Raw genomic sequence first — 144,179 nt, 5'->3', positions numbered from 1 at the left:
TACAACACCAAAAGTGAATCTTAATGTGAGCGCTTTACTTCAGAAGATAATAATGCATCAATGTGTTACCAGCAGGTCTTTGTTCTTAGAGTTCCCGAGATGGTGGTGGGCCGCTCCCAAGATAGTGGCAAGCCTTTTGCTCTCTGACCTAAAGTTCTTGGCCTCACAGATTCCAAGGAATGGAACCTTGGATCATGCAGTGAGTGTAATAGCTCTATTAGAAGCTGTGGGTCATGGAAGAGAACTGTGGAACCCAGCGACTAGTGTTCAGCTCGATTAGGAGGAACTCAGGCACTTAGCCGCACAGGAACAATGGTGAGCCTTTAGCCCGATCGGGAGTGGCAATGGGCACCTCACTGGATCAGAAGCAGAGTGGACACCCTGCTGGATCTGGAGGGTGGAAGTCAGCAGCAGTGTCTGCAATGACAGTGATCAGCAGTGGTGGACGGCGAGCGAAAGCTCAGCTGAAGCCAGAAAAAACATAGACCAGAAGAGTGTGCAGTTGCAAGATTTAATAGAGTGAAAACAGCTCCCATACAACAGGAGGGCACCCGAAGGGGGTTGCCACTGCCGGCTGGAACGCCTGGATTTTTATCCTGATCATTGTCCCTCCCCCTGTGCTCTCAGGTGACAGACGATCGACTATTCTTTACCTCCTGCTTTTAGCCTAATTGGTATTTTAGTGAGCTAAGTTACCAGCCCCGTGTTTAAAGGTGGATGTGGTTACCTTCCCCAGCTAGGCTTAGGAATTCTTAGCCTAGGAAATCCAGCTAGTCCTGTCTCTCAGTACCCCCTCCCAACAGGAAAACCCAGGTGCTGTTGGGGAGGTAGGCCGACCACCGCTGTAACTGCTTCCTGCTGAATTGGGGCATAGTAGTGATCATGCAGTTGAGATTTCTTCAGAAGGGTTGCCTAGGGTTGCCTTTGATATCATCAACATTAGAGCATGGGCTAGCAGGCCAGTCCAGGGGTCCATGGTAGATCTTAGTCATGGACTGTATCTGGAGCTCCATTTGAAGAACCATTTGTAGTTTTACAGCTTCGATTCTAGAAGAGACAAACTTAACGAGGTTAAAGATATAGGGATTGAAATGTATGTCTTGAAGTGCAGGGGGAGGCACATCTAACAGTTAATAGGGTTTTGGGCCAAGGCTTCATGGATCCCAGTGAGGGTGGTATTAAATAGGCTTACCAGGCAAATATGGGTACAGAGGATCTTTGAAGGCAAACAAGAATTGAGGGTCAGGATGTACAGGGATGCAGAAAAAGGCATCCTTAAGGTCCAGGACTGTAAATCACTCTGCTTCCTCTGTTATTTGGGAAAGCAGAGTATAAGGGTTAGGTACAGCTGGGTGTAGAGGGACAACAGCCTCACTGGTAATCCTGAGATCTTATACTAACTAACCTCCACTGTCCGTTGGGTTTCTGTACTCCTAAAACTGGAGTATTGCAGAGGCTATTGCATGGTTTTACTAGGCCTTGTGCTTTTGGGTTCTTAATCTTTTGGAGTCCTTGTTGGGCCTCAGGTCTAAGGGGGTACTGCCTTTGGTAAGGAAAGGAGGTGGAATACTTTAGTTTAACTTGAGCAGGACAGGCATTCTTCGCTCGTCTATATTGTCCTTCTGTTGCCTAGACTTCTTAATTCCTTCCTCAAGTGGGGGACAACAAATGTGTATTCCTTCTCTTATGTTCAGGTGTGTAATGGCCCCTGCTTTTGCTAGGATGTCTCTCCCTAACAAAGGAATGTGGCTTTCAGGCATAAAGGCATGTGAAAAGAGTAAAGTTCCCCAGTCACAACTTAGTGGCTGCGAGAAGTATCTAATGACTGCCTGTCCTAGGACCCCTTGGATAGTGACAGATCTGGAGGACAGTTGTCCAGGACAGGAGAGTAAGACTGAGAAGGCTGCGCCAGTGTCCAGGAGACAGTTAACCTCCTGGCCCTCAATGGTAAAGCATACCCGGGGCTCTGTGAGGGTGATGACATGGGCTGGCGCTTGCCCAAGCACCCTCAGTCCTGCTGCTGGATCATCTGGTTAGTGGCTTCTGACTCAGAGGACCTTCAACCCCTCAGGTAGTGGGCCTTCCAGTGATTCCTTCAACATAAGGGGCATGGACACGGGGATGGCTTATTTCTATTCGGACAATCTTTTTTAAAGTGTCCTTGTAGACTGCACTGGGAGCAAGACCTATTAGGCATTCGATTTGCCCAGCCTTTCCCTTTTCCAGAGCCTCCAAGGTCTGCTTGCCTGAGGGCCATAACTAAAGCGGTGGCCTTTTTTTTTTATCCCGTTTGTCCCATTCTGCTGGCTCCTCCTGATCTCTATTATAAAAAACCGAGGTTGCCAAGTTCAATAGGGTTTCTAAGTTTGCTTCATGCCTAAGGCAAACTTTTGAAGTTTTTTTCTAATGTCTGCAGCTGACTGAGTGATAAACTTATCCTTTAAGATTAGTTGGCCTTCAATAGAGTCAGGTGACAGAGAGGTATGCTTCCTCAATGCCTCCCTTAGTCTCTCCAGAAAGGCAGTAGGATTTTCTTCCTTTCCCTGTGTTATAGTGGACATCACTGAATAATTTATAGGCTTCTTCCTAGTTTTCCTTAGTCCTTCTAGCACGCAAGTTAGCAAATGTCTGCCACACCAATCTCCATGTTCTGATTCTGTGTCCCAGTGAGTGTCTACACTGGGAACTGCCTGCTGGCCTGTGGAGAATTGTTCTCTTTCCTCTGTTGTCATCCTATCATTGACCTGACTGAGATACCAGAGATCCCAAATTCTCGGGCTGCAGTTATGGCGGCACTTATCTCATTTGGGGTTAGTTTCTGATCTAGCAGTAACGTAATAGCTGTCCATGTCAGATCAAAGGATTGTCCTAACCCTTGTAAAACATCAATATAGCCATCAGGGTTACCTGAAAATTTACCTAGGTCTATTTTAATTTGCTTCAAGTCTGAGAGGGAAAAAGCTACATGCACTCTGAGTGGGCCGAATTCCGCAGAATACATCTTAGGGGAGTTTTTGCCTTGGGGGGAACGTTTCCCTTCTGAAAAAAGAATGTAAGGATGCCAGCACCCCTAGTCATTTTCCAATGAGCATTAGTCCTAGAGCGTCCTCTATGGTCCTAATGCTTATTCCTTTCCAGGGTGCGTCACCACCCATGGACCTCTGCTTATCAGATTAGTTACGCTCACTGATATAGCAGTCCTGCACCTGTTTTCCCACCTTTCTTGACCACAAAGAAAGGGGTCCGGGCTGCTGGATTCTAGTGGTCCTTTACCAGCATGCCCAACATTGCCTTTGAGCTCAGGGGTGAGTTCTAGAGCTGGGCTGGGTTCCTGAGTATTTTATAACGACCTAGTTGCCCCATGAAGATGCATTCCCATAAACAACAGTTCTTATGCAAATTCGTTTCAGAGAGAGTGTAGGTAACCTTTTGAGTCAGGATTGAGATAGAGTTTTTTTTTTTTTGAAGATGATAACCGTTTTTTCCAAAGTGAACTTCCTTTATGTCTGTAGACTAGACTGTCTAAGGCCACAAGATTAGAAGTTAGGATAATACAGGTTACACTGTTAACTTTTAGCAAACTTTACTTTTGTTGAAAACCTTGTAAGTTTGGGATTTCAATTGTCCTTTGCTATTAATAAAACCTTGTTTAGTCTAAATTAACTTAGAATTGGTATAGATGGGTTTTTTGATTCTGCAAGTACTTTAAGGCTTGGCTGAGTGCAAACAGCTTGCACGTTTGAACAGACCAATTATTAGGCAGTTTTCCTAACTCTGCTTTGACAAGAGTTACCCTTCAATTACTGAATACCCATTGTGTTTTTTCCCTGAATCACCCAGGAAGAACCATCTATTGTCCTGTCCTGAAGGGAGTTCCTTCTTGGTCTGGTTGGACCTATGTATGCTAATTAAGATTTAAATCCCCTGTTAGGAAATCTGCTGGGTTAAGGGAATTTTCAGTGGTTAATGTTAAATCATATTTTTCTAACAGAATAGCCCTATACTTTAAGTACTTTAAGATTTTTTAGCTAGTAAGCTACCTTTTTGCCTTTTTTTTTTTTTTTTTGACTTAAGATACTTCTGAACTGGTGAGGTGTGCTCACAATGAGGTTTCCTCTAAAAGTTATTTTTCTACTTTCTTCTGCTAGCAAAGCAGTTGCTGCTACAGATTGGATGCGTTTGGGCCATCCACAGGTTACTGGGTTAAGGATTTTTGATAGGAAGGCTATGGGTTGTGAGTAGCCTCAGTGCTTTCAGGCTGTGCCCTTGTTTGCACTAACAAGAAAGTGGTATTGGAGTGTTATAGGGTCACGGAGAAGACCTTCAATTATCAATTATAGGTTTTAAATTTACCTTGGCTTTTAAAGGAACAGGATGCACTTTTTTCTTTACTACTTCTATCTCTCTTTTTCTCTCTCTCTCTCTGTCTCTGCCTTCTGTCTCTCTCTTTCCCCTCTTTTCTCTCTCTTTCTCTCTCTCTCTGCCTTCTCTCCTGGTAGATGGATTTTGGGAACACAGTGGAAAGATGTTCACTTGTTGCCCCCATTTGCCACTCTAGGAATATGCGTGCCTCCCTGGCCAGGCGCAGTGGCTGATGCCTATAATCCCAGCACTTTGGGAGGCCGAGGCGGGTGGATCACAAAATCAGGAGATTGAGATCATCCTGGCTGACACAGTGAAACCCCGTCTCTACTAAAAAAAATACAAAAAAATTAGCTGGATGTGGTGGCAGTTGCCTGTAGTCCCAGCTACTCGGGAGGATGAGGCAGGAGAATGGCGTGAACCCAGGAGGCGGAGCTTGTAGTGAGCCAAGATCACTCCACTGCACTCCAGCCTGGGTGACAGAGCGAGACTCCATCTCAAAAAAAAAAAAAAAAAGAATTAAAAAAAGGAATATGCACCTCCCTTTAATTTACTCAATTTCCTTTCATCCTGTTTATTATGTTGTTGTAGACCCAGTTCCAGTTGTTAAAGTACTGGGTCATCAGTTCTAAGGCCCTGGCCAAAGAGCCAAGGCTTGGAGATTGTATTGCAGTGGGGGTAAGCTGGGTAGAAACTGGGAGAGGAGAGCATCTTACACAATGGGAGAACAATCCACTTAGCCATTTACAAACTTGGGGCCTTGGCAAGGGTGGTGGGAAATGGGTCCCACATAACTGCCCATATCAAGAGCTGTATACCTAAACTGGGAGGGACACTAGGGGCAAGACTCCCTGGGTTCATAGCCTAGGTGCCTAAGGTTGCAGCATAGAGCTTCCTTAGATCCCTTTGGAGATACAACTTGCTCTAATACTTGGGAGAGGAAGTGAAAGTCTGAAGCATTAGTACCTAGGAGGCAGGGATCAGAGGAAGTAGATTCAGAGGTAAGGAGAATTTTGGGGCTACACTTTCAAGAAAGTGGTGGTTGGGACCCAGGAGGTATGAGTCAGAAGGAGAAGTAGGGGCACACACATGGACGACTGTGGAGTAGAGACTTCTGGCTGCACCATGATCTCGACTGGCCAATGCTGGGAGTTCGGGACGACAGCTTTCTGCCTCCAGTCAGCTCTCAGCTTCCCCAGGAAAACTGTGAAAGCAGAAGCTGGTTCCAGGCAGACCAATGCTGCCAACCCAGAAGGGTTGGGGGTAGTTAGAAACCCTTCTCCCAGAAAGCCTCACACTTGAGTCTTAAGTGCGGTGGCCACGCTAATTGTTTTTAACCAGCCAATGCGTGCCCGGTATTTTCCTCCAATTCTAAGGAAGGATAGGACAGAATAGCAAGCGAAAGTGGTCCAATATTACCACTTTGGAGAATCCCTGTGTGGACCACCAAATGTTACCAGTGGGTCTTTATTCTTAGAACCCCCAAGATGGTGGCAGGCCACTCCTAAGATGGAAGTAAGCCTTTTGCTCTGTGACCTGGGGTTCTTGGCCTCACGGATTCCAAGGAATGGAACCTTGGGCTATGCAGTGAGTGTTACAGCTCTATTAGAAGCCGTGAGTCACAGAAGAGAACCTTGGAACCCAGTGACTAGTGTTCAGCTCAATTAGGATGAACCCGGGCACTTAGCCCTACAGGAACAATGGCTAGTCTTTAGCCCAATCGGGAGTGGCAACAGGCGCCTCGCTGGATCAGAAGCTCAGTGGACACCCTGTCAGATCCGGAGGGGTGGAAATCAGTGGCGGATCTGTAATGATGGCGATCAGCAGTGGTGGACGATGAGCAAAAGCTAAGCTCAAGCCAGAACAAACACAGACCAGAAGAGTGTGCAGTTGCAAGATTTAATAGAGTGAAAACAGAGCTCCCATACAATGGGAGGGCATCCAAAGGGGGTTGCCACTGCTGGCTTGAACTCCTGAGTTTTTATCCTGATCATTATCCCTCCCCCTGTGCTCTCAGGTGATAGATGATTGGTTATTTTTTTACCTCCTGCTTTTAGCCTAATTGGCATTTTAGTGAGCTGAGTTACAAGCCCTGTGTTTAAAGGTAGGTGCAGTCACTTCCCCAGCTAGGCTTAGGAATTCTTAGTCAGCCTAGGAAATCCAGCTAGTCCTGTCTCTCAAATGTAGGTTCATCAGTTGTCATAAGTATACCTCTCTCATGCAAGATGTTGATAGTAGGGGAGAGGTTGCACAAGTATAAAGGCAGAGGATACATGTGAGCTCTGAAATTTCTGCTCAATTTTGCTGTGAACCTAAAACTGCTCTAAAAAATAGTCTATTTTCTTAAAAAGATGAGACTGTTGGAGTACTTAAAATGGATTACCTCTGGGAAATGGGAAATGAGACAGTGATTACCTATTCCAACTGAGACCAATTGCCCAATTGCTTTTTAGATCTGTAAAACAACAGTTGGATTCCTTGGTTAAACTCACCATTTCTCATATTTCACATCTTCATCCTGTTATTATGTTTCACTCTTACTTTGCTGGAGTGTATCTTCAGGAACTCAGAAATGGTATATGACAGGCAAATTTTCTAAATTCTTTATTTTGTCCCCACAACTGCTTTCACAGTTGAAATAGAAAATGGAAAAGAATGGGAGAGGTGACTTTTACCCTTATGAAATATATTTATAAACCACCTCCATGAAGTACTTTGATAAAAATGCAGAATAGAAGGAAAAATTCATCTGGACAAAATGTATTCTACAGTCCATTGGGAAAATAAAGTTAGATCCACATTTCAGATTTTGTATCAAAATACAATAAAGACAAGTTGAAAGTTTAACTATAAAAAAAGTTAAAAGAACATATACTTAGTTTAATAATCTTAGAATTCAGAAAGACTTCCTCAGCATAATTACCAACATTAGAACGCATAGAATAATGATAGATCTGAGTACACAAATGTACTTTTTTTTTTTTTTTGAGACAGAATCTTGCCTTGTCACCCAGGCTGGAATCCAGCGGTGCAATCTCAGTTCACTGCAACCGCTGCCTCCCGGGTCCAAGCGATTCTCCTGCCTCAGCGTTCCAAGTAGCTGGGAGTACAAGCCCGTGCCACCAATCCTGGCTAATTTTTGTATTTTTAGTAGAGACGGGGTTTCACCACGTTGGTCAGGCTGGTCTCGAACTCCGGCCTCAGGTGATCCACCTGCCTTGGCCTCCCAAAGTTCTGGGACTATAGGCATGAGCCACCATACCTGGCCCAAGTGCACATTTTTTTATAAATAAAATACACACCAAGCTATTTAACCAGTGGTTAACTCTGAGAGAACAATGGCAGCTGGAGAAAGGGATCAGGAAAGATCTTCAGTGGAAAGCACCAAAACAAAACAGAAAATAATAAATTGGGCTTCACCAACAAACCAGAAAATAAATAAATTGGGCCTCACCAAAGCTAAAAACTTTTGGGCATCAGAAGATGCTATGAAGACAGTGAAAAAGAAATTCACGTGGGAGAATGGGAGAAAATATTTGCAAATCATATATCTGAAAAAGGACTGATATTCTGAATGTATAAAAACTCCTATAACTGAACAACAGAAAAACAAATTCAAAAATAGGCAAAGGACTGAAATAGACATTTTTCCAAGAAGACATAGGAATGAATAATATGAACATAAGATATTCAACATCACTAATCACTAGGGAAATGTAAATAAAAATCATGATGAGATACCACTTCATATCCAACATCTGAAAATAGCAGATATTGGCAAGGATGTGAAGAAATTGGAATCCTATGCATTGCAGGTGGGAATGTAAAATGGTAGAGGTGCTGTGGAAAACAGTATGGCAGCTCCTCAAAAAATACGTGTGATTCATGTGATTGAACAATTCCACTTCTGGGTACATACCCAAAAGAAATGAAAATAGAGACTAGAACAGATAGCTGTTTACCCGAATTTGTAGCAGCATTATTCATAATGGCCAAAAGATAGAAACAACCCAAATGTCCATTGGATAAATCAAATACAGTCTGTAAATATAGTGGAATATTATTCAGCCTTAAAAAGTAATGAAATCCTGGTACATACTACAACATGTGTGAACTCTGAAAACATCGTTAAATGAAATAAGCCAGATACAAAAGGACAAATATCATTCTGCTTAATTGAGGTACCCAGAATAGGGAAATTCATAGAGATAGAAAGTAGAATGGTGATTATCAGGGATTGGAAGAAGGGGAGAATGGAGAGTTATTGTTTAATGGGCATAGAGTCTCAGTTTGAGATTATGAAAATATAGGAGACAGAGGAACCATTTAAAAAAGATTTTTTTTAAGATGCACTGTGAGGAAACAATCAGATGAATCCAGAAAGTAAAACATTCCTTAGGAACCGGCCATTCTCAATAAGCCAGTGCAAGAAAAAAGGCAGCAAATTAGATTGAAAAAGGTTGAAAGGATATTACAACCAGATAAAATGTCTTGTCCCAGATTAGATACTGCTCTGGACAAAGCTGCTGTAAAAGGCATCCTGGAGACAATTGAGGAAATTTGAATATGAATTAGGAATTCGGGGATATAAAGAAAATATTATTAATTTTTTAAGGCATTATAAGAATACTTTGCCCATGTATGAAAAATGTTCTCTTTTTTTTTTAGAAACACAAACTGTGTTTAGAGGTGAAATGTTCAAAATCTCTATAATTTACTTTAAAATAATCTACAAAAATACTTTAAAATTGGGATACAACGATAAATAATGTTATGTCATCTCATTCCCAATTCATATTCAAATTTCCTCAATTGTCTCCATCATACCTTTTACAGTAGTTTTGTCCAAACCAATATCTAATCTGGGACAAGACATTTTATCTAGCTGTAATATCCTTTAAGTCTCTTTTTGAGTTGGTGCAAAAGTAATTGTGGTTTTTGCCATTATAAAGAAACTAAGGAGAATTAGATAGGAGGTGACCAGGGATTGAGTACTATAGATTTGCAATCTCTGAGAAAGTGACATTTGAGCTGAGATATTAAGTGATTGCCAGCTATGTCAGTTCAGGTCCTCCAAGGTCTAGATGACAAGACAGGATTAGTTTTAAAATAGATCAGAAAACACCTGTGAAGGAAAAAAGTGAGGCAAGCAAGAGAAGGCAGGAGAGTCTTCAAACCACAATGCAGTTCTGGCACCTGGGAAAGGAGAGCAGGAAAGAAAGAGGATTGGATAGGAAGAGTTGCAGAGTGCAGCACAGTTGTGAGAAAATCTCAGGCCAATGGGAGCCCCAAAGTAGCAACTGCCTATCAGAGGAGTCCTGCCTTGGGCAAGAATGGCCCAGCTCTGGTGTCCCCACTGACCATCCCACTGATACTGCGCAGTCGTTGGCTGGATGCAGTTAGCCTCAGTATGAATGCTGATGTGGATCACAAGTCACGGCCACTAGAGGGTGCTAAGTCTGCTCCTCACAGCAGGTTCTCTTGAAGGGAAATCTGAGTGGCACACCTTCATAGCTGTCCTTCCAGCCTTGCAAAGATCTGGAGGGAGAGTCTATCAAGAGGAGGAAATGGCAAAGGCAAAGTCCCTAAAATATAGGAAAATTGTTGGTATATTTGAGGAAAAGAGAAAACAGTAAGTTTGCAGCATAACGAGAGTGGCAAACTGGCACAAGAAGTCAGATTGATAAGCAGAGACCTCATCATATGGAGCCGAAAAGACTATGATGAGGGGGTAAATTTTATTCCAAGTGTAATGGAAATCCATCAACCAGTTATTTTAAGCAGTGACTTATTATGATCTGATCTAGGTTTTAGATTCAAACTTCCTAAAACATTAATCTGTATTTATAGCATCCATTTCTTCATATTTCATTTTCTCCCAACCCACAGCAAGTTTGATTTTCATCCTCACCTCTCTATTGAAAATGCTTTTACTAGGTTACCAAAAGCTTGTTAATTGCTAAGTTCAATTGCTTCTTTCTAATTCCCATCCTAGTTGTCTCCTGGGTCACATCTACACATTAGCCACTCACTCCTTAAAATTTCTCTCATGGCTGCTTTTCACTACTCCTTTCTGATTGCCTTCTATGGCTTTTTGAAATCCATTCCCTAAATTTTTTTATTCACAATTATATCTTTAATACTTTCATGTTATCCCAAGGCCACCCTCACCTGCCAAATTTCACCTGCATGCTGATGACTCCAAAATTTCTAACTTTTTTTTTTTTTACCTCTAGCCCTCTATTCGCACTCTTCAAACCTGGATTTTCATATGTGAGTCATTCATTTCCACCTCAGGGCATAATATACCAAAACAAAAATCATTACCTTCCTTAAAAATGCTTCTTATGGCCTGGTGCGGTGGCGCACATCTATAATCACCGAATTTTGGGAGGCTAAGGTGGGTGGATTGCTTGAGCTCAGGAGTTTGAGACCAGCCTGGGCAACAGGGCAAACAAAACCTTGGCTCTACAAAAAAAAATACAAAAATTAACCGGGCATGGTGGCACAGGCCTGTAGTCCCAGCTACTCGGGAGGCTGAGGTGGGAGAATCACTTGAGCCCGGGAGGTGGAGCTTGCAATGAGCTATGATCATGCCACTGCCCTCCAGCCTAGATGACAGAGTGAGAATTTGTATCAAAAAGAAAGAAAATTCTTCTTATATGTTCCCTTTCTTGGATAATGACATCACCAGTCACGCAGTTCACATAACTTCTTGGAATAACATTTACCTCCTCACTTATGGTCAAAGTATAATTTTCAAAATTTAAAGATATGACTGTCAATAGGTCTCAAATGTCTGTCTCTTTAATGAGAAAACAAGCATGATGGTAAAGCTGGCTTATAGAAAAATTAGGGAAACAGTATACATAGCAAGTCGCAAAAGATATGTTTAAAGTTATAAGCTGAAATAAGTTTGCTAAATTACAATACCATATAAGTTAATGTTCTATAGGTCAAAATAAACTATAGCCTTTGGAGTTATGTTCTCTGCTAGATAAAAATGATTTGCATCTCTATAGGACAAAAATCTACAAGTTAACTTTTTACACAGTATTAGTTCTAATAAATGGCATATAAATCAAACAAAGGTATATCTCCTGGAGAATAAAATAATCATTGGGTAGATCTATTAAGCAATGCTCCAGTATGACACGCAGTCATTCTTTGGCCTTATTTCCAAGTTCTGGATTATTTTTTTCTCATACTTTCTGTTGATCTTAAATCGCCATTATGTGGTGATGGAGCTATATTTTAAAGACAAATCTGCCTGACTTCAATGCCTATGTCTTTCCCCACAAAGAATGTGAGTTGCTGGCTAATTCAAATCCATACATAAGATGAGATGTAAGGACTGAGAAGAGGCCTCTGCTTTTCAAAATCGTAGGACACAGTGATTAAAAGAGTATGGCATTAGACAAAGAAAAATACATCAATAGGTAGACCTGCTTATACAGTCCATATGATCTACTACAAAGGCACCAATACAATTCAGTGGGAAAAAAGAAGACCTTTACAATAAATGGTGCTGCAGCAACCAGATATAACACACACAAAAAGACATGAACCTTGATTCCTGCCTTGTACCATACACAGAAATTTACTTGAGATTAATCATATACCTATATGTAAAAGAAAAAGCTATAAAGATTCTGAAAGAAAGTATAGGGGAATATCTTTATGACTTTGGGACAGGCAAAATTTCTTAAACAGAACTTAAATAGCCCCAATCATGAAATTAAAACTTGAAAAATTAGACATTACCAAAACTAAACATTTCTGCTCATCAAAGACACCAGTAGAAAAATGAAAAGGCAAGTCAGACTGGGAGGAAAAATTTGCAATACACATACCTGACACAGCATTACAAATCAATTATAAAAAGACTAAACATCCAATAAGAATAATGGATAAAAGATTTCAACGGCACTTCACAAATGTCGCTATCTCAATAAACACATGAAAAAGTATTTAACATAATTAGTTAAATACAAGTTAAAACCACAATAAATGATGTCATGCAGGCACCAAAAGGCTAAAATCAAATTTAAAAAATTTTAGGTCAGGAGCAGGTTGCTCATGCCTGTAATTCCAACACTTCAGGAGGCCAAGGCAGGTGGATCATTTGAGGTCAAGAGTTCAAAACCAGCCTGGGCAACATGGTGAAACCCCAACTCTACTAAAAATAAAATTTGCCGGGCGTGGTGGTGGGTGCCTGTAATCCCATCTACTTGGGAGGCTGAGGCAGGAGAATCGCTTGAGCTGGGGAGGCAAAGGTTGCAGTGAGTTGAGATAGCGCCACTGCACTCCAGCCTGGGTGATAGAGCGAGACTCCGTCACAAAAAAAAAAAAAAAAATTTAAAGACTAACGATATCAAATGGTGGCAAGAATGTGGATCAGCTCTCAAAATTGCTAGTATGAGTACAAAATGATACAACCACTTTGTAAAATTGTCTGTCTTTCTGTACTAATGTTAAACATTCACTTACCTTATGACACAGCAATTTCAGTTGTAGGTATTTACCCAAGAGAAGTGCATGTCCCCGCAAAAACTTTCACAAGACTGATCATTGCAGCTTTATTCACAATAACCCCAAACTGAAACAATTCAAATGTCCACTAACAGGCAAAAGAACAAACAAGTTGTGATATATTCCTACAATGGAATAGTATCAGTGATAAAGGAAAAAAATAAAAATAGAATACTTCTAGTGTAGTCTACAACAAGGTTGCCCCTCATGCATATTGTTTTGAGTGAAGGAAGTCAGATATAAAAGATATATAAAAGACTACACACAATGAATATGCAGTATAGGATTCCATTTATACAAAGTTCAACAACAAGCAAAAGTAAACAATGTTTATAGAAATCAGAGTAGGGGTTACCTCTGGACAGGCAGGGATGGAGGTAGTAGTGATAATATGTCCTGAAAAGAAACAGTGGAGTTTTATGGGGTGTTGGAAATGTTCTGTGTCTTGATCTGCATGGTGGTTACCTGGGTGTATACATGTAAAAATAATCTAACTGTTCATTTAAGATGAGTGCACTTCAGCAAAGGAAAATGTCAACAGAGTGAACAGACAACCTACAGAATGGGAGAAAAATTTTGCAACTATGCATTTGACAAAAGTCTAATATCCAGCATCTATAAGGAACTTAAATTTACAAGAAAAACCCCATTGAAAGTGGGGAAAGGACATAAACAGACACTTTTCAAAAGATGACATACATGCGGCCAACAAGCATATGGAAAAAAAGCTCAACATCACTAATCATTAGAGAAATGCAAATCAAAACAACAATGAGATACCATATCTCACCAGTCAGAATGGCTACTATTAAAAAGTCAAAAACCAGCAGATGCTGGTGAGGTTGCAGAGAAAAAGGAACGCTTATACACTGTTAGTAGGAGTGTAAATTAGTTCAACCATTGTGGAAAGCAGTGTGGCAATTCCTCAAAGACCTAAAAACAAATAATATATGACCCAGCAATCCCAAGGAATGTAAATCATACTATTATGAAGACACATGCACACATATGTCCATTGCAGCACTATTCACAATACCAAAGACATAGAATCAACCCAAGTGCCCATCAATGGTAGACCAGATAAAGAAAATGTGGTACACATACCCCATGAAATACTATACTATATACCCCATGAAATACTATATACCTCATGAAATACTATGCAGCTAAGAAAGAATGAGATCATGTCCTTTGCAGGGACATGAATGGAGCTGGAGGCCATTATCCTTTGCGAACTGACAGAGGAACTGAAAACCAAATACCACATGTACTCACTTATAAGTAGGAGCTACATGATGAAACACATGGACACATAGAGGGGAACAACACTGAGGCCTGTCAGAGGGTGGAGGTTAGACGGGGGAGACGATTGGAAAAAATGGCTAATGGTACTAGGTTTAATACCTGGGTGATGAAATAATCTATACAACAAACTTCCATTACATAAGTTTACCTATATAATAAACCTGTACATATACCCCTTAACTTAAAAGTTAGATAAAATAAATAAATAAGGTTTAGCACACTTTATGCATTTTACTAGATATGTTATCCATCAAAAAGTCTTAGTTTTTCATGGGGCCTTGCATTGCAAGTTTTGTAGAACCAGGGAAAATAGTCTAGATTATAAAGGATCAATGAATAATGATGTAATGAAAATTAACTTCAGTTTCAAGAAATTTGACTTGAAGAGAAGGAGAAAATTAAGGAAGTAATAAAAGACATCAACAAGTCAAAGAAAAATGTTTTTAAGATTCCTTTAGAATTGGGAATGACTATGAGGGAGAAGAAGCCAGTGGAGAAGTATAAGTTGAAGATGGGAGCGGAGAGAAGAGAAAGTTAATATCTTTGAGTCAGAAATGGAAGAGTTACTTAAAAAATGAGAAGGAAGCTATCTACCTCATCAACTAGAGCAAAGGAAGAGAGTAGGTGAAGAAACATAGAGACTATGCATCTGACAAAGGTCTAATATCCAGCATCTATAAGGAACTTAAATTTGCAAGAAAAAGACAACCCCATTAAAAAGTGGGCAAAGGACATGAACAGAAGCTTTTCAAAAGAAGACACCTTTCAAAAGAAGACATAATTTAGGGACTTTTACTGTACCTGGCCTCAACCTTCTTACTAAAATTGGAAGTAAGAACATCTACTAAAATTCAGGAGACATAGGGAAAAGAGGACTGAAGGTAGAGAGCTTGATGAAGTCAAGTAGCTATGTCATTATCTGTGAAATCCCAGGCAAGTTACTTTGCTTTTTGAGTTTCCTGACTCATATGATGGAAATTACATTCACCTCACAGAGTTGCTATGAAGATGTAATGAGCTAATGTCTACAAAGTGTCCATATAAGGCAAACAGTGAATATTAGTTCCCCTTTTAAAGGAGCAGAGATGATGAAAATTACCCTTCCTGAACAGTTTGGTGAAAACAACGAATAACCTGGAGTCAGCCTAAAAAAAGACCCAACAGAGAAGGATACAGAATCTAGTGCAAAGCACTTCCCTAACATTTGTGAGGGACAGTGCAAATGAAGGCCAAAATACCTTATGTTTAAATATTTAAAACTATAAATCAAGCTAGCAAAGTATTCAATAAAAGATGGTCTGTCCTCCTCCTTTCATAAATATAGCTTAGAAATGACTTGAAGTCCAGTTTTGAAGTTAGAATCTCCAGATTCCTTGGGGTTTCACACTGAGTCTTGGTGATGTGAGAAGAGCCAGAACAACTCTGCCTTCTTCTGCCTCTGTCCCACACTGAAAGGGGTCTCCAGTGTATGTGTGAGGGTACTCCAGCCTGCAAATCCCAGCTCTGTTCTCACCGTTGGCACCCTTGGATCATTCTTGGACTTAGGGTTATACACTCCTATGGCATGGTCTTTGCCTTTCAAAAGCCCTAGCAGCAAGCTCAGAGCCATTTGGGCAGAAAATTAAATTCTGAGGGTCCAAGTACTTGGAGCTTTCTCTGGAAGGGAGCACTGTGGGCTTTGGGTGGGCATATCTCATTAGGTCCTGGAGGCGCCTCACCTCATAGTGGAGGGTTGCAGCTGAAGAAGGGCCAGAGTGGTTCCAAAGCATGGGCCCCTGAGCAGGGGCTTCTCATGCCCAGAGCGAAGGGCTATGTAGCTAGTCATGTTTAAGTCTAAGATTACTCATACTTCACGTCCCAACAGTAAATGCAGGGAAACTCCAGTACTACTGACTAGAAAGAGCAAAAGACTCAAGACCAGAATATGCTGAAAACTAGAATGAAGATGAAGTACAACCTATAAATCTTTATTAAGAAGCTCTTTTCTACTTAAAAAGTAAGCAATGTAGCCTTCTGAGTTATTTTGACGAATTGAAAACTTCCCTATAAAGCATTGTGTAAAACTGAAAATGGTATCTTAATCTCAGATATACTCTGCAAATCAGGATACTTTATAGCTAGCAGTGACGTGAAAATGCTTTGTGAGCCTTGGCTGGAGATAAAGAAATTTTCTACCCTCTATTCTTTGTCTGGCTTTACATTTCTTAAAATCAAGCAAGTTGTATTTATATATGCATATTTGTAGATTCATAGGATGTCTGTGAACTCAAATGGTGTTCTTATTACAACAATCAGAAACAAAAAATGTTGCATTTTTTGACAAATTCTCATTAGTAAAGAGGCACTAAACATGCTAGTGAATACAACATAGAGGAGAATATTAATCAGGTTATTTTTAGCTGCCACCTACATACACCATCAAGGCAACATCAAGAGCAGGAGGGAAATAATGATTCTTTTAGTTTAATAAACCATGATGTTTCTGAAAATTTCCTCTTTCCTTTCCAAATCAGGGCATCTAATTATATAAATTATTACTGTGGCAACAGATTAAATACAAGGAGAAAGAGAAAGAGTTGGGGGAAGAATGAAGGAAGGAAGGGAGGGTGAAGGAGAGAAAGAGAAGGTGGGAGGGAGGGAAAACTAGGCTATGAAACAAACAAGAAATAATCATTAAAAGAAGAAAAAAAGTATTTTTACTAAGAGTAGAATGTGGGAACTGGCAACCAGAAGAAAACGGAAACACTGAAAAAATGTATTTAGGGTTCAAACCAGTCAATATCAGAATAAAGTAAAGGTAAACTTTGTGAATGTTGATAAAAGATGCCATAAATCACAGTAGTAGCTTGCAAAAGATAGGATGAGGAAATATATACATATATTTTGAAACTGTGTAATAAACCCTGCAGGTAAGATTCAATAGAATATAAGATACTATGTAAATAAGAAGATACAAAGATTACATATTTTTTATAACATATACATTATATATTGTTACACATAATATGTGTTTATATTACAACTGTTTGAAAAGACAGCTCACATAAAAAGATCTACAAATCCTTTTTGAACATAGAGCTCAAACAACATCTCTAAAAATAAGATGAAAACAAACTACTATGAGATAAAAATTTTTACCCAATGAATTTGCAAAGACCTAGGTTTGGTAATACAAGTTTACTATGGAAAGTGTAGCAGGACAAAACTTTCTTAAATATTGTAGATGGTTAAATCATTTGGGGCAACTTTTTTAGAAAGCCTTGGAAACAGTATGTATCAAAATGTAAACTGCACATACCCTTTGAACTAGCATTTATACTTCTCAGAAATTATCCTTTAGATATACCTGTACTTGTACAGAGAGTATGTACAAAGCTATTCACGTAGATTATAAGAGGAAAAGATTGGAAAAAGACTTTAATGTTCATTAATATAAGGCAGGTTAAATATATTCATTTACATTCATATTGTGCAATTATTATGCACCTGGTAAAAGGAATAAGGTAAATCTGTAGGCACTAATATGCAATATGTTTGAAATATATCATTAAGTGAAATTTAAAAAGTGAAGTATATATAACATACTATCATTTGAGTTAGAAAACAGTAATAAAAAGGGGTTGGGGCCACTTCATATTGTCCATGCTTTTCAGCCAAAGATCCCCAGAAGTACTTACAGTTAAACAAGTTGGGTTTAATATTTTGTGCTGCAAGGGAGAAAGCAGGGAATTTGTGTGATATTTCAGCGAAAATGTGTAAAAAGAACTTAATAAGGATTTGGCTTTGGTTTGGGTTTATGGAAGTAAGGGCAATTTCATGATTGAATATCTTAAATTTTATCTACAGGGAGGAAAGACTATAGGAGGACAAAGCTATAATTGGGTAAAGTTCAAATCTCCCCACTTGGCCTTCACTGGTATGAGTGAGGTTGGGGCCATAGTTTTGGTGCGTGGCAGCAGTAAGTTTGTTATTCTTCTACAAAGTTTTCTGTCTTGCTAGACTGCCTTTATCCTGGTCCTTTGACTCGAGGGAGCAGACTTTTGCTGGGACATTTTTTTGTCTGTGCCCATTGGCATTTCCAGGTTGCCAGCTTTGCAATTACCATCTGTGACATGTAAAGGGAAAACAAAGAGTAAGGAACTCACTGTCATGTCATTCTTCAGATCCTGAAGTTCTCACCTCTTTTGCCTTCTCTTTAATAATCAGAATCTTCATATGTTTGTTTTATATATTATGCCCAGGGTTTTTTGTTGTACTGGGAAAAGTATATCTATTGCATCTTCCTGGAAATGGAAGTCCTCCTGAATATACTTTTGTTTGGTTTGAATTTTTTGTCATAAGCATGAATGCCATAGATTATTACATGCTTTTCTAGGACTGATAATTGTTCAATCTTAATGAAGAGAATAATGGGATAAAGTTGGGTAAGTAAAGCTGCTTAGTTCAGGTGATCAGGAAAGGCCCCTCTACAATACTTGAGCTGAGATCAGAATCTAGGCTTGTGAAGAACTGAAGAGCAGAGGAAGGGTAAAAGCAAAAGTCCTGAAGTAAGAACAAGCAAAGCATAATCCAGGACAGAGTGCTAGTGTCAGTGAAATGCTGGAGCTAACTTGTGTCAGCTCAGAAGAGCCAATTGTTAAAACTTCAGGAATTTTGTGAAAAGGTACACAATTATTATTAAAAATTAAATTCTATAAACTTATAATTAAATATTTGAAACTCAAAAGCAATAAATAATCAAAAATTTACTGTTTTCGGCTGGGCGCGGTGGCTCACGCTTGTAATCCCAGCACTTTGGGAGGCCGAGGCGGGTGGATCACGAGGTCAGGAGATCGAGACCATGGTGAAACCCTGTCTCTACTAAAAATACAAAAAATTAGCCAGGTGTGGTGGCGGGCGCCTGTAGTCCCAGCTACTCAGAGAGGCTGAGGCAGGAGAATGGCGTGAACCCGGGAGGCGGAGCTTGCAGTGAGCCGAGATTGCGCCACTGCACTCTAGCCTGGGCGACAGAGCGAGACTCCGTCTCAAAAAAAAAAAAAAAATTTACTGTTTTCGAATTATTTTACATTTTCCTGTTATCTATGTTTTTTAAATTATTTATACCTAATACACACACACATTGTGGAAATACTGTATAATACTATAATACCACACTGCTCTGCATCTTCAGCGACCTTATATTGATGTATTTAAGTTAGTGAGAGTATTTACACCTCAGATACTGGCAAATGCTACAAATCAGGGCTTAATTTGTGGTTTTTCCAACTGTCTAGATTTAAAAACATGATGAAGAAAATGTTAATAATACAGATTAAACTTAAAAGTATGTCAAGTTAGTAACCATTACATTATGCATAGCATGAATAAATAAGGAAATAGCCTTCCAGTATTTAAAAACTATCATTTGATTCAGCCAAGAAGTCACTCAGATCATCGATAAAGGCGTTAAGTTTCAACATATGTCTTCATTGTTTTACTTTTATCTTACTTATGGAGGAAGGAGAAAGAGGGGAGCAGGAAAGAATAAAGCAAAAATTTATAGACATTATCACTGCTTGCCTTATTTATTGTATCTGTGTCAGATGGCCACCTGTAACTAAGGGAGTCTGTGAAACATGCATTTTAAACATTGCTGCCTCTAAATAATGATTCTGTTAATAAGGAAGGAGAAGAAAGTAGTTGGCTAGAAAAGTAGACAAGGCAGATGGGACAAGAATGGAAGCACAGAAACCAATAGAGGCTATTGTAGTGGCCCAGAATACAGAAGATGTAGGCTTATATACTAAGGTGAGGGTCATGGGAAGGGAGAAGACTGGACAGATTCGAAGTAGTATTTGGAGACTGAATGAATAAAACAAGATTGGAGGAGGCTGGGGAAGGAAGAATGAATAACTTTCTTAGGTTTGGGCTTAGAGCAACTAGGTGGATGGTGGTGCCATTTACAGAGATAAGAAAGACTGGAAGGAAAGTATGGGTGCAGAAATGAGGAATGAGTTTGAACTTAGAGACAGCAACTTTCAGATGCCTTTTAAAAATCTATATGGGGCTGGACACCGTGGCTCACGCCTGTAATCCTAGCACTTTGGGAGGCCAAGGTGGGTGAATCACCTGAGGTCAGGAGTTTGAGAGCACCTGGCCAATATGGCAAAACCCCATCTCTCCTAAAAATACAAAAATTAGCAGGCATGGTGGCGGGTGCCTATAATCCCAGCTACTCAGGAGGCTGAAGCAGGAGAATCACTTGAACCCTGGGGGAGGAGGCTGCACTGAGCCGAGATAGCACCACTTCACTCCAGCCTGGGCGAAAGTGTGAAACTCCGTCTCAAAAATAAATAAATAAATATGTGGAACTGTTAAGTAGGAAGTTATTTATAAGAACCTAGACCTTCAGAGAAAAGTGAAATCTAGGAATACATCTGAATAATCAACATTTAAATAATATTTAAAGTAATGTAACTAGATAAAATCAACTAGAAAAAGTGTGTATGTGATATATATGTGTATATATATGTCTATATATGTATGTGTGTGTATATATATATATATATATATAGTTCAAAACCAAAGCTAGCATGTTATAAGAGGTATGACCAATGTAGTGGAAAGAAAACCAGGAGAAAAAAAGAAAATATATATATGATGTATATACACACACACATACAGAGAGAGAAAGAGAGAGAGAGAGAGAGTTCAAGACCAAAGCTAGCATTTTGTTAAGTGGTATGACCAATGTAGTAGGGAAAAAAAAAAAACAACAGGAGAAAACCAGTCATGCTGAAAACCATATAGGAGAAACTGGTCAACTCAGCTGGGCTTGGCAAAATTGGTAACCTCAACAAAAGCACATTTTGTGAAATGTTGGTATTGGCAACCAGAATGAATTAATTAAAAATAGTCACAGCATTTCTATTATCAACCAAGACTTAGGCAAAACGTATTCTAAAGTTTTTTTCTAATTATGAGAACTCTAAGGTGGAAATCATTTTAAACTCACAAGTTTACTCTGGCAATTGGAGACCGAATTCCTTCCTTTAAACTGACTCTATTATGAGTCTATCCCTTGCTGATTGCCCCTTTCCCCATTTATTATTTGTAGCAAAGGTTGCATACTTATGGCCTGATGGCCAGATTGTGCCCGCATATTTTGTTCAAGCTGTATAGTATTGGCTTATGCAGAATTTTTAAATTTTTAAATCTTGGAAAGAAAAGAACCCTCATCTTTGTAGGATACATATTACCAGTCGATCTCTCCTGCTTGCCCTCTACTTCCCCATCATCATTAATAATCTTTCCACAGCATAATTTTCTTTCTCACACATTCCTTAAAAAGCTGTGTAACTATTGAAGTATTTACAAGTGAGATGATGTGATGTCTTTAACAGGCTTCGAAATAATCCAGTGTCAGAGGGAATTGGTTAGTGAGGGTGTAGATGAAACCAAATCAGCCATGCATTGAAAATTGTCGAGGGGCCAGGCATGGTGGCTCACGCCTGTAATCCCAGCACTTTGGGAGGCCGAGGCGGGTGGATCACATGAGGTCAGGAGTTCAAGAACAGCCTGACCGACATGGTGAAACCGCGTCTCTACTAAAAATACAAAAATTAGCTGGGTGTGGTGGCAGACACTTGTAGTCCCACCTACTGCGGAGGCCGAAGCAGGAGAATTGCTTGAACCCTGGAGGTGGAGGTTGCAGTGAGCCGAGATCAAGCCATTGCACTCCAGCCTGGGCAACAAGAGTGAAACTCTGTCTCAAAAAGAAAAGAAAATTGTTGAGGATGGGTCAGTATGCAAGGGTTGATTATACTATTCTCTTTACATTGTATGTGATTGAAAATTTCCAGCATAAAACCGTTTTTTTAAATGGGGGAGGGGAAGAACTTGAGTAGTCTTTACTATCAAGAAATTTATACTCGACTTGAGAAGGCACATTACTCAAGAACTTAAAACTTGGAGGCTGAGGGGAGAAGAGTGTGCGCTGGCAGAAGGAGAGATGGCACAAAGGTGTTTAAAGGTATGCCATGTTGTTACAGAAAGCCAGATCGCAGTATGGTTGCAGCAGAGCAGGAACAAACATTCGTGGAGTACTTTGTGTTAACTTCTATGTACTGTGTTTTACAGGACTTTTCTCATTTACTGTTTACATACATCCTATGAGGTTGATATCATAGGCAAGAAAGCTCTGATACTCAAACAAGTTAAATTATCTGCCTTGAGTCACAAAGCTCGTGTAGGATACCTTTTGGGAAAGCAATCTCACTGGAAAAGCCAGACTGCAATTTGCTGAGGAAAACTTGTGGACCAGAGACCAGGGGTCACCTACAAGCTAAATAAAATGTATGGAAAGTATGCTTAAAATATTTCATTTTGTTGCTAACATTTAAAGATCAAGAACAAAGACTTTAGATTTCCAACTTTTCTTTAAGAACTGAGAATCTATCCACATGGGTGCTGTACCCCCTTACAGCCAAGGCACTGCTGCCCCCTTTAGATGGGACTTATGCTCTCCTTTCTGTGGGAGTTCCTCCACTCATTATTGCAAATGTACTGCTTCACTTTATGCATTATGGCCTACATAGGTATTTGAATTCATTTATATACTAATTATATTCATCCTGGAGTGTTATGACATGCTGGCATGGGTCTGATCAGTGAGAGAGAAAGGAGTACAGTCTTAGAAACTCAATGTGATTTGACCACCACATGTTGAGAACTACACTCCAAACCACTTCTCTGTCAATTAATCGTGTACTCTGTGCCAACTATAATGTCTCTTGCAGAGTTTTCTTGTGCTATAAATGCTAAGTGCCATATAAGTGGTGTGATAATAAATGCTTAGGGTTTCAGAGAGGGCACAATTATTTCTGCAATCATTAAGACAAAAAATTATAAAAGTTGAATTGAAATTTTATAAAAGACAAACCATTACATATGGAAGGAAAATCAAAGGAAAAAGCATAAACTTTGGAAGGTGCAAATATGTGCAGAGTGTGGAAAGTGGACCACTGTACTCGAAGCTGAGGTTCCTTCATCCAGGCAACTGTAACTCAGGACTTGATAGAACCACAGAAATGTTTAAACTAGAAAAGAACTTACAGGCCATCCATGCTTGAAATTATTCTTTCAGATGACAACCAAGATCTTTTCTTACAATTTTTTATAGAGGCGGGGTCTTTCTATGTTGCCCAGGCTAGTCTTGAACCCCTGGCCTTAAGAGATCCTCCTGCCTCGGCCTCTCTAAGTGTTCATATTATAGGCATAAACCACTCTGCCCAGGCACGATCTTTAGAAGTTAGGTGATTTGCTTAATGTCACATAGCTAGGTCATGAAGGAATTGAGATTAGATCTTCCGCTTTCCATTGTTCTCCTCTGTACTTCCCTTCAACATGAATTATTTACATTATAGACAAGGAAAGAAAAGTCTGAGCTGCTGCTGGGTTCTGGACACATTATTTTTCTTGACCTCAAGTAGCAGTTGCCCTTTTCCTTTCATCATTCAATTTCACTTCAAATTCTTAACCAGGAGCTGAACCAAGAAAGTACTGCAGGCAAATCTGACAAGTAGAAAAAAGAATTAAGAATGGTTGATGCGCCAGGCGCGGTGGCTCACGCTTGTAATCCCAGCACTTTGGGAGGCCGAGGCGGGCGGATCACGAGGTCAGGAGATCGAGACCACGGTGAAACCCTGTCTCTACTAAAAATACAAAAAAAATTAGCCGGGCGTGGTGGCGGGCGCCTGTAGTCCCAGCTACTCAGAGAGGCTGAGGCAGGAGAATGGCGTGAACCCGGGAGGCGGAGCTTGCAGTGAGCCGAGATCGCGCCACTGCACTCCAGCCTGGGTGACAGAGCGAAACTCCGTCTCAAAAAAAAAAAAAAAAAAAAATGGTTGATGCATCATACCACTTTTTTCCATTATGTGACTACATTTGACCTTCAAAAATGACCTGGCCAGCTTCTAAATTCTATATTACTACCAGGCTCAGAAAAGGGGAAGAAACTACACAGTGAATTTTTAACCAACTAAAGTGGGCATGACGAAAGGGAAGATGTGCTGGCAGGCAAGTCTCAGGCTCAGCATTTATAATAAGAAGAATTGAAATCTGAAATGAGTAGTCAGTTTCAGTGCTGCCTAAAAGGCACTGAAACAGGCTTCCTCTGGCTTTCACTCCACAGCTAGTGATGCCTAGTTTTCATCTTGGAATTCAGAACTGGCAATATAGCCTAGTGTTAAGATCACAGCCTTTGGATTTGAATCCAGGTTTTAGCATTTATCAGCTAATGATAGGGATAATTGATTTAACCTCTCCAAGCATAAGTTTACACACATATAAAATGGTGACAGGAATAGTTCTTACCATCCTCATTGGGTTGTAATGAGGACCGAGTACCTTAATTTAGGTTTCTCCCAAAGCACAATCTGAGATGAAAATTTCAGTGCAAGTAGTTTATTTGGGAGGTGAGAGTGTGATGATGTGAGACAAGGAGAAAAGCCAATAATGGCTGAGTTAACAAGCACATACCCACTGTGTGAAGAAGAGGCCAAATCCTACCAGGGATTCTTCATCACAGGGCTAGGAAGCTGGGAAGGGTGGTTATCCTTAACTTCCCTTTCCTCGCTCATTGAGAATTTCTCCTGGCCCAGCGTCCCAGACACTTCTGGCCTCCCCTGAGCACAGGTCAGGTATAGTCCAGAACACAGAGAAAGCCCTCTCACAGAAAATCCTTGGCTGGAAGTAGAAAGCTTTGTTTTTACAGGAACTGTCCACTAAGGCTGCAGGTGACTCCTAGATGGGGCCAAGGGGATATGGATAGGGCATTGACAGCACCGTCTAGATAATGTATTTATCATAGTAATGCCTGGAACATAGTAAGCACTCAACAAATGATACAGCTACTTAAAGTACAAAGTGCTTGGCACAAAGATGGCAAAGGGAATGTCTTCCCAATTAAAAAGAGGAAACACTATCACTAAGGAGATGAGTAGAATCTGCACTGTACTTTACCCTCAACTTCCACACCCAGACATAAGATTTAGTGCCTGATGTATGGTACATTTTCTCATCATTCACTGCCATTGCCTGACTCCCACCTTTTTTCATCTAGAAAGCTCCTAGTTTTCATTAAGGAATTCAAATTGGTATCATCTTCTACAAAAAACTATCCCTGATATTTCCCCTTCCCTCTTGATCTGGATAGGTGATCAAATGGCCATCTTTGTATATCTTTTTTTTTTTTTTTTTTTGAGACAGTGTCTCACTCTGTCACTCGGGCTAGAGTTTAGTGACACCATCATGGCTTACTGCAACCTCTACCTCCCAGGCTCAAGTGATCCCTCTGCCTCAGCTACCAGAATAGCTGGGACTACAGGCATGCAACACCACACTCGGCTAATTTTTGTATTTTTTTGTAGAGATAGAGTTTCATCATGTTGACCACGCTGGTCTTGAACTCCTGAGCTCAAGTGATCCTCCCACCTCTGCCTTGCAAAGTGCTGGGATTACAGGTGTGAGCCACCATGCCCAGCCTGTATATCTCAAAACCTACCACTTGTATTATCAGTATTGGCTTACTTTGTGTCTTACTAATTAGACTATCATTCTTCATAATTAGATACCAAGAGTCTGCATTCATAAAAAGTATGCAAAGTGATTTTTATCCACACTGAAGTCTAAAAACAGTTTTTTACGATAAGTGCTTCCTAAAGGGAAAGACCTTTTCTCCTTGTAATTCCAGTGCCTAACATAGCTGCTAGCATGTACCTGATGCTCAATAAATAACACTTGAATTAATAAATGAAATTGCTTGTGTGGAATATTTCCACTCTTTCACAGAGATTTTATCAGGTTGCCACATGTGGTAATAAGAATTATTAAAGAATGCTTCCCTGCACAGATGGTATTGTAATTTGGGCATCTCATTGTTGATCTGCCAGTCTTCCAGCTAAGTGGTCATTAAATAAGACCTGTTGTTCTACTTTTTCACCTTGATTGCCGTAAAATCTTTTTTAAGTATTTAGTCTTATTGGTTTTGGTAATGAAGTCTAGAAGAGTGGTTCTTAAACTCAGACACATCAGAATGACCTGGAGAGCTTGCTAAAAATAGAAATGTTTGAACCCCAATCCCAAAGATTCAAATTCATTATTTGAGTGGGAAGGAGCAACGCTCTGTATTTTTAATGAGATTTTGAAGAAGAAAGTATCCCCTATAATAAACAGAACTACAGATTGTATAATTTAGAGAAAAGGATGGCATTTTTACAAACAGATACACCCTTATGACTTATTTCCTCTAGACAAATACCATGACCTGTTTCAAGAGAGGTTATCAGCACACTTCACAAATAGCTATTGAAGTTTGGCAGTGTTACAATATTTTGCCTTGATTGGCTTGCCTAGTAACTTAACGTACCTAAAGAAAAATCCACTGTCTTTTCTTTTTCTTTCCTCTTGTGAATATAAAGGTAGATTGCATATTTAACCAAGAAGTTGGGAGTGTGGTCATCCAACTTTGACTTGTGTGAGCTCACATGTTGCATGTTGCCTTCTTACTACATGACAAAATCAAATCTTACTCCAGACCTCGAGTCTGTTCTTACTTTCCACAACAGGCTCTGTAGTTACCTGAACCCTGACAACAGTGGAGGGGGCTGCAGGGTGAGGACAAGTATACACCTTCCTCGCTCTACCATGAACTATCCAGGGTGTCATGGCAGTCTCTGGCCCAGACTGTTTTCAGAACAAAGGGTTTTATTATTTTACACAGGAATAATAAAGTGAGCCTCTTTGTTCCTCTGTTTAGTTCATCTCCCCTTTAAACTTGTATATCTACTCTAGAAGACTACTAGAAAATCTAGATTACTCTAGAAAAGACTTGGCATCTTGTTTGTCTTATGCTAGATATATTCCACCATGGTACTCTCTAGACCAAGGATGAGAATTAAGCTCTATTCTGTTTAATTCAATTTAAGGTATTATAGTCTCTAAAGTGAAAAAAAAAATTGCTTTAAAAGTGGTATCAGAATACTCAGGAATTGAAAAAAAAGAAGTTTACTCTTGACAATACTTGAGCTAATGGTGATCTGAAATGTCCAAGGAGAACCTGGGAAAATCTTTTTCATGGTCAGATGGAGTCCAAACATCTATGGGAGCTCTTGTCTCTCATGCCGTTATTAGAAATAAAATCGTTCTATAGAATAGAGAGATTCCGTTTTACTTAGGACTACAAAAACTTATACCCATGCAGAAAGTAAATGATACTTGTGAATTTTCTGAGTTTACCTGTAAATAAAATGTTTCTGGACTTCCAGATGTAATTTTTATAAGTATAAATGTCAAAGGTTTTTGGATTGGATAGTGTTATAGAAATACATTTTAAATTTTATAATAAAAGTCAAGGATAAATTAATATTTAATAAAATATACTTTTGTAGCCAATTTTGCTATAATAGTGTATTTAACAAAAGCAAGGGACTGTATGTAGTTTTAGACTATACTTTAGAAAACATTGCTATATAACTGTATATGACATATGCCTATTTATTTTATAAAGTTCCTTTTAAAATTTTGTTAGAACTATTAATTTCACCATTAATTTAATTTTATTATTTGGCTTTGGCTGTCTAATATCTGGCAATTTCTTCAGTGTAACATCATCTTTCATTAATATTTTCTTCAATTATGAGGTTTTTGTGTGTTTTAATTCAAATCCTACTTAATAGAGAATATAACTTGAAAAGAAAGACATAAGTGGCCAAGTCTGAATCCTTAATTTGAAAAAGTGTATTAAGAATTGCTTTCTACAAACAAATGTTTTTATATTCAGGGCCACACGAAAATATTCATGTGAAACTTCATGGGAAAAACTTGCTTTACTGAATTTCTTGAATTAGACCACTAGATGGCAATAGCTTTGTTTCTTTGTGAATGAACTAGACAAATGGCTCTTAAAGAAAACATTTCTTTTGTTAAAAGCGCTTAGCTACCAAATTGCAATTCCTCAATTCTTAAAAAAGAAAAGGAGAATGGCGTGAACCTGGGACGCGGAGGTTGCAGTGAGCCAAGATCGCAGCCACTGCACTCCAGCCTGGGCGACGGAGCAAGACGCCAAAAAAAAAAAAAAAAAAAAAAAAAAAAAGAAAGTCACTGGGTCACTGAGGTGGAAAAAGAATGGCTTCACTTTGGAGCCCACAAACTTCCAAGATTTTAGGCCTGTAAATATACTTCATACAGGAAGACACAGGTGAACCAGGGCTCATGAATCTGTCTTCATTTCTTTCCACTAATTTTTTTCCTTTCTCATCTAATTTCACCTTCTCTAAAACTTATTTTTGCTCTTTGTGGATGAAAAAACACAGCCCAGGGTAGAAGGAAGGTTTTCAGAGCAGATAACACTTTTGATGGATTTCCTCTACCACAGAAGGTTTTACATACTGCATGGAAAAACTATAGTCACTGTACCCAAAATGCATTTTCTACCTGAGAATTACTACCAAGTTTTTACGGTTCCCATACCATGTGATATATTATATCCAGCTAGATTTACTCATTTTACTTATCTGCTTTCATCTGCAAAACATTTGAGTTTGCAAACTTTGACCTTTTAACAGTTCACAAGATGTACTTTGTTCTCTTATTTCCAAATCTAGTCTCTGGAGAAAGTGGGACACATTTCCGGATTTGAGAATATTGAGTGGCACCACATCCCATTTAGAATAGTGAGCCAAGTCAGAGATAATTTATTCAACCTCCCAAACAGGCAACTATGTGTCTTCCCTTGCCCTCACAAAAATCTGCCTAAGGAAGTTTTCTAGAAGTCCTCTTCCATTTAAAGTCAGTTGAAGGGGAAAGTTCTGAGAAGTAAGAGTGTAACTGGAGAAGTGGCAAGAATTGAGCAGCAGTAACGGGCAGGCAAACAGTAAGAATATGTAGGCTATAGATAGAATTTAGCTATAAGCCAATTGGGAACCACCACAAACGGAGGGTCCTTTGGGAGTTGGGAATTCTCATGACTTAGGAAAAACTTGAGTATTAAAGAGTGTCAATTATCAATTTTATCATTTGTTTACTGACACTCAAAAAAATTGAGTATCAGTTTCATCATTTGTTATTCTCATCCTCCACTCCAATGCTGTCGGTGCTGAGCTCACTTAAGGGAACCAATAAATATTTGCTAATTGGGTTCTCATTCTTATAGTAGGTCAAGGATTAATATAACAACTTTAATTTTCTGTCAACTGTTTTATAACTCAGACATTGTACATGTGTGTGTATGTGTTTGTGTGTCTTAATTTCTTAAAATCAGTGGAGAAGTAAAGGTGTGATTGAATTATTAATGGTAAAATTCCAGAATGGAACTGGGAATATATTATCACCACAGTCTGCTTTACTCCTTTACTCCCTAAGAATTTCACAAAACTTTGGATAATAGAAAGTATATTTTAACTGGTCACAGTTTCTGTAAAGATGTTTACTAAAGTCTTTCCCACTGTCACTGTCTATTAGGCCACTTGGAGAACCCTGACCTAAACTGAACCAATCAGATTCTTTTTCTTGAGATGCTGAACACGGATATTGAGCCAACGAGTCAGACAATGCTAAGTACTTGAACTGAAAGTTCAGGGCAAGACCTGACAAAGGACAGCAAATCAAAGCCAAGTACAAGATAATTTGTGGGGGCAAAGAGATGCCCAGAAGTACAGAGAGAATCAGGGCCATGCCACTCGGAGAGAGATGAAAGGAAGTATTGGGGTTTTAACACTTTTTTTTCATTTTCCAGGTGGACCAACTATATTTTATTTCTTCAGATGCTTTTGAAGTGACCAGTTTTGTCCTCTTGATAAACTTGCCCTTTATTGGTGCTGATTTGTGTATATTTGCTACTTACAATCACACAATGGATAATCCCTGTCTACTAGCTGCAGCACGGCCAGATGCAGGAAACTCTTCTTTGGCAGAATGGAGAGACCTCATTTTTGTGACCTGAGTACATGCTGTGGTCTCTATGGTGATTTTTACAGCTGCTTCTCAGTGCTTTTCACCATCATGATGCTGAAGGTTAAATTAAAATGTTGCTAAAAAAAAAAAGATGGGCCGGGCGCGGTGGCTCAAGCCTGTAATCCCAGCACTTTGGGAGGCCGAGGCGGGCGGATCACGAGGTCAGAAGATCAAGACCATCCTGGCTAACACGGTGAAACCCCTACTAAAAATACAAAAAATTAGCCAGGCGTGTTGGCGGGCGCCTGTAGTCCCAGCTACTCGGGAGGCTGAGGCAGGAGAATGGCGTGAACCCGGGAGGCGGAGCTTGCAGTGAGCCGAGATCGCGCCACTGCATTCCAGCCTGGGGGACAGAGCGAGACTCTGTCTCAAAAAAAAAAAAAAAAAAAAGATGAAGTAGAACCTTAGGGTCAAGTTGAGTCTTCCTTGGTATTTCTGATGTAATTCTCTCCACATCACATATTTTCATTAAAAATATCAAAGTTGTGGTGGCTCCTAGGCCTACATTTAAAGGTTACAGGCTGGGCACGGTGGCTCATGCCTGTAATCCCGGCACTTTGGGAGGCCGAGACAGGCGGATCACCTGAGGTCAGAAGTTTGAGACCAGCCTGGCCAACATGTTGAACCCCTATCTCTACTAAAAATACAAAAATCAGCTGGGCATGGTGGCAGGTGCCTGTAATCCCAGCTACTCGGGAGGCTGAGGCAGGAGAATTGCTTGAACCTGGGAGGTGGAGGTTGCAGTGAGCTGAGATCATGTCATTGCACTCTAACCTAGGCAGCAAGACCAAAACTTTGTCTCAAAAAAAAAAAAAAGTTGTAAGTTTTGCATTTTTAGCTATAAGAAATAGTATCATTTTAATATTTAAAAACTATCTCATTTTGTTGTCTATTTAATGGTCAGATTTTTTTAAAGCTTCAAATAAGATAACTAGCTCAATGGAAACAATTTACCTCAATATAAATGTGTTTTTCTTTGATTCTTTCATCAATGATTCAGTTACCTTTTTTTCTTTTCACCATTTTGTATTTATTATAAATAAATAAGAATTTAAATTAATTATAGAAGATGCATATATAACTATAAAATATAGTTTTTATTTTTAAAAAATCATCTTTTTTCCCACAATCTTCTACTGGCAAGTAGCTTTATAATCATATCTAATTATATCAACTACATGAACAATTATGTTACAGATCATTAAATTTCATTATATTTTGCTATGAACTTAGAGTACAAAAATAAGAACAAATAGACTCCTCAACTTCTCTACCTCTAATAACAAGTTTCCTTTCACATTAGTTTTTATCATCAGTAAATAAATATATAAATGTTAAAGTATACTGAGCTGAGGAATATCTGTTAAAACTGGTATTTGCGGGAAATTATTCAAATTGTAGTGTTCAGGATTAGAGAGATAGAGAGGATTCAGAGAGAGAGAGAGAAAGGATATGAAGCATAGTAGGAGGTTTCTATAGTAATCCATGTGTGAGATGATAGAATCCTGAAATAGACTGAAGGTAGAGTGATGCAAAGTAACAGACAAGCTTGACAGACATCGGAAAAATGATGACATTTTTAATAGGAAAGAGACAGGATAACTGAGCATTCGGCTCTGGATACCTATGAGAAAAGTGGGGAAATCAAGAAAGCTATACCATAGACTGAATGTCTGAGTCCCCTCCAAAATTCTTATGTTGAAATCTAACCTCCAGTGTGATGGTATTTGAAGATGAGGCCTTTGCATAGTGATTAGGTAATGAGGGTGGAGCCCCCATGGGTGGGATTAGTGATTTTCTACAAGGGACACCAGAGAGCTCTTTTTCTCTCTTCATCATGTGAGGTTACAGTGAGAAGATGGCAGTCTATAAACTAGGAAATAAGCTTTCATCAGACACCAAATCTGTTGGCACCTTGACTGAATTTTCCTACCACATGATTTCATTGTTGGTTCGCCCTCCTCTCCCCTCCTCTCCCCTCCCCTTCCTTCTTCTTTCTTCAAATGCTCTTGATATGACCAGGTTTTCTTTTTCTTTCTCACTCTGTTGCCCAGGCTGGAGTGCAGTGGTGCCATCTTGGCTCACTGCAACCTCCACCTCCTGGCTCAAGCGATCCTCCCATGTCAGCTTCCCAAGTAGTTGGGAGTACAGGCGTGCACCACCACACCTGGCTAATTTTTTTTTTTTTTTTTTTTTTTTTGTAGAGACGAGTTTTCACCATGTTGCCCAGGCTAGTCTGAAACTCCTGAGCTCAGGTGATCTGCCGGTTTCAGCCTCCCAAAATGCTGGGATTACAGGTGTGACCCACCATGCCCAGCCTCATTGCTGATTTCTACCAAACATTTAAAGAAGAATTAATACCAGTCCTTCTCAAATTCTTCCAAAAAGTTGAAAAGGAAGAAACTGGAAGAGGAGGGACCAAAATTTTCAGCCAGAGCAATTAGGCAAGAAAAAGAAGGCATCCAAATAGGAAAGGAAAAAGTAAAATTGTCTCTCTTTGCAGATGACACAATCTTATATATAGAAAACTCAAAAGACTCCACTGAAAAACCGAGCTAATAAACAAATTCTGTAAAGTTGCAGGATACAAAATCAACGTACAAAAATTAGTTCCATTGCTATACACTAACAATGAACTATCAAAAAAAAAGACATTAAGAAAACAATCCCATGTACAATAGCATTAAAAATAAAATACTTAGGATTAAATTTAACCAAGGAGATGAAAAATCTGTAAATTGAAAACTATAAAATATTAATGAAAGAAACTGAAGAAGAAAGATATTCAGCCTTCATAGACTGGAAAAATCAACATTGTAAAAATGTCCATACTACCCAAAGTAATATACAGATTCAGTGCAATCTCTATAAAAATTCCAATGGTACTTTTCACAGAAATAGAAAAAATAACCCCAAAATTCATATGGAACCACAAAAAAACCCTGAGTTGCTAAAGCAATCCTGAGCAAGAACACAACTTCCTGATTTCAGATTATATTAGAAAGCTCTAGCAAACAAAACAGTATCACACTGGCATTAAAACAGATTCACAGACCACTGGCACAAAATAAACCTATGCATATATGGTAACTAATATTTGAACAGGCTTCAAAAATACATTATGGGAAAAAAGATAATCTCTTCAGCAAATGGTCTTGAGAAAACTGGGTATCTACATGCAGAAAATTAAATTAGATTCTAATTTTTTATTCTTTTTTGAGATGGAGTCTCGCTCTGTCACACAGGCTGGAGTGCAGTGGCGTGATCTTGGCTCACTGCAACCTCCACCTCACAGGTCCAAGCAATTCTACTGTCTCTGGCTCCCAAGAAGCTGGGATTACAGGCGCCCACCACCATATACAGCTAATTTTTTGTATTTGTAGTAGAGATCGGGTTTCACCTTATTGGTCAGGCTGGTAGAGACAGGGGTTTCACTGTGTTAGCCAGGATGGTCTCCATCTCCTGACCTCGTGATCCGCCCACCTCAGCCTCCCAAAGTTGTGGGATTACAGGCATGAGCCACTGCGCTTGGCCACTATCTTTTTTATATGCTCAATTTTCTATGCATTTATCACTATTTCATCATCCAAATATTCTCCAGGTATGTAAATCTCTTTTAATATGGTTAAATAAATATATTAAGTAGTATTCTAATAGTTTCATCATCTTGAAGAAGTTTCTCCTAGAGCCATTTGATCTGCTCCAGTACAACTGGGTTGGTTTCTAGATTCCTGTGGTTTGAGAAGCTCTTTCAACATTATATTGGCAATGCCTTTGTCTTGCTTTTGTGTTGAAACCATGTGCCTTAAATCATATTTCTTCACATTTTAAAGTTTACTCTGTTGTTTCAGTAGAAGGCATTCCAGTATATAAAAAAGTTTTTGTTCTACCCTCACATTTGACTAATAGTTTGGCTGGGTATATAATTCAAAGTTGAAAAGCATTTGCCTCAAAACTTTTTTTTTTTTTTTTTCTGAGAGGGAGTCTCACTGTGTTGCCCAGGCTGGAGTGCAGTGGTGCAATCTCGGCTCACTGCAAGCTCCACCTCCCAGGTTCATACCATTCTCCTGCCTCAGCCTCCCGAGTAGCTGGGACTACAGGCGCCTGCCACCATGCCTGGCTAATTTTTTGTATTTTTTTTTTTAGTAGAGACCGGGTTTCACCATGTTAGCCAGGATGGTCTAGATCTCCTGACCTCACGATCCACCCATCTTGGCCTCCCAGAGTGCTGGGATTACAGGCGTGAGCCATCACACCTGGCCTCAAATTTTTAATAAATAATTCCTCCATTGTCTTCTAGCATCCAGGGTAACTTTTGAGGACTCTAAAGTCATTCTAATTCTTTATCTTTTAAATAAAGTCTAACTCTACCCCCATTCCTGGCCCCCCCAAAAAACTGGAAGCTTGTTGAGTCTTTTGTCTGTATCTAGTATTCTTAAATTTCATGGCTTGTATCTTGGTGTGTATCCATCTTCATTTTGTAGGCAGTCCTTTCAGTCTAGAAATTCATATTTTGTACTCTCATAAATGCTTCTGAATCATTTCATTGATAATGTTTTCCCCTTTGTTTTCTCTTTTCTTGCTTTTTAGGAAACTTACTATTTGAATTTTGGGCCTCCTGGACTGATACTCTGATTTATTTATCATCTCCATCCTGTTTTCCATTCCTTGGTTTACTTTCTAGAAAGTTTTTTTCAACCATATTGTCCAAAATATCTATAAAGTTTCTACTATCATCTTTTTTTAAGAGTTATTTTTTCTTCTTGTTGCTTATTTATACACCATTCTGTTCTTTTATGAATGCCAAGTTTTGTCTTACCTTTGAGGAGATTAATAATATATTTATTAAAGTATTCCTTTCTTTAAAAATTTAAATCTATACAAAAGTAGAATAGTATAATAAGCCCACATGGATCTATCATTCAGCTTCAACAATCATCAACTCACAATTTTGTTTTTTCTATACTCCCAATGCTTTCCCAACTCCCCTCCCACTTTGAATAGTTCTGAAGTAAAATCACAGACCAGACATTACATTATTGTTTTTGGTATGGTTGTCTAAAAAATGCATACTGTATATTTTTATATAACCACAATATCTTTATCTTGCCTTAAAAATTAACAAGAATTCCTTTTAATCTTCATCAAAATAATACTCTATTAAAACATCAAATACTAATAACAATGGCAAAAATAAAAAACCAGCAATTCTTTGCCATATTCCTGCCTACCCATAAATCTTACTTCCCAGAGGAAACTAGTTTAGAGTCCTTAAGACATTTCTTCACATTTTAAGATATTTACTTATCTTGCAATTTATGGTTTATGTTTTTAAAGGTTATGTGTTGATATCCTGTTGTAATAGATGTAAATTTAGCACTAATGTGACAACGCTGCCTACTATCTTCCCCAGAGTTACATAAAAATTTCTGGCTATATCAGTGTTTGATATATGCTTTTTTGCTATTTACATTTTTCAAAACTTATTATTATTGAAAATTTCAATTATATGTAAGAGAATTTAATGTAGTAAATCCCATGTATCTATCATCCAGTTTAATATTTACAACTGCATAGCTAGTTTTTTTCATCTTTGTTACATCTTTTTTTTTTTTTTTTTTTTTTTGCCTGAAACAGGGACTCACTCTGGAGTGAGTGCTGGATTGCAGTGGCACAATCACAGCTCACTGCAGCCTCGACCTCTAGCCTACTAAGTAGCTAGGACCACGGGTATGTGTCATTACACCCAGCTAATTTTTTTTTTTTTTTTTGTAGAAATGAGGTCTTGCTATGTTGCCCAGGCTGGTGTTGAACTCCTGGGCTCAAACTATCCTCCAGCCTTGGCCTCCCAAATTGCTGGGATTACAGGCATGAGCCACAGAGCCAGCCTGTTATACCCATATTTTGTAGCAAATCTCAGAAAGATATCCTTTCATTTGTAAACAATTTAATATGTATCTCCAAAATGACTTTTTTTTCAAAACTGTAATGGTTTAACCATGACTAAAAAAAACACACAAAAAAATACATTTGTTATAGTCTCTAATGATCAAGTCAGCATTTGCATTTCTCCACATTTTATTTTTTCTTTTTCCTCTGCCTCCTCCTCTTCTTCTTTTGTTGTTACACTGGTTTGTTTGAATCAGGATCTAAATACTATCCAAACCTGCAAATTTTGCGTTCCATTTAAATGTTTTTTAAGCCTTTAAAACTACATAGGTTCCTTTTTCCTCTGTCCTTTTTGTCCTCTAGTTTATTTGTTGAAGAAACCATTATGTTTATCTTATAGTTTTCCACATTATGAACTTTGCTGATTACACTTTGATGATGCCATTTAACATGTTACCCTATGCTTTATGTTTTCTATAAACTGGCATTTAAATGTCTAGACAATCTAGGTATTAACCTTTTGTGGCATAAGCTGAAAATAATCTTTTCCAGTTTGTTACTTATATTTTTGCTTTGTTTATGTTTTTTTATGCAAAATTAAAAAATATTTTTAATGTATGCAAGTGTATCAATTTCTTATTTTATTGCTGGTATTTGGAATAAGATCAGAAAAATTTTTCATATCCACAAGTTATACAGGAATTTGTTTCTGTTTTTTTCTGAAACATATATGGTTTTATTATTTTACATTTAAATCTCTTGAGAAGAATGACTCTGATTTTATCTTTTTCCATTTCACTGCTATCCCAAGAGCACGTACTGAAAAATTTATGTTTTCCTTTGCTAATTTAAAGTACTACCTTTATTGTACACTAATTGATATAATAATTGTATCTATTTATAAATTTTTACATTTTGTTTGATCAGTTCTGTTCATGCGACAATACCATAATGTTTTCATTTTACAGAATTTGTAATATGATAAGACAGGACCCCTTATATTTATTCTTCCTTAGCATGGTTTTTCTGGCTATATTGTTTGTTTGGTGTTTGTTTGTTTTTTTGAGACAGAGTTTCGCTCTTGTTGCCCAGGCTGGAGTGCAATGGCCCAATCTCGGCTCACTGCAACCTCCGCCTCACGGGTTCAAGTGATGCTCCTGTCGCAGCCTCCTGAGTAGCTGGGACTACAGGCGCACGCCACCACGCCCAGCTAATTTTTGTATTTTTAGTAGAGACAGGGTTTCGCCATGTGGCTCAGGCTGGTCTCGAACTCCCGACCTCAGGTGCTCCACCTGCCTTGGCCTCCAAAAGTGCTGGGATTACAAGTGTGAGCCACCATGCCCGGCCTGTTTTTGTTTTGTTTTATTGAGACGGAGTCTCACTCTGTCGTCCAGGCTGGAGTGCAGTGGCGCCATTCTGGCTCACTGCAAACCTCCGCCTCCTGGGGTCAAGTGATTCTTTTGTGTTAGCCTCTCAAGTAGTTGGCATTACAGGCACATGCCCCCACACCCCGCTAATTTTTGTATTTTTGGTAGAGACTGGGTTTCATCATGTTGGCCAGGCTGGTCTCGAACTCCTGATCTCAAGTGATCCACTGGCCTTGGCCTCCCAAAGTGCTGGGATTACAGGCGTGAGCCACTGCACCCGGCCATTTTTCTGGCTATTTTTGCTTGTTTGTTTTTCCTAATGATCTTTATCATTAACTTGTTAAGGTCTAGAAAAAAAAAAGGAATTTATGGTATCATATTAAATTTATAAAGTGACTTGAAAGATTGGTGTCTTTATAATACAGAATCATCCTTGTCTAAAACTATGAAGAGGACAAAATTTTGCCCTACTTACAAGCTAACTAGTAAGCCTACCATAGTTTATGGATGCTAGTAGAAAACATGAAATGTCTGTGTCGGAGACAAAGGATTTCATTACAGCAGTTAGTAGCTAGGGTATTAGAATGTTCTTGCACTGGTTTCCTGAATTCCAGTTGCCACAAGGTGATGTGAAGAGGGCAAGGTGACACTGGCACATGTAGGGAGTTGCTAAAAAGGAAAATCTATATATATAAGCTTAGGAAACCCAGTGTTTTTATACTGGATATTAAGAAAATACACCCTTTGCTCTTGAGGGAGACACCATCTCTATTTTTGAAAACTATTCACTATACAGCCATCTTTGAAAATATGAATTTTTTTTTCCATTCTTATTTTAGAGACAGGGTCTCACTATGTTGCCCAGACTAGCCTTGAATGCCTGGGCTAAAGGGATCCTCCTCCCCTCAACCACCCAAGTAGCTGGGACTTCAAGTGCTTTACCACCATGCCTAGCTAAAAAAGTGATTAAAACATTTTTTTTAGGCTGGGCGCAGTGGCTTATGCCTATAATCCCAGCACTTTGGGAGGCCAAGGCAGGCAGGGGTTTGGGAGGCCAAGCCTGAGCTCAGGGGTTTGAGACCACCCTGGGCAACATGGTGAAATCCCCTCTCTACTAAAATACAAAAAATTAGCCGAGTGTGGTGGCATGTACCTGTAGTCCCAGCTACTCGGGAGACTGAGGCACGAGAATTGCTTGAGCCCCGGAGGTGGAGGTTGCAGTGAGCCAAGATCACACCACTGTACTCCAGCTGGGGCAAAAGAGTGAGACTCCATCTAAAAAAAAAATTTTTTTGAGATAGGGTCTCATTCTGTCACCCAAGCTGGAGTACAGTGGTGTAATCACAGCTCACTGAAGCCTCAACCTTCCCCACCCTAGATGATTCTCCCACCTCAGCCTCCCAAGTAGCTGGCTCTGCAGGCATGTGCCACCACACCCAGCTAATTTTTTTGTAGAGATGGGGTTTCGCCATGTGCCCCAGGTTGGTCTCAAACTTCTGAGCTCAAGCAATCCACCCACCTTGGCCTCCCAAAGTGCTAGGATTACAGGCGTGAGCCACAATGCCCAGCCATAAAAAAACTGATTTTTGACTAGGGTATAAAGACAATAATGAGAAAGAACACTTTCAAACAAATGGAGATTGGACAACTGGATATCCTCTTGCAAAAGAGGGAAGTCAAACCCCCTATCTCGTATCATCTACAAAAAATAACCCAAAATGGATCAAAAAACTAAATGTAATGGCTGGAACCATAAAACTTGCAAAAGAAAACATAGGCATGAATCTTCATGACTTTGGATTAGACAACACTTTTAGCTATGTTATCAAAAGCACAAGTAGCCCCCCAAAATCTAGATAAATTTGACTTTATCCAAATTAAAAACTTCTTTTTTTTTTTTTTGAGATGGAGTCTCGTTCTGTCGCCCAGGCTGGAGTGCAGTGGCGCAATCTCTGCTCACTGCAAGCTCCGCCTCCCGGGTTCACGCCATTCTCCTGCCTCAGCCTCTCCGAGTAGCTGGGACTACAGGTGTCCGCCACCACGCCCGGCTAATTTTTTTTTTTTGTATTTTTAGTAGAGACGGGGTTTCACCGTGGTCTCGATCTCCTGACCTCGTGATCCGCCCGCCTCGGCCTCCCAAAGTGCTGGGATTACAAGCATGAGCCACCGTGCCCGGCCCAAATTAAAACCTTCTGTGTTTCAAAGGACACTACCAAGAAAGTGAAAAGATAATCTGTACAATGAGAGAAAATATTTTAAATCCATATATTTGTAAAGGTCTAATATGCAGAATATGCAAGAATCTCTTAAATGCAACCAAAGACAATCCTATTAAAATTAAAATGGGCAAAAGATTTGACTAGTTGTTCCTTCAAAGGGAATATACAAATGGCCAATGAGCATATAAAAATGCTCGACATTTTTAGCCAATAGGAAAAGGCAAATCAAAACTACAATCAAAATCTCATGCTCAGTAAGATGGTGTCTGAATATATTTTTGCTGTTGTAACATAGTACCTAAGACTAGGTGATTTATAATGCACAGAAAGTTATTCACTAACAGTTCTGGAGGCTAAGAGTCCAAGGTCAAGGGGCTAGCATTTGACAAGGGTCTTCTTGCTGCATCACCTCATGGTGGAAGGTGGAAGGGCAAGACAGAGCAGAGAGGGGTGAACCCTCCCTTTTATATAGGCACCAATCCTCCCCATAAGAGTTAAGCTCTCATTGCCTAATCACTTCCTAAAGGTCCCACCTGTTTTTTTGTTTGTTTGTTTGTTTGTTTGTTTGAGACTTCTTATTCTCTTGTTGCCCAAGTTGGAGTGCAATGGCACCATCCGGCCGGATCTCGGCTCACTGCAACCTCCACTTCTCAGGTTCAAGCAATTCTCCTGCCTCAGCCTCCCAAGTAGCTGGGACTACAGGGGCACGCCACAACGCCCAGCTAATTTTTGTATTTTTAGTAGAGACAGAGTTTCACCATGTTGCCCAGGCTGGTCTCAAACTCCTGATCTCAGGTGATCTGCCTACCTCAGCCTCCCTAAGTGCTGGGATTACAGGTGCGAGACACCTCGCCTGGACAAGTCCTATCTCTTAATACTGTTACCATGGCAATTAAATTTCAACATGAGTTTTAGAGTGGACAAATATTCACATCATAGCAGATAGTATAATAAAAAAGATGCAAAATAATGAGTGCTGGTGAGGATATGGAGAAATTGTAACCATCATACATTGCTGGTGGGGAATATAAAATGGGACAGCCACTTTGCAAGAGTTCGGCAATTCTTCAAAAAATGAAGTTAGAGCTACCATATGACTCAACAGCTCCACTTCCAGGTATAGAACTAAGAGAATTGAATATATACCAGTACAAAAAAATTATTCTTGAATGTTCATAACAACATTATTCATAGGAGTCAAAAAGTAGAAACAACTGAAATGTCCATTAATTGATGAATGGATATTCAAAATGTGGTATATTACACAAGGAAATATTCATCAACAAAAAGAACTACTGATACATGCTGCAACATGGATGAATCTTGAAAACATTATGCTAAGTAAAAGAATCTAAACTCAAAAGACCATATGTTATATAATTCCATTTATCTGGAATTCCCAGCATAGGCAAATCCCTAGAGACAAAAAGTAGGCGTGGTTTCCAGGAACCGAGCGTAAAGGAGAATTGGTAGCGATTACTAATAGGTACAGGGTTTCTTTGGGGGCAATAAAAATGTTCTGGAATTAGGTAATGGTGTTGGTTGCACACATCTGTGAATATACTTAAAACCACTAAATTGTACACTTTAATGGATGAATTTAATGGTGTGAGAATTATGCTTTTATAATTTTTAAAAATTTAACATATGGAACAAAAGTAGTCAGTGCTTATGTTTGCAAGATGCACAGGAATGTGAGAGACCCCACGGAGAATTCTCAATATTCCTATCCAAATATTAATACATTGTATTTGTTGTTTTTCTTAACATAGTTTTCTGTAAATAATGTTGAACATTTTTTATTTGTGCCTAGGTAGTTGAAAAATTATTATAAGTATATACTGTATTATATATCATAAATAATATTTTTGGGCCAGGCACGATGGCTCACACTGTAATCCCAGCATTTTGGGAGGCCGAGGCAGGCAGATCGCGAGGTCAAGAGATCGAGACCATCCTGGCCATCATGGTGAAACCCTGTCTCTACTAAAAATACAAAAATTAGCCAGCCCTGGTGGCACACGCCTGTAGTCCCACCTACTCAGGAGGCTGAGAATCACTTAAACCCGGGAGGCGGAGGTTGCAGTGAGCCGAGATGGCACCACTGCACTCCAGCCTGGCGACAGAGCGAGATTCCATCTCAAAAACAAAAAATACAAACATAAATAAATAATATTTCTGAACTCATTGTATGTATAAATGAACTCTCAATTTTTAATGTTAATTTGATATCCTGTTACTTTATTCTCATAATGCTTTTAGTGTTTGTTTTCCACTTATTTACATTTTTTTTCCATAGGATATTTGCTTTTGGCATAGATACTTAAACTTATCAGTAGAAGACTTTAGAGTTTCTGTGGTAGGAGTGGGCAAGAATGGGAGTCTCAACTGTGAGCTGCCTTACAGGGTTATCTCACTGGGCCCTTTCCTTGGGGACTCCAGATTCAATATCATGAAGTTCTTTCCCTTGAGTCAAATTTCTGCAAAAAGACTCTTTCAACCTTCCGCTGGGAGGGTGTGATCCTACCTACATGCATTCTTTGAACTATGTCAGAAGAGTCTGGGAATGGTAGGTCTTTGCTTTTGTATACAGACTTTTTTTTGTTTTTTTAGATAGAATTTTGCTCTGTCGCCTAGGCTGGAATACAGTGGCATGATCTCAGCTCACTGCAATCTCCACCTCCCAGGTTCAAGGGATTCTCATGCCTCAGCCACCCGAGTAGCTGGGATTACAGGCTCCCACCACCACACCTGGCTAATTTTTGTATTTTTGGTAGAGACAGGGTTTCATCACGTTGGCCAAGCTGGTCTCAAACTCCTGACCTCTGGGGATCCACCCACCTCAGCCTACCAAAGTGCTGGGACTACAGGTGTGAACCACCATGCCTGGCTTTTTGTTGTCTATTAACCTTTGCCAAATTTCTCTTTTTTCAATATAGGGCCCGAGTCTTAATATTGTTTAGTCTCCTCAAAATAAGAATCCACTGTTTTACCCTTCTAACTAAAAATCCTCTAGCCTGGAGCAGAGCTCAGTTTTGTGGGCTCTGAAGCGTATGGAATTTGAGGGCTTTGAGAGAATGAATACAAAAATAACTTACTTTTGCAAATTAAAAAAAAAAAAAGACTTACCAGGCATAGTGGCCCACGTCTATAATCCCAGCAATTTGGGAGGCCAAGGCAGACAGATTGCTTTAGCTCAGGATTTCGAGACCAGCCTGGGCAATATAGTGAAACCCCATCTCTACTAAAAATACAACAACTAGCTGGGTGTGGTGGTGCATGCCTGTAGTCCCAGCTACTTGGGAGGCTGCAGTGGGAGTATCACCTAAGTCCCAGAGGCTGAGGCTGCAGTGAGCTGTGATCGATCCACTGCACTACAGCCTGGGTGACAGATTGAGACCGTTTAAAAATAAAAAGACCATTTTAGCACATATCTCAGGCTCCCCCTGGGTTCTTGGAAGGGGCTCATCCAAGTGCAGTGGCCTGAAACTATAGCACACTTTACTTCATGGCAAATCTATATTCAGGGACTAATCAATAGTCCCTGAAGTTGGGGAAGAAAATTGCTTAATGGTGTAAAGGAGGAATTTGGTGGTCTAAATCACAAACAAAGTTTGTTTTTTTTTTTTTGAGACGGAGTCTTTCTGTGTCCCCAAGGCTGGAGTGCAGTGGCGCGATCTCGGCTCACCGCAACCTCTACCTCCTGGGTTCACACCATTCTCCTGCCTCAGCCTCCCGAGTAGCTGGGACTACAGGCGCCCGCCAACACACCCAGCTAATTTTTTGTATTTTTAGTAGAGACGGGGTTTCACTGTGTTAGCCAGGATGGTCTCGATCTCCTGACCTCGTGATCCGCCCGCCTCGGCCTCCCAAAGTGCTGGTATTACAGGCTTGAGCCACCGCGCCCAGCCACAAACAAAATTTGAATCAAGACCTTTAACTTCCCTCTCAGAGTCACCTAGTAATATCAATTTCTAAGCTTTTTATGGGGTTTTGTGATATAATAAGATCAATTCTTGGCTTTCCTCATCCCTGGCCTAGTTTTCAGCTTTCTTGGGTTTGTCAAGTCAGTTTTCATTCATCCATCTGCTTTTTGGTGTCCAGAAATGTTGTTGCTGTTGTCTCCTTTGCCATTCTTGTTGTTCTTGTGAGTTTATGCCATTTAAAAAAAATCTTTCCTGTCATTTTATTAAGAGTTTTAGAAAAGAGCAGAGGGCAGTGTGTATATTCAAACTGCCCTTCTTAAGGCAAAGTCTGATGGTGCCAAATTGTACTTCAAAATTGCCCCCCAAATGGTGCAGCACTTTATACTTCTGGCAGCACAGCATGAAACAGCCACTTCTTACCAGTACTCCGTATTTTAAAATTTACCAATCTGGTTAAACTATCTCATTATTTTAATTTGCATTTCCCTGATTACTAGTGAGGTTCCGTGTTACATGTTTATTGGCCCTTTGTTTTTCCTCTTCTATGAGTAACCTATTCATACAATTTACCCCCCACCCTTTTTTTTTTTCGAGATGGAATCTCACTCTATTGCTCAGGCTGGAAGTACAGTGGCATGATCTCGGTTCACTGCAACCTCTGCCTCCCGGGTTCAAGCGGTTCTCCTGCCTCAGCCTCCCAAGAAGCTGGAACTACTGGCATGTACCACCAGGCCTGGCTAACTTTTGTATTTTTAGTAGAAATGGGGTTTCACCATGTTGGTCAGGCTGGTCTTGAACTCCTGACCTCATGATCCGCCTGCCTCGGCCTCCCAAAGTGCTGGGATTATAGGCATGAGCCACCGTGCCCGGCCCAATTTACCCATTTTTTATAGTATGTAGTGAAGGGGATCAGAAAATGCTACCCCAAAATACGCCATTTTTGTATACTGAATTTTTGAACTGAAGGTAACGGAGAAAATGCAGATGGCCCCTTACTACCCAAAAGCAGGGCATAACATTTCCCATGAGAGAGGTACCCTTCTCCACCATACCATAAAGAGAACATTCTTCTCACTGGAGATGAAGAGTTATGCCAAAATAAATCTGCATAAACAAACCTCCTAAAGTAATCCTTATCTTCCATTGGTTTCTCCCATATGTTTTCTGTTCACTTTCCCACAATTTACCACCCTTAGCCAAAACTCCCCTTTCCTTTGTCTTGTCACACCTCCGCAATTTGTCATTTTTTGTTAAAATGGTATATAAGTGCTCAGGCCTATCTGCTTCTATGGGTCTTCATGAAGGCCTGTGTGTATACATAAAAATATTAACATTAAATAAAATTCGTATGCATATGCTTTTCTCCTGTTAATCTTTTGTCAGTTTAATTCACAGCCCCAGCTATAGAACTTAAGAGGGTAGAAGAAACGTCTTTCCTCCGTTACAGTAGTTATCTTTTTCTTACTGATTTGTAGGCACTTTATATTTGCTAAATTGTTTTATGTTATACAAATTGTGATTTTTTAATCTCTTTTTAACTTTACTTCATCTAAATTCTAAGACATTTAAAATTTTGATGTAATTTTGCTTTTTGTGTCTATATAAGGCAGATCTTCCCCATTCCAAGGTTTTAAATATGATTTTCTTTTAATACATGTGTGGTTCTGATTTTCACATTTAGGTCTTTAACCCATTTGGAATTTACTTTTATAATGGCAGGGGCCATTTTTCCCACATCAACAATTGTAACATTTATTGAATAGTCTTATCTTTTACCCATTGATTTGAATTGTCATATTTCTTAATTACAAAAGGCTTATATGAGTATTTTTCTGTTTCTGGGTTCTCTATTCTTTCTCACAAATTTTGTATCTTATTGACCATGAGCTTCTCAAAACTGCACTTTATACAGGAAATATCCTTGCAAGAAATTAAATAGAAACTTGCTAGTGTTATAAAAATGTCAATTATAGATTGAAATAAAATGACTACTTTAATATTTATTACACAAATGCTTAGTTACACTTATCTGAAAATTATAATAGGACAATTGGTGCATGTCACATTCATATTACTATCCATATACGAACAAATACATTTAGTCAACTATATCAGGATAACACACAAGGTTTTTGTTTGTTTTAGGCTTCTCAGTTGAAAGAAAACATCAAGTAAGGAAAATGAATTTCCAATGATTAAGTATTAACAATATAAATAATAAAAATTACTTCTAAATGTCTTACATTTTGACAACTTTGAATTACACTTACACACTAATATTTCCAAAAATCATAAGTTACAAGGGTCACTGTCAGGGTGAAAATATATTTTGAGAAGCTTTTTAAAGATAGGTTATTGTTATGCTTTAACATCATTTGATTTATTCTTGGCACACATGGCATCTTGGAAAGTAAAAATACACCTTGCCAATTTTCTGCTATTGTGCAGATACAAGAGAAAGAGAAGTGTGGGGCAGACAGACCTGTGTTCAGTTACCAGCTTTGTCCAAAATTGTGTTGAGGCTGGTCAATTATCTTTTGGTGCTGGGAGTAAGATTAAATTAAATAATGCATATTTTAAATGTACAGCATGGGCACTCAATAAATGAGATACTTTACCCAATTTATTCACATTGAAGTAATAGCAAAATATCACAGTTCTATGTTGTGGTACAATTTGAAAAACTGAAAAAATTGGGAAATTAAAAAATAATAATGTGTTTTGAAAAATTGCACTTTTTATAAATAAATCCTTCAGCAGGTTTAAATATTTCCTAATAAAACTTAGTGCCTACTATACCCTGATTTTTTAAAGAAAGGCCTAAAATATGATAAAAATGGTCAGTGGTTAAGGACTTTTGGTTTTCCTTTGTGCTACTGATATAAAAATAATGGCTTTATTTAAGGCTTAGTAAGTGATTATTTGTAGTTGCCCTGAACCAAATCATTATTCTCAATGTTGCACTCAGTTGAGAGACCTACTACCTTGAATGACCATCATAGAGAAATGCCCATGATATTCTATTAATATAATTGAACCAATCATACCCTCCTTTTTGATTGAAGTAAAGGTTCATTTGGTGGCATGTGGCAGTTCAGCTTGTCTCCCATTAAGAATGACTCATATACACAATCACAAATCAATTTTTCTCATGCTAAATATGTGGTGTTTGGAATATACTGGGTTCCTGAAAATTAAATTTATATTTTCACAAGGAATAGACTATTCTAGACTAGCAATGCTTATATCCCTATTCTTGGATTGTTTTGTTTCCAACTCTGACCATCTAACAAGTTCATCCTTCCAAATTTGACTCAAAAACCCCTCCTCCAGTAAACTTTGCCTCACCAAAGTTCACACCCCTCCATTTATGTCCCTTACATGCATGTATAATGTACATTAACTTGCATACACTATTATTTATATTTTGTGTGCTTTCAACTTTTAGTTATAATGTTGTCTTTGACTTTTTTTAGCCTCCACAGTGTTTAGCGCTGTGCTACACATGTATATATGTGACTGTGTGTGTTTGCATGTGGGGTTGTGTTTGTGTATGTATATGTTTATGTGTGTGTGAGTTGAATGAATAAAAAACTAAAGAACCTGGGCATCTGTAGGGTAGAAAAGTTTCGTAATTTTTCAGAAACCAAAATTGCTGGATCTTCCTAACATTAAAAAATGTGATTTCCAAAGCGATTTCAGTTTGGTTTTAGATATGTCAATAATAAAAAGGCAGTCGGAAAAAACTGTTTAAAACCCTTTATGAAATATTCTAAAAGGCCTTTTAACAAATTATTATTAACAGCACCAAACTAAAACTTTTTACTAAATAGTGGTATAATCTTTTATATGACTTTACGAACATAGACTTCTCTATTCAAGACAAAGAATACTGAACAGGAATAGGTGTTGTGAATCAGGATACAAAAGGCAATTCACTCTAAGTCAATAGCTAATGCACATTTTGCAATTAATTTAAAAATCCCTCTGTAGTACATATGCATGTTAAGTAAAAGAATAGCTGCAGATCTTCATAGTTGTTTTAATACTGTAAAACATAACACAATACTGAAGTCGCTATTTAACAGGAAAAATTTTGTTTATAATAGCTGTTAATATTAAAATAGGATATAATAATAAAAAATTATTCTCAATGTGTATATTTTCAAATTTGCCTGACAGTGTCCTTTTAAGAAATCTGACAATTTGTAGTTAGATAACAGACATTTGCATTTCACTTTCATAATTGAAAATATTACTTACACAATAACAACAATATATAGTAGCTTTTTACTGAAGCACTCTGAAATTTATATTTAAAGCTTTGCAATAAAGCAAAATTCACCGTACTTTTCATAAGTTATATTACGTAACATGTCATGTATGCTATAATTATACAAAGAATAAATACATGAAATGAAGCATAAAAAAATCAGGACCATAACAATGGAATGTTTTAGTTGTCATTCTCAATGTTACTTTATATGTCTGCATTAAGTTCTAATGTATTTTAAACCCAAGAACCTTTATCTTTAAATAATACACTAAAAATATCAAGTTTAAAGTATAAACATAATACTCTACATGCCTTTTTTCCTAGGTCATCAAGGAAATAAAACAAGACAAACAGAGGCAAGGGCAGTTCTTTCTCTTGCCACAAAATCTCTCTTCGCTTCCCCATAAACCTTTATGTCACTTCTAGAGCAAATATTACAAGATGACAGCTTTGGCAAAGTATAAGCTTATTTAAGTGGCTTCTTTCTTGGAAGAAAGAAAACAATTTAAACTAACAATTTTCTTTTTGGCTTATTCATTCTCAATCTTTCTCTGATATGTAATAGTGGTATAAAAGCACTTCATGAAATGCTCACTATTAATCAGTTAAATAGCAAAGAATGAATTAATGTATATAATTAATCAAAATATATTATCGGTATAGATACTAGGGTGAGGTCCTAGAATTTGTTACACGTAGAGCTAAACTTGCAAGAGATCGCATGGCAAAAGTAGAAACTTTGTGACATATCCCGGCTTTTGAAATATAGTTAGAAGCCAATCGAAAAAGCCTTTCAGCACCAAAGGTATTGAAGTGCCCAGGAAGCACCTTCTCTACCAGACCTCTGTCCACTAATTCTATCAAACGTTCACAGGTTCCAACATAGTCACTTATCCTGCTGTATGGGAGCCAGTCAATCAGTGATCCATCATACACGACGTCTCCACTGAAGAGAATTTTTCGGTCTTTGTCATGTAAGCAAATACTGCCCCTGGAGTGACCTGGCATGTGCATAACAGTGAGCTGTCTGTCACCAAGGTTGATCACATCCCCTACAAATGGAAACAGAGTTTACAGATAAACATGTTGTATACTTGACTTAGCATTTAAAGCATAGAAGAGCATTATATGCTTCCAAAGAAATTGGGAAGGATAACACTTTATTTCATAAATACTGTATTTCTTAATGATGATTTAAAAATAAGCTGCCTATAGTTCATTCCTATTGTTTGCCAGACCAGTGTTTGTCAAAGCAAGTAATGTGGAACACTACTTCTACAGGCTATCATGATACATAAATGAAAAGGAGGCAGTTCTGTGGTCAAATAATTTGAGGAACTCTCACTTTAAAGAAAATTAAGCAGCTTTCTTTTCAGAAAGACTTCTTTGACCTTTTATTATATGAATGTATACTGTGGACATACACAAAGTAGATATAGTTGTACAATTTCTCAAACTTATTTGATCATGAAACTTTTACTTTTCAGAACATCTATGGTACCAGTATCCTGTTGACACAATTAATGAATGTTGCTCTAGGGAATTTTATTGTATTTTGCCTCTTGTTGTATCACCCTGTCAGAATTAGGGCTTGAGAAATTGATATAAATGATGATGCTCTAATATGTGAGTAATGATCTCCTTAATCTCTGACCCAGGAACCTCAAGTCTTCTGTCAGAATACATTAAACTCTGGCAGGCTAACTTGCAAATAGGGTAAAATTTCAGACTTCAGTTACCGACAGCAGAGAGGAAATGGAGCTACATGAGTGGAAAATTGCTCTGTTTCACTGGAATTAAATTAGTATAAACTTGAAGTAAATCATGGTAAATTAAAAGATTCATAATGTAATCTCTAGTGCAAGCACATACACAGGAAAACATTTAAAAATATATAGCTAAAAAATCAATAAAGGAATCAAAATGGTGTAATAATCAGGATTTGGTAAACATAAAAAGGCAGAGATCGTCAGACTGGATTAAAAATCAAGATATATGCAGCCTACCAGAAAGAAACTATAAGGCCAAAGACACAAATAGGTTGAAAAGCTTAACCATATTAAATATTACTGTTAAGAGAATTAGGGCAGCTAATATTAATATATTATTAATATAAGACAAAATTGATTTTTACATGAAGAATATTACTAAAAAGAAGTAATTTTACGAGAATGTACATTAAATCAATACATTGATAACAATTATAAATGTACATGCACCTAAAACATCACCAAAAACACATGAAGCAAAAACAAACAGAAATAAACAATAAACAATTCAACAATTATACTTGGAGAGTTCAATATTCTTCGCTGTGTAATTCATAAAATAAGTAAATAGAAAATCAATAAGGATATTGAAGACCTGAATAACTCTATCAACCAACTGGACCTGACAAAAATAAAACACTTTACTCCAAAATAGCAAAGAACACATTCTTTTCAACTGTAGTTGAAATATTCAACAGGCTATAAAGCTAGGCCATAAAGCAAGAATCAATAAATGTAAAAGGAATAAAATCATACAAAGTATGTTCTCTGACTACAACATAATTAAATTAGAAATAACAAAATGAACAGGAAATTGATTATATGTAGTCTTTTTGTTTGTTTTTTCTGAGACAGAGTTTTGCTCTCTCGCCCCGGCTGGAGTGCAGTGGCGCAATCTTGGCTTGCTGCAACCTCTGCCTTCCAGGTTCAAACAATTCTTGTGCCTCAGCCGGCTGAGTAGCTGGAATTACACCCGCCTGGCTAATTTTTATATTTTTTTGTAGAGACGGGGTTTCGCCATGTTGGCCAGGCTGGTTGCCATGTTGCCAAGGCTGGCCTCAAGCGATCCTCCCTCTCTGGCTTCTCAAGGTGCGGGATTACAGGTATGAGCTACTGTGCCCAACCTTATTATGTGTTTTTAATAGACAAAAAATAACAAATTAGGAAGAACAAAAATAAATATGGGCAATATTCAAATATATGTAAAGCAAACAGCAAACTTCTACAATGTTTATGGATCAAAGAAGAAATCAAAGGGAAATATAAATAAATAAAATATTTTGAATGAATTAAAACAAAATCAAAACATATCAAAATGTATAGAATACAGCTGAAGCAGTACTTAGAAGAAAATTTATTGCTTTAAATGCTTATTTTATAAAGGAGTAAATGTTTAAAATCAATAATCAAATTACTATCCTAAGAAGTTAGGAAAAGAAGAACAAATCAAACACAAAGTAAGTGTTAATAGAAATAATAAAGGGCAGAGCAAAAATAAATGAATACAAATACCAACAGAAAAAAACAGATGAAACCAACAGTTGTTTATTTGAAAACTACAACAAAATTGATACACCTTTAGCTAGACAAATCAAGAAAAAATTAGAGAAGATACAACTTGCTAAAATAGGAATGAAAGAAGGAATACCACTACAGACCCTGAAGAAATTAAAAGGAGAATAAGGGAATATTATGAACAATTTTAAGCCAACAAATTTGATAACTTATTTGAAATGAACATATTCTTAAAAGGAGACAAATTATCAAAAGTGATCCAAGAAGAAATGAAGTCTCAATAAATGTATATCAAGCAAAGAAATTGATTAACAACTTAAAGTCTCCCCACAGAGAAAAGTCTGGGCTCAAAGAAGGCTTCATTGATCAATTCTGTCAATCATTTTAAAACAGGACAATTTCAACCCTATATAATTTCAACCCATATAGAGACTTTCAGAATATAGATGAGAAATCTAACTCAGTTATTACCCTCATAAAAGCCAGACAAAGACAATATATTAAAATAACAACAACATCAGGCCTGGTGCAGTGGCTCACTCCTGTAATCCCAGCACTTTGGCAACATGTGGGGCAATTGCTTGAGGCCAGGAGTTCGAGACCAGCCTCAGCAAAATAGTGAGACCTCTGTTTCTATAAAAATTAAAAATAAATAATAATAAAAAAAGCCAGGCAGGGTGTTTTGTGCCTGTAGTCCCAGTTACTCAAGAAGCTGAGGTGGAAGGATTGCTTGAGCCCAGACATTTGAGGCTGCAGAGATCTATGATGGCGCCATTGCACTCCAGCCTGAACAACAAAGGGAGACTCTTTCAAACAAAACAAAAAAAAAGCCTATACACAAATATACCTAATGAATGCAATCTTAAAATTATTGACAAAATATTGGCAAATCAAATCCAGAAACTTATAAATAGGAAAATGACCAAGTGGAGTTTATCCCAGAAATATTGTTTGGTTTAACTTTAAATTAATGTAATATACTGTATTAATAAAGGAGAAAGCCATATGATTATCTCAATAGATACATTAAAAGCATACGACAAAATCCAATTCTCATTCATGATAAAAACTTCCAGCAAACTAGGAATAGTTGGGGAAGGTCCTGAACTTGATAAAAGTCACTTATGAACATCTATAGGTAATACCTCTTTGAATAGAAAGTCTCCTAAGATAACAAGGCAAGGATGTCTGCTCTTACCATTTCTATTAAACATTATACTGAAGATCCTAGACAGTGTAATAAGCCAAGAAAAAGAGAGTGAGGTCACACAGATTAGAAAAGAAAATCTGTCTTTATTTAGACATAATCTTACATACAGAAAATCCTAAGTAGGAAAAAGCTAGAGAACTAAAAAACAAGTTTAGCAATGTCACAGGATACAAGATCAACATACAAAGATAAACTATATATCTATATGCTTCAAATAACTATCAAAAATGAATTTTAAAACATTTGACTCAAAATAGCATCAAAAAGAATAAAATACTTGGGAAAAAATTTGACGAAAGATGTTTTGTAATATATGAACACTATATAATGAAAACTACAAAAACACTGGTCAAGAGAAATTAAAGAAGACCTAAATAAAAGGAGAGATAGGCTATGCTTACTGACTGTCTCAATATCACTAAGGCTCAATATTGCTATGATAGTAATGTAACCCAATTTTTCCAATAGCTACACTGCCTAATAAAACTTTCTGCAATGATTGAAATGTTAGTTCTCAATACTGTTCAATATGGTGTGGCTACTGGTGCTTGAAATAAAGCTATACAATTAAGTAATTAAAATTTTAATTCTAACCAAGCTTAATTATTTTTTTAAAGAGATGGAATCTCTGTCACTCAGGCTGAAGTGCAGTGGCCTGCTTATAGCTCACTGTAACCCCTGAACTCCTGGGCTCAAGGGATCCTTCCAAGTAGCTGGGACTACAGGTATATGACACCAGCCCTGCTAACTTAAAAACTTTTTTTAGAGACAGGATCTTGCTTTGTTGCCTAGGCCTTAAATGATCCTCCAGCCTCAACCTCCTAAGCAGTTGGGATTACAGGTGAGCCACCATATCCGGTAATCTTAATTTAAATTTGATAGCCATACATGGCTAGTGGCTACTGCAATTGCCAGTAAAAATTCAACATAATCTCAATCAAAATCTTGAACTTTTTTCGAAGAAACTGAAAATCTGACTCTAAATTTCACGTGGAAATGCAAATGACCTAGAATAGCCAATACAGTTATGAAAAAGAGGAACACAGTAAGAAGACGTATACTATTTCAAGAGTTAAAATAAAACATCGCTTCTCAGTCTTTTGGCTAAGATCAAGTATACAATAAAGCTACAGTAATCAAGATATTGTGTTACTGACTAAATAGACATCATCGATATAAGAGAACAGAGAGTCTGAAAGTAGACACAATATTGTCAATAGATATTTGACAGAGGTCAAACAAGACAATTCAATGGATAAAATGACAGTCTTTTTGACAAATTGGACTGGGATACTTTGTATATCCATTTGCAGACAAATAAGAATCAAGAATCTCTCAACCCTTACTTCACAATATTCACAGAAATTAACTGAAAATAAGTCATAAACCTAAATATGGGAGCTTCTAGAGAAAGGTTAGGGGAACATTTTTGTGACCTTAGGCTAGACATAGGGCTCTTAAATATGACACAACAATCATAAAACATGAGACAAAAATTGTTAACTGGACTTCAAGTTATAAACTTTCTTGCTTAAAAAGACACCTTAAGAAAATGAAAAGGCAGGCCACACATTGGGAGAAGGTACTTGCAAAATGTATATCTGATAAAATCTTGTATTCAGAATATATAGACAGCTTGCATAACTCAATAATAAAAAAGCTGAATTTTTAAAAAAGAGAAAAGATTTTAATATACCATTTAATAAAGCGGATATCTGATTAGCAAATAAGTACCAAAAAGATGCTCAACATCATTAGTTTTTAGTGAATGCAAATTAAATCACAATCAAGTACCACTACACACTCACTAGAATGGCTAAATTGAAAACGATTGACAAAACCAAGTGTTGAAAAAGATGTGAGCTGGGCGCACTGGCTCATGCCCGTAATCCCAGTAGTTTGGAATGCTGAAGCGGGCAGATCACTTGAGGTCAGGAGTTCGAGATCACCCTGGCCAAGATGGTGAGACCCCACCTCTACCAAAAACACAAAATTCGCAGGGGGTGGTGGTGCATGCCTGTAATTCCAGCTACTCAGGAGGCTGAGGCAGGAGAATTGCTTGAACTTGGGAGGCAGAGGTTGCAGTGAGATTGCGCCACTGCACTTCAGCCTGGGCAACAGAGTGAGACTCCATCTCAAAAAATAAAAAATAAAAAAATGTAGTTGTTGGGTAGAATGTTCTGTAAATATCTATTAAGTCCATTTGTTCTAGGGTATAGTTTAAGTCCATTGTTTCTTTGTTGACTTTCCATCTTGATGACCTGTCTAGTGCTGTCAGTGGAGTATTAAAGGCCCCCAGTATTATTGTGTTACCATCTATCTCATTTCTTATGTCTAGTAGAAATTGTTTTATACACTTGGGAGCTCCAGTGTTAGGTGCATATATATTTAGAATTGTGATATTTTCCTGTTGGACTAGTCCTTTTATCATTATATAATGTTCCTCTTTGTCTTCTTTAACTGCTGTTGCTTTAGTTTGTTTTGTGTGATATAAGCCTGTTTACCTTTGGTGTCCATATGCATGGAAAATCTTTCTCTACCCTTTTACCTTAAGTTCATTTGAGTCTTTATGTGTTAGGTGAGTTTCCTGAAGACAGCAGAAACTTGGTTGGTGAATTCTTATCCATTCTGCCATTCTGTATCTTTTAAGTGAGCATTTAGGCTATTTACATTCAATGTTAGTATTGAGATGTGACGTACTATTCTATTCATTACACTATTTGTTGCCTGAATACCTTGTTTTTTTGGGGGGTTTTTGTTTGTTTGTTTTTTACATTGTTATTGTTATATGTTATATAGGTACTGTGAGGTTTATGCTTTAAGGAAGATTCTATTTTGTTGTATTTCAAAGTTTTGTTTCATGATTTAGAGCTCCTTTTATCAGTTCTTGCAGTGCTGGCTCCGTAGCAGTGAATTCTCTCAGCATTTGTTTGCCTAGAAAAGACTGTATCTTTCTTTCATTTATGAAGTGTAGTTTCACTGGATACAAAATTATTGGCTAACAATTGTTTTGCTTAAGAAGGCTAAAAATAGGACCCCAATCCCTTCTAGCTTGTAGAGTTTCTGCTGTTTGATAGGTTTTCCTTTATAGGTTACATGATGCTTTTTTCTCACAGCTCTTAAGATTCTTTCCTTTCATCTTGACTTTAGATAACATAATGACTACGTGCCTAGGTGATGATGTTTTTGTGATTAATTTCTCAGTTGTTCTTTGAGCTTCTTGTATTTGGATGTCTAGATCTCTAGCAAGGCTGGTAAGTTTTCCTCGATTATTCCTTCAAATAAGTTTTCCAAACTTTTAGATTTCTCTTCTTCCTTGGGAACACCAATTGTTCTTAGACTTGGACATTTAACATAGCCCCGGACTTCTTGGAGGCCTTGTTCATTTTTTTTTAATTCCTTTTTCTTTGTCTTTGATGGATTGGGTTAATTCAAAAGCCACGTCTTTGAGCTCTGAGGTTCTTTCTTCTGCTTGTTTGATTCTATTGCTGAGACTTTCCAGTGCATTTTGAATTTCTCTAAATGTGTCCTTGATTTCCAGATGTTGTGACTGTTTTTTATTTATGCTATCTATTTCACTGAAGAATATACCTTTCATATCTTGTATCATGTTTTTCATTTCTTACATTCTATTCATCAGCACATGGAACATTCTCCAAGATAGACCATATGATAGGCCACAAAACAAGACTCAGTAAATTTAAGAAAATTGAAATTATATCAAGTATTCTCTCAGACCACAGTGGAATAAAATTGGAAATCAACTCCAAAAGAAACCCTCAAAACCATGCAGATACATAGAAATTAAATAACCTGCTCTTGAATGATCATTGGGTCAACAATGAAATCAAGATGGAAACTTAAAAATTCTTTGAACTGAACACTAATAGTGACACACAACCTATCAAAACCTCTGGGATACAGCAAAAGCAGTGCTAAGAGGAAAGTTCATAGCATTAAATGCCTACATCAAAAAGTCTAAAAGAGCATAAATAGGCAATCTAAGGTCACATCTCATGGAACTGGAGAATATAAGAACAATCCAAACACAAACCCAGGAGAAAAAAAGAAATAACTAAGATCAGAGCAGAACTAAATGAAATTGAAATTAAAAAAATACAAAAGATAAATGAAACAGAAAGCTGGTTCTCTGAAAAGAGAAATAAAATTGACAGACCATTAGTGAGATTCACCAAGAAAATAAGAATATCCAAATAAGCTCGATTAGAAATGAAACCGGAGATATTACAACTGATACCACAGAGACACAAAAAATTATTCAAGGTTAATATGAACACTTTTACATGTATAAACTAGAAAACCTAGAGGAGATGGATAAATTCCCAGAAATATACAACCCTCCTAGATTAAACCAGGAAGATACAGAATCTCTGAACAGACCAGTAACAAGCAGCAAGATTGAAATGGTAATTTAAAAAAAAAACTGCCAGCAAAAAAAGTCCAGTACCAAATAGATTCACAGTTGAATTCTATTAGACATTCAAAGAAGAACTGGTACCAATCCTGTTCCAAAAGAAAGAGAAAAAGGGAATCCTCCCTAAATCATTCTACAAAGCCACCATCACCCTAATACCAAAACCAGGGAAGGACATAACAAAAAAAGAAACCTACAGACCAATATCCCTGATGAACATAGATGCAAAAATCCTCAACAAAATACTAGCAAACTGAATCCCAACAGCATATCAAAAAGATAAACCACCATGATCAAGTGGGCTTCATACCAGGGATGCAGGGATGGTTTAGATATGCAAGTCAGTAAATGTGATACATCACCTAAATAGGACTAAAAACAAAAATCACATGATGATCTCAATAGATGTAGAAAAAAGTATTTGACAAAATCCAGCATCCCTTTATGATTAAAACCCTCAGCAAAATTGGCATAGAAGGGACATACCTTAAGGTAATAAAAGCTACCTATGACAAACCCACAGTCAACATTATACTGAATGGGGAAAAGTTGAAAGCATTTCCCTGGAGAACTGGAACAAGACAAGGATCTCCACTTTCCCACTTCTATTCAACATAGTACTGGAAGTCCTAGCCAGAAGCATCAGACAAGAGAAAGAAATAAAGGGCATCAAATCGGTAAAGAGGAAGTCAAACTGTAACTGTTTGCTGATGATATGATCACACACCTAGGAAGCTCTAAAGTCTCATTCAAAAAGCTCATAGAACTGGTAAATGAATTCAGCAGTTTCAGGATACAAAATTAATGTATACAAATCAGTAGCTCTGCTATATGCCAACAGTGACCAAGCTGAGAATCAAATCAAGAACTCAACCTCTTTCACAATAGTTGTAAAAAACAAAAAGACAATACTTAGGAGTATACCTAACCAAAGACATGAAAGACCTCTACAAGGAAAACTACACAACACTGCTGAAAGAAATCATAGATGACACAAACAAATGTAAACACATTCTATGCTCATGGATGGGTAGAATTAATGTTGTGAAAATGACCATACTGCCAAAAGCAATCTACAAATTCAATGTAATTCCACCAAAATACCACCACCATCAGAGAGCTAGAAAAAACAATCCTAAAATTCATATAAAACCAAAAAAGAGCCTGCCTAGCCAAAGCAAGACTAAGCAAAAGGAACAAATCTGGAGACATCACATTACCTGACTTCAAATTATACTATAAGGCCACAGTCACCAAAACAGCATGGTACCGGTATAAAAATAGGCACATAGACTAACGGAATAGAATAGAGAACCCAAAAATAAAGCCAAATACTTACAGCCAACTGACCTTTGACAAAGCAAACAAAAACATAAAGTGAGAAAAGGGCACCCTATTCAACAAATCGTGCTGGGATAATTGGTAAGCCACATGTAGAAGAATAAAACTGGATCCTCATCTCTCATCCTATACAAAAATCATCTCAAGATGGATCAAAGACTTACATCTAAGACCTGAAACCATAAAGATTCTAGATGACAACATCGGAAAAACTCTTCTAGACATTGTCTCCCATCTTCCATTTGGCTTCTTTTGGATATTCATCCATATTGTTGCATCTATTAATAATTCATTCCTTTCTATTTCTGATAAATGTTCCATTGTATGAATATAGCATTTTATTTATCTCTTCACCTGTTAAAGGAAATTTAAATCTTTCCAGTTTGGAACTGCTATGAGTAATACTGCCATGAACATTTGCATACAAGTCTTTGTGTGGATGCATGTTTTCATTTCCCTTAGTAGACACCTAGGAACAGAATTCCTGGGTCATATGGTAAATGTATGTTAATTTTCTAAGAAAGTGCCAAACTGGTTTTATATATATATCGATTGTATTTATAGAAAATTTTCAGAAAATCAAAACTATAGCGACACAAAACAGATCAGTGAGGCCAGGGGTGGCAGCAGGTGACTGAAAAAAAAAGCAGGAGGAAACTTTCAGGGGTGACAGAAGTGTTCTTGAACTAAATTGTGGTTATAGTTGCATGCATGAATACATTTCCTAAAATTCATCAAACCACTTAAAATGGGTATATTCATGGTGTGTAAATATACCTTAATAAAGCTGTTAAAAAAGATGTAATAAGTGGAAACAATCCAAATGTACATCAGTGGATAAATGGGTATTAAAATATGGTACATATTCATAAAATGAAATATTATTTGGTAATAAAAATAAATGAAGTACTGATTCACACTTCAACATGGATAAACCTTGAAATCATAATGCTAAGTGAAGGCAGTTGTGAAGGTCCACACATTGTAATTTTTCCATTTAAATGAAATGTCCAGAATAGATAAATCTGGGCTGAGGATAGGGGGCTGGGGATGTTGAGGGGGATGATGGCTAAAAGATATGGGGGCTATTTGTTTCGGAGGCAAGAAAAATATTCTCAAATTGACCGTAATGGATGTACAACCGAATATATCAAAAGCCACTGAATTATAATGTTAAATGGGTGAATTTTATGGTATATGAATTGTATCTAATTCATAAAAAGCTATTAAAAGGGATAGAATAGAACTGAATGCAAAAAAATCAATAATTTTAAAGATAAGCATAATGCTTCAAATACATTTTCTGAATATGCTGGTACTTCTGGCTTTTGCTTTATAAGCCCAGGGATTCACATTATTTCTTTTCTGAACTTAGGAGTAAATAAATTCCTTGTTGAGTATCATTAGTACTTAAAAAAATAAGATGATTTAAAACTGGGACTAAATTTTTTGCGGGGGGGGGGGTAGAAAGGACTAAAATTTTATAGTACATAGTGGGAAATGGAAAACAGTTTAGAATTTCATTTTAAAAAATTACTAAATTTAATCTCATCAGTAGAGTCTTTTTGGTAGTTTGCTAATCTACCTTGGCCACAGTTCCCAGTGAGATTAAATGTAATAATATTATGCCCTATAAAGTGCTATTTTCTTCTCATACAGAAGGTCTTTTGGGCAAAAGTCAACAGCCTTAACAATTTTCCTAAAGGCCTCTCTTAATACTTTGAATTCCCACTTATTTGCTTTTGAAGTGCCATTTGTGTCATTATCTGTATCATTTCTCCCTTCTTCCGTTGTGAACTGATCTGTCTCTACAATTCTACTGTTCAAAGCATGATCTGAGGACCAGTAGCAGCAGTAGCAGCTTTCCAGGTGTTTTTCATGCATGCAATAGTTTGAAAAACAAATCTAATCCAGACTTCTAGAATTTGCCTGTGATAATGGTATACTGGGTAGCTAATCAGGCATTAGCAGGGCAGGAGAGGGCTCTCTGCAACCCCACACAGACATCAGGAATGTCAGGTGATGGTCAGGTGGTTGCTGAAACTATCTCTCTAAAATAAGAATCGGCTGCAGCTCATGCCAGGGTAAAGCAGTCTCCCAACAGACAGAAACACCTGAAACTGGTGATCAGCAGCTTCCCAGTAAGATTTTAAGAGGTGGGTGAGTGGGCTCAAGCATATGCATTAAGAGGCAAAATGGTGGCGTTTAACTGGTATGTGACCTTCCAGGCACATTCAACTGGTAAGCGAAGAACGCCTCAAGTGAATATGCATAAAACTCCAGTAAACACATGCGCACGCTCACCTCCTAAGCACTAGCAGGCCGCTGCGCATGCAGAAAGCTGACCCCAAGGGAAGAATTAGGGGAGAAGGGATGCAAGACCCCAGAAGTATGAGAACATATAAAACCCCAAAGCAAAAGGTCAAACTGCGCACTCGATCTCTCAAGTGCCCGCCTGGCCTTCTTGCAAGTGTACTTTACTTCCTTTCATTACTGCTCTAAAGCTTTTTAATAAACCTTTGCTCCTGCTCTAAAACTTGCCTCGGTCTCTCCTTCTGCCTTCTGCCCCTCAGTCGAATTCTTTCTTCTGAGGAGGCAAGAAGTGAGATTGCTGCAGACCCGTATGGATTCACTGCTGTTAACAATAAGAATCACCCGTAACACATGTTAAACACACAAGTTTCTAGACCCACTCCAAAGTTTCTTAATTAATCTTTTGGGGAAGAGTCTGAAATCTGTATGCTCAACAACCAACCAAGGTGATTTTGGGAAAGCAACTTTGGGAAGCAGGGAACTATACTAGTAGTTTTCAAACTTTAGTGTGCATCAGAATTCCCTGTAGTGCTTGTTAAAACACAGACTGCTGGGCCCCACCCCCAATTACTGCACTGATGGATCTGCACTGATAGACTAGTGCCCAAGAATCTACATTTCTAACAAGTTCCCAGGCAATACTAAGGCTGTTAGTGCAGGACCATGCTTTGAGAACTACTGCTCAGGCAGCACTGCCTCTTCAGTTACGACAACATGTGAAGCAGGATGAAGTAAAATACTGCATAGCCATAATTGCACTATATGATGCTATGCAATGTAATTCTATAAAATAATATCATCTCTCTCAAATTATGGTATGCAGAACCTCTGCATCAGAATTACCTGGGGACTGTTAAAAATAAGGATTCCTTTGCCACACACAAGTCCTACAGCATCCAAACTTAGGTGTTAAAGCCCAGAACTTGCTATTTTTAACAAGCTCCTGCATACCAAAGATCTAGAACCACTGTCATTATGCCTAAATGACTTTTTTTTTTTTTTTTTTTGAGACGGAGTCTCACTCTGTCTCCCAGGCTTGCAGTGCAGTGGCGCAATCTCCGCTCACTTCAAGCTCCGCCTCCCGGGTTCACGCCATTCTCCTGCCTCAGCCTCCCGAGTAGCTGGGACTACAGGCACCTGCCACCACGCCCGGCTAATTTATTGTATTTTTAGTTGAGACGGGGTTTCACCGTGTTAGCCAGGATGGTCTCGATCTCCTGACCTCGTGATCCGCCCACCTCGGCCTCCCAAAGTGCTGGGATTACAGGCGTGTGCCACTGCGCCCGGCTGCCTAAATGACTTCTCTAATGGATGATGCCAAGCACTGTATAACCATAGGGCTAAATTCTCTGAAAGAATTTTTGTCCTGATGGTATTCCCAGCACACAAGAACAAGAAGCCAGCTGCATCTGTCCTGGGTAGCTGACATCTATGTCAGGGCAGAGACTCGTTTGCTGCTTCATCTGCCCATTTTGTCTTGTCTGAATCCCAGTAGTGACATTAAGATGGTTTCGGACACTCCCAGAGTTCTTCACATTCCAGTCATAAGGGACCAGAATTCCTTTATAGGATAATTAGTCCAGATTTAAGATGCCTCTAGTAATTACAAACCACTGCCACTTCCTGTATGATTGGCAGGTAAGGCAAAGAAATTATTGCTAAGTTGATTTACTAATAGAGCTACTGGAGACCAACTGTTTAATAAACATAGAGAAAGGTTAAATGTAAGAGAAAATTGAACCTAAAAGGAAGCCACAGAGAATTACCAATTCAGGGACAGAATCTTATTGATCTTTGGTTATATCAAGGTGATACTAAAATATTTAGCAATAGATAAAATGTAAGTACCCACCCATCAAAATGGATACCAACTGTAAGCAACTAATAAGGCCATGGTTGCTGAATATCATTAGTTCTGCCATTATCCTGTGGCTTTAAACATGCTTTCAATATGCTGATAATGCTCACATATAGAGTTTCATGAGCACCTCTCTTACAAGAACCAGAAATGCCTATGAAGTGTATCATAAACACACAAGCACACACATACACAAAATCCAACTTCATCCTGATTTAATTGTCCAGATTCCAGTCATTCTAGACTTCTCTTACGCCCTTTTCCAACTTGGCATCCTCTATCTTTTAAAATTTCAGTTTATACACAAAAATACATATGTGCATATTTCAAATAAAATATTTCAGAGAGGCTTAAAATGTAAGAAAAAATTTCTTTGCCCCATTTTTGCTCTATCTCCAATCTTGCTTCCATGATGCAACCACTTTTAACAATCTCAGCTATTTCTTCTGGTAGCTACCTTTACCAGATATAGTTATCTCTAAATAACGGCTATATTCCATTTCCATATTTACCAATTGGGTATACTCTGGTATCATGCATGTATTATCTCTTGGTTTTAACATTTTATGTTAGCCATTGACTTCCACTGTGAAATAGGATTTTTAGTTCTCTTTACTCCCCACTCTCCACATACCATCACATCCCCCTGAAAAAGAATTATGATTCAACTGCTCCAATCTGGACCCTCTAAGCCTGGGGTACTATCATTATTAGAGTGTCATCTGTTGCATCTTCCTGATGCTTTCTGTTGAATTAGATTTCCTGTTTACTATATTACTTCTTTCTTGGTTCACTCCCTTATTTTGAAGGGGCATATCCTAGTAGCTTTCTAAGTAACAGTATGTGGGAAATAATTTGAGAACTTAATAGTGGGATATCAAATTCTAGATTGGAAATCATTTTCATTTTCATTCAAATTGGAAGGCAAGATTTCTTCGTTAGCTCCAAAACCATTCTATTCTGAGTACACAACTCTTTTGTTTACATTTCTTAAAGCTTGTAAAATCTTCTTTGATCTCAGTGTTCTGAAATTTTACAGTAACATGCTTTAGTTTGGATGTGTTTTCATCTATTGTCCTGTGAATTCCGTGGGCCCTTTCAATCTGGAAAATTTATATACTTTAATTGCGTGATTTATTACTGGATTACCTCTACCTCTACTATTTCTTTTTCTTTTTTTTCTTTTTTTTTTTTTTTTTGAGACAGAGTCTAGCTCTGTTGCCCAGGCTGGAGTGCAATGGCATGACCTTGGCTCACTGCAAACTCTGCCTCCCGGGTTCAAGTGATTCTCCTGTCTCAGCCTCCCAAGTAGCTGGGATTACAGGCATGCACCACCACACCCAGCTAATTTTTGTATTTTTAGTAGAGACGGGGTTTCACTATGTTGGCCAGGCTGGTCTTGAACTCCTGACCTCAGGTGATCCGCCCTCCTCGGCCTTTCAAATTGTTAGGATTACAGACATGAGCCACTATGCCCAGCCACCCTGCTATTTCTTTTCTTTCACCTTCTCTGTCCTATTTCTGCATCCATTATTCTAAGGCTGGATTTTCCAAACTGGTCCTCCTACTTATTTTAGTCTTTTTCTCTCCTAGTTTCCATTTTCCCTTACTGCTCTTTAGTAAGTTTTTCAACTTTATCTTCCAGACCTACTGCAATGTAATTTCTGATGTTTTAAATTCCAAGAGCTCTTTTTTTTTTGGTGAATATTGTTCTGCTATTTATTTTTAAAGCATCCTTATTGACTCCTGGATATCTTGAATGCAATAGCTTGTCTTATCCCCCTGATGATATTGATAGTTCCCCACTCTCAAATTGCTTTATGCTGTTTGTTTTAATAGTTGATCTCATGTTAGAGAATTTTCTCAGATGTTTTTATAATGCTTGGTTGCCTATTTAAGAGTTGGGGGGCATGAGTAAAAAATGGCTATTGTTAAAAAGACAGAAAATAACAGATGCTGACAAGGATGTGGAAAAAGGGGAATGCTTGTACCGTTAGTGGGGATGTAAATTAGTACAGCAACTATGGAAAACAGTATGGAGGTTCCTCAACAAACTGAAAATAGAACTACCATATGATCCAGCAATCCCACTGCTGGGTATATACATCCAAAAGAAAGGAAATCAGAATACTAAAGAGATAACTGCATTCCCATGTTTATTGCAGCAATATTCACAACAGCCAAGATGTGGAATCAACCTAAGTGTCCATCAACAGATGAATAGATAAAGACAATGTGGGACAATATACACAGTGCAATTATTCACTCATAAAGAATAATGAAATCCTGTCATTTGCAGCAACATGGATGGAACTGGAGGGCATTATGTTAAGTGAAATAAGCCAGGCACAAAATAACAAATATCTCATGTTTATACTCATATGTGGGAGGTAGTACTAGTATGGTGGTTACCAGAGGCTGGAAAGGGTGGGGGGAAAGGGAATGAAGAGATTGGTTAACAGGTACAAAAATACAGTTAGATAAAAGAAATAAGTTCCAGTGTTTGATAGACTAGAGTTAACAAGGATTTATTGTATGTTTCAAAATAGCTAGAAGATTTGGAATGTTTCTAACACAAAGAAATGATAAATGTTTGAGGTAATGGATATTCTAAATAACCTGATTTGATCATTACATTGTATGCATTTATCAAAATATCACACGTACCCCATAAGTAATTACAACTATTAGGTATCAGTTAAAAAAAAGAAGAGGTGACAAGAAGGCTGCTTGCAGCACATGCATGGGGCCTGGTGACCAAGGCTTCACAGCAGAGAAAGAGGCCGCCGTTTCTTAGGTATTCCTCTACATTGGTATCTTAGTCTTTCCTCTAGGAGGCAGATTCCCTAGATAACATTTTTCTAATTTCCTACCTGGATGGGGAAAGGCCTGGCTCTCATCCTTCTAGAAAACTAGTAGGACACACACACACACACACACACACACACACACACACACACACACACACTTTCTCCTGTTTTCCATACTGAGCCCTTAAGCTCAATAGTAATTTGGCATCCTTCAATCAAGAAACTCCTTTGTTTTACTATCCCCAGAGAATAAACTAATTGGATGGGAGAGGGAGGGGCATTCACTAGAGTTTTAAGAGCTTTTAAAAGGTTTTCAAGAAATTCTACTTACTCTTCCCTTTGCCACCACTGAGGTTCTGCCTATTGCTAATTCCTGTTTTTTTAAGGCTTCGGCGGTGCAAACTGAATTGGCTCTTAATTTCCCTTTGCTGGCATAGTATAAAACTGTTAACTTAGTCACCACATCTACTTTCTAGCAACTGAAACAGTTCCCCCGCCAATGGGGATTTAAATTTAAATCACGGTTTTTTCACAGTACATTAATGGTGCTTCGGAAGAGAGCCAAATTAGATGTGTCTGTTCAATCCACCACCTTCCTACAACCTGTTTTAGCCTCTGCAAATGACTTAAGTCCGCCTGAAGCCACTCCTCTGAGATAATATCTTGGTGACACTGGGCATATGGCTTAAACAGGCATGTAATAGGGATCACAATGCCAGAACTTTGTATCACTTGACTATAGTGAAAAATGGGCAAAATGATGTATGCCCACTCAAGAGGTATGTACTATGTCAATTTAAGGTCTACTGATATCTTAGAGGAAGATAATCATTTCACTATTAGTAGGGCAAGTTGCTTTTTCATCCAGAGTAATGCAGTGGATGATATAGCTATTCTCTCCTTGTCTCTCATTTACAAGTTAGCTTTTGGGTTAGAGATACAGTGCACAGATTTATGGTTCTCCATGACAAGTGATCATCAATTCATTAAAGGAAATGTAATGATTTCAGCTCCTTGCATTCTACCAAAGCAATGAAGACTTTATGCTGTTCATGTGTGTAACTGTACACAAATTTTTAAAACAAATATTTTATGTATCCTCCCAGGCATCTGGATTATGCTAACAGCAAGTCAGCAGCCACATCATTCAGAAGATACGGGAAATTAATATTCTTGAGAAGAGAGGAAATTAGACACTACTTGAGAGGGTGGGGCATCCAGCTCCTAATGAAAAACTTTTGATGACACGGATAACACAGTACTATCACCTTCAAAGTGTTTGGTGAACTTTAAGCTTTCTTTTCACCCTTTTAAAGGCTTAAAGCACCACACAAGTAGTTTGCGGGCCTCTTTCAGCTCCAAAAATGTTGAGATTCTACCATCAACTGGAAACCTGGGTTCTAGTCCCAGCTCTTTCCGCGATGGGCTATGTGACCTCACACATGATACTCAGGCCTGCATGGGTTCTTTCTTCATCTATAAAACAACCCCTATCATTCTTTCACCTTTGATTTCCCATTGCTGACATAGAATCAAAAGTAAATTTCAAAAGTAATTTATTCTTTTCAACAATTTAAGTATATTTTAATACTAATGTAAACATTTTTGGTCCGGGTGTCAGAATTTAGTCTGAATACCTACCAACTGCATGGAAATCTTACCTCTAAAAGTACCCATTTTTATCAAGAAATACAGTAATTAGGTGTAACTTTAATGTAAATTAAAATTTAGGTGTGACTTTAATGTAAATTAAAATTTAATGTACATGTACTTTCATCTCATATTGTCAGATAATGTAAGACTCCTATCTAAATCAGTTTTTTTTTAAAATTCACATTTAAAACTTTAATGAAGACTTTTGTTGGGTGGGGGTGAGGTACAGAATCTTGCAATTTTTTTTAGCACCGATAAGCTGTACAATATTGCAATTTTTAAAATATCTCAAATGAGGAAGATGTCATCTGTGAGATAAACTGATTTTTGTAAAATATTTCATTATTTGCCATATTGTTTGGTCATAAAGTGAGCTTCATTATACTGCAGCAACTGAATTTTTCTACCATATAGAGGCACGTTTTAATAAACCAAATTGGTAATTAAAATGGTCTCACGCTAAAGGAAAGAAGGGGCCTTTCACATTCTACTCAAAATTGTCATCATATATTTATGAGGCAGGATTTATGTATGTTCTGCATGCCTTGATCTATTGTGCCTAGATTCATATCCTAGCTTTTATCATCATCTGGCTCAGGCAAGCCATTTAACTGGGGGGTCAGTGGCCTCACTTTAAATGTGTTGTCAAGATAAAATGAAATCAAAAGTATTTTAAAAAGAAAATAAAAAACTAATATACCAAATATTGCTGATGTGGCGAATTAGCTCAATTATTTAAGTCCCTGCGTAGGGAGAATGGGCTGAGGCCCTATCTATTTATTTTCATTCCATGAATTTCTCTCTGAATTCCATACTTGTCTTTCACAGAGCCAAAGAGGACCATGGCTACTTATGCATTAGTCCACATAATTTACCTCTACCGAAAATTACTTCCTTATTGATCTTTCTCAGGCTTTGCTTTCAACCGGACCAAATATCTGTTATAAAGTAAGACTCAGACATATTCTACGTTTATGATTACTATTAAGCTTTTGCAATCGTGAGGCAACATCAAGAACAGAAACCAATCTGAAAGGTTTCCAATCGCATTAGCGGATTGGAATCACTGGTATGATGACTAAGGCTACAGGTGGGAACTGCCCATACCCGGTGGTGACCAAGCTGATGAAGTCTGCAATTCTCAAAAGCACAGATCATGACATGCACTCTCCGTGAGGCGTCATTCCTTAAAAGTCTGCTCACTACGAAAGCTCCTGGAAATGTCGGGCAGGTGCTTAGGGAAAGAATGAGAAATCCCTAGTCAGTCACAAGTCTCTGTAGTGTTACTACTACAGCCGACGCAGGAAACTGGCTAGGGAGGAGGTGGTGTCGGCTCTCAAAGGAGTACTCAGAATCTCTACACGGTGCCAGAGCTGGTCTCTGGCAGGGAAGGATGTGATGGCCTTGGCTCTGGTCAAGTGGGTTTTTACTCAGGGAAGGGTGAAACAGAAGTGGTTCTGCGAGGTACCAAAATAATCCCCTTTATGGCCACGCAAGTCTGCAACATGCGGCACTCGGACAGTCTCTTCCCAATACCCTCCCTTAACGAGAGCGCGCGCCCGCGGGGGCCCATTACCATCCTGCAGGATGAGGGTGGGCTGCACCGCCTGTACCCGGAACTGTCTGGCCCTCCAGCCGGGGCTGGGCGCCCGCACCACCTCGCTATCGGAGAGCCAGGTCACAGTCTCAAAGTTGTCCCCGCGAGCCAGCGCCTCGGCCTCGGCGTGGTGCACGGCCACCCGGTCGAACTGGTAGAGGCCGCCGGAGTGGTCGAAGTGCACGTGGGTGGCCACGGCAAGCAGCGGCCGGCGCGCCGCGTCCTCTTTGGCCCCTCGGTCCTGCAAGAGGCCGGAGGAGTACAGGTACTCCGGAAGGCTGCGCAGCCCCAGGCCTGTATCGATCACCACGTCCTGCTCGGAGCCGCGCACCAGCCAGATGTTGGCACGGTTGCCCGACTCGTAGAAACGTTCTTGAATCCAGAAGATACCATCGCCTAGAGACTTGTGGGCGTACCACTCGAGCGCCGACATGCTGGGCAGAGGTGCAGCCAGGCGGGGTGAGTGTGGGCGTACGAATCTCTCACAGGTTGTCCAGACACCGGGCGCTGCGGCTGTGTGAAACGGTCTGTCTGCAGCCAGGGAGGAGGCGCAGAGCGAGGCGGGGGCGGGGGATGCGGGGGTCGGAATAGGAGGAGGAAGGACGCAGACCGACGCTGCCTGTAGCGTGCGCTCCCGCACCCTTCCGCCAGGTCGGCAGCAAGCAAAGGCTGCGCCACCAACACGGGGGCGCAGGAGCTACCGCAGCCTCGGCAGCCGCACCACGAGAGAGCTTTAACGCAGGGGCCACTGCAGCAGAATGGAGACTCAGGTGGCGACCCTTTCGCCACCCCAGGCGTGTGACAGCAGAGGCCGGGAGTGAGGTTGGGAAGCGCTAGGACCGCCCACCCACTGGCTCTCCAGGGCGCGCACTCCCAGTCAGCGCGGAAAGTGTGGGGCCTAGCGGGTTGTGCGGCGACTACGGCGCCTGCCAAGGGCAAAAAAACCTCTTTGCCGAGGGGGTGGGGCCTGCCTAGGGAGTGGGCGGGGCTAGTTGGTAGGGCTCACGCCGCGGTCCTGGGGCCGCGTGGAGGGCGGTGCGCGCTTCTCCCGAGGTGGAACGGGCTGCAGTCAAGCGCCGGCGTTCTCTGCCATCACCCTTTCCTTGCCGGCCGGCACTTCGGCTGCAGAGTTTTGCCCACGCTTCGAGACTTAGGGAGCAGGTAACCGAGGAAGCAATCGAAGACTTGGGAGGGGTGGTGAGGGTGGAGGGGAGTTAAAGGGGCACGTGGAAAAGGTGAGGGGAAGTCAGGGGTAGAGAGTCATTAAAGCGCCTCTGGGTTGAGGGGCGTTTGGAGATAGCTTGGTACCTCCCCTCCTTGTCCTGCTCCCTTCAGAATTTTTTAAGTCGAATTTCCAGATCTTACCTAGTCTCCACTCCTAGGACTGTTTGCAGTGGGTTAGAAGGGTATTTATGCTCTTACTGATAGTAGGTTATTTTCAAAATCCAGTGACTATGATTTTTTAGGCACTAGACATTGCCGCAGATTGCACAGCTGAGGACCGACTATTCAGTATCTGTTTTCGTAACTGTTGGCACTTTATATCGTAGGGAAGGGAGTTGTTAATATGGTTTGTCTTTTCTTATAAAAAATAAAATTCTATATCCCCTTTCTATTTATTTATTTATTTATTTATTTTGGTTTGTCTGCCCTTGGAAGAGAGTAAATTGAGTTGGTAGAAAGGCTCAAATAAAGAAAAGGAGCACCTGGTGAGGACGGGAAAAGTGAATAATGACTGGGTGTGGCCCCGCCAGCCACGTAAATCATCCGCTCTGTTAACATCAGGTCACCGTCTCCACTCCCCACTTCCCAGCTATTGAAGCATCTATTTAGGTTTTTTGTTTGTTTGTTTGTTTTTTGAGACAGAGTCTCTGTTGCCCAGGCTGGAGTGCAGTGGCGCGGTCTCGTCTCACTGCATCCTCCGCCTCCTAGGTTCAAGCGATTCTCCTGCCTCAGCCTCCGGAGGAGCTGAGGTTACAGGCGCCCGCCACTGCACCCGGCTAATTTTGTATTTTTAGTAGAAACGGGGTTTCACCATGTTGGCCAGGCTGGTCTTGAACTTCTGACCTCAAGTGATCCGCCTGCTTTGGCCTCCCAAAGTGCTGGGATTACAGGCGTGAGCCACTACACCCGGCCGGAAGCATCTATTTAGGCTTCCGAAATTCCCTTGAGAACTAACTAACCTCCTAACTTAGCCAGGAAAAATGATAAAGAGACTCATTATCATTACAGCATTACAAAAGAATTATGAAAACCTTTACTGTGACAACTACTAATAAGCCTTCATGGAAGGAGAGGCATACGCTCCTTTCCTACCCTCCTAAAGTCTTTGGTGGGCATGCAGCTTTTCTAAGTACTTTGCTAATCTTCATAGAGATTATTCGGTTACTCAGCTGGGGGCTATCCTTATGCACAAGTCGCTGAGCTAGGTAATTTATGAACAGAGTTGTGTAAAAGTCATAATCTGGATTCTCAGGAGTTTGAGGGAAGATAATGTCTGTGCACAATTACTTGCAAGATAAAGCGTTACAGGGTACGTACCACAGAGGAAGTAAAAACCAGATTCAGTAAGAATACAGATGGAAGGGATTCGTGAGGAGTGGCTTTTGAGCTGGCCTTAAAAGACTACTTTTAGGGCATTCTCAGCAGAGTAATATAGGGCCCTCTGTAGTCTGGGTACTTTTTCTCTAGGCAGAAGCAAGCCACTAGTGGTGAAATGGAGTGATATCTCTACCAGGCCATGAGCTCAACAATAATTTACCCATAATCATTGGCCTTTTGCCAGGCTTTGGTTAGTAATGGGGACATAAAAAGGAGAATAAGTTTCCAAGGAGACCTTCACACTTCCAGGTTCCTCTGCCTGCATCCCACATCTCACTGGATATCCTTTTTTAATTCTCTGCATGGCTCTTTGCCTTACTTTTGTCGGGCTTATGCTCAGATATCACCGAATAAGAGAGGACTTCTTCAGCCACCCTTTCCACAATAGCATCCATGTTTCCTGTCTTTATTTGTCTTCTTGCCACCTCCTGATATTTCCTATAAAATATATTTTGTCAGTTTCTTACCCTCGACTGTGAGCTTCATGAGAGGAGAAATTTCGTTTTGCTCACTACTGTATTCCCAATTCATAGAAGACGGCCTGATGATGAGGGTGCTTAATAAATACTTGATTGGATTGAAGAGCCTCTCTGGGAGACGGATAAGAGCTGACAGTTACAACATGATTGTAAAAAGGGCTTAAAAGCAGAGTAGTACTTGAGAAACACAGAGAAGGGAGAGGCCTACCTCCATGTAGGGTGGAAGAAATTGTCATGGAGAAAGTGTCATTTGCATGGCATCTGAAAAGAACCTGGGGCTTAGGTGGATGTGGCAGGAAGGGCACTCCAGGCATGCAATGGTTGACTTGGCCACAGCGTGGGGTGCATGTGGTGAGAGGCAGAAAGACTCCAAAGCTCTGTTAAGGAGAGTCACATGTCAAGATTTGTATTCCAGAAAGATACCCTAGACTGCAGAGTGGATTGAAAGGGAGAGTCCGGCCACAGGAAGTTTATTTGTTCTGTTTTAGAGGTCCAGGTGAGAGATGAGAGGGTCTGAAATGAAGCAGAGGTGGAAGAAATGGAACATGGGAGAGAGAACAGAGCTGGTAAACCTCTATTAGATGAAGGGTTGGAAGTAGACAGGTCAGTTATCAGATACAATCAGCTATCCTGATTGTAGCAATTTAGGGGTCATTCATCAGGAATAGTACTGTGACTTGACTTTCACTGCCTCCTCTAGCTTCTATGTCTGCTTCTATCTGTTTGTGCATTTATTCATGGAGCTGACGTTGTTACTGGTGGAGGGTGTCCAGGTTCTTGGCGTCTTGAACAAAGAATTGGACAAAACACACAAAGCAAAGAAAGAATGAAGCAACAAAAGCAGATACTTATTGAAAATGAAAGTACACTCCAGTGAGGGAGTGGGTGGAGCATATGGGCTCAAGGGTCCCCTTACAGAATTTGTGGGGGTTTAAATACCCTCTAGGGGTTTCCATTTAGTTACTTGGTGTACACCCGATGTAAATGAAGAGGATGAAGTAATGTTACAAAGTCATTTACTTGGCATATGCCCTATGGAGAGGATATTTCCTGTCATAGCCGAAGTGTGAATTGGCCTTTTGTTCCCTGCCTCCAGACCCTATTTTCCTGCCTCAGTGTGGACAAGGAACTGTGTAAGACGTGGAGGACAAGACATCTCAGTTACATCATAACTCATAAAATGTTAGAACTAGGAGGAATTTCAGAGATTAGCTCAGCATCTGCTAGGAGGTTGTTTTTGTAGTTGATTAAAATTGACTTTTTTATTTCAGCTCTTGGATGCTTAAACTACACCCATTTTCAAACCTCTCAGAACAATTCTGAATAGGAATTTTCAGGAGACATCCTGAAATGGAAGGGGCAATGCTACTCATTTTACATTTTTAATTGAGTCTGTTTTGCAGTTATTCACTTCATTGAATAAAGACCTCCCAGGGATTAAAAAAGTCTTCTAACCAGCCTAGACCTATGCTTCCTGAAGTGTAATGCAAATGAAAGAACAGTGGAAAGGTTTTCTGAGGCCTTAAAGCAGTCCTGCTTTTGTTAGGAATTAGCTTTGCATCTTTAGGTAATCAAGTAACCGCTTAGGGTGTTACTTTCTTCTTCTGTAAAATGGGAGGTTTAATCTGCAGTGGTTCTTTTTTTTTTTGAGAGGGAGCCTCGCTCTGTCGCCCAGGCTGGAGTGCAGCGGCGCAAGCAACCTCCACCTCCCGGGTTCAAGTGATTCTCCTGCCTCAGCCTCCCGAGTAGCTGGGACTACAGGCTCGTGCCACCATGTCCAGCTAAGCCTGTAGTCCCAGGACTTTGGGAGGCCAAGGAGGGCAGATCACGAGGTCAAGAGATCAAGACCATCCTGGCCAACATGGTGAAACCCCGTCTCTACTAAAAATGCAGTGGTTCTTAATTTGGGTTGCACACTGTAATCTCCTGGGATGCTTTAAAAAGTCCTGATGCTTAAATGGTACCTCCAGAGCTTCTGATTTTATTGTTCTGGGGTGAATCCTGGGTTTTGTTTTCTTTAAAACCTCTCCCAGTGATTCCAATGTGCAGCCAGGTCCCACTCAAAGAAAGGGGGAAAAAGCCTTAATAATGGACCAACTGAATTGTCCTTCTGTGGGTAGATTTGCTCATCAAATCACAGTGCACAAATAGGGTAAGCTTGACATTAATTGTGGAGCTGTTGCTATATAGGAAGCACTATGCTAGACAGTAGGGAGGATAAAATCTCTACTTAACACAGTCAGAACTAACAAACAGCCAGGCGCGGTGGCTCATGCCTGTAATCCCAGCACTTTGGGAGGCTGAGGCAGGCACATCACCTAAGGTCAGGAGTTGAAGACCAGCCTTGCCAACATGGTGAAACCCCATCTTCACTAAAAATACAAAAATTAGCCGGGCTTGGTGGCAGGCACCAGTAATCCCAGCTACTCTGGAGGCTGAGGCAGGAGAATTGCTTGAACCCGGGAGGCGGAGGTTGCAGTGAGCCAAGGTCGCACCAATGCACTCCAGCCCGGGCGACAGAGCAAGACTCCATCTCGGGAAAAAACAAACAAACAACAAATGAAAAACATAGGTGAAACTCCTCCCCTTTGGAAAAGATCAATTTCTCAAAAGTGGTATTCTCTCTATTTCTTTGGAAATTGACAAGTTTGGCAACATATATCACCTGAAATTTTTTTTTAAATCTATGTGTTTTAACAGGAGGATCTTTCCAAGAGCAATGTGGGCTGAAGTGACTGTTGTGGTTGCTGAGGGACTTAAACTGGCTTTTTTGGTGAAAAGGGATGTAGCAAGTCAGGGAGGCAGAGGGAATAAGTTGCAGTGGAAAGACTGGTATTCAAGACATGACTATAGACTAGTGAGTCAGGAGAATAGGGTGCAACCATCTTAAAAGGGCTCTGAGTAAATAGGGAGTTTGGATTTAATTCAGTTAGCCAAGAGGGAAGATGAGGAGAGTAGCAGAATCAAAACTGTGCTTTAGGATGAGTAATGTGGATCCATAAATTAAACAGGAAGAACAACGGATACCACAAAGTTTGCAGTTAATCAGAAGTGTGGTGAAAAACGACTGAGCTGGATAATGGTAGAGAAATTGCAAAGAAAGTGACATTTAGAAGTAAGATGATTGATCAGTGCTCTCTAGCTCCTAGCACAGTGCCTGGAATGCTCAATATTGGTTGAATGGATGACTCAGTGAAATTGGGCCATATGAAGTAGAGAAAGATTTGGAGCATGAGGAAATATAGAAAGCACTAAAACTCCTTTATTCTAGAGTTTGGTGTATTGAAAAAGGAATGAGGCAGTGGTTAACTCAACCACAGTCTCACTCGTAGGCTGTTTCTTTCGTGATATGTTTACCAGGATCCAGGGACTCTCTCTGAGCTCTGCAGGAGAAGAAAATGAATTTATCAGCTCCTCTGTGTACAGGGGAATGGATTCATGAAAACTAACTTAAAGAGATGGGTTTGTAGGCTGGAATGCCACATAATTATTAAATGTATCAAAAGCTAGGAAGTTTTTCTGGCAACGGTGGTACATTCGCTAATGATAGCAATTCATACACCCAAAGATTGCTTGATAAAAATGGAAATTTAGAGTCAATAGAGTTTGTTATTTTTCAAGAGCTATTCCATGAAGCAGTGCTAGCTGGTATCCTCTTTTTTTAGGGTGAGTTTTCCAAACTTTTCCAGGGCCCACCTCCAAAGATTCTGGTCTAGTAGGTTTGAGGGCTTAAAGAAAGCCTAGGACTCTGTGTTTAGCAGGTCCTCCAGTTAATTCTCATGATGAGGAAAGTCTGGTAAACTTTACCTGGAATTGTTTTTAATCTTTAAGTAGTGGCAAATCCTGGACTGGAGTGCAGCCCAGTGGTTTTGAGTAGGCCTAGTGGGCTCTTGCAATTGTTTCTTAGAGTGAAAGGTGTGACCCCTTCTGTTCAGCAGTTTTGATACTTGGGAGATATGCTTTCTCTAGGCTCAGCATATGTCTTAGTGACTCAGCAATTGAAACAAGTCCATTTGGATATTTTCCTGCTTTTTTAATGTAGAGAGATGTAATAAGCTTGGCTATTAAAATAAATATATTTCCTGTATGAACTTTATTTCAAGGTAACTAAAGAATACATAAGAGAAATTTATCCCTGGTGGAATTCCAATTAATGAAACAGAAAGAATGATAAAATTTGTATACCACCATTTTGCAATTCATGATGGAAAAATTGATCTAGATTGTGATCAGTCAATGACTGCTAAAATCATTAGGTGAAAACTGATGGACACTTTATACTTAATGAAATAGACCAACACCTGAACCCATGACCAGCTGATCAATACCACGAGGGAGACTTTATGTTCATCTTGATGTAATACAGAAGGAAAGAGAGAACATCCCTTTTCAGTATTCTTGAGAGAAAAAAAAAAATCAAACCCAAATCTAAGCCTCTAGTTTACCTGTTTATTGGAAATACTAGAGGAATATGTTAAATCACATCTCAGGTATAAATCAGTCAAATCCAGAGTATGGGAAATTGTATAGCTTTGCTACTTTCAAACTATGGTTTACATACCAGTTGATGTCTCCTGAGACCTTGATAAAAATGCAGATTCTCAGTTTCTGTCTGCAGCCAACTGATTCAAAATCTGCATTTTAACAAGATTCCTAGGTAATTCTCTTGTACCTAAAGTTTAAGAAGCATTGTATAGGGCACTGACCTAGTTTCTTCTTAGACAAATAGAAAAAAAAATGGGAAAACCATTACAGTTTAAAAGAAAGTTAGGCCAGGCGCGGTGGCTCACGCTTGTAATCCTAGCACTTTGGCAGGCCGAGGCGGGCAGATCATGAGGTCAGGAGATCGAGACCACGGTGAAACCCCGTCTCTACTAAAAATACAAAAAAAATTAGCCGGGCGTGGTGGCGGTCGCCTGTAGTCCCAGCTACTCGGAGAGGCTGAGGCAGGAGAGAATGGCGTGAACCCGGGAGGCGGAGCTGCAGTGAGCCGAGATTGCGCCACTGCACTCCAGCCTGGGCGACAGAGGGAGACTCCATCTCAAAAAAAAAAAGAAAGTTTAATGTCATGTATTTTTTATGTCTTGATTTGAACAAATTAACTGTAAAAACATTTATGTGATAACTGAGAAATATGAATGTTCTATATAAGATGATGGTATAGAGTTATTGTTAAAATTGTAGATGCAATGTTATTGTGATTTTTTTTAAAAGCCCTTAACTCTCAGAGAAGATACATACTGAAGAGTTTAAAATAATCTGAAGCAGTGGGAGTAGAAAAGTATAGTTAAAGTACAATAGTCATATACTGATAATTTTGAAGCTGAGTAGTGGGTATATGGGGATTTAATATACTGACTTTTGTGTATGTGAGTATAGTAAATGTAAGTATTAGTAAACAAAAAAAGGCATAGAGTTGTAGTTTAAAATGACAACATTAAAGATGAAAAATCAACTTTTAGTGTTCAAGCAGTTATGAAGGAAAACTCAAATATGGAGGCCTGTAAGGATAAATTTACGAAATGAATAATGTAAAACTATGAAACCCAAAGGGAGGGATTGAAACCAACTTTGCAAAAGTCATAACTGAGAAAATGATGACAGTGAAAGGTATCAGACCTAATTGATCTCATCTTGCTTCTAACCTCTGAACTGTCCTTGTTCATTTTTGGGCGTGAAACCACCTTTGCAAAATTATGACTGAGACAGTGAAAGAGATCTAACCTAACTGTGACTCCATCTTGCTTCTAACCTTTAAGCTGTCCTTGTTCATTCCTGGGCATAGGCTGAACTAACTTTAGGAGGAACTTAGTTTATGATTTAAAACAAAGACATAACAGACTTTCCCAAAACAAACCTCCTCCTTGCCTGGGGACTAGACTGCCATTGTCGGACTAAGAATTATTCACAAGATTAGAAATTATAGTTTAGGAGTCATGCAGCTGGAGGCTACAAGATTCTGACCCTCTCCAAACCGCTCCAAAGATCAGTGCTTGAGATATTTTGCAGACCCTGCACTTGATGGATCAGGGGGCACTAGCCAGATCCATTAACTGACTCTTCTATCTTGTGGCCCCCACCCAGGAACTGACTCAGCAGAAGAGAACAGCTTTGACTTCCTATGATTTCATCCCCGAGCCAACCAATCTGCACTTCCAATTCACTAGCCCCCTACCCACCAAATTAACCTTAGAATCTCTGATCTCTGGCTGGGCGCAGTGGCTCACAACTATAATCCCAGCACTTTGGGAGGCCAAGGAGGGTGGATCACCTGAAGTCGGGAGTTCAAGACCAGCCTGACCAACATGGAGAAACCCCGTCTCTACTAAAAATACAAAATTAGGCATGGTGGCACACGCTTGTAATCTCAACTACTCGGGAGGCTGAGGCAGGAGAATTGCTTGAACCCGGGAGGCGGAGGTTGCAGTGAGCGGAGACCATGCCATTGCACTCCAGGGTGGGCAACAAGAGCGAAACTCCGTCTCAAAAAAAAAAAAAAAAAAAAATCTCTGATTTCCAAGTTTTCAGGGAAACTGATTTAAGGAATAATAAAACTCCGGTCTCCCGCACAGCCAGCTCTGTGTGAATTACTCTTTCTATATTGCAGTTCCCCTGTCTTGATAAATCAGCTCTGTCCAGACAGCAGGCAGGGTGAACCCCTTGGACAGTTACAAAATCATATCTGAAAATGTTCTCAGTATCATAGCCATTATGTCAAATCAAATGCCATGCATTCTACTTGAGTAATTCACAGAAAACAGGAAACGATGTTTCATTACAGAAAGATGTTGAATATATGATTTGCTTCCGGGGCCTTAAATATAGAAGGACATTAAAATTGGCCATCATTGGCAGAGTGTCATTGGCCGGGCACGGTGGCTCATGCCTATAATCCTAGCACTTTGGAAGGCTGAGGCGGGCAGATCATTTGAGGTCAGGAGTTTGAGACCAACCTGGCCAACATGGTGAAACCCCATCTCTACTAAAAAAATAAGCCAGGCATGGTGGTGCGCGCCTATAATCCCAGCTACTTAGGAGGCTGAGACAGGAGAATCGCTTAAGTGAGGGAGGGAGGTTGTAGTGAAAAAAATAAATAAATAAAATATTTTAAAAATTAAATTGGCTGTCTAAAAGTGCAATGCCTTGTTACTGCTATTCCTTGCAAATGAATTAAAACTTTTATTCACCACATCCTGTGTTACTTAGATTTACAGCAGTTACAGTTATCTCAACTTTAAGGCAAATATTTTTCAGTTGCTAAGGCTAATTTGTATAATTTTAAACCTCAAAGATGAGATCTATGAAGTCCTTGATTCTACATGTGTATTTTAACTTAACTACTCTTTAGTAGCTAAGACTTCCACCAACACAGTTCTACCAATACTCTTAACATTTGCTGTGTATTAGAATCACCTGGAAAGCTTCTAAAACTGACTCTTGCCCAATCCTCACCCCAAGAGATCTGGATTGATTGGTTCAGTTCAGTGATTCACAGAACTTAGTATACATAAGAATTATCTGGAAGGCTTCTTAAAACACCAATGCTGGGCCCACCCACAGTTTTTTTTCTTTAGTTCTGTGGTGGAACTCACAGTTTGCATTTCTACCAAGTTCTGAGTGATGCTGCTGCAGACAGCACTCTTTGAGAACCATTGCTCTAGTTTCTTAAGCTACCCAAGTCATTCTAATGGCAGCCAGGGTTGAGAACTGAGAGCCGCTTGCTTTGTAATGTTGGCCCTGTGATAAAGTGAGCTGGGAGTTTTCAGCCTTTTGGTCCAAAGTACTGCGTATATTCAAATTGTAGACAGTAAAATTGATATAAAGAGATAGCACCTTGTTGGTTTTAGGTAGTGTTCCTTCACCATTAATGTGGCAGACTAAGAAGGGTAACATTAATGACCAGGCAAGAAACCCTGGTGAAGAGTAGAGCAGCTGTGTGAAGTACGGTGGCTTGCATAATTTTGCAAGGAGGGCAAGTGAGTAGATTCAGAAATGAGACTGAGCTGATGGGGCCAAAACCAATGCCACTCCTCTGACTTCCTCCAAGTGGTCTAGAGGACATATCATTTCTCTCTTGGGTTCACAGGGTTAAATGAGGCTCAGTATTATCAGCAGGGAAAGAGATGTAAAGAATGTGCATTTATAGTCATCACTACAGTTGAATGCAGACTTCTATTGAAAGAACTCTAGCGTAGGGATCCCTGTTTATACATTGCCAGCTCAGTTCTCATAGTATAATCAGAGGATTCAAAAGTTCAATACAACTTGCATATGTGATATCACTCCTGTCTCCAAAATTGAAGAGTACAGGTTTATCATAACTTTAATGATTTTAGCTGTTTTCCTCTGAATTTTTTTTTCTTGGACAGGCCTCTTTTGAGTCTCATTGATCCCATTCCCATTTCTAGAAGGAAGACATTAGACTAGATCTTAGGGATTCTTCCAAACACTCACATGCTAAGATAAATCATTTAAAGTCTTAAAGTATGTATGACTAATGATAGTTTTTATGTTGACATGAAAAAGAAAGATTTCTTCTCCTCGTCAGCCTGGTCTTGTCTTGTGTCCACTTTTTATGTACATTACATCTGAGATCCTACTGCCAAACCACAGAAGGGTGGGTGAATTGCGTGGACTGGATGTGGGGCAGTAGTGGGTGAGGGAGTTGAAGCCATCATTATCTTACCTGCCAAAGGTGTGTGAGTGTGAGAAATTCAGCAGTCAGTTGTCACATGTTTATTTCTCTACATGTTTTTCTTTCCAAAAGTGTTTTAAATCAACTATGCTACTTAAGTGGTGCAGTTTTATATTTTGCTTTAAAGTGTTGATTTCTTTTTTATATGTGATCCAGTAAATCTTAATCATTAATAGTGCCTTTCAGAATTTGCCCACTCATCTGGTATAACTGGTTCTGATGGCTGGGAATAAAGGAAGAGGACGTGCTGCTTATACCTTTAATATTGAGGCTGTTGGATTTAGCAAAGGTGAAAAGTTACCTGATGTAGTGTTGAAACCACCCCCACTATTTCCTGTAAGTATGTGAACAGTTGAATTCTCATAGTGTGTTTTTTCATTTTTCAGAGAATATTAAAATTCTATATAGGACTTGATATATGATTATAGTATCTTCAAGTATAAGAAAGTAGAGTGTGTTTCACTTAACCTTTAAATATTTTCATGATCTGCTTTCTTAAAATATAGAAAACAAAACTGTATACATCTTTCCATGGATATATTTAGTACTATGTGAACCAGTAAAGAATTAGTTTTCAATTCTTACAACTTGTATTGGTGTTATTGATGAATTCCAATATGAAAATAATAGTTTTAAAAGTCATTAGGTTTTATAATGGTTCTCAGTTCGCACCCTATCACACCTTCACTTAATGATTTTCTTATCTTGTATCTATAGAATTTAAATTTTCTCCTTAGTATACCACTTGACTTTTTCCCCCACTGAACTTTTTTTGCTTATTTTAGGGTTGTTTTAAAATTTAGTGAGTATGCTGCAAGCTTAATTTCCATAATATATAATGTTTTCGCTTTATGTTTAGTTTAGAATGTATCCAGGGATCTAGATGTCTCACACAAGGAGTCTCTGCTTTTTACTCTTAGTATTTTACCTTTTTGATATTCAGCGCAGCATAAAAACAAAGACAAATGTCTCAGGTATTGGCATAATGTCACTTTACAGTGATTTTCAAAGCAAGCTCTTTTCCATGTGTGGGGAGATTACTTCTAAACACTGGGGATGTTAGTACATAGTATTTCTTTATACTTCGAATAAAATTAAAATTCCTTACTACTGGGTAAAAGGCTCTGCCCAATCTCTCCATTCTGATGTCTCTCTGACCCTTTTTCTACCACTGTCCTTCTCATTCCTCAGCTACGCAGGCCTCCTTGTGTCCTCAGGCCTTTGGTCCTGCTGGTTCCCTGCTGGAACCATCTTTGCATAGATGGCTCCCTGATTTTATCCCAATCTCTACTCAAATGTGACCTCCCCAAGAGGCCAAGCGTGCTCACCCTGTGTAGATTCCACCTCCACCCTCCATGCACTGTCAATCATTTTTCATTTACCCACCTTCATTTATATGTCATTTGTCACTATGTGAAATTGCATGTCACCTCATTTGTTTACTAATTTGTTGTGTGTTTCTCTCCTAGAATGTAAGTTCCCTGTGGGCAGGGACTTTGACTTGTTTATCATGGTATCATCTATAGTCTAACCATGTTGAGTACTCAATAAGTAGTTGCAGCATGAATGTATACATTCCTAATCAAATTTTGAAAATGTACCTTATCTTTATCCTCTGAAATCAGAAATGTCTTTACTAGAGATCTACTTGTTAATGAATATATTTGTGTAAATATATACACACATAGAAACACATATTTTTGTATATCTATGTGTGTGTGTATAATTTTTAAAACTTGAAATGCAACTTCAAACTCCATCTTGCCATTTATTCATTATACGGGCTTACAAATTGTTCACTTCTCAATTTCTTCACTGTGAAAGGAGAAATATTGGTAGTCCTTTCAATGAGATAATGGATGTTGGATATTGAGTATATCGTAGTCATAGTAACCACTTACTAAATGATAGCTGCTGCTTTTTTTTTAATTTATTTTTTTCCAATAACACCACCACTAGTTGAGGTTAATAAGAACCTAAAGCAGCTGCTCTCATTTGGGTACCTTAGTTTTTCTTTATCTTTGTCTTTTTTTTGGTAATTTTTTTTTTTTTTTTTTTTTGTGAGACGGACTCTCGCTCTGTCACCCAGGCTGGAGTACAGTGGTGCGATCTTGGCTCACTGGAAGCTCCGCCTCCCAGGTTCGTGCCATTCTCCTGCCTCAGCCTCCCGAGTAGCTGGGAATACAGGTGCCCACCACCACGCCCGGCTAATTTTTTGTATTTTTAGTGGAGACAGGGTTTCACTGTGTTAGCCAGGATGGTCTCAATCTCCTGACCTCGTGATCCACCTGCCTCAGCCTCCCAAAGTGCTGGGATTACAGGCGTGAGCCACCACGCATGGCCTGGTACCTTAATTTTTAAAGTAGATAATCACATAGGTCAACAGACTGTATGGCAAAATGATTATTGGTGTAGTTTTCAGGGCCAAAAGGAAAATTATGCATCTTTATTACCTCTAATATAAGAGCAAAGTAGGAAATGGGTTAACAGGTTAAATAGACTACAGAAGTTCATCTTTTAAGTTGATTGTAAAACTTAGTGCCTGTAAAACATAGTATTTCAATAAAGCTGCTGTTTTCTGTAATACAGATAAAAGGGATATTAAAATACATAATTGATTTGAAAAAACCTTTCTCTCTTAATTTAAACAGGATACAGATTATAAACCAGTACCACTGAAAACAGGAGAAGGTGAAGAATATATGCTGGCTTTGAAACAGGAGTTGAGAGAAACAATGAAAAGAATGCCTTATTTTATTGAAACACCTGAAGAAAGACAAGGTACTGTATTGGAGTCTTTGATTATGTGGCTTAATGTATACAGATGAAACAGTGTTTAAGCACAAGATATATAATCATTTAATGTTGATTGATTCAATTCAATCAAAAATTACCAACTACTTTGAAAAAGCATATTTATGTTGCTTTAACAGAAAAAAATACTTTAAACTTTTTGATGTTTTATTTTTAGAAATATCTTTCATAATAATTTTATATGTTCCGTGAAAATTACAAAAAACAGGAAAATTTTAAAAAGTAAAAATTACCCATGCTTATGTCTAGAGAACCACTGTTAATATTTTAGTATATATTCCAGATTTTTTCTTATGCATGTATATTCTCTTTACAAAATTAGATTCACATTACTTTGTATCTTCCTTCTTTCACTCAGTAGCATATTAGCATTTTCACATATCCTTATTATTCTTGGAAAACATGACTTTTAATGACTGGTAGTCTACTCTGTGGATTTAATATTATTAACTATAACTAATTTCCTGCTTTTGAAAGATTATTTCCAGTTTTTTGCTTGTATATATAATGCCATGATTATTATCATTATACATAAACCTTTGCCTCTGATTATTTAATATTTAGGTTAAAAAAATTTTTAAGACTTAATTTTGTTTGGTTTATCATTTAGGTATTTGATATGATGTAAAATGTGTATTCACTGGTGCTGCTTAGGGAAGAAAGGAAACATTATAGTTGGAGAGGGCTCAGCAGTCTCAGACTAGAAGTGGGAAGTTGTTTTATAGGAAAGGAAACCATTCCTGAGTAGCTATTTAGCACAGCAGTACTATATTGATTTTTTGCTTTCTGCCCTTGATTGTTGAGATTAGAGAGACTGATATCATCTTTGAGTTCTCAAAACAACATCAATAAAACATGAGAAATTCATAGTGTCATCTCATTCCATTAGTATTAAAAATACATTCCATTTTTCCTCTCTCTCTAGAATAGTTTGAATTGGCTGAGTCAAAAAAGGAAGCCTGGCCGGGCGCGGTGGGTCACGCTTGTAATCCCAGCACTTTGGGAGGCCGAGGCGGGCAGATCACGAGGTCAGGAGATCGAGCCCACGGTGAAACCCCGTCTCTACTAAAAATACAAAAAATTAGCCGGGCATGGTGGCGGGCGCCTGTAGTCCCAGCTACTCGGAGAGGCTGAGGCAGGAGAATGGCGTGAACCCGGGAGGCGGAGCTTGCAGTGAGCCGAGATTGCGCCACTGCACTCCAGCCTGGGCGACAGAGCAAGACTCCGTCTCAAAAAAAAAAAAAGGAAGCCTTATGTAATGAGCTTAGCATGTGCTTATAATTATAGGAAGCATTTTAGACAAATTCATTTAATTCTCAAAACATAGCTGCTTTAAGTTATATAATGGTTTGATAAGAGATATTTTATCTCAAAAATACTTAATTTTTTTTTTTTTTTGAAATGGAATGGAGTCTCACTCTTGTCACCCAGGCTGGAGTATAGTGGTGCAATCTTGGCTCACTGCAACCTCCGCTTCCTGGGTTCAAGTGATTCTCACATCTCAGCCTCCTGAGTAGCTGGAATTACAGACGTGCAGCACCATGCCCAGCTAATTTTTGTATTTTTAGTAGAGATGTTTCACCATGTTGGCCAGGCTGGTCTTGAACTCCTGACCTCAAGTGGTCTGCTCACCTCAGCCACCCAAAGTGCTGGGATTACAGACAGACATGAGCCACCATGCCTGGCCAAATACTGAAATTTTTAACTTTCATGATTATGTTGCATGCTTTCGTCTGTTTGAGTTCTAAAATAAAACTTTTCATTTTAAAGATTTTAAAAAGTAAGACCAAATGAACTAATCAGTATTCATTCTTATTAAAAAAAAATAGTAATGCAGGGTATACTTCAGTGCTTTTAAAATTGATCTTTTCTCTATGGCACAGATGCACTTAGGTGAATGTGGTTGTTATTAAAGCACATGTCTAATTTAAAAGTACATCAAATCAGACCGGGCACGGTGGCTTACTCTTGTAATCCTAGCCCATTGGGAGGCTGAGACAGGCAGATCACCTGAGGTCAGGAGTTCGAAATCAGCCTGGCCAACATGGGGAAACCCTGTCTCTATTAAAAATACAAAAATTAGCCAGGCATGGTGGTGCGTTCCTGTAATCTCAGCTACTCAGGAAGCTGAAGCAGGAGAACTGCTTGAACCCGAGAGGTTGCAGTGAGCTGAGATTATGTCACTGCACTGCAGCCTGGGCGACAGAGTGAGACTCTGTCTCAAAAAAAAGAAAGTATATCAGATAATTAAAGCATTTATGTGAGTGTTTTAGTCAGGGATATTAAAAACATAATTTTGTTGTTGGTCTATGGGAGTGGTTGGCTAGTACTTGGATTAAAGGGCACTTTATCTTTGATAACTATGCAATAAAGTATTTAAAAAATAAGGGTTTTGTTTTTTTGCTTTTATTTCTTTCAGGGGAAAACTCTTGTATAGAAATTTCCTAATTGATACAAGTACATTCTCCCTGAGATCTTCATGTTTACTTCTTTTTTTTTTTATTGTTTTATATTTTATTTTAGAGGTGAGGTCTCGCTCTGTAACCCAGGCTGGAGTGCAGTGGCACGATCATAGCTCACTGCAGCTTCCAAACTCCTGGGCTCAAGTGATCCTCCCACCTCCAGCCTTTTGAGTAGCTGGGACTACAGGCACATACCACCATGCCCGGCTAATTTTTTATTTTTATTTTTTTTGTAGAGACGTGAGTCTCGCTTTTTTGCTCACACTGGTCTCAAATTCCTGGCTTCAAATGATCCTCCCATCTCGGCCTTCCAAAGTGCTGGAATTACAGGCATGAGCCACCGCACCCAGCTTACCTCTGTTTCCTGATATAATGTGTTTAAAAAACACACTCGTGTTAAAAATAAAGGTTTTTCTATAAAATATATACATTTATATGTGCCTATATAGGTTTATATGTGTATATATGTGCATACATAAATTTATGTAATATCCATGCTATGAGTGAAAAAGAATTGGCCAGACTGAAGAGAACGACCCTACTGTCAGAGAGAATCATATTCCGGATAGAGATGTTACATGACTGTACCTTCGCCAGGTGCATCACTTACCACCTGTGTGCTTTAGGAAAGAGAGACTTAAGGGCTACTATAAAGAACTAAATCACTAGACACTAGGACAGACAAATAGGGTGGGAGATCTCAAGACTTCCTGATAGTCAAGTGGCTGGTGGCTTAGGGCATTGAGATCAGTCCTCAAGAACTGATGGCATGGAATGAACATATTTCATGTTGCGATGTCTTCAAAGTTTGTTTTTAATGTTTTCAGGTAGGATTATAGAAACAATTAGTATTTTCTTTGCATTGAAATTTGTTATTTATATAATAAAGGAAAAACACCAATGAATATTATTTTAGTGAATTTTAGCTCTAAGAGATCTAGTTTAGTGGTTCCCAGCTCAGGTTTCTGAACCACAGGGTCCTCTGAAGTAGAAACATGATTCTGCCAGTGGTGATAGTGTCATAAGTCATTTTCAGAACCTCAAAGCTTAATGGAAATTATACGTTTACTTAAATACGTCCACAGGTCTGTTACTGAATAAATGGAATTTGGCTTACTAATTCTTGCTATACCATCAGTGTCCATGAGACCCAATATACATTTTTGACGTTTTTTTTTTTTTTTTGGAGCAGTTCTTATTGTTTGTATGATTGATATTCATAACTTTTATTCTTGCATAGAGGTTTTCTAAAGAAGAAATAGACATTTACTTAAAAAGGAAAACTCGTTTTATCTTAGAATACCATATCAGCCTATTGGACCCTTTTATATATCTAAAATAATTATGGAATCTGAGTGATCTTATTTTTTCTCTATCTTGAAATACCTTGCTACTTCATCATCATAGATATTATCTCATCACTATTCATCAGACATTCCCCACTATGCTGAAAAAAAGAATAAATATAAAAAATGGGAGAATGATGAAATGGACTGTGCAATTCAAATAAATTATCACTATTATGTCATCATATAGTTTTCCTGTGGCGTTGTCCAAAGCATTACATCTGTTTTTTAAGAAGATATAAAGTCTTCAGAGACCCTTATATTTTTAGTTGCTCTGTTTTAATTTTCATTTAATACGATTGAAAATTTCAAAAATTTTTAATTTTTTGCTCATAATGTCTAAAATTGACAGAAAAACATGTTCCACAATTCTTAGACAAATCAGAAGACAAATGCAAAGAGATAGATAGCTCTCTGGATGCTCATGATGATGATGAAATTGATTGTATAAGCAAAATCTCAGACTGTGAGTCTTCAGATGACAGTGTCTTCAATTAATTTTCTCAAATTCAAGAGTCAATGAGTAAACACTGTATCTCCAAGAATTAAAAGGGAATTATGGTGGCCTTCTACAGTCAATCTTTGAAAAAGAACTCATCATGTAATACTTTGTAACAAAAACCTGGAACATCCTGTTTGCTAAAATGAGACGATCATTTTTGTTTTGTTTTATGATATTTGTGCACCAAGATTAATTTGATGTGTTTTGTAACTGATAAATGCTGAACATAAAGGCAAAGACAATAATGATCGAAAGGAAATTGATTATATAGACATGAAATTGTTTTCTGGATTGATTGTGTTAACTGGTGATTATAAATTTAATAATGAAAATATTTTGCAAGTATAGAGCAAAGAAGATGGCTGGGCCATCCTCGCTTCAATGGAAGTATGAGACATCAGCCGGGCGTGGTGGCTCACCCCTGTAATCCCAGCACTTTGGGAGTCTGAGGCGGGTGGATCACGAGGTCAGGAGATCGAGACCATCCTGGCTAACATGGTGAAACCCCGTCTCTACTAAAAATACAAAAACTTAGCTGGGCGTGGTGGAGGGCCCCTGTAGTCCCAGCTACTCGGGAGGCTAAGGCAGGAGAATGGAGTCAACCTGGGAGTGAGTGGAGATTGTGCCACTGCACTCCAGCCTGGGCAACAGAGCGAGACTCCATCTCAAAAAAAAAAAAAAAAAAAAGAAGAAGTATGAGACATCAAAGTTTTTTAAAGTATTGCATTTTGGATATGTAAGTACAAGAAGAAGAATTGGAAGTAGTGATAAGCTAGATTCTACTAGAAATGCATTTATAATCTGAAATTATTTAGATGATACACATATGAGAAAAAGAACCAGAGGAAATTATAAGTTAGAACCTATTAAAGATGTCTTTGGAATCTGGGATCAGGACATATCATGTATTCTAGGTTTGTGTGTGGCAGCTGATGCACAGAAAACTGCATTCAAATGACTGCCCATTTTGGTTAAATTTACCTTCAAAATCAGTAAAACATGTAATATAAATTTGGATTTGCTATACTTAATTGCTTAGTAAAATCTCCAGGAGCTTTATTTATTTATTTTTATTTGAGACAGGATCTTGTTCTGTCACCCAGGCTGGAATGCAGTGGTGTAATCTCAGCTCATTGCAGCCTCCACCTCCCAGGCTCAAGTGATCCTCCCACCGTAGCCTCCCAAGTAGCTGGAACCACTGGCATGAGCTACCATGCCCGGCTAATTTTTGTATTTTTTGTAGAGATGGGATTTCACCACGTTGCTCAGGCTGGTCTTGATCTCCTGGCCTCAAGGGATCCAGCTGCCTTGGCCTCCCAAAGTGCTGGGATTACATCCTGAGCCACTGTGTTGGGCCTAGTTTTATTGAGTTTTAAGTAACAGCTTTACTGAGACATAATCCACTATGTAAAATTTACTTTTTAAAGTGTACAATTCAGTGACTTTTTATATAGCCACAGAGTTGTGCAACCAACACCACTATTTAATGTTTTTGTTTTGTTTCGTTTTGTTTTGTTTGTTTTGTTTTGTTTCTTTGAGACAGAGTCTTGCTCTGTTACCCAGGCTGGAATGCAGTAGCATGATCTCGGTTCACTGCAACCTCCACCTCCTGGATTCAAGTGATTCTCTTGCCTCAGCCTCCCGAGTAGCTGGGATTACAGTCACGTGCCACCACACGTGGCTAATTTTTTTGTGTTTTTAGTATAGATGGGGTTTCACCATGTTGGCCCGGCTTGTCTTGAACTCCTGACCTATTAGTAATCTACCTGTCCCGGCCTCTCAAAGTGCTGGGATTACAGGTGTGTGCCACTGCCCAGCCACTGTCTAATTTTTTAGATGCTTTTCATCATCCAGAAGAGAAATTCTGTACCCTTTAGTAGTCATTCCCCACTCTCCCTCCTTCCAACCCATGGCACCAGAAATCTGCTTTCTGTCTCTAGAGATTCCATGTCATATAAATGGAATGATGTAATATGTGTCTTTGGCTTCTTTCACTTGCCGTAATGTTTTCAAGGTTCATTCATGGCTTAGTACATATGAGTGCTTCATTCCTTTTTATGGCTGAATAATATTCCACTGTATGGATATATGCCACATTTTGTTTATCCACTCATCACTTGATGGGCATTTGGGTCAGTTCACTTTTGGGATTACATGGGTTATCTTGTCATGAACATTCATGTACATGTTTTGTGTGAAGATATGTTTTCATTTATATTGGGTATATACATAGGATCATATGGTAACTCTATATTTCACATTTTGAGGAACTGCCAGTTTTCTAAAGTGGCTGCACCATTTTAAATTCCCATCAATAATGTATGAGAGTTCCAATTTTTCCATATCCTTGCCAACATTTCTTACTGTTTTTTGATTCTAGCCATCCTAGTGGTTGTAACACAGTATCTCATTGTGGTTTTGATTTGAATTTCCGTAATGATTAGTGATGTTGGACATCTTTTCATGCTTTTTGTCCATTTTTGTATCTTCTTTAGAGAAATGTCTATTCAAATCCTTTACCCCTTTTTAATTGGGTTCCAATAATTGGTTTTCCGTATCTATTCTTTTATCTGTTATCTTTTTTATTTATTCTCTGTATTTCATTATTTGAAATTAACTTAAAAATATTTTAAAATATAAAAAATGGTTTACTGTACCCAGAGGAAAAAGGGTAAAAACTGTTTTTTTCTGGTATACTGAGGGTTAAAATTATTTAAAATATGGAAACTGTTTTGGAGAAAATTCTTAAAAAGAAGTCATTGTGTTACAAATTCTAGGAATCTCTCATTTGTGCTGACTTCGTTTTATAGACGAAAAACTTGGCAAGATTAGTTAAAACATTTTACCTGAAGTCAAACAGCTAAAATACCTAGAAAAACCTGATCTCTTGGTCTCTGATCTACTGCTTATTTTAGTTATCTTTCTCTAATACGTGGTTGTATTATTTGGAAGCATATCCTTGACATAGAAGAAAAATCAGTACATATTTCGTCCTTGATTTTTATCCATTCATCTTTAGTATTACCTTCCCTTTTTCATGCCTAACTCCTGAACTACTTTTTATGATGAACATGGCTTCAAGCTTTTGTGTGATAGTGTTGCTTTCCAACTTGTGCTGCTGGAAAAGAGTTTGTGCCCTCCTTAAGGGTGTTTCTTGTGATAAGGTGGACTAGTCTGAATCAAGAGCCGCAGTTGTGGCTTTACTGGTTTTGGCAAGCTCAGAGGGTTCCTGCAGAGTTTTCAGCAGTTGGCATGTAGGGCTTGCAGCTTGCTCATTTATGCCTCAGATCAGTAACCCCTCACCAAGTCCAACCTTGCCTACCCCTGCCCTTTTTCCCATTCTCTTATGTACAAAGGTAGGAAACTCCCCGTATGTGAAATTAAACATGTTGTCTGTTGTTTTCAATAATCTTAAAGGAATGGCTTAAGTTCAGGGTTACTGTTGATTTTCCTAATGAGTTCTTTATTCTTTTTTCCCCTAGATATTGAAAGATATAGTAAAAGATACATGAAGGTATACAAGGAAGAATGGATACCAGGTAACTACAAAACACACAATATGAAAACAGTTTTTAAAGGCTGTCTCTCTCACCTCATATTTTTTTTTTTAGGATAAGTTTTCTATTTTTACCATAGGAAAACTGAGTCTTGTTCTTTTATTGTGATTAATTGGCAATATAAATCTGTTAGAAACTAAGGTGAAAAGATTTTTATGCTAAAACAAGGAAGAGTTGAAGTGCTTTTGTGGAAGTTCTTAAAATATATATATATGTATATTTTATTTTATTTATTTTTTTGAGACGGAGTCTCGCTCCACCTCCAGAGTTCATGCCATTCTCCTGCCTCAGTCTCCCGAGTAGCTGGGACTACAGGTGCCCGCCACCATGCCCAGCTAATTTTTTGTATTTTTAGTAGAGACAGAGTTTCACTGTGTTTGCCAGGATGGTCTTGATCTCCTCACCTCGTGATCTGCCCGCCTCGGCCTCACAAAGTGCTGGGATTACAGGAGTGAGCCAACCCCCACCACCCCCACCCTTAAAATATTTTTTTTATAAAAATAGGACAGACCAAACAAACCCTTTGAATTTTCCAATTTAATTAGCCACAATCACAATTTTAATTTGTAGTACCAGAAAGCACAAGTACTCTGCTCCTGAGCAATTTTAGAGCATTTGAAGAGAAAGCAAAAATCTCGTTTTAAAGAGATTTTAAGCCAAGCTCATGGATCTTCCTTTCTTTTAAGCAGACATAGACTAGTTTTAGTTGTTAAGTTTCTTCAAAAGAACTATATCTAAAAAGAAGCTTTACCTTGGATATGGACAAGTTAGAAGGGGCCATAAAGGAGATCTCATCCCACTCATTCATTTTGCAAATAAAAACAGTTGTCATAGAAATAAAGTGACCTGTCAGGCCATGTAGCCAATACTGTTAGAACCCAGGTCTTCTCATTTTAATTCACATTCTTTTTATGTCTCTGTCCTTGGTCTTTTATGGAAACTCCCCTTATATAAAAACATAGATGGCATTAACAGCATTATCACTTTCACAGATTACATACTATGTTTTCAGTGTTGGTAAAGTTGGGGCACCCTGGAAACAACTTAGATCTCTCATTTCTTCCGTTTCATTAGTATTCATCTCTCAAATGATTCTCTACATATACTGTCATGATCTAAAATGAATAGTTTATAAAAACTAAAATATATTCAAAGCAAAATTTATTTTTCAGGTAAAATGACTTGAGATTTAAATGCTTTGTAAAGCCGGGCGCGGTGGCTCACGCTTGTAATCCCAGCACTTTGGGAGGCCGAGGCGGGCGGATCACAAGGTCAGGAGATCGAGACCACGGTGAAACCCCGTCTCTACTAAAAAATACAAAAAAATTAACCGGGCGTGGTGGCGGGCGCCTGTAGTCCCAGCTACTCGGAGAGGCTGAGGCAGGAGAATGGCGTGAACCCGGGAGGCGGAGCTTGCAGTGAGCCGAGATTGCGCCACTGCACTCCAGCCTGGGCGAAAGAGCAAGACTCTGTCTCAAAAAAAAACAAGACTCTGTCTAAAAAAAAAAAAAAAAAAAAAAAAAAAAAAATGCTTTGTAAAAATGCTCCAAAATTTCTTTAAAAGCAGGCAATATTTTTAAATCAACTTTTATGTTGCTTCCATTTTCTGTTTAACTCTATGCTTAAAAATTAAAAGAAAGTGACACATTAGAGGAATTATTTAGCTAATACAAGCAAAATTATTTATTGGAGGAAATTTATTTTTGACAGCTATTTATATTTTTAATTTTAAAGTTTTCAGATATTACAATTGTTTATTTCATTTTGCATGTGTTGGGATTGTGGTAACACACTTTTGAAAAAAAAATTTTGTTGCATAAGAAATATATCAACTACAGAATATATCAACTACAGAAAACTTATGAAATATAAAGTAGTCAAATAAATATAAATAATATTTAAGAAAACCTGTCATAATTCCAACACCCACAAATAATTACCATGAGATTTCCTTCCCCAAAAATTTTATAGCACTATTTCAGAGCTATTGTAATAAACTTTTCTTTATAGGAGAAAATATATCATTGTCTGTAATATTTGGATTTGGTTTTTGTATGTTTCAAGCTAAATTTGTAAAGTCAGATACTAAGGCACTTTATTGTCACTTTCTGGACAACTGTTGTGTCCTTCAGATAATTATGTTCAATGCCACTAATTCCTAGAGGAAACTGCAATTTTTTTTTTTTTATTTTATGTACAGATTGGAGAAGACTTCCAAGAGAGATGATGCCAAGAAATAAATGTAAAAAAGGTACATTGACTAATATAATGGTAATCCAGGTAGGAAAAGGTTATTTCTTACATTCTGTTAATATGGACTTGTCAACCCAAAGTGATACTCACTGTTCTTAATGCTTTTCTTATTTTGAGCCAGACAAGGGGGCTCATGCCTGTAATCTCAGCATTTTGGGAGGCTGAGGTGGGAGGATCACTTGAGCCCAGGAGTTTGAGACCAGCCTGGGCAACATAGTGAGAACTTGTCTCTACAAAAAGTTAAAACAAGTATTAGCCAAGTGTGGTGGTGTGCACCTGTAGTCCCAGCTACTTGGGAGTCTAAGGTGGGAGGATCACTTGAGCTGAAGAGGCAGAGGCTGCAGTTAGTCTAAACTGCACCACTGCACTTAAGCCTGGAAGACAGAGCAAGACCCTGACACCCTGTCTAAGACCCTGACTCTCTCTCTCCCTCTCTCTGTCCCCCATGTATGTGTGTGTGTATATATATATGCATTATAACTATTTTGCTAAAGCTTGTTTTTTGTTGTTTGTCTTTTGGGTGTTTTTTTTCTCAGTTGTTTGGTGCCTTTTCTTTGTGTATGTCTTATTTTTTAATTTTTAAATTTTTTATCTTTTTTAAATTTCAGTGTTTATTTTAGATACAGGGGTACATGTGCAGGTTTGTTACGTTAGTATATTGCACTCAGGTAGTGAGTGTACTACCTAATAGGTAGTTTGTTAACCCACTCCACCCTGTCCTCCCCTCTCGACTTTAGTAGTTCACTGTGTCTGTTGTTCCCATGTTTATGTCCGTGTGTGCTCAGTATTTAGCGCCCACTTATAAGTGAGAACGTGCAGTATTCGGTTTTCTGTTCCTGCATTTATTCACTTAGGATTTTCCTTTAGTTATGGAATTGTGGACACTTTTCAATTATTGTAGACCTTTTCATTTGCGTAACTGCAGATTTTTTATTATACTGGCTACATTATAAATTATTAACTAAAGCATTTTAAAATCGGGAAACCAATAAAATAGAGCTTTATGTTGTATAGAAGAATGCCAAAGTGAATGTTTACAGTTTGTTTTTCTTTAGTAATTTCATTCAGTAAATAGTTATCTATTATTGCCAGACATTGTGCTGACAGGAATAAAACTGAGCAAAGTGGTAATAATCCTTGTCCTCACGGAGCTTGTAGTCAAATGGGGTAAAATCACTAAAGAAAAACACACTGTCCTCATTGGGAAGGGTTCTTTGAGGACATGGAATTGGAGTGGAGATTGAAGGATGAGTAGGAGTTTACTGAGACATAGTTGTGGGAGAGGAAGTAAGGAAATACTAGGTTTGTGAGAGAAAATCAGAAGTTCAGTTCAAAGGTGTTACTTATGGTTCCTTTGAAATATACAAATATAAATGTTAAATATATTGTTGGAGACAGGGGAGTGAACCTCAAAATGGAGATAGTAGTCATTATCAGAGATATGATCATTGAGACCAAGAGAAAGGATGAGATGGTCTAGGGCAGAATTAGATAATTAGAATAAAGGAGAGCCTAACCCTGAGCTTACAGGAATGCCAACATTTAATGGGCTGGTAGAGGAGATTGAATGGCAAAGAAGGGAACTGGAAAGAGGGAGGGAGGAGGAGAACCAGGAGAGCAGAGTTACACCAGGTAGTCTGGTATTTCGGAAGGTGGTCAACAATGTTAAAAGATGTTAGACATTGCTGCTAAGAGGTCAAATAGGATGAAGACTGGAAAATGTTCACTCATTTTTGATATGTTGGTTATTGGTGAACTCAGTGAGAGCTTTTTGAAAGATTCGCAGAGGTAGAATCCAGATTGGAATGGCTTAACCGGTAAATGGAGCTTAGGAAATGGAGACAGCTAGCACAGATGAGTCTTAGAATTTTGCTATGAAGAATGAAGAGTGAAAAAGGAAGGTAGCCAGAGAGGTTAAGAACAGTGGGGTTGTCAACTAAGAGAAGAGAAGAGAAGGAATTCCCATTCCCCTTTTTAACACCTTGATTGAGATATAATTGACATACAATACAATGCAATATTTGAAGTACATGCACAATTTACATTTTTTGCACATGTGTATTTACGGCAGTATATATTTTATTTTAAAGATACAGTATATAATCATATTTAGCTTGCATAAAGAATATTTTGAAATACGACAATTTATCTTCTGTCTTTTATACCGTTGGTTTTTATTGGGCAAATATATTATTTTCATAATAAAATACATGTGCTTGAATGATACTGGTCATGTCCTAGAGGATCACACATCTGTAGTTGACTTTAAAGCTGAGAAGAATGTGTTCATTTTGGAAGAGTTAATGTTTTCAAATATGTCATCCCTGGGATTTTATACCCACATTAATCAGTAAAAGCTCCCAATGTATCAAGATTTCCATTTGTTAATAAACGAAGAAACAATGAAACTTTGCTTCTCATTTTGCTCTAGTATTTTTTATTACATATTGTGTAATTTTTTGGTCTTGTTTCTGAGAAGCTTGTACTCTCCTTTTTGTTAAGATGTCCTCCATTGATTTACATGCAAGTAAACAGTAACAGTAGAGTCAAAGGCTGAAAACAGTTGTTTCTTGAAGAACCAGCTACTGCCATGTGTTAAAAGAAACTATTCAAATATATGCAGATACTTGGCCAAAGATGGAAAAAAAAATAAGTTTACTTACCTGGCCATATTCTCTAGTATCCCTTTAACATAGGTTTATGTTATGAAATTAAATAATTTGATAAAAAGTTCTTAGAAAAAGACTTCATGATGTAAGTAGAATACATTCTTAGCTAATGTTTTTTGGCATTAATATTATAATATTTATAGAGATCTTGTTCATATGTGATGCTATATTTTATGTGTTACAGTTCATATTAAACAGTCTTTGCCCTCAAGTGGGTTAGAGAAAGTTACCCATCATTAAATCTAACTATTACTTTTGTTTGAGAAACCTCACTAATACATATGTTTGGGAGCTCTGAGCTCAGTAATTCCCCTAGGGGCAATTCAGTATAACACAGTAAGTTGTAATTCCATCAGTTATGGGTCATCTGCCACAATCTAAAAATTTTCTTTTGTAGGTTAAATGTTAATCTTTAACAGAATTACATCTTTCTGAGCCACATTTTCCTCTCACAAAGTAATTTCTAAGTGTTTAGCTTTATTTTGGAAAAGAGCTGTAATACTCTCTGACCACAGTGGGACAGTTTTGTAGCCTATCATATTGCTTTGGTACTGACTGGCAGAATTTGTATGTGAAATACTTCTCTAGACCCTGCACTTTCAGAATAGCCTCAAAATGCAATATTTTTGATAGGAGTAAAAAAAAAAAATTATGTAGCCCAAAGCCATTACAACATTTTGTTTCACTTACATGCTTTTGAGTTTTCAGATTCATATGATGAGTGTATTGTTTAATTATTTTAATCTTTATTCCAAAGATACTTCTGTGTTGCACTGTCATCTCTTTCACCATTGGTAAATGAAGTACATACACAATTTACATTTTTTGCACATATATATTTAAGGCAGAAGTATTTTTATTTTATTTTAAAGATACAGTATATAATCATATTTAGCTTGAATGCAGAATTTTGAGATGTGGCAGTTTATCTTCTGTCTTTTATACCATTGGTTTTTATTGGGCAAATATATTATTTTGGTAATAAAATACATGTGCATGAATGATACTGGTCATGTCCTAGATGATCACAAATCTGTAGTTGACTTTAAAGCTGAAAGGAATATCTATCCTGCACTTCCTTTTTATTTTACACACCTGGTAAGATTCCTCTGGTTAAAATGAAGTACACTTATCAGTGAAGGAGAAGCCAGTGCAGGTGGATTTGTGGGAGCCTTTCACTATGCTTTTGGTACTTCTCTATCTGAGGCAACATTTTAGCAGTTTTGGCCCTAATGATATTAATTGCCAATACCAGTGTTCAGAACTAGTAAAAAATATAGTTAACTTCAGTCTTAAAAAAAAATCCTAAGTGATTATCATTTATTTCTCATCATTGGAAAATTGGTGAGGTATGATTTGTTTATTCTTTGAGAAAATTAATTTACTCTGAAAACTATGTGACTGCCTAGGATGCAGTAGCACGATGCTGGACAGCATACACAAAGACAAGGAAATATAATACACAGTTGCAGTTGCAGAAAAATGTGTTAACTGGTAGTTTTACTTCAGCAGGCCCAAAACCCAAAAAGGCAAAAGACGCAGGCAAAGGCACATCACTCACTCGTACTGCAGATGTGTTGAAAAAAATTGAGGTAAGGTTTTCTTCTTATTATACAAGTGAACTGAAAAAATGTAAAAGATCCTACCTCGTTTTGCTCTGTTTCAACCTTTCAGCATTCTCTTACTTTTTAATAATGTAAATTTGGCAGAAGCGAGCCCAGCGTATAAGGTAACTGGGAAGGTTTGAACTTTGCAGGCTGGGAGATATGGAGGGACTGTCCTGTCCTTCGTTACCACTCACCTGGCCACTTACCTCACCTTCTGTCACCTCTTTCTTTTTCACTGTATCCCCCTTTCTGCTTATATTTGAATCATGCAGGCGGAGAGAAACATGAACAAGTTTTAAAAAGAGTTACATATGTAATTCTTTTAAAAACTTCTCATTTTTCCTCCTATTGGTTAATATGTACAGTTTTAATGCTTTTTTTTTGGTCTTATGTTAAGTATTAAAGACTCTATTGAAGGAAAAATGTATTTTATAGAACTTATTTTTATAGCTTTCTTTATCTAAATATTTCAAAAATAAAAAAGTAAGATTCAGAAGGTTAAAGCACTGAAAATTTTAAAAATTTAAATATTTCAAAAATAAAAAATGTAAGATTCAGAAGGTTAAAACACTGAAAATTTTCCCTCCTATTCCTGTCCCTAGTCATCCAGTTCCCTTCCTATAGACAACCAATGTTACTAGTTTCTTATATGTCTTTTTCCAGAAGTATTTCATACATAGCAAATATGAGTTTTTTTTTTCTTTTTAAAGACAGAGGTAACATATTACATTCTGCATTTTCATTTTATCACTTAACAAAATACCTTGGATGTGGTTCCGTATCAACTGTGTAGAGTTACCTCATCCTTTATTTTTTTTTGTGGGGGGGGGGGGCTGCACTATAAAAATGAACTGTAATTTATTTAATTAATGTCCTACATAATTGGACATACGGACATTATGTTTCATCTAGTGTTTTGCTGTTATTAACAATGCTGCAATGAATTCATGTTAAGTATGTCATTTCACATGTGTAGGGTAGATTTCTAGAAGTATTTGTTTGGTCAGTACTTACGTGCACTGTGAAATGGATAGCTATTGTTACATTGCTCTTTATGGAGGTTATACCAATTTACTACCATTATCAGTGCGTGCATTGTCTTGCCTTGATGATGATGATGATGATGACGACAGTAACAGCTAACACATTATTGAAACTTATTCTGTGCCTTCTTCCTTGATGAGCTCTTTACATATGTTATGTCCATAAGAGTTCATAACAACAAGGAGAGGCGGGTATTATTCCTTCTTTACAGATGTGGAAGTCAAGGCTTTAAAATTTTTACTTCCCTTGCCAAGTTGGCACAGCTACTTGGTAGTGGAAACTCATATTTTTATTTTATTATTTGACCAGTAGTTGAGTTAGAGACAACATGTCTGAAAAATAAAGCCAGAGTACTGATGCAGGAGCAGTGATAACAGTCAGGTTTAACTATGGTGGAATGATGGGAATGCAGTTCCAGCCAGTTTGTATTGATTGAACTCAGGTTCCGGCTATTCTAAAAGCTTCCTGGAGAAAACTTGCTAAGATGACATGTGCTGTAAGGAAGATTGATCTGGACCTCTGGGTGTGGTTTCTCCTGGTAACAAATTGTATTTCCATTCTGTCTACATTTAAACACCTTTTTCAGGACACACTCTGGAAAAAACTGGAAATTTAAATCTAGAAATACCAATGAGTTTAGTAGAGCAAAAGTTGTTCCCAGATGACTCTCTTATTGCTGATTTTTTCAGCAAAAGCAGTTCCAAGTTTTTTTATAATAGAACATTCGTGGATGGAGAGGGAGTGACATACATTCAAATCTCATGATTAATGTGTGAATAATTAGTGGTAAACTAATATCTGAGGTTTCTTATTTCTGCATAACAGGAGGCTCTGTATGGTGGCTGTAAGGCTGTATAATATTTAAACCAGAAGAACTGCTCTCTGTCCATAATTGAACAGTTTTCAGTGTCTTTATATTATTCATTTTATTCTTAAATCTATAAAGTAGTAAGGTTAGATGGTTAAATATCAACAGGAGAGAAAATGGAGACTAGTAAGTAGAAGAGCTGAAACTAGTAGCTTAAATGCAAAAGGAATGAAGCAATGAGAATATGTGGCTTTGAGATGAGTTTTTATTAAAAAGTTGCATAAATCTGCTATTTTTAACCTATTTTATGAGTCTGATTTAGATCTATGTGGTGGAAATAAAGATGAGGATTTTTTTAAAGATATTTCAGGTAGCAATAATAGAAATATAGACTTCCTAGTTCCTATGTGGCACTGAATGAATACTGTATTTAAAAAGTACTTTTGGCCAGGCGCCGTGGCTCACGCCTGTAATCCCAGCACTTTGGGAGGCCAAGGTAGGTGGATCACGAGGTCAGGAGATCGAGACCATCCGGGCTAACACAGTGAAACCCCATCTCTACTAAAAATTCAAACAAAATTAGCCGGGCGTGGTAGCGGGCACCTGTAGTCCCAGCTACTCAGGAGGCTGAGGCAGGAGAATGATGTGAACCCGGGAGGTGGAGCTTGCAGTGAGCTGAGATCGTGCCACTGTCCTCGATCCTGGGTGACAGAGCAAGACTCCATCTCAAAAAAAAAAAAAAAAAAAAAACTACTTTTACATAACTGGTTTAAATAACTGTGTTCTTAATTATAAAATAATAGCATGATTTTTTTAGATATAGTGTGTACCCTGCACAGAGCTAAATAAATATGGCACTACAATTTCCTATTAACTACACAAACTTGTTGGTTGCAGGTCTTTTTACTGTGACCTGATTAAAATATTTAAAAAATTATAATATTAACAGCATCATATATGTGTGTGTATATCTTATTATAGATGCTACAAAATATCCGTAAGCACGCTTTTCTTTACTTGCACTTTTCCAAAGGGATTGCCAGTTGGAAAAATTGCACACATTATATTGTAGTAATAACTCATCTAAGACAACACATGAGTCACTATCAAGATAAATCATCTTACGTCTATTACCTTTGTCTTATTTGTTCTGCCTGAGTGGGTTAAGCAGACAAGAAAGGTGGAGTTTGAATTTTGATTAGAAATTGAGCCTATCTAATGTAGTCTCTCTATTGTCTTTGATTTCCTTAAATTCAAATTTGAATTTAATTAGAAGGATTTTTAAAGATAAGCATTTAAGAACCAGTAAAGGAATAGCTAAGTTGTAGTTACTCCAGATATAAAATCTGTTTTCTCTCTATATGTAATCTACAAAGCAAATACCTTATAATAGAGATGGAGTGTTTGCAGATTCATGAATTAGTATTCCAATTTCTGTTTAAGAATAATCACATTTTAGCTGAGGTGACTTATGCCTTAATTATGAGTATTAATATGTGAAATTATTGACTCCTGGAAAACTTGTGAAATTCTATCATGTGCAAATTGAGCATAGTACAATTTATTGAACAGATAGTGACAGTAATGAAAATAGGTCACTTTTTATTAAATGAAAAAAATGTGGGTAGTCATAATAGAAATACAAAGATGTAATTTTAAAGTTAATTTTGTGTACTATTCCCTGAGGGTTCCACTTGTGGATAAGTGGGACTCTCATGGAGTCAAAGCTTTCCTAACTCTGCATCTCTCTTTTGTCTTCTCTTTTAGAATTTCTAATAATTGCTAGTATTGACTGTGATTTGAGTTTTAATTTCTGTCTTCTCAATCTGCCAGATATATTAAGAAACAAGAATTCCTGGCAACAGGAAGTAAATAATGAGAGAGAAAAAAGATGAAGACACAGATAAAATGCAACTAGGATAATCTAACCCAGGATGACTTGCTATAATAGTATTAAATGGTCTCATGTATAAAGTGATACATACACATTTTGAGAGAATACTATTACCTTATTTTTTCTCCTTTTATGTTAGAAGGAAAACGAAATAACATTCTAAAAGTTCTCCATAAACTAAGTCACCTCAAATATTTTAGAAGGAGGTAGGATAGACCACCAGGTACTGTGGCTCACGCCTGTAATCCCAGCACTTTGGGAGGCTAAGGTGGGCACATCTCTTGAGACCAGGAGTTCGAGACCAGCATGGCCAACATGGAGAAACCCTGTCTCTAATAAAAAATTAGCCGGGCGTGGTGGTGTGCACCTGTAGTCCCAGCTACTCAGGAAGCTGAGGCAGGAGAATCACTTGAAGCCAGGAGGAGGAGGTTGCTGTGAGCCGAGATCGTGCCACTGCACTCCAGCCTGGGTGACAGAGTGAGACTTTCTCTCAAAAAAAAGAGAAGGTAGGAGAGAAATTATAAAAATAAAGCATTGTGCATTAGAGCTGAAACCCAATTATTAGTAACAAAATCAAAGAAAGTGCTGGTTTAATGGTGAGACAGTAAATTCCTTCTTTCTTGAGTTGACTCATAGTTTCCTAGGTGGTGGCCAGGAGGTGGTGGTAAGATGGGAGTAGAATAAGGTGATAGATAACTATTCCCTTAAGGCTAAGCAGGGAAGTCAGCAGTCTAGTGGTTTCCATACAAGTTAATGAAACTCACTTATACCAGGAATTGGAAAAAAGAGGTGATGGTGAAAAATCAGATGAGGAAAATGAAGAGAAAGAAGGAAGCAAAGAGAAAAGTAAAGAAGGCGATGATGACGATGACGATGATGCTGCAGAACAGGAGGAATATGATGAAGAAGAGCAAGAAGAGGTAATGATTCATTTGGGGATACTAGCAAAATTAATAAGGTTTATCTAATAAGGAATCAGATATATAGTATGTATTAAAATCAATAAACAGAAACCAAGATGATGGGAACCGGAAGCATATTGTTATCAATGGCATCGATTCCTTGCTATCGAGAGAACTTTTATAGCATTGAAATTATAATGATGTCAAATTGAATATAGGAGATAAAAATGATTGGCAACTTTGTAAGTATAAATCTGCAAGTTAAGGAGATTGATCAGATTAGTGCAGTTAAGATTTAACAACATAAAAATTTAAGTCAGCAATTCAGGTAACAGAGGGCTTAACCACATAGGTCTAGAGGAGAATCCCTGCAGTGTGTTTCAAATTCCAAAATGCATGTGGACACTGTCAGAGAAGATTGATCATTTAACCTCAGGTATCTGGCTGAGTCAGGACTCTGTGTTTTCGATTTGGGATGTCTAACTTTTAGAATGAAATGTACATAGTACATTTCAGAATTAGCTAGAGTCAATCAGGTATTTTTAGCAGGGTAACTTTGCAGACCACAGCCTCTTCGGGACTTTGTAGACACCTCAGACAGTAACCCTAGGAGGAGAGTTTCTTCTCCATTCTGGTGATCTTTGTCTTCATTCCATTTCAGCCTCTTATACCACATTCCTAAATTTTGCTTCTCCGGAAACTGTTCCAACTATGAAATCTATACTATATTTATTTTGCATTAAATTTGGTATTCTTTTGAAATTTATATTGATATAAACAGAGAAGTTTGGGTACATTTTTTATCTGTTTCTAAGTGGCTAGCCAGCTGCTAACCCCATTTCTTAAATAATTTGCTTTCCTCATTGATTTTGAAATTCTTCCTGTGTCAGCTATTAGATTCCCATTTCTACTTCTGTTCTCTGTTCCACTGATCTATTTTGAACCAACACTAAGCTGTTCCAAGTAGTAGAAGCTTTGGATCATTTGTTAATGTTCGTAGGGTATGTCTTCCTTGCTTCATTGCTACTCTTTTTTTTTTTTTTTTTTCAGTTTTCCTGAATATTCTGTCTATTCTTTCAGATAAATTTTAAGTCTAAACATTTAAAAATTAAATATGTCACATTTGTGGTAGATCACATTTGTCTCCAGCCTTCTTTTCAGATCATTCATGTTTTTATTTCCATTGCTCTCTGACATGATTGAGACTGTCAGTACTTCTGATCATCTCTTTCCCCTTTATTTGTTCTCTGTTTTAATTTTCTTTTCTAAGAAACTTAGACCCTTGCTCACCCTTCGTCTTCTTTTTTGCCATTATTCTTGTCTCTTGTCCTCCTAGCCCACACTCTAGACCAAAGCCAACTTTGATCATTTCCATTCTCTACCTCTTTCCCTTTCAAATCTGACCTATTGAGCATTTCTTGGGAATCACAGAAATTGATGCCCCTCAAAAAACACGAGCCCCATTTTGCTGGCTAACATGTTTTCTGTTTCTAAGTCAGTTCTCTACAGCAATTATTTTAGATCAACTTCTTCTTATTTCCCTTTGTTTACTACCTTTTCTTTCACTCTTATCAGGTGATAGTACCTCCATACAGGAAATGAAGTCATCAAGAGGAAACTCTATTAATTTCTTGTCCTCTGCATTCAAACTCAGTGTCTTCCTTCCTCCTCCTCTTTTTTTCTTTGATCAAGGGAGGAAATCCTCTTTATCCCATTTGGGGCTAACAGTCCTATCCTTTTTTGGAACCATAGTCCTCCGTTCATTTCCCTTTCCATATTTTTAACCTCTTTTTCTGCCTGTCTCTTCCATTCATGAATTAAAACATGTTCATTTCCCGTTGTAAAATATGTTGTCCACATTCTCTCTCATGCCATCTCTTGAAAAGCTTCTTTAGCTGTCATCACCCCTCCCCCTCCCCCACCATTAGCTCTTTTCAATCTTAGTTTCACCTCTATCCTATTCAAATTACTGCTTTTGACAAATAGAAGTAGCTTAAAGAAAGAAATTATTGCTACCACGCTCACCATAGACAAATTTTAGCCTTTATGTCACTTAACTTTTCTGCAGCATTTAACACTTCTGACAACTCTATTATTAAAATATTATTTCCTGGCCAAGCGCAGTGGCTTACTCTGTAATCCCAGTACTTTGGGAGGCCAAGGTGGGTGGATCACAAGGTCAGGAGTTCGAGACCAGCCTGGCCAACGTGATGAAACCCTGTCTCTACTAGAAATACAAAAATTAGCCAGTCGTGGTGGCAGGTGCCTGTAATCCCAGCTACTTGGGAGGCTGAGGCAGGAGAATCACTTGAACCCAGAAGGCAGAGGTTGCAGTGAGCCGAGATCGTGCCACTGCACTCCAGCCTGGGCAACAGATATATATTTAAATATAAATATATATAAATAAACATTTTTATTTATATATATTTATAATTTCCTTTATTTAAATTCAACAATTTACAGCAATTATATGCATCTTCTATATGTCAGGCATTGTGCTAATTGCCAAGTCATAGACAAACATGGTTGCTTCCCTTAATTTTCGTTACATAATGCTTCTCGTTTTTCTCCTATTTCTGGTACATTTTTGGGGTCTCGAGTTCTTTCTAGTCTTTAAATGTCAGTATTCTTCAGGGTTCTTCCCTCGGGCTTCTTTTTCTTGCCATAATCTCTCTGATTGCATCCCTCCCCATAGTTACCCTGTATGAATGTGTAACTCTTCAGTTCTTTTTCATTCAACCTATAGTAAGTGTACACTAAGTATATCCTTGGAACTGTACTAGGCAATGGGAATATGAAGATAAGATACAGTTCTTCTCTCAGGGAAATTACTAGAGAGACAAAAAAGGTAACAGTTAATATACAGTGAATAATGCTGTGATATGGTAGTACCAGATGCTATAGCAGCACATAAGAGATGCTATGGGCACACCAAAGTCTATTTTAGGTATATCAAAGATGATATTTTAAAGAAGACAATTTAGGTGATCTGAAGAGCTAATCAGATCAAGATAGGAACATGGAATGGAGTGGACACTTGCAGGGAGAAAAAAGAGCATGGAGAGAGGCTTGCAGGTGATGAGAGTGTAGCATCTTAATTTAACTGACCAGATAAATCGGTATGGCTGGACTAGAGGGTGTTAAGTGCGCTTATGTTGAGAGATGAAGCTGGAGAGATGAACAGGTCTTAAGGACTCTGAATGTCAAGCTGAGAAATTTGACTTTATCCTGAGTACGTGGGGAGCATTGAGGGGTTTTAAACAGTGGAATGGTATAATCATGTTTATATTTTAGAAAGCTCAGTTGCTTTGAATGGAAGAGCCAAGTTTGGGTCATATTTGAAAGCTTGTTGCTGTAAACCAGTGGTTTTCAATACTCTTGAAGGGATATTTGGTAGTGTCTGGAGATATATTTGATTGTCACACTGCCATGGCGGTAGTAGGGTGGTGGTGCTATAGGTTCTAGTTTGTATGGTCAGAACTCTAGACAAGACTGGCATTTGCAATGCTCTGTTGACAATGTCTGCTTGCATAAATGTGTGTTCTGCATGTATGGCTGAGTGAGGGATGGAAAGGAGATCTTCATTAATACCTTTCTACATTTAAAATTATTATTCTCTGCTCTTTTTTAGCAATTATTAATTAAAATTTGTGGTAAATTTATCCAATGTATTGAGGATTTGATGCGCATTTTCTTTTGAAGAATGAAATGAGGCAAATTATCTATGTAACACCTGTTAGTAAAATCAAGAAAATAAAGACTTTTCTTCTTCAATCTTTTGAATGTTATAATTGAAGAAAAACACAAGGGCTCAAATGAGAGCCTAGAACCATTTAAGCCACCAGTAGTTTCACTACTGAAACTACTTTATAGGTTTCACTACTGAAACTACTTTATAGGTTTCACTACTTCATACCTGTATCAAGATTACTAACATCGGGGCTGGGCGTGGTGGCTCACGCCTGTAATCCCAGCACTTTGGGAGGCCAAGGCTGGCGGATCACGAGGTCAGGAGATCAAGACCATCCTGGCTAACATGGTGAAACCCCGTCTCTACTAAAAATACAAAAAATTAGCCGGGCGTGGTGGCGGATGCCCGTAGTCCCAGCTACTCGCGAGGCTGAGGCAGGAGAATGGCGTGAACCGGGGAGGCAGAGCTTCCAGTGAGCCAAGATCGCACCACTGCACTCCAACCTGGGTGACAGTGAGACTGCGTCTCAAAGAAAAAAAAAAAAGATTACTAACGTCACACAATTACCAAATTTGAATCACTTAAACAGAACTTGGAGGAGGTACTCATGTCTAAAACACAAGTGACATATGCTTGATTTGGAATACTAGAGTATCCCTTCCTTATTCATCTCCACTTTATGTACAAATCGGCTTACTTTTATTTCTACACAAGTGTTCTTGCCAAAGGTCTCCTTTACAATGAGACCTCATTTGAACTCTCAACCATGCCACCCTCTCCTGGTACAAAGGCCCCAAGCTTCACTCAGGTGTCTAAATATTGCCAAATTTTTTTGGCCCCAGAAAAGCCAGGCCAACTTTCCAGAGATGGGAATGGTCTTAGCTGAATGCAGAAACTTACAGTATCTAGGGAAGAAAGTATCTAGGGAAGAAAAAGTAATGAGATAACTGTCTAAAGAATGCCTGTACAGTGAATAATGCATGTTACCTTTCTTGCATTATGTGAATATATTAAAAATCCCACTATCCAGATTAAAAAAAAAAACTTTGGAAAAAAATTAGTAAAATTTGAGAATAGTCTGTATTTCTTACTATAGATAGTAGAGATGTGGACGTTAATTTCTTATTATAGCAGATCTCAATCATGTGCAAAAATGTAGTGACTAGTAAAAGAAACACCCATGGTCTTATCACTCAGCTTTAACAATGGTCAATTCATAGCTAATCTTTCAACCACTCATTCATCTACCCAATCCCTCCCTGTCCACCCATCCCATTCCCCGTGCCCCATGTGCCTTGGATTCCAAAGAAAATCCTAGGCATCGTATCATTTCATCCACAAATATTTCAGTATGGATTCAAAAATAAGGGCTCTTTAACAACATCACTGTATCATTATAACATCCCATACAATGAAATATAATTCCTTAATTTCATCAAATATCTGGCCAGTATTGAATTTTCTTGGTTGTGTCAAAAAGTTTTTTTGTTTGTTTCAAACAGAATCCAAATACAATCCATACATTGCAACTGATTAATAACTCTTAGGTTTAATTTATATCCAAAGCGGATTTTTGATTGCAAGATACTGGAGGCCCGGAAAAATAAATAAGAAAGTAAGATTTTGAATTTTTGATAGAAAGCACAGATATTTTCCGAGTTATTTGCGTGGATGATAGTCTTATTCAGCCACAAGAAAAAAGAAACTAAGAAGCCCTAGATAGAATATAATATAGGCATCTTTTGGATTTGGTTTGGTATCATGAGGCCTTTTTTTTTTTTTTTTAATATGAAGTAAAAGTCTCTCTGGCTTATGCTCAGTTATGTTTTATGACTAAAAATCTCAGTACTGATGTAGTCTAATGGATGTTAATGTAAACTGGCTTTTTTTCTTGAGTGTCTGTGCATTTTTTGGCTAAGTGTTTAGTGGTTTAGCTAACTAAACTATGTATCATCCCAGTAAGCTGTAATGTGTTAGTAGCTATATTATCTTATTGAGATGGTATGGGCAACCCTTCATGTTCTCTTAGCTAGTTGGTGCCTGACAAAAGTGGAAGGTGGTGGACTTAAGGAAGAAAGCGGCACAGGTAAACACAAGTGAAAACTGTTGTGTTTTTGAAGCAGATAAAAAAGCAGAGACTTTTAAGCCTGGAATATTTTCTTACTACTCATTCATTTTAACGTTTACAAAGGAATATATCATTTCACTTAGGAAAATGACTACATTAATTCATACTTTGAAGATGGAGATGATTTTGGCGCAGACAGTGATGACAACATGGATGAAGCAACCTATTAGGCATGAAATTTTTCAAAAAATATTTTTATGATGCAGCTTCTGAACATTTGGACAGACTTGATTTGTATTTTCTGGTAAGGAATAAGTATTTATTTTTGTTTCTGTTTTTTGTTTGTTTGTTTTGGACAAATATTTGTTACCAAAATATTCAAAACCACTTTGAGTTTACATACCAGTTACCTTACAGATTATTCCCTGACACTCTGACATTCCTTCTAAACACCTCTGCCATCTCTCTTATGTACTCTCATGGGTTTGTTTTTTTTTTTTTTTTTTTTTTTTTTTTTTTTTTTTTTTTTTTTTTTTTTTTTTGAGACGGAGTCTTGCTCTGTCACCCAGGCTGGAGTGCAGTGGCGCAATCTCGGCTCACTGCAAGCTCCGCCTCCCGGGTTCACGCCATTCTCCTGCCTCAGCCTCTCTGAGTAGCTGGGACTACAGGCGCCCGCCACCACGCCCGGCTAATTTTTTTTTGTCTTTTTAGTAGAGACGGGGTTTCACCATGGTCTCGATCTCCTGACCTCGTGATCCGCCCACCTCGGCCTCCCAAAGTGCTGGGATTACAAGCGTGAGCCACCGCGCCCAGCCGGGTTTTTTTTTGTATGATTTGAAAATGAATGTGCCTAAAGAATTTTTGCTCTCTTAATCTATGTATACATACTTGAACAAATCATTCTTGCTTAACTGCTGATCTTTTTGTAAAACTATTGCTAGTCATAATGGATTTCTATAACTTGAAAGTTGATATAATACAGCACATGGAGCACTTTAAAAACAAAGAAACTTGAAAATAATTTTATTTTTTACCTTTACATGGTGTGTTCTAGACTACTGCATTATGACTACATAAACCTACCTGAGCTCTTACAAGTACAGAATTGTGAGACAGAGGTTTTGTGATGGAAAACATACACATAGGGAAAAATACCAACCTGAGCAATATAAATTTCACAGCTCACATCTTAGCCAGTACAAAGAAACTTTCACATGGGGTGAATACTATAAATACTTGAATTTGAGACTAACTTAATACTGTATGATATATGAATTAATCATCCCACTGTAATAACTGACATCTTCAAATAGTTGGGCTTATGAAAAATTTGACTAAGACATTTTATTTTATACTTTATGTGAATGTGAAATAAGTTCTGGTCACATAAATATGTAGAATGCATGCGTGTGAACTCTATGAAGTGAAGTGTGGTGGCCTTTTATGTTTCAGAGTACTCAAGCTGTACAATTGATTTATATAAAAATGCAAAATGAACTCAGGTCATTTTGAAATTAAGATTAATTTTTTTGTTATTTAACTTTAAAGCTAGCTCCCCTAACTTTATATATTTTTTGGGAAAAAATACCTAAAAACCTCAGCCTACAAAGACTCTCACAAATGCCAAAGATTTTCAAGGAAATTCATATATATTTCAAAAATGATTTATCAATGTTATCTACCAAAAGAAATAATTTTATTTTTCCCCTTTGGGAAGATATTATCCTCTAATGTGAGAATCAGATCCCTAGATTCTATTTCTACCTGTACTATTAAACTCAACCTTGAACCTGAGCTTGGTTGTTTCTGTGCCTTAGTTTCTCCACTAATAAACAATTTCCTATGAAAATTGTTTAAACAACAACCAAAATTTGCCATATGTACTCATTCTCTTGCCTTAAAGATCACTTAATTTACATTTGGCTCTCACCCTCTAAAAATTTGTAATTTGAAGCATAACTGAAAGCACAATTTTAAGAAACATGTTTTCCTCACAAAATATAATCTGATTTTCCTTTCTTGTATTCATGCAGAAAATTGGAGAAAATGTGTATTGTCTTGTGCCATTTTGCAATATGAATTTCTCAGGAAAAAGATCACTTTCAATGGCAATACTTTCTTAAATAATTCAAGATGGGTGTGAGGACCTATCTTAATAGTTTAGTGCTGTGTTAACCATTTGTGAATTACTTCGTTTAAAGGAAGTTGTCAAAAAATTTTAAGATTCTAAATGGAATACATGAATAAAGTAAGCCTTAGAATAGAAACCTCACAAAAAGTCATTTGCAGTTGATAATTAACATAGGTGTTTTATTCTCTCAACTCCCTTGTACCAGAGCCAAATACCATTTAGTTTTCAGAAATCTTATCAATATTGTTGTTTACCTACTTATTATAAATCTGCAGATAGCCACTTGAACCAGGCAGATACACTGAAGATAAAGGTTCTTTCTTTTTTTAGCTTTGAATTTGTCATAACCATTTTAGTCTTGCAGATAGCAGGGCAGCCCCTTGGGGCAAGGATTTACTCTGGGAGGTACCATTAAGAGCCTTCTTTCCCCCTTTGAAAGATCCTTTTACAATGTTAAAGTATACTAGTTGTGAGAACAAGCAGGATTTGCAGGTTGCTTTACCAGCATGAATCTCATTTTTCTGGCTTAAAATCTGAGACTGTAAAGTTATTCCATAGGAAAGTGAATGTTATTTTGCAGAATTAGCCTCTTACATAAAAGTATTTGTTGAAGTGTCTTTAAAATTGCTATCATGAGCGAAACTGTTTTGTTGCTGTAATGCTTATTTTTCTGTATTTATTTACACATTAAATTCTTACAAAACAAAATGTGTTCCTTTGCTTTATAGTAAGATGTTTTATTTTGAACTTATTTAAATGTTTATTTGGTAGAGAAAACTAATTTGTTAATACAGATCTTACCTAGTAACTGTCTATTAAGCAGGGATGCTTGTTCCAAATATTCTTGAATAAACAATCACCACAAACAACAAAACTCTGGTTAATGATTATTCAAAAAAGTTGTGAGATGGGCATGCTGGTCTGTGCCTATAGTCCCAGCTACTCGGGAGGCTGAGGTGGGAGGATTGTTTGAGCTCAGGAGGTCGAGGCTTCAGTGAGCCAAGATGGCAACACACACATACACACACACACACACACACAGTTGTTTGTTATGATAACAAACTTGAGATTTGGCAGACAATATAATTTAGTGTGATCATTCGTGCTTGGGCTGACTTAATAGTGGATACCAGAGAATGTTATGACATTCAGAAGATTCTTGTTAAACTTTTCACTTCACTACCTTCAAATGTACAATGTTGATGGTTTTGCCTTTACATGGTTAAAATCTCAAGCCCATGTGGTGGCATGTGCCTGTAGTCCCAGCTACTCGGGAGGCTCACATGGGAGGATCAGTTGGCCCCAGGAGTTCGAGGCTGCAGTGAACCATCATGCCATTGCACTCCAGCCTGGGCAACAGAGCAAGAGCCTGTCTCCAAAAAATTTTTTAAAAAACCTCTGTAGTAAACATTTCCATTTTATTAAAAAAATTAACACAATTTTAAGATCAAGATGCATTTGAAAATGGAAAAACAGGGTTTATACACATTCCTCCATTAAATAAATAAAAGCTCCAAAGAACTTTTTCTCAATTTTTCTGCTAATAATCTTTTAAACAGTGTTCTTGAGGTTGTTTTATAATGAATTAAAATTACGTATAAATAGAGCAGGTTATAATCTATAGATAATGACTCATCTACAACTTCATAGCAATTCCTGGACTATGCCTTACCAGATCTTACCCTGAGGAAAATCCCCCAAAGAACATTCATCTAAAATGTTTTATCTATGTCTTACAAATAATCCAGTATTCTGCTCCACTGTAGCAAATAAGAAATCTGAATTGTTAAACCTTTGGCAATTTGCTCTATCTTACACAATATCTCTATATTAGATAGTTTGAAAGTAGAGAAGAAAAACTTTGCTTTATTCAATTAAATTCACTGGCTTCTATTTTAGATTGAATAATAGAAACTTTATTACATGTTGCAGATCTTTCAAAATATGAAAAATAAGGGGCAAAAAATTTTAAAAACTGGTTTACAGACGTACATGCTAACATAATGTTCTACAGTTACATTTGTATAAAATACATTATACAAAAGATTTATAGATTTTGCATACATAAAAATTAAAGCATTCAGATATTTCTATGATCTAACAGTGCAATATGCACATACGTGGAAGAAAATACTGATTACCTGAGCAACATTTTTGTAATGCAAATTAAAAATGAATCCCATCAGTGCACCATTTAAATACAGACTTTAAAAAAACTCCACCTTTACCCTGTAACACTGACTAGATCCTTGCTGCATGATACTTCTAAAACTAAGCGTATCCTTCATATTTCCAACTAGGTAATTTTAGAAGTAGATACTTTAAAAAAGAACTAATTACTATGTAGTGGTTCATTTAAATAACTCTTCAGGACACTGAACCAAGCAGGTAGAGTCCAGAAAAAGAAAAGCTGTAAATAACAAGTCCTTTGGAGAAGAAAATTTAACGTGAGTCTTCTAATTTTTAATGTGGCCAGCAGTGTGTAACCATTTTTAACATATCTTTTGAAAATAGGAACCCCGTAACTTCCTAGGAGTGGGATAGCAAAGAAATTTTATTTTAATCCAGACTTCATAAAACTATCAGCTTTTTCTTTACTTGCTAACTCCAAAATTTTGAGTGAACCAAATGCAATGATTCTGCTGTTACTTTTACATTGCATACAAGTGCATGCGTGCATGCATGCAGACAGACACACATGTAAAGCAGCAAATTCAAATAAGGGTGTCAACACAATTAAAATCCACAATGTTAATAACTGTGCTTGTTCATTAGTTATACAAGGTAATTTGCATTTGATATAAACTTATATTAGTACTTTTTAGAAACTAAAATTATTCCAAATGTATTAAATGCTTAGAAAATTCATTTCCTTCCTAAACAGATTAGAACCGTAATTCAATATGTAACCTTTATATAGAATTATATGTAACTCAAATTTTATTCAATTAATTCAAATATATAATTTAAATATAGAAAAAAGAAAACTACCTGATGTGTTATAAGGATGTATATTTCCTTCAAAAAAGGATACTCTGCAAGACAAATGATTTTTAATCAACAAATACACCGCACACCTTATTCCTTTAAAAATAAGTTACATATTTTGGAAATCGAACCCATAACAATTTCAAAGTACAACTAGCAAAAATGTAAGGAATCACTGACTGTGATTTCATCAATTTGATGTAAACAAAGTTCTTCAAAGGACACCTGGCCTGTTTACCCTAAAATAATCTGCATTTTCTTCCTTAAAACCTCATTTTTCAGCAGGCTTAATGAATACAATGTAAACTGACCAGTTAACACTGAGCATAAATTATATCACACTCTTCTTTTCAAGAATGTCCAAGGCACATTAAAACTATATTTTAAATGTTTAATTTACTAAGAGAATCAATTTGCAACTTCCCTATTAAACACTTTTTGGTAATTGTCTAAGGTCCTCTAATATTTGCAAGGGCTTTAATGTTTGACTTCTTTGTCCTGTCTTTTCCTGATGGTCTTCTCCTGAAAGTACATAAAACTGCATTTGCCATAAATATTTACTTATTCTGAGTGAAATTTGAAATATATAAAATGACTTATCAAAAGCCTGAAACATCAACAATTAGGAAATAATGCCCAGAAAATGAGGTGGTATTATATATCTTAAGTATATATTCTATACAAAACAGGCAATCCAGACTCCACCAAATCTCATTTCTATTGAAGAATCATTCTGGTTACATTTTTAAAACACATACTTTTAAAGATTAAATGATGGAATCCGTATGCAAATGCTTCTTACTTAGCCAGACTGTAGCCGACTCAACAGATCTTAAAAAGAGGCACTATCACCCGATTTCAAGCAATGTATACACCTTTGGCCTTTGTTTCCCAATTTGATGCTATATATATAGTTCAGGAAAAAAGTCTAAATTGGGTATTTTCTCTTTGAAAAACAGGTTAAGGGATTACTAAATAATTTGTCTGTTACTGCTAATATAAAAGACCTCTACTCCTTTTTGCTTAATGAACCATTTTCTTCAACAGACCTCAGAGGCAGTTTTGACCCAATTATTTGTGCTTGATGGTGAAAATGGAGACAAATTTATACAGCCTATGTAACGAATCTGATTGGACCATCTGAAATAATGCTTAATTTTAATTCTGAAACTGGGATTTACTTACATAAAGCAGTAAGGCATTAAACATAATTAAGGCATGTTACTATATGTAACAGCAATGATTTATCAGAGTATGTAAGGAATTATTTCCTAAATAATGGTAATATGCACATGTTTAACATATTTTTCATCATCAAAACTACGAAAGTGCTTTCAAATATCAGAGGCAAATATAATCATTTCAAAAACAGATGCACAGAGGTGAGGTTAAAGGGTCTGTCCTAAAGAAAGCACTCGACAAAAATTACTGTCAGGTCTTCACCTATTCCAGTGTTCTACTGACTTCCCAACCATAATACATTATTTTGGGGTCTTGAAAATATTTTAATCTATTTATTGGCTTCTGTTGTAGGAATTATAAATCACTTTCCCCTTTCTCTTTGTACGTATGCTTTCATAGCACATGTGCTAAATGTATTTTTTAAAAGTTTCGAAGGGGTGTGTTACGTATGCTACCATGAATAATTTTAGAATCAAACTTTCTTGCAACTGAATATTTTGGGGGTTCATAGTAGTAAATTTTTTTCAGCTGCAGACATCTGATGCTATCATTCTGCATCATAAATTTAACATTAAACTTTTTAAAAATTACTTAAATAAAATTTAAACATACATCTTAAGAAAAATGATACATCTTCCAAGTTAAGCACTTCCTAAACACACATTTAAATTAATTTCTGCTTGAAACATTCACACACCAGATTTATGGATCAACTGCTCTCAACATCAACAACTAGTTGCTCGAAAAATTTTCAAAGTGTGAAACCCTTTTGTTAAAAACAAAAGCATCTTCAATCTCTCTAAATTCTGCCTTTGAAGCTATTATTGGATATAACTGATTCACCACATTCCAGATGCACATGTGACCACTAACATTTGATTATGAGCTAATTGCTATGTTTCATGTTGAGCAGCAGGTGACTGAGAATCTTGACTATACAGTTTATGATCATCTTGTTGGCTGAAATGTATTCCTTTAGTTGGCACAATTCCATTTTCCATTTCTCTCTGCTGTGATGGGGGTGTGATTTTTGAATGTAAATGTGAAGAGTCCACTGTTGAATGATGACTAACATCCACCTTAGCTAAAATTTCATAATACAACAAATAAAACACTGGTGTTATTATACCTACTATCAACATTATCACTACAGCTGTCCACCACCCTATTCCCCAGTCTGCTCCATAATAGGGATCTTTACGTTGAGGGTTTTTGTTATCAGGTTCAAAACGTATTTGTTGTGCTGTTAAGGCCGATACTACCTCATTGAGGTTCTCTCTCTTATTGTCTGTACACTTTACTATTTGTTCTATGTCTCGGTCTACTTCTTTTAAAAAGTTACCAGCTGAGTCACTGTAAGCAAGGGAATCATTAGCTGGCAAAATTTCCTGTTGTTCGGAAGAGTATTGAACAGATGAGTGACGTGAAGTCTGTCTTCCTTTTGGAGGACAAAGTGTTTCGGTCAAGGAACTGAACTTTTTTACTGGAATTTTGATAGACCTAAGGGCAAAAAAGTCTTGATCACTGATGAGATTGTTAACTCTCTTGATATCTGCTACCTGTAAAAAAAAAAAAAAAAAAAAAAAGAAAGAAAGCAACATACAACTGAATTCCAAATCAGAATAAAGGTAGCAATAGTCATTCATCCTAGTTACTTCTGGAGGAAAAAAAAAAGTTGAACTTAATTATTAGTAGTATTAAGTTGCACCCAGAGAAATTTTAATTTTATTTGTAGATGAGAATTCTACACCACTTTAGATCTACCAATCTCAGGAAATCACCAACTACTTTTTACTATCACCCATATAATGTTAGTAACAATAATTAATGCTATTGAAGTAGATTCTAGAATCCTTTGCTGTTTCCCTTTGTGCATCATGCATAAATACCACAGTCTTTCTGCTTGTAAACAGTTTGTGAAGGAAGGATTATGGGTAGTTATGTTCTTTATTCCAATTTGGAAACTGGAATATAGACAAATGCTACCCAACTAAAACTACCATATTTTATCAAAACTAAGATGCCATAACTCTAAGATGCAGCATTATTTTATGTATATCTAGGGGAAAAAATAAAACTTCACCAAAAATTGAAGATGGCACCATTCCAAAAAATGATGCTAAAATGTGCAGAAAAGTATATATTCCTTAAAATTTAAAAAATTAGTAATTTATCCCTCTTACTTCTGAAGCTATTTCCCTCCCAAACTTCTCAGTGTAAATGTATTATTAAACTACTTTCAAGATTAATCACTTTTATAAGCTTTTTCTCTATATATTATATATTCCTCAACCTGTTTGTATTATCCCATCCACTGTGAGATAACCTGTCTGTATATCCTATTCCACTGTGTTGGGGGAAGAGGGGAATGTCTGGCAGATTACCAATTGGTATGCCAGGCTCTCCCACCATCTATTAGTCCCATTCATTTCCATCAATACTTTAAAACCTAATCATGTATCACCTGATTGATGTCAGAGAGATACAGTGGGTCTAGTATGAAGCTTAGATTTCTGGTTTGGTCAACTTGATGGATGATGGCATTCACTGAGAAATGGAACACTGTGGAGGGTAAGAAGAGGATGAATGCAGATTTAGACATGCTAACTTGGAGCTGCTTGAGATACACAAGTGGAAGATGTTCAGGACAGAGTTGTAGATATATGTCTGAAACTAAAGAATGATCTTGGCTAGAGACACAGATTTGTGGACTATCAGCAAAAATATAATTGAAGTCGGCCAGGCGTGGTGGCTCATGGCTGTAATCCTAGCACTTTGGGAGGCCGAGCCAGGTAGATCACCTGAGGTCAGGAGTTCGAGACCAGCCTGGCCAACATGGTGAAACCCCATCTCTACTAAAAATACAAAAATTAGCCAGGCATGGTGGTGCATGCCTGTAGTCCCAGCTACTCGGGAGGCTACGGCAGCAGAATTACTGGAACGCAGGAGGTGGTGGTTGCAGTGAGCAGAGATTGTGCCACTGCACTCCAGCCTGGGCAACAGAGCGAGACTCCATCTCAAAAAAAAAAAAAAAAAGTAATTGAAGTCAAAGAGGTCAAAGAGTAGATAGATTCACTAGAAAAAGCCTGAGAGAAAAAAGCAACAAGAAGATCCCTGAAGAACTCCAACATTTAATGGGTATGCTGAGTAACAGAAATCCACAAGGGAAATTAAGAATAGCCAGGAAGGGAATATACGATAGTGGTTAAAAGCATGGATAACTGTGTTTGAAGCATGGCTTTGACACTTTCTAGCCATATGACCTGGGGCAAGTTGTTTAACCTCTTTGCCATTAAGGTTCCACACCTGCAATATGGCAGTAATAATACTACCTACATTATAGGGTTGAGGTGAACATTAATGATTTAAATGTTGTAGGACACTCAGAACAGTGATATACAATATGTCATATAAAAGTTAGCTATTATTAAATGTGAACAGTAGGAAAACCAGAAACCTGAAAAGTCAAGGTGGTCAAGCAGAGAGGGTCTTTAGGAGGGAGTAGTGAACAGAATCAACTGTAGATTCGTGATCAAGTACAATGAAGACTAAAAGAGGTCAAGCTGGAAAAATTATCTTGCAGTGTATGTGTGGGGGGATTAGAAGGAACGGGTTGAATAATAACTAAAAGATGAAACAGTAAAGATAAAGGGTGTTGGCCAGGCGCGGTGGCTCACGCTTGTAATCCCAGCACTTTGGGAGGCCGAGGCGGGCGGATCACGAGGTCAGGAGATCGAGACCACGGTGAAACCCCATCTCTACTAAAAATACAAAAAAAAATTAGCCGGGCGTGGTGGTGGGCGCCTGTAGTCCCAGCTACTCGGAGGCTGAGACAGGAGAATGGTGTGAACCCGGGAGGCGGAGCTTGCAGTGAGCCGAGATTGCGCCACTGCACTCCAGCCTGGGCGACAGAGCGAGACTCCGTCTCAAAAACATAAATAAATAAAAATAAATTTAAAAAAAAGATAAAGGGTGCTTTATCATCTTACTACCTTCACACTGTTTTGTCTTATAGCAAATGAAGATTCACTGAAAAATCCCAAAGTCTGACCCCATTCTCTTTAAATGCTCTTTTGCTTGGTACTGTGTACTCTTACTAACTACTTAATACTCTTTTTGAATTAGGGTTCCAAAGTTTAGTATCTACCTAAGTTATCTCCCTGAATATCCCTATAATGATTTCTATGCTATGCCAGATTCCTTAGTTGCATTCAAGATTCCAGCCTTGGACTTTTTATTCTTCTCATCACAGTTGTATAACTGACAGATTTTTAATAATTCTTAAGATTATTTCTAAGTGGAATATACTACTACTTACTGTATTTTTTAAATGATAAATCCTTTTATAATGATAAATCTTTTTACAATTTTTTTGTTGCTTATGCGCTCATCAAAAAGGAGCCCTGCTTATCTTAACTAATTCCGTTCATCACCTTTCCCACTATAGTGGCTGATATGTCCCCACCCAAATCTCATGTCATCTTGTAATCTCCAGTGTTGGAGGTGGGGCCTGGGGGAGGTGATTGGATCATGGAGGTAGATTTCCCCCTTGATACTGTCCTGAGTTGTTGTGAGATCTGATTGTTTAAAAGTGTGTGGAACCTCCTCCCTCACTCGCTCTTCTTCCTGCTTGAGCCATGTGAAAATGCCTGCTCTGGCTTTGCCTTCCGCCATGAGTAAAAGCTCTCTGAGGCCTCCCCAGAAGCAGATGCTGCCTGCTTTATGTACAACCTGCAGAACCATGAGCCAATTAAACCTCTTTTCTTATAAACTACGCAGTCTCAGGTATTTCTTTATAGCAATGTGAACACAGACTAATACAGTGGCCAATGCCATCTCTCCATTTAAGTACTTTTCATCATTCTCATTTCACATAAGCATTCAGCTGATATATCCTGTGATTTCCCCCAATACATTAACACTTCTTCTCTATCCTTATCACAAATACTTTAGTCTAAGTCCTGATCATCTTTATTATTCCAGTAATCTCTTTATTGGATCCCCTTCAATTCATCAGCAGGCCCCTCTGCTATTCTGTATCACTCCCGTTAAAACCCTACAATAATTGTATTCTCTTACTATACGGATCAAACTTTTCCACTCTGTATCACTCCTGTTAAAACCTTACAATATGTGTTCTCTTACTGTATGGATCAAACTTTTCCACAGTGTCTCAAAGCATTTCATCCCAAATAGTTTGTGCCACTCATTTCTGAAATACTTATGAAAATTCCCTTTGTTGTTTACCACATTTCCTCCTTGAAACCTTCTTCACATCACTGTTGAATGCCTGAAACATCTTTGCACCTCATTGGAAATATGACCTATTTTTAATTATTCAGATGGTATGTTAAATTTCCCTAAGAGAATTTTCTAGGTTCATTAAAAGAAAGCTAATATCTTATAAAACTACTGAATCACAAACTCTCCTCTCGGATCTTGATGTTTTTAGCCTTGTCTCTCATTTTTTTTTTTTTTTTTTTTTTGAGACGGAGTCTCGCTCTGTCGCCCAGGCTGGAGTGCAGTGGCGCAATCTCGGCTCACTGCAAGCTCTGCCTCCCAGGTTCACGCCATTCTCCTGCCTCAGCCTCTCCGAGTAGCTGGGACTACAGGCGCCTGCCACTACGCCCGGCTAATTTTTTGTATTTTTAGTAGAGACGGGGTTTCACCGTGGTCTCGATCTCCTGACCTTGTGATCCGCCCGCCTCGGCCTCCCAAAGTGCTGGGATTACAAGCGTGAGCCACCACGCCCGGCCTTTGTCTCTCATTTAAGTCTATTCCACCATCTACCTTCTATGACATATTCTGTAATTTATTTATCAATGGTCTTATTTATCTACAAAACATTTACTCACATGTTTATTTGTATTTAGAAATAAACTTACATATTTTCTGATTTAATAATGGCAAGAATTGATGTTGTCATACATGAGCAAGGTAGGAGGAAAAAACTACCCAGCTCTTATACCACATCAAAAAATTAATTTTAATAAAATATTTTATTAAATTTTAAAATCAAAATTTGAAATATGTTTTGATGAATTGTGAATTGTAATAAGAAATGGGAATTATTGCAATAGTTGCAAATGTAGAAGAAAACAACCTCATGACCCTAATTTTTTTAGAATATAAATATATATAAATACATTTATATAATATAAGCTTATAGACGTGTGTTCTTATTGCAGAGAAGTATTACAGGTAGCCAATAAAAGGTTTTTCAAGTATAAAAATACTTTACATCATGAAAAATTTGGGGGTAAGATGAAAATATTAATGAGAAAAAGGAATGATAAAATCTCATGCTATTAAAAAAAGAGCTCTCATATACACACTTTCCACTTTTTTAAAAATACAAATTTCAGGTAGCAAATCCTGGTGGAACTTAGAATTCTGTGGATGCATTTAAAGAGCACTCTAATTTTTAAATGTTTTATTTTTAAATGTTAATACAACATTCTGAAAATTATACCCTTTGTAACTATGTTAACTCATGTAACTCATGAGTTACTCGAGTTACATGTAACTATGTTAACTCATGCGGAAGAATTTAGGAAATTCACTTCAAAATGTGCAAGGAGGTACATAATACATGTATTTCAAAATTCTATTGGGAGTGTGAGAACAAAAAGTTTGAAAACAAATGTTCTAACCAGTTTCCATATCAATGTGGATATAAAAATATCCTGCTAAGGCCTCAAGATGGACATAATGACACAGACAGAAAATGGGTCCAAATAGAGTATAGTATCTATTAAAATTAAAAATACACCTTTCCTCTTATCTGGCAATCCCACTTTTGGGATCCATCCCACAGAAATAAAGTCACTGCCATTTAAAGATACAGTTGTGATGATATTCGCCACACAAGGTAAAACACCAAGAAAATCCTGAGTATCAATTAATAGGGCAATGGCTTAAAAATACTGGAACATTAATACTACAGACATTATACAACCATTTAAAGTAATCAGTTAGATCTATAAGGCTTTGAGAGATGGTCATGAGAGTGTCCATGATACACTAAAGAATGAAAAGTGCAAGTTGCAGAGTAAAATGCATAATCAAAGATTGCTAACTCCCCAAATACGTATATATAAATAAATACTTATGAGCACAAAAAAAGGTATAGCATTCCTACATGCCAAAGTGTTAACACTGGTTATCTCAAGAAATTTGGGGCAGGGAAAAGCTTTTCCTTACACATTTCCGCATTTTCTTACCATTTGAATAAGAAGATAACATAGTTGAGTGTTTTTCAAGACTGAAATTCGTGGATTTGGAAATATACAGAAATTCAAGTATTTGTTAAAATTTTAAAAAGTAAACATCTACAAATGTGACACAGATTTCTTCTTTTCTTTTTTTTTTTTTTTGAGATAGAGTCTCGCTCCATCCCCCAGGCTGGAGTGCAGTGGAGCGATCTCAGCTCCTGCAAGTTCCACCTCCTGGGTTCACGCCATTCTCCTGCCTCAGCCTCCCGAGTAGCTGGGACTACAGGCACCCGCCAACACACCTGGCTAATTTTTTTGTATTTTTAGTAGAGATGGGGTTTCACTGTGTTAGCCAGGATGGTCTCCATCTCCTGACCTTGTGATCCACCCGCCTCGGCCTCCCAAAGTGCTGGGATTACAGGCGTGAGCCACCACGCCCAGCCCATGTGACACAGATTTCTATGCAAAAAAGAATTAAGAGCAAAAAATGGAGAAAGGAATAAACAAGGTAAAAAAGGACATGGAATTTATTTCAGTGTGGGTAAACAAATAATTTATTCTGGATTGCATTATGTAATATTAAAACTTACCGTACAACAGTACTGAAGGGCTATTGCATTTAATGTATCTCCTTCTTGTATATCTTTTGTTAATACTATAATGTCGTCAAGTCTATCTCTTGATGTACTTCTTCGGACTTTCTCTTTTCCTCTGGATCGAAGCTCATACACTTCAGCATCCTCCTCCAGCATATCACTGTCTGAACAATTTGCAAATGCATGTACTTGACCACTTGACTGAACTCCTGGAAGAGGAAAACTACGATTCTGATGCCTCCCTGCCATAATGTTAAAATCTAGAGAAAAAAAAAAGCAGAGAAAATTTTGGAATGTAGCTGATCCAACTGACTGATTTGCATGCATCGTACATTCAGGACACAATCTTTTTGTTTTAATGGTTTTAGTTATTTAAACATTTAGGTTTAAGTTCTTTTTTGTTTTGTTTTGTTTTTTTGAGATGGAGTCTCACTCTGTCACCCAGGCTGGAGTGCAGTAGTGGGATCTCAGCTCACTGCAACCTTTGCCTCCCAGGTTTAAGTGATTCTCCTGTTTCAGTCTCCTGAGTAGCTGGGATTACAGGCGCCCACCACCACACCCAGCTAATTTTTGTATTTTTAGTAGAGACAGGGTTTCACTGTGTTGGCCAGGCTGGTCTCGAACTCTTGACCTCAGGTGATCCGCCCACCTCAGCCTCCCAAAGTGCTAGGATTACAGGTGTGAGCCACCACACCTGGCCTAGGTTCAGGTTTTACAACTGTTAAAGTACAACAAACATATTTGTCAGTGGAGATAAAGGTATGGGGAGAAGAGGTAATCTCTATTAGATCATATATCACTAAACACGTGGAGTAATTACACATTAACAAAGGCAAATTGCTATAATTTTTTTGGTAAAAATATAACATAAAATTAAATACTATAAAATATTACATTAAATATAAAATCATAAATTCCCCTTATTCTGAGTATGTGAAGAAAATCAGAGAAATAATTGTTATGTCTTAAAAACTTGTGACTAATTTATAGCTCTGATGGAATCAAAGCATGTTTTATATACACATAATACTTTTATGAATTCAAAACTTTGCAGCTTGTTCTGCATTTTAAGTTCATTCAGGATTGGAGTATCTTTCGTATTACTTCCTCCTGGACTTTGGTATTTATATTTAGTGCAGATATGCCTGCTATATAGGGTATGATTTTGCTTCCCTGGAAGCAGGAATTTTTCTTCCCTGGAAGCTTTTAAACCAACTTAGAGTCCTCATTAAATTCAATTTATGGTCCATAAAGACTGTGAACAGATTTTAGGTCACTGTGTTCATTTATACTTTAGAAAAAGCATTGTAAGACTGACTGGGAGCTGACCTAAGTTAAAAACATGCATCAATGAATACTTTTTGTTTACTTGCATACTCACTCTCAACTCACCATCATCAAGTTGATCTACTCGCATTAATTAGGAACACAAGAACCTAAAAAACTAATTCCACATTCACAGTTTTGGCTTCGTGTTAATTATTCACATAAGAACGGGCAGACTGCTTTCCGTTCTTGTTGGGAAAGATGAAGGGAAGCAGTAAGAAGCACTCTGGAGATAAAATACTTTGCACTTAAGGTGGTTCAGACATGAAGAGCGGGAGTAAATTAAGCATCACACCAAGATTTCTGATTTGCATAACAAATTGTGGTGCCATTCTCTGAGACATGGAAGAGGAGCTGGGGGAGTAGGTGCATGGCTATGATTATGAATTCCTCTAAGATAGTAAAAAGGAATGGCAAATAGACAAATGGGCTATATAGTCAAATTCAGAGGAAAGGTCTAGGTTAGAAATGAAATGTCATGACTAATCTGCACATAGATGAAAATGAATCTGTGAGTACATATATTACCTAGAGAGTATAGAAAAAGAAAAGAGGGCCCAAGACTGAGCCTTGAAGAAGTCCAACATTCAGTATCTTGGTGAAAGGAAATCAGCCTGAAAATATGGATAAGGAGTGTCCAGAAGAGGGAGAAACCATGGAAGTGTTATGCCATGGAAGCCAAAGCAAAATAACATCTCAAAGACTCACTATTTTTTGAATACTATGGATGAGTACCAAGTGAAACAGAAAAACAAACAAACAAACAAAAAAAAAACAACAGAAAAGACCAACTCCAAAAATCTGAGTATATAAAACGGATGACAATAAATTACAAAGGTTGAGGATCCCTAACCCAAAAATCCAAATCTTAAATACTCTGAAATTTGAAATATTTTGAGTGCTGACATGAAGCCACAAATGGAAAATCCACACCTGACACCTGACATTTCAGATTTCAGATTAGGAATGCTAAACCTGTACAGGTATTCTGGTGATGTGCTTAGGTATCCTGAACACATTATTTTTTCACTGTATTTATGGTATGTCTTTTTTTTTTTTTTTTACTGTTAAGCGCTTATGTGTGAATAAGTGTAAGAAAATGATTGCTTATTAGTAGCATATAAATTCAGAGTTAGGAATGACGGTGATGCCAAACAACCACAAATTTTCCATAAGGGTGGCTGAGATAGTGACACTTTTGCCTGCTGATGGTTCCAGGTACAAGAACTTTTGTGCACAAATTATATAAAATTACCTTCTGGCTATGTGTATAAGTTGAATATGAAACACAAATTTCATGTTCAGATGGGTCCCATCCCCAATGTATCTTATTATGTATATGCAAACATTCCAAAATCCAAAGAAATCTGAAACACTTCCTGTCTCAAGCATTTCAGGTAAGGACTACCCAACCTGTACTTTCTAGGCGTATACTTATCATAAAATGCTTTAAAACTATTTAATATAGTTGAATCCCACCCTTGAAAACCACTTTCTGACCTTGCTCTAATGGCAATATTATAATGCTTTAAAAGCTCAAGAGTTCCTATTCAGATAACACAGACAACTAATAGCTATATGTTAAGTAGATTATTTCAACTGTTCTCTGAAGTGCTACATTATTACCAACAACTAGGATTCCAAACTTGACAGCTATGAAACTAAAGAAAACTATCATATTTTATATCTCAAAAGCAGTTTTGAAGTCATGACCACATCTTTTCCTCCAAGGATAATAGTTTTATTTACACTCATTTAACCAAGTCTTTTTTTAATCTTGTGTCTTTAATCTAGGAAATGTCTTTGAATCCTGTAGATTCCAGGCAAATTTTATACATATGTATATTTTTCGGGGAATAATTTTTATTGCTTCATATTCTCAAAAGGCATCCATGATCAAAAAAGTTAAGACTTAATATACAGCAATTTACACGTGGCTATACCGACCTACTTATGCTGTCCCGTTAGACACTTTCACCCTAATAATTTGTTCTTAGAACTTCAAAATTGGCTGAGTAGTACAGCTAACTGAAAATCACTAAGCAATGCCCCAGCCATTTTAGATATTTGTTTCTATCAATCTGTCTCCACGATATATTTCTAAATATAATTTAAAGTTCAGAACTTCACCTGTCTCACTCTCTCTCCACTCCCCTTTATAATGAAATGCAGGCAGCTGACTATCGTGTTACCAAACTGGGTATCCTGAATGATCAAGAACTGGCTGTGTCTCCAACCGAAGTGAATAGACTGACCCAGGCAATCACGCCAGTCTACTACTCAGAGATTGGAAAGTACATAGTATTTAAGTCATCTGGCTCAATTCTATTCACCTCTCTTAATTCTCTTAGTGCAGGAAAAAGGCACGAATTCCCTTTCAGAAACCTGGAACAAGCCTGCGTGCTACATAGATTACGAGGGGCCACAAAACAGTGTTAAAGCATTCATCAGCTCAGTCTGTAACTGAAAATGGTTTCCCAAACACCTTCGTACCGTAGAACGGCTGCTGCTGGGTGTTTCGCCTTGACCTTCTTTAACTAAACAAGGAGCAGTAAGAGGGTCATAGGGCACAAGTTAAAGCTGCAAAGGGACAGAATCAAAGGCACCTTATCCGCTGCCACGGCCAATTTTGTTTTTTAAAACTTAATTACCTCCCCTCTGTATTCCACACGTCAAGTTTTTCTTTCCCTGCTATCCTCAGCGAGGATTACGTCTCAGATTCTTCTGTCACAGCATGACATTTGAACGATGTGACACAATGCCGTCAGCTAATATTTCACGACAACATAAAGTTGTGGGAGAAATGCCGTGTTTGGGTGGGAAATTAGCTGCCCCGGTAATCCAGCAGGTAGGCGTCCTTCCTCTGAGCCTCAGTTTCCCCGACAGTGTGACAAGAGGGCCTGGCAGGGCTGGTCTGGAAGTTCTTCCCTGTCTCGGGGGTGTCCGCCACACGGTCCGAGCCCGGCCTGCAGCCCCCACCACACCTGTGGCCGAGGGCTCAGCACCTCCCGTGAGGACGCTGCTGGGGCTCAACCCCGCCCTCCTGGACCGGGCCACCCTCACCTCCTGCCACCATCTTTACCTGTCCCCGTTAGCAGGGAGCACTCTGCGAGGAGATGGCCAAAAGCTCCGCCGCCGCCGCTGTCCCGGGTAAGTTCATGGCCGAGCCTCTGCTTTGGGATGACCCAGTCCGCCTCTGCCGCCAACGTCTCCGCCTTCCGGGCCGTACGCCGCCGCCACGTCCGCAAACCTGAGGTGCGTCATCGCGTCAAGTGGGCGGAGGTGGGAAGGGGCGGGGGAGGACGCGGAGGGCAGCCCAGAACGGGGGAGTCCAACCACCGGTCCACGCCCGGCACGCAGGCGCAGGGACTCCGCCGAGTCCCGGGGGCGGGTCCCATCCCCATCCCCAGCCCCGCCCTTGACTTCTCTCCTTCCCGCCGTCTCACTCCCCGCGGAAAGGATGTGGTGGCCAAGTTAGCGGACCGAACCCGCGACCCCCAGGGACCTACTGGCTGCGTCTTTGTCCAGAGTCCACACTGCCTTGGCAGAGACTGTCGGGGGCACCCTGAGGACGAGGCGTGGCTCAGGATGTGTCGGGGAGCTGTCTTGCATTTTTTTCTTGCTGTGCATCTCGAATTTTCTTTAGGGTGGGGAAGGACACCTCAAAAGCACTGTTGACATCAAGGTTTCAGAAAATTGCACCATGCTTGTTACCCTTTTCATGCTGAAGACTCCAGACTGCTGCAGAAGAGGCAAAATTCTGGAGAGAAACCCTTGGGGGACCCAGGACGAGGGTTGGAGGGGGTTGCACCCTTTGTGTTTTTAGGTGAGGAAAGTGAGCCACCTAGAGTCAGGCGCCAGGAAATGTTTTCCCTGGCTCGAGGAGTCAAGGGAGTCAACAAATTGTAATCTAACTTATTTTGGTTTGAAAATTAACTGAGTCATTGGTAGTCACCATTGGACTCTATGAAATATATTAGCTTGTTAAATAACAAACTCATGACTTCATACATGATTTTTATCACAAATGTATTAAATGAGTATGATAATGTGTTTGAATTTATGTATTACGTTGGCAAAAAACCCGCAATTACATTTGCACCAACCTAATAAATGAATGTAAAGGATTTAAATGACTCTGATGTCTCTTAGTGTTGACATTAGAGACGTTGCACTCAGACGACCATGCTAACTGTTAGGACAATATCCATTTTAGGCACAAATAGCTGGGGTGCAGGGTGCAGAGCAGTGCTTTTCAGAATGTCTGAATATTTATACATTACAAAGCCTTTGAAGCTTGGTTTTAAATTGTTTTTCAAAGGGCATGTTTTTGGTTTTCTGGTAAGTGCCTCTGCAAAGGTTAGGAGTTTTGCATTGCAATAGTTTTCTTTTATTAGCAGGGATAGGCACTGTACTCCCCAGCGCCACAAAAAGAACTGCAGAAGAAGACGACTTTTTAAAAAAGTTTCTCTGAGTTGTTCTGTGTGTTGTTGCCCTCATGACACCCCTGTCTGTAACCATTTATCACTGAGACATTTTCTCATCAGCAGACAAAGGATATATTCCCTACTTGATATGTAGGACTTCGGCTGCTTAGCCCTCATGAATGTTAATGGGAATACAACTTTCTTTCTGTCTATAGGTTACTTTTCTTATTTTAATGTCAATAGACAGCGGAATTAATGTGAGAGCCAAAGTGATAGATTTCAAGCACTTCTATAGGACCGATACCTGTATCCTTCATATAAATAACTTTCTCAAAGATATCTGCATGCTCTTGAATAGTTATTTGTATTTAACAAGGATGCAAATATTAAACTTTTTATAAAATGCAAGGATAGGATTATATTTTATTATTAGATTATACAAAAGAAGCGGTTAGAGTGAATTTTGGCCAAGTTCCAAAAAGTCGGCCAGTAGGAATAAGCATTTTGTCTTTGAGAGAAAGGATGTCCCCAGTGCTCAGCAGAGCCAAAAGGATTTTTAGTGTTTCAAGATCTCATCTGACACAGTTTCTGTTAAAACGCTATAGATGAAAGAATATGTCATTTCTAGGAATATGTGTTTTAGTCACTAACGTTTAGTTTTTGTGAGTTGCCCTAGAGTAGAAGTTGCACTGAAGTGAGAGTGTAAATTGATGCAACCTGTTAGGCAATATCTATCAAAATTAGAAATGCAATTGACTGAACTATTACATTGCTAAGTAATTACCTTAGATTTACTTACAGATACATATGTGCAAGATTTAACAGATATGTTCAGGAATGTTTGCACAGTAATAGCCAAAATCTGAAAACATTTTAAATGTTTATCAGTAGTTGACTGATACTTCTGTTACATTAAAACAATATAATGTTATACTTGGGTTCAAAAGAGTGAAGTTATTCTGGCATTTGCTGATTTATTCATTCATTTACCTAAGAAGTTTTTGTTGAAGAAAAAACAGTGCTTAAAAAGACAAATTCCCCTTACTTAGGGAGCTTGAATGACTGAAGCATATAGAAAGATCTTTAAAATGTATTTTAGTAAGAAAAAAATAGGAGGTGTGATATTATTTCTATGGAATAAAATTTTAAATAAGCATCCCTCATCCTACCCCCTGTACCCCACCGACACACATATACACATACACATACACATACACATTCACACACATATATATGCAGAGAGATGCACTTAATTTTTCTATCTGGAAAGTCACTCAAGGAATTTTAACAGTGGCTGAAAAGGACTAGACATGGCAGGGGAGTAGGCAGGAAATTTTGCCTTTTCCTCTTAGAACTTTCTATATAGACTGAATTTTTATTACTACATGCTTTTATTATTATATTAAGAATTAACATATTTTATTTTTAAGTAACTGGACTTGCTTATTCTGGAGCTAACCTATAGTTAACCATCCATCTCTTAGTCACTCCTGAGTCTGTTTGTACTTTGTATTCAAGTGGCAAATGTCTGGAGAAAAGAACCAGAACAATTCTCTTATAAATCAAAAAATGAAAGGGTAACAAAACATTGAATTCTTTTTACATGCGATATATAACCAAATCTGTAGTATGATCTTAAGGACAGGGTAGTAAAAGGAAAGTTAATCAAGTTTCAACTCATATAAATTGATTATTCTACAAAATAACAGATTAGATTTTAAACTGAAAAATACTCCAAAGAAAAATAAGTGCTTTTCAAAATAACGAATCAAAGAAATGAGCTTCTGTATGTTTCTTACTAACAGATTGCTCATTGATCAGTATATATCATTGCCAAACACACTATTCTGCATGGAAAGGAAGGAAGCCTCCATGACCCTTGCTATATACCCCATCAAGTAAGTCAAGGAGAAGAAGGTAGATGGAGCCAAATGGGATAGGACTCTGTCGGCCATTGCAAGGACTTGGGCTTTCACCCCGAGCAAGATGGGAAACCATTGGAGGGTTCTGAGCAGAGAAGGTCATCATCTACCTTTTAAAAGGATCCCATAGGAAAGTGAGGGCAACAGCAAGGAGATCAGTTAGGAGGAAATTGTGGTAATTCAGGTAAGAGGGAAGATGTCTCAAATTAGGGAAAAACATCAAATGTCATATTGATGTGGATTAAAAATACTTGATTTAAGAATATTTTTCAAAGCCCCCGAATCTATGAGGATGCTCAATTTTAGTTTTAAAGATATTTTTCACTAGTTCCTTCTTGCGTACTTTGATTAGTGACTCTGTACGAGGGCCTCTTTTCCACATTAATTCTAAATAAGCCAGATTTACCACTGTAGCAGTTGTTGGATCTAAGTAAAGTTTCCATTCTGCCCTCTCACCATGTTTTCTTTTATTTACAGTTAAGATTGAGCTGAATTTTTTCCCCTTCTTCCAAGCCTTAATCCTATCTGGCTTCTAAATCCCTTCAGAATTATTTGAAGCAAAGAATGCCTGCTGATTTCAAAGAACATTTTACACTTGGACTTACTTGATGGGGTATATAGCAAGGGTCGTGGAGGCTTCCTTCCTTTCCATGCAGAATAATGTGTTTGGGAATGATATATACTGATCAATGAGCAATCTGTTAGTAAGAAACATACAGAAGCTCATTTCTTTGATTCGTTATTTTGAAAAGTACTTATTTTTCTTTGGAGTATTTTTCAGTTTACAATCTAATCTGTTATTTTGTAGAATAATCAATTTATATGAGTTGAAACTTGATTAACTTTCCTTTTACTACCCTGTCCCTAAGATCATACTACAGATTTGGTTATATATCGCATAACAATATAAATGAATACCTGTTTTATAAAGATTTCTAATTCGATTGTTTCAATCATTTCATTGAAAGATAAATATTACTACACCAATCTTCTAAGGAAAATTTCTTGTGTGTTATTCCTGGCTTTGTATAAGATAATGTTTATAGGCATTGTATTTAATGCTGATGCAACAGAAGGCATTATATTTAAAAAGAATGGCTTTATTGTATACAAATATTAGGATTGCTTGTAAGGCAAAGCCATAAAAGCATTGTATAATCTATTCTAGCAAAACAGATATGCTAGCCGTTTGACTTTATTTGGTTTTAGCAACTGAACAGGATAGAGTTTCGAAATGAATATGGCGAAAATAGGCAAAAGGATTTATAGTAAATTTTTTCCTCCTGCTCTGTGTTACCTCCCATGAGCCTTGTCCACCTTTTTCTCAATATCTGCCATTACTCATTAAAATTCTGGTTTCATAAAAACTACAAGTAGAGACTGCTGTTGCTGGTTGTATGTGTGTAATGAGAGCATTCAAATGCATTGCTAAAGGACTGGAAAACACCAAAAAGGATTATGATAAGAATGGTAACAACAACCACTTTCAACATGTATAAAGTTAAGGCAGTCTGTGCAAAACTGACATTTTGATAACTATACAAGCTGTTCTCAAAGTATGATCTCAGAACCCCTGCCAATCCCCAAGACTCCTTAGTAGGGCCCTCGAGTATTTTCACAATAATTCTTAGAAGTTATTTGCCTTGTTCACTGGGTTATCACTTGCACTCAAGTTATTCCTGCACAGCCACAGGAGATGAGCCCACAGGGAGCCAAATGGGATAGGACTTTGTTAGCCATTGCAGGGACTTGGGCTTTCACTGTGAGCAAGACAGCAAACAACTGGAGGGTTCTGAGCAGAGCCGGTGATCATTTACCTTTTAAAAGGATTTCATAGGAAGGTTAGGGCAGTAGCAGATCAGTTAAGAGGCAATTGCAGGCAGGGCGCAGTGGCTCATGCCTGTAATCCCAGCACTTTGGGAGGCCGAGGCGGGCGGATCACAAGGTCAGGAGATTTAGACCATCCTGGCTAACACGGTGAAACTCCGTCTCTACTAAAAAAAAAATGCAAAAAACAAAATTAGTTGGGCATGGTGGCGGGTGCTTGTAGTCCCAGCTACTCAGGAGGCTGAGGCAGGAGAATGGCGTGAACCCCGGAGGCCGAGATTGCAGTGAGCCAAGATGGTGCTACTGCACTCCAGCCTGGGCGACAGAGCGAGACTCTGTCTCAAAAAAAAAAAAAAAAAAAAAAGGCAATTGCAGTAACTCAGGCAAAAGGGAGGTTGACTCAAATACCACTTTAAAAATGTTCCTTGATTAAGCAATAAATATATATTTATTGTATTACATCTCAGTCCTGGAGGCAGGATGCAGTGGCTCACACCTGTAATCTCAGCACTTTGGGAAGCTGAGGTGGGTGGATCACCTGAGGTCAGGAGTTCGAGACCAGCCTGGCTAACCTGGCAAAACCCTGTCTTTTCTAAAAATACAAAAATTAGCTGGGCTTGGTGACATACGCCTGTAGTCCCAGCTACTTGGGTGGCTGAGGCAGAAGAATCACTCGAACCCCGGAGGCGGAATTTGCAGTGAGCCAAGATCATGTCACTCCACTTCAGCCTCGGTGACAGAGTGAGAGTCTGTCTCAAAATAAATCTCAGTCCTTGAATATATGGCTTTTATTATTCTTTCTGATGAAATGGGAAATGCACATGAAGTTCTGCTGTATGTCAAAGTAATACGGTTGTCTAAGAAAAAATCTGGTGGCCTTGTTTGAGTTGGGAACTGAGCAAACGGTTTTTATCAAAGGACACTATTTTTAATAGAAAGAATGACTGACAGAGAAACTATGGTTGGCTGGCACAGTGGCTCATGCCTGTAATTTCAGCACTTTAGGAGGCTGAGGTGAGAGGATCAGTTGAGCCCAGGAATTTGAGACCAGCCTGAGCAACACAGGAGACTCTCATCTCTACAAAAATAAAAAATTTTAAAAATTAGCTGGTCGTGGTGGCGCATGCCTGTGGTCCCAGCTACTCGGTAGGCTAAGGCAGGAGGATTGCTTGAAGCTGGGAAGTTGATGCTGCAGTGAGCTGTGATCATGCCACTGGATCCCGGCCTGGGTGCCAGACCCTGTCTCAAAAACAACAACAAACCAAATATGATCAGTAAGACTTGGATATTTGATGGACATTTTCTTGAAAATGAGCAAAGTAAGCCAGTTACTTCCAGAAAAAAAAAAGACAGTAGTTGCTACCATTGATAAAACTCAAGTTCTCAAGCAGAAATTAGAATTTTAGAAAACGTTTATTGCCTCTATGATGGTTGGCAGCTTCCCAAAACTAAAAGGATTTTGTGACGAGATTAGCGGTGATATTAATAATGTAATTTTTCAAATATTGTATATATTGAAATTTGTCAAGACTTGGAACATCTGCATGACTCAAGGAACAATATTTTCCAAATAAGTAATGTAAGATGCTAAAAAATCATGTGCAGATAAAAGATCCATTTAAAGTGTAAGGCCAAAGATTTTAATGTGACTGATTTGAAGAAAAAAAAACTTGCTGCTATGGTTTTATAAACCAAAAATTGACAGAGGCAAATCTAATTGAATAGAGGTTTATTTTGCCAAAATTGAGGATGTGCCTAGGAAAAAGAAACACAAGTTACAGTAAGATCTGTTACTTGTGCTTTTTCCAAAGAGGGTTTTGGAAACATCAATATTTAAAGTGAAAGTAACAAGCAGAAGGGAAAGCAAAAAAAGGAGGATGGATAGGCAGCAAGGGAAGTGGTTGCATTGTTGTAAACACTCTGATTAGCACTCAGTGAATCTATGTTTTACATACAAAAAGAAGGTGGTAGATGAAAAGTCAATTATGTATTCTTCTTGTGCTCTGTAAGTTTACATTTTACACAAGATAAAGTAAGCATGTGAAATGACAGCTCTCTGTTTGGACAAAAAAGGAAGGCAAGTTTTATGTCACTCAGTTCCCAAGCTTAACTTTGCCTTGGTCATAGTGAGTTTGGGTCCTGAAATTCATTTTTTCCTTCACAACTTCAAATGCTACATTGCAATTTACCTTTAAGAAGCTATCACTGAGTCTTGGTATAGTATCGAAGAAAAATATTCACAATTTTCTGAAAAACTATTAAAATACTTTTCCCTATTCTAACTATGTATCTGTATGAGGCCAGATTTTTTTCATCTACTTCAGCCAGAACCACATATAGCAACAGACTGAATTCAGAGCAAATACAAGAATTTACTGGTCATTATAGCTAATAAGTGACTTCAGTAAAGTTGCAAGATATAAGATACACACACCCACACAAAATCACTAGTATTTCTGTACACTAACAATGAACAATCTGAAAAAGAATCTAAGATTGTAATAGCATCAAAAAATACTTGAGTACACTCTTATCAAGAGATGTAAGATTTGTACACTGAAAACTACAAAATAATGCTGTAGGAAAATAAAGAATATCTAAAGAAATGGAAAAACCTGATGTGTTGATGGATTGGAAGAATTAATATCAATAAGATGACCATGCTTCCTACAAATATCTACAAATTCAATGTAATTCCTATCAAAATCCTACTGGCCATTTTTGTAGAACTGAAAAACTGATCCTAAAACTCATATCAAATGGCAAAGATCCTGAATAGTCAAAATACTCTTGAAAAAGAAGTACAAATTTGGAGGATACACAATTTTAAATTTCAAAACCTACTACAAAACTACAATAATCAACAGTGTGATTCTGGCATAAGGATGTTCCATGGTGGCAGGTCTATGCAAGACTACCCTTAAAAGTCTGAGGAAGCTGAAAGGCCAAAGAAAGAAAAAAAGGTATCCAGTTTTTCAGAAATAAACATTTATTAAGGATTTATGAAGAGAATCATGTCTGTGTCTCGGGTGGTGGTGAGACAAGGTGGTGGATACCAGCACCTTCACTCCTAAGGGATAATATACCATAGGGAAGGAATGTATAGGACAACTACAGAGAAAGGCAAGAATACCATAGTAATCTCTTGAAGCACAGGATTTATGGTCAAGGTTGTTTTGACCTAAGGACAGGATTTATGGTAAGTACATGCTGTTACACAGGAGCAGTAGATAAGATGAAAATACTAGAGGCATTCCTGGAACTGGGGTCAATCAGAAGTCAACATGGCAGATTAGCATCAAAGATGAAGTTGCTTTAGCCTTTACAGATATACATATAGATTAATATTGTAGAACTGAAAGTTCAAAAATAAAACCATGCATCTATGGTCAACTACTCTTTGACAAAGATGCCAAGACCATTCTATAGAGAAAGAATAATCTCTTCAACAAATGATGATGGGATGCCTGGATATCCACCCACAAAAGAACCATGTTGGACCCCTACCTCATAACATATACAAAAATTAACTCAACCTGGAAAAAGACCTAAAAATTAGAGCTAAAACTATAAAATTTGTAGAGGAAGACATAGACACAAACAGTCATAATCTTCGATTTGGCAATAGCTTTTTAAGTATGACACAAAAGAATAAACAACAAAAAGAAAAATAGATGAATTGGACTCCATCAATACTAAAAACTTTTGGGCATCAAAAACACTACCAAGAGAGTGAAAAGACACCCTATGAAATGGGAGAAAATATTTGTAAATATGTATCTTGTCTGGTATTCAGAAATATAAAGAACTCTTACAACTCAACAACAAAAAGACAAATGACTCAATTAAAAAATGGGCCAGGCTAGGTGCGGTGGCTCACGCCTGTAATCCCAGCATTTGGGAGGCCAAGGAGGGTCGATCATGAGGTCAGGAGATCAAGATCATCCTGGCTAACACAGTGAAACCCCGTCTCTACTGAACATACAAAAAAATTAGCCAGGCATGGTGGCACATGCCTATAGTCCCAGCTACTCAGGAGGCTGAGGCAGGAGAATTGCTTGAACCCAGGAGGCGGAGGTTGCAGTGAGCCAAGACCGCACTACTGCAATCCAGCCTGGGTGACAGAGCAAGACTTGGTCTCAAAAACAAAAAAAAAAAAAAAAGAAAAAAGAAAAATGGGCCTAGAATTGAACAGGTATTTTTACAAAGAAGATATACAAATGACCAAAAAGCATTTGAAAAGATGCTTATTGTTTAGTCATTAGGAAAATGCAAATCAAAACCACAATGAGAAGCCACTTTGTATTCACTAGGCTGGCCAAATTTTTTTAAATGGAAAATGAATATTTGTAAGAATGTAGAGATTGGAACTCTCATACATTATTGGTGGGAATATAAAATGGTGCAGTTGCTGTGGAAAACAGTTTGGCAATTCTTCAAAAAGTGAAAAATAAAATTACCACATAGCAATTCTACTCCTAGGTATATGCTCAAGAGAATTGAAAACAGGTGTTCAAACAAAAACTTGTACATAAAGTTCATTACAGCACTGTTCATAATAGCCAAAAGGTAGAAACAAATCAAATGTTCATCAACAGATGAATGGGTAACAAAATGTGGTAAACACATACAATTTGAATATTATTCAGCCATAAAACAGAATGAAGTACTGCTATATGATACAACATGGATGAACCTTGAAAATATTATGCTAAGTGAAAGAAGTGAGACATAAAAGGTCACACACATTGCGTGATTCCATTTATACTGTAAAATCTAGAATAGGCAGATCCATAGAGACAGAAAGCAGATTAGTTGTTGCCAGGGTATAAGGAGGGAGGAATAGGAAGTGACTGCTTAATGGTTACAGGTTTTCCTATTGAGATGCTACAAATGTTCTGGAACTAGATAGTGATCTTAGTTGCACAATATTGTGAATGTACTAAATGCCACCAGATTTTACACTTTAAAATGATACATTTTATGTTATGTGTATTTTACCAAAATTTTTTTTAAAAGAATCCAGCTATCTTCTATTAAGTCAGACATTAAAGAGATTTTTAAATGATAAATAATGCCACTGATCTCACTAAATATTTTTGTTTTCGAAAATATATTTTTCATAAAATATGTTATTTCAATTAACATGAAATCAGTTTATTTTTAATTGAATTAATGAATAGATACATAGAAGTTGTGACTAAAAAGTTTGAGACCCACTAAGTTGTTGTTTAAGGTGTAGCCTCAAAGGTATCTAAGCCAAGTTACTGCATGGGTTTTAATGTTCAAAAGATTTTCTAATATAAGTCAATTGTGAATCAAAATGTTACAGATTAAAGCACAACTAAAAAAGATATTCTCTGATCATATTAGCTACCAAAGTGTAAGCTAGAAGTTTAGAAACTATATTTGTTGGAGGCATGCTCTGTAGAAAAGAGTGGGGAAGTTGAGGAAGGGCAAAGTTGGAGATGGAAAGCAGCAGAGTAGGTTCCATCTCTACAGCTGGAATGAAGGTGGCCAGGATGATATGGTTTGGCTTTGTGTCCCCACCCAAATCTCACCTTGAATTGTAATCCCCAGGTAATGAGGAAGGGACCCGGTGTGAGGTGATTGGATCATGCAGGCAGTTTCCCCCGTCTTTTCTCATGATAGTGAGTGAGTTCTCACGAGATCTGATGGTTTTATAAGGGGCTCTTCTCCCTTTGCTCTGTCTTCTTCTCTCATCTGCTGCCATGTAAAATGTGCCTGCTTCCCCTTCTGCCATAATTGTAAGTTTTCTGAGGCTTCTCCAGCCATGTGGAACTGTGAGTCAAGTAAGCTTTTTTTCTTTATAAATTACTCAGTCTCCAATATGTCTTTATAGCAGTGTGAAAGTATATCAATAGACAGGGACAGAATAGTTACAGGGACCCGTCAGGATGAAGGAAAAAAAGTTATAGGAGCACAGGCTGTGTCAGCCACTGAAGTCATGGATTGGGGTGGACACTGGGAATGGCGAGTGGTGTGTAAAGAGGGTGTTGGCCTAGGAAATTCATGATTCATTGCATTAATTCAATTTGACGTTCATGTAATAGGTTTAAATGTATTTTTTCTCTGTTTTCTAGCTGTCTGTGCTAATAACACAGAGCTTACGCTTACTGATTATTGTGTCAAGTATTGTTCTAAGATTTATTATGTGGATGGCACTATTCTTTTTATTTTTAATACAATTTTTGAGGAAATATTTGAGAATAAGCTGCAGATATCATGACACTTCACCCTTAAATACTACAGCATATGTCTCCTAAGAACAAGGACATTCTTCTACATAATCACAACACAATTGTAACTAAAAAAACATAAAATTGATACGATATTATTCTCTTATATTCAGTTCATATTTAAATATCCAAGATTACCCTGATTGTGTCCTTTATCTGGTTTCCTTTTTTTTTTTTTGAGACAGAGTCTCACTGTGTCACCCAGGCTGGAGTGCAGTGGCGCCATCTCTGCTCAATGCAAGCTCCGCGTCCAGGGTTCACGCCATTCTCCTGCCTCAGCCTCCTGAGTAGCTGGGACCACAGGCGCCCGCCACCACGCCTGGCTAATTTTTTGTATTTTTAGTAGAGACGGGGTTTCACTGTGTTAACCAGAATGGTCTCAATCTCCTGACCTCGTGATCTGCCCAGCTTGGCCTCCCAAAGTGCTAGGATTATAGGCGTGAGCTGCCGTGCCCAGCCCTTTATCTGGTTTTCTTTTTGTGTTTGTTTGTTTTGTAAACCAGAGGTATCTGATAGAAGTCTCAATCAATTTAGAAGTTTATTTTGCCAAGGTTAAGGACATGCCCATGACACAGCCTCAGGAGGTCCTGAGAACATGTGCCCAGGATGGTTCGGTTACAGTTTGATTTTATACATTTTAGAGGGACAGAAGTTACAAGCAGACATCAATCAACACATGTAAGGTGTACATTGGTTTGGTCTGGAAAGATGGGACAACTTGAAGTGGGGCAGGGGCTTCCAGGTCATAGGTGGCAATTTGTTGAGTTATTGTCTAAAGACCTAGAATCAATAAAAAGAAATATCTGGGTTACAATAAGGGGACATGGAGATCAAGGTTTTTGTTATTCAGATGAGGCCTCCAGGTAGCAGGCTTAAGAGGGAATAGATGGTAAATGTTTTTTACCAGATCTTCAAAGATGCCAGACTCAGTAAATCTCTCTTACATCAGGAAAGTACCTGGAAAGGGAATGGGATTCTCTACAGAATGTAAATTTACCCCACAAGTGACAGCTTTTCAAGGCCATGTAAAAGTATGTCAAAGAAATATATTTGGGGGTAAAATACTTTGATTTCTTTCAGGGCCTGGGATCTGTCATTTTGCAATGTATCTTATTGCTGCAAAGAGTGAGTTTGGTCAGTCTGAAGATCTCTGTTTTAATGTTAATGCTGGTCAGAAGTGTCTGAATTCCAAAGGGAGGAGGGTATAATGAGGCATGTCCAACCCTCCCTTCCCATAATGACCTGAACTAGTTTTTTAGGTTTACTTTGGAATGCCCTTCACCAAGGGAAGGGGTGGTCCATTCCATCAGTTGTGGGGGCTTAGATTTTTATTTTTGGCTTATAGTTAATTTTGAAATGAGGTCCATGATTTAATCGAGGGTTATGCAGTGCATTTAGTTGTCATGCTCCTTTAGTTTCTTTTAATCCAGAAGTGTTTTCCAGCTTCTCTTCCCCCATCTCAATTTTTTGGTCTGACATGATGATGATATTTTTAAAAAATCTAAGCTGTAGTTGTTTTGTAGACTACACCTCAATTTAGATTTGTTTCATTGTTTCCTCATGATTAAATTCAGATCAAATGGTTTTTCGGGAGAACCCTACATTGGTGATGTTGGATACTTCTCAGTGCATCATATCACAAGGCACATAATGTCAGTTTGCCTCATGATTGGAGACTGAGCACTGTTCTATGTACTTTATACATTTAATTTTTAAAACAAATTTATGCCGTAGCTATTGCTTTTCTTTATTATAGATTTCAGTACTTTATACATAAGGACACTGAGAAATTAAGTATCTTATCTGAGTTCCCAGAACAGTGTTCTGAACTCAGATAGTTGTTCCAGATTCTGCAAGATTAGCTAATAATTACATTGTGAAGAAAGAGACAACTGATTCTGTGATTCTTAGCTCATCACCTACCTCCAGGGTATATAAGTGGAGGCCAGAATATTGATCTTTAAGCCTTTAGTAAGAATCCTCTTAGAGAGAGTTGTCATTGTGCTGTGCAATCCACCTTTGCCACCCCTAGGTAAAAATGGTAGACAATCAGAGGATCACTTGGAGAAGATGTGGAGTTTGAGGGACAGGGTGACTGATACTTGACTCATCTTGAGAAAGTCCAACAGTGAGTTTGACCCTGCCCTACAGGCAGAATAATTGCAGGAGATAGGTGTGGTGTTCTGAGGGCCAGCTGTGGGTAGGACAAATGTGTCTAAATTTCTTAAGGCACCTCATTCACAAGACCCATCAGAAGGAATGAATGAACCCCTGTGGAAAGCATCAGTGATGGACTGACAGCAGTTAGAGACTGGGGGGTTAATTGTAAATGGCTTGCCCAGGAAGACCTAGCCCATGTTGGGGTCCCCACAGATGAGAGCTCCAAAGAACTCATTAAGAAAGTACATTTTTTTACATCCCTTATGCCTTTCCCTGCTTTCCAACTCTGGAAGAGCCATAAAAGAACATAGCAAAAGGGGTTAAGTAGTACAGTTGGGAGGAATTGAAAAAAAGGATAAGCATGCTCTCTTTTCCCACTGTAGGCTTTATAACCTAGGTCAGGCAACAGTCTAACTCTAAAAACTTAATGAGAGGTTCAGCTTTGCTTTGTGCTATCTGAGAAATAAGGCTACTTGTTAATTGAAAATGAATGTGACACATGGGATCTACTCAAGGTTTCATCTTGGAACAGAAAGGAATGAATAACAATGCAAGGTGAGAAAGTGATCAGAAGGAACATAATTTAGTTAATACAATAAATTGGCTACTGAAATATTGAACCGCTTTCTAGCATTTCTACATTGGGTTAGTCTTATACTGAACTCCGGGAAAGAACTGTTTTCTTGGTAACTGCCAGACTGTCTCTGACCTTTGACTCTAATTTAGGAAGAGTTATTAAAGTTCTTCTCTTGAGAAATTGTCCAGAGTTTTGTGCTGTGTTGCTTTTATGTGAACTGCAAATAGAACACTTCCAATTGTTGGGTGTAGTAGATTATCACTGGGAACGTGAATTTTTTTCAGTAATGCCACCGAAATTCTGCCCCTATAGTGGGAGCCAACTGCAGTTGTCCTGAGCATAGCTAAACATTTGTTTGCATATTGATTCTGCTCTAGCTGCTAAGCTCTGGAGTATGGATGACACCTGTCTGCTCTCCATCTCCCATCCCTAGTGCTATATTTTTAAACTCACTTGTACAGGCAGCACCCAGTGGCCAAGTTCTTTTTCTTTTTCAACTCAGTCCCATTCTGCTCCTCTTCTTCACCCTTTCTTCTTCTTTCCTTTCAATGCTGTTCCTAAAATAAGCCAACTTCTAATCTTTGAACTTTACCTTCATTTCCAGCACTAGATTTTCTCTCTAAACACCTAGAGGTGTTTCTGATCAGAGCTGGGATGATCATCCACAGATAGGCTTTGCTCTTGCCCTCTAGTTCCATTAGTATAAAGCTTCAATCAACCCCACTCCCACAGCTCCTAGTCCTCCCTCTCAGATCTTCCAATCCCCTCAATAAGCCAAAAATGCCTACTTCTGGGCCCCTCGAGGTACCAAAGGGAGAAAGGCTGTCACTTTGCTTACGTCAGCATTTTGTAGAAGGGTATAAAAGCAGAGTTGATCCACTTCTTCAAATGGGGAAGAGCATCCTCCTTTTACCATCATCACAAATAGAGAAACATTTCTCTTAAAGTGCCCCATGACAGCTGAGAATAGACTCAGACCGAGTAATGAGGCATTTTTGTATATGCAACTTAGAAAAAATTCTTAAAGGTAGAAAAAAGAAACATTAATTGATTCATGTGTTTATGGAATTCCATATAAGGTGGCTAAAAAAGCTAAATAACTTAAATAAATAAAATAAAATTAAGTAAATGTATTTTGTTCCATTGAGTGATGATGACAAAGAACAAAACAGGCTGCTATTTTAAAATAGGAAGAAAATTATATATTAGGTTGAACCAAGTGAAATTGCTCTTATTCAATAATTTTGGTAATATTGACCATTTTAACATAAAAAAATATCAATTTCATGTGGTTCAGCCTAATATTGATGTTTTAAAGACATTTCTGATAGTATTTCTTTGCTATAAATACTTTTCTACTTAAATGATAATATATGTTAGTCAATGTTTCTTTTGTATTATTTTTAATTATTTCATACTGCCAGTAGAGAGCGTTGGCTGCGTGGTGATATCAATTAAAATTTAAGAATAAAAAAAAGGCATATATGCATCTGGTTATGATTTGCCTTTCTTGCTCTCCAGTTGCATAATTCAACTTGATGCTGCATAATTCTCTTTCCTTTTATTTGATTCCATGTGGTGGCAGAACTACTACCAAAAGATGGATACTTTCAGTACCTTTCATATCAAAGCTGCAGCTTTCACATTCTGTCCTATTGATACTGCATTTTGGCAGTGGATAAAGGGACACAGTTAAAGTCTCTGCTCATAATTGGTTTTATCTGGGAAAGATTTTCTTTGAACTAGTGGCCACTCGTGCTTTTATAATTATCAGAAATTAACTAGCTCAGCATTTCTTGTAAGAAATATTCACAATTCACTTCCTTGCTTTTGGAAGAAAAGAAAAGAAAGAAAAGGAAAGAACTAAGGAGTATTAGAGAACTCCATTTTGTTTGGGAATATTCCATGCGAGATTGCTCTAATGCAATGCTAAAACTGTGTTTTTCTTCATGGTACTCTTTGAAACACAATCTTAACCTTTTTTCAGAACCCTACAAAAAAAAAAAAAGAAAACTTAAAAAGAATTTTTATTTTCTGAAAAGTGAGACAATTTCAGTGTAAGTTTTCTGATATGACCTGACATTTACAAGTTACAAAGTATTAAAGCTTTGTAGAGTATGTGTATGCATTTCAATATGATTTGAAAGGTGGAGCACCCCTAACTTCAAGTCTAAAACTGTTGGCAGAGATGTCTGTGTCAAGTGGACCACGCACCCACACATAAGATGCAAACTTTGCAAGGCCTTGCGCAATCCCCAGACACACCATAACCCTCTTTTCCTACTGGGCTTGATTTTCCCACCCATGAGGGAATAGACAGTGGCAGCTTTGTTTGCCGTGTCTTTGTTTGCTTGCAGCCACTGGTAAAATAAACATTACTTCAGACTGAAGAAGTCCTTGGTTGAGCTTGGGGGCTCTGGGAGAACTTTTCCTATATCCCAACATGGATGACTTCATCAGGTTATCTGGTGTAGACTCGCCCCACTCAGGATAACTGGATTGCAGCATCCTATGCATATCCATGTAGGACTGGATGTTTAGTGAGAGACTCCCCACCCACGGGAAGGGATCTGAAAGAGGACTATTGAAGAGAAACTTGCCTTCTTTCACTTTAGCCTGACTCTATCTGTCAATGAAGCTTCAAAGGCACTTCAGGGTCTTGTCAGGCAGCATTATAGTCTTAAAAATTTCTCATAATTTCATCTTTGGACAGTACTGATGAGCTCTGCACTGGACATAACCCACTGATAGCTGAAAATGTACACAGTGAATGCCTGAATAGAGAAATCAGTCTCATTTTGTGACCCAATCTACTAGAAACTTATGTGATTATAAAAAAGTATTTGAAGGAATCTCAGTATTTTGCAATAGAAAGGGTCAGTTTTATAATTTTAAATTTGTTGAATGGTGAAGGCATTAATGCATGGAAGTGATTATTAATAAATAGAAAGATTTAGTAGATAACATGCTTCTTGTTACTTCTGTTTCAAGATACGTTATATACAGAAGTGGAATTTAATATGTTTTATATCAAAGATTTAAAGATTTTGTATCAAAAGATTTATACTGTCCCCTCATCTCCATCCCCCCTCTCACATACCTCCCAGGAAATTAACTGAACTCGTCGTTGGATAAGTTTACTATGGCCCACAGAATATTTCTGGAAAATGTTAAATTCTTTTTTACTGTAGTCTCTGGAGTGTAAATGCAAGCTTATTATAAGATAATTATGCAAGGAGTGGAAATCTTATATTCTATCCTTATAAGTAAAGTGTAGACAGAAATAATAATCTTGGCTCAACTGGAACTCAAAGTTAGGAATGAAGGATTTGTTTGCTTTGTCTCCTCCCAAACCTCAAGTAATAAATCTCAAAAGCTTCAATATTGATTCAACAAAATGAATGGCTGAGTCATTTCAGAAGGACTCTGACAAGTGGACAAACGCTGCCATGGCGACATTTTGATATGCAGCGTGCTTACTGAGCCTGGCTGGCTTCCTCCCCCTGCCATTAAAGCAAAATGACAAACCACGGGAAGTGCCACACACAGCGTGCCTAAACCAGAGGCAACTGGGGGTGGCTCTTCTCAAAAAGTTAAAACTTGATATATATTTATGTTTGATTTATGGAGGAATACCTTTTAAAATATGAGAAAAACTGCTCTGAGACATGCTTCTTGCTAAGAAATAGAAACTATTACTGATTTTAAAAAGTCTCAGACAGCAATCTCTGTAAATGTTTTGTAAACATAGTTTTGAGGATAAAATATTTTTAGCTTGGAAAGATAGATTTAAAATATTTCCCATAGGAC

The 144,179-nt window shown here is 38.0% G+C and overlaps 3 protein-coding genes across 8 annotated transcripts; 1 reads left to right on the top strand and 2 right to left on the bottom strand.

The window, feature by feature from the left end:
• Window positions 1-45,570: 45,570 nt before the first annotated feature.
• MBLAC2 (metallo-beta-lactamase domain containing 2) lies at window positions 45,571-69,277 on the bottom strand. Its single transcript, XM_032156851.2, has 2 exons — window positions 68,347-69,277; window positions 45,571-48,918 (listed from the first exon to the last, which is right to left on the bottom strand). Exons 1-2 carry the CDS (start codon window positions 68,798-68,800, stop codon window positions 48,533-48,535), a joined length of 840 nt encoding a protein of 279 aa, XP_032012742.1. The 5' UTR covers window positions 68,801-69,277; the 3' UTR covers window positions 45,571-48,532.
• Window positions 69,278-69,383: 106 nt separating this feature from the next.
• Window positions 69,384-108,253, top strand: POLR3G (RNA polymerase III subunit G). 3 transcript variants are annotated; one of them, XM_032156847.2, is made up of 8 exons: window positions 69,384-69,528; window positions 80,329-80,478; window positions 82,794-82,923; window positions 90,749-90,805; window positions 93,024-93,074; window positions 97,255-97,337; window positions 101,872-102,018; window positions 107,903-108,253. In XM_032156847.2, the coding sequence occupies exons 2-8, from the start codon at window positions 80,362-80,364 to the stop codon at window positions 107,987-107,989; spliced, it is 672 nt and encodes a 223-aa protein (XP_032012738.1). In that variant the 5' UTR covers window positions 69,384-69,528; window positions 80,329-80,361; the 3' UTR covers window positions 107,990-108,253. The 3 variants fall into 3 exon arrangements, with proteins under 3 accessions (XP_032012738.1, XP_032012739.1, XP_032012737.1); XM_032156848.2 differs by having other exon boundaries at window positions 80,319-80,478; window positions 97,258-97,337; XM_032156846.2 differs by having other exon boundaries at window positions 80,319-80,478.
• A 3,530-nt stretch (window positions 108,254-111,783) lies between these two features.
• On the bottom strand, window positions 111,784-126,484 carry LYSMD3 (LysM domain containing 3). 4 transcript variants are annotated; one of them, XM_032156844.2, is made up of 3 exons: window positions 126,279-126,484; window positions 121,865-122,130; window positions 111,784-115,560 (listed from the first exon to the last, which is right to left on the bottom strand). In XM_032156844.2, exons 2-3 carry the CDS (start codon window positions 122,117-122,119, stop codon window positions 115,432-115,434), a joined length of 384 nt encoding a protein of 127 aa, XP_032012735.1. In that variant the 5' UTR covers window positions 122,120-122,130; window positions 126,279-126,484; the 3' UTR covers window positions 111,784-115,431. The 4 variants fall into 4 exon arrangements, with proteins under 4 accessions (XP_032012735.1, XP_032012733.1, XP_032012732.1 ...); XM_032156842.2 differs by having other exon boundaries at window positions 111,784-115,619; window positions 126,279-126,480; XM_032156841.2 differs by lacking the exon at window positions 126,279-126,484 and having other exon boundaries at window positions 111,796-115,619; window positions 121,865-122,451.
• Between the last annotated feature and the right edge of the window lie 17,695 nt (window positions 126,485-144,179).

Source organism: Hylobates moloch, unplaced genomic scaffold (assembly GCF_009828535.3).
Source record: "Hylobates moloch isolate HMO894 unplaced genomic scaffold, HMol_V3 SCAFFOLD_6, whole genome shotgun sequence".
NCBI classification, from domain to species: domain Eukaryota; kingdom Metazoa; phylum Chordata; class Mammalia; order Primates; family Hylobatidae; genus Hylobates; species Hylobates moloch.
The sequence above is the reverse complement of the archived record's forward strand: the minus strand, read 5'-3'. Positions and strand labels throughout refer to the sequence as shown.

Bases quoted from the DNA above. Each gene is read 5' to 3' on its own strand.
- MBLAC2 (XM_032156851.2), bottom strand. From the start codon at position 68,800: ATGTCGGCGCTCGAGTGGTACGCCCACAAGTCTCTAGGCGATGGTATC. The intron at 48,919-68,346 runs GTAATGGGCCCC...TTCCATTTGTAG, and splicing joins CACCCTCATCCTGCAGGATG to GGGATGTGATCAACCTTGGT.
- POLR3G (XM_032156847.2), top strand. From the start codon at position 80,362: ATGGCTGGGAATAAAGGAAGAGGACGTGCTGCTTATACCTTTAATATT. The intron at 80,479-82,793 runs GTAAGTATGTGA...TAATTTAAACAG, and splicing joins AACCACCCCCACTATTTCCT to GATACAGATTATAAACCAGT. The intron at 90,806-93,023 runs GTAACTACAAAA...TTTTATGTACAG, and splicing joins CAAGGAAGAATGGATACCAG to ATTGGAGAAGACTTCCAAGA.
- LYSMD3 (XM_032156841.2), bottom strand. From the start codon at position 122,197: ATGCATGCAAATCAGTCAGTTGGATCAGCTACATTCCAAAATTTTCTC. The intron at 115,620-121,864 runs GTAAGTTTTAAT...TTTTTTTTACAG, and splicing joins CCCTTCAGTACTGTTGTACG to GTAGCAGATATCAAGAGAGT.